Genomic DNA, 142,147 nt, shown 5'->3' with positions numbered 1-142,147 from the left:
TAAGGACAACTTGCTTTTCTAGGCTGAATTAGAGATACATACTTGGGGTGTTGCCGTCCAGCCTTCCGCCCTGTGCCTGGCAGATGACAAAAAAAACCCATGTGTTCCCAAGGCCAGACCCCTGCCGGGATGCACGATGACAATCCCAGGGTTCCCGGGGGTGTGGGCAGGGCAGGCTGGCATGCTAGGGAGCCGAGGGCCACAGGGTGAGACCCCAGTCAGAGCAGGGCTCCTTTGGGCCAAGGTCACGGTCAGGATGGATAGCGGGACTCTGAGGGGCCGCTGCAGGAGGAAGGATTTACTAAGCCACGGGACTCGGAGAGAAGGCGAGCAGGCACCCGAGGAGGCCTGGGGATGCCCCGGGCGTGTTGACTCTAATCCAGGACATAGCAGAAGTCAGGGTAGGAAGCAAAGACCTGAAACGGGCGACAGAGAAGCGTGGGAAGCGCTCTGCTGACACCTCCTGGCCAGGCCGGGAAGTGCAAGCTCCGCACCTTGCCGGCCGGGCCTGGGACAGGAGGGATTCTTTTGTTATTACTATTTTAAATTGATTTCGTTTGAAAGAGAATGAGAGGGAGAGATCTCCACCTGCTGGTTCACTCCCCCCCAAATGTCTGCAATAATTATTAGGATCTCCCCCACCCTGCGGGGTGCCTGTCCTCACCTCTCTTCTCATCTCCCTCCACCCCGCCTCGATGAAAGAAAAAGCTCTTGTTAAGATAAGATGAAGCAACTCCTGCTTCTGCCCCCCCAGGACCCCAGCGGAGACCTGCAGTTTGCTCCCCTCCTTTTGGCCCAGACCATGAAAGGACAGCTCAGGAATCCACTGGGAACATCAGCCAGCCCTCACTCACCCCTGCTCTTGGCTGTGAAAACAACCAAACCCTTTCTTTTCTTTTTTTTTTTTTTAAGATTTATTTATTTTTATTACAAAGTCAGATATACAGAGAGGAGAGACAGAGAGGAAGATCTTCCATCTGATGATTCACTCCCCAAGTGAGCCGCAACGGTTGGTGCTGCGCCAATCCGAAGCCAGGAACCAGGAACCTCCTCTGGGTCTCCCACACAGGTGCAGGGTCCCAGTGCTCTGGGCCGTCCTTGGCTGCTTTCCCAGGCCACAAGCAGAGAGCTGGATGGGAAGTGGAGCTGCTGAGATTAGAACCGGCGACCAAATGGGGTCCCGGCGCGTTCAAGGCAAGGACTTCAGCCACTAGGCCACGCCGCCGGGCCCTTATTTTTATTTTTATTGGAAGGTCAGATATACAGAGAGGAGGAGAGACAGGAAGATCTTCTGTCCAATGATTCACTCCCCAAGTGACCACAATGGCCGGACCTGCGCTGATCCAAAGCCAGGAGCCAGGAACTTCCTCCAGGTCTCCCACATGGTTGCAGGGTCATAAGACTTTGTGGACTGTCCTCAACTGCTTTCCCAGGCCACAAGCAAGAAGCTGGATGGGAAGTGGAACTGCCAGGATTAGAACTGGCGCCCATATGGGATCTTGGTGTGTTCAAGGTGAGGACTTTATGCCAGGCCTGACAAGTTTCTTTGCTAAAGTGTTGGTTTTTTTTTTTTTTTTTTTTGGTCTGAAGGATGACATATATGTAGTTTTCCTTTTAAAAAAATTTTTATTAATATTGTTTACACAGTCAAGAGGGATGAACGCTCATGCGTGGAGGGTCAAGGTATGGAGGGCGGTGGGCAGGACAAGTATTTCAGTTCCTGTTTTCTCCTGTGTCTGCAAGTGGGAAAGGGGAGGGAGTTGCTCCTTGCTGTCCAAATGCATCAGCACCTGGGGGTGGGGGATGGTCCCTTGATGACCAGGGAAGTCTTCGTAGGATGTCACTTGAGTGGCTTTGAGAGTTCTGACACATGGTCGGCTTCATTGCACCAGGGTTGAGAAAATCTTTCCAAGGCTTATTGACTAAGTTTACCCTAGTATATCCCCAAGCCTAGGAACATGTTGGAAAGCTCGGCCAGGAGAGTTGTCCAACCTGTTCTGCTTGCCATCCTTTGGTGAGGCAGTTAGTACCCCTTGATGACCTAGATGAGCTGACCGTCATGTCCCCTGTGTGCATCTGGGCTTGCTGTCCACTGCGCGTGTATCAGCAACTGAGGAGGCCCAGTCCCGACACGTGCACTCCAAGCTTTGGCTACACATCCTGTGATTTTCCCTGTGGCCGGGTGTGAGTCCAGCTATCTAGCTGGGGAGTCCCCCAGGAAACCCCACCTGGGGCAACCTCAGACTTGATTCTTGCATGCACCAACCAGTGCAGGGTCAGGTGTGATCTGTCCCCTGCGCCAGCCAACGTGCTTACCAGCGGATGCAGCTTTCTGGTCAGTTCTTCCCCATCTCTATCTCACATGAGCTGTGGGCGGTGCGGCCTCGTCCAGTCCAACCCCATACAAGCCTGGTCCTTATGCATGCCAGTGGGTGACATGAACTAATCAGGATGACCCCCAAAAGCCCTCACCAGGGTCACCCCAACCCCTGTTTGTGTGTGTACCAGTGAGTGCTGCGGCCTGGCCCAGCCAGGCATGTGCCAGAGCCCCAGCTTTCGATGAGCTGCGGGTGATGCTACTTAGCCCAGCTCAGGTCTGTCCTGTGGCCAGTGCCTTGGTCTGATCCAGACATGCCCTCTGGCTTCCCCTGCTAACCATCTCATCTCAGCTCCCTCACCTGGGGGGCCAGAGGGACATGTCCAGCCTGGAGATCCCCACCTTCCCCACATATCCTTAAGTATGTATACCTAGAATAGGCAACTATATCGGTGTATAGTATAGCGGACACAAACTGGGCATTACCCAGGCCCGGAATGCCCTGCCGGCTGCTGGCTGCTTTTCTGCCAGCAGTGTAACACTTACTAGGTACCTGGCAACCTAGGCAGTTGCCTGAAGCTGGGGAGGACGGTCCCTTTTCGTTTTAGGAGCTAACACCAGTGACCTCCCGGAAATGCTGTACCTGTAACTCTGCCATTGTTCCCAGACATTAGCAGTATTTCCAATTCTGGCCAAATTGGTGAGTTTCAATAATCTCACACGCAAGCTTTGTCCCCTCTTGTTCACGTCACTTGCTCATCCCCTTACCAACCGCTCACCAACGTGTCAGGAAGTGCGTGTGCTAGCCCCATTCTGTCACCTCTCTTAAACTTGAAATTAGTTTTTTGTCTAGAGAAAGCTTTTTTTTTTTTGCATGGTCAAAGTTATTACCTCTTGGTTTTTTTTTTTTTTTTAGATTTATTTTTATTGGAAAGGCAGATTTTACAGAGGAGAAACAGAAAGATCTTCCAGCTGCTAGTTCACTCCCCAGATGACCTCAATGGTCGGAGCTGCGCCGATCTGAAGCCAGAAGCCAGGAGCTTCTTCCGGGTCTCCCATGTGGGTGCAGGGTCTCAAGGCTTTGGGCCGTCCTTGACTGCCTTCCCAGGTCACAATCGGGGCTGGATGGAAAGTGGAGCAACCAGGACATGAACTGGTGCTCATATGGGATGCTGGCTCATGCAAGGTGAGGACTTTAGCCACTAGGCTACTGCGCTGGGCCCCAAGTCTGGCACTCCTAAAATGAAATCCATTCACAAGCATTTCATACTTTTTGGTGCTATTCTAAGTGAATTTATTATGAGTTGTGTTGCATCTCCCAAACATTCTGAGATTGGAGTCCTCACCCCCAGAACGTTACAATGGGATTTTCTTGGGAAGCAGGTACCCTGCAGATAACACCATACACTGTAGCTGGCCAAACAGATAACCGGATGGGTGCAGACAGGAGTCGTGCTGCCGGGTGCCAGGGAAGTTCTGGGACATGGCCTTCCCTACTCCTTCAGAAGGAACCTCTCTCTCCTGCCAGCACCCCCAGCTGAGCTTCAGTCCTTGCGAGGGGGGCTCTATCTAGCTAATAGACTTCTTCCTTTCATTTTCAGGTTGGTCATTGCCAGTGTTTGAAATACAACTTTGATCTTTTTTTCCCCCCAAAAGTGATTTTTGAAGACTTCTATTAATACATAAGTGCATTAATAATTGTATCAAAATGTCCAGAGTGTGATATTGCTCTGGGATCAATGCAATGCATGGGCGTCAAGATTAGTGACTGACACTTTTTTCACAGGGCGTCACTCCTGGCTCACCTGGCCACGGGGCATCACCTCTGGCTCACCTGGCCACGGGGCATCACCTCTGGCTCACCTGGCCACGGGGCATCACCTCTGGCTCACATGGCCACGGGGCATCACTCCTGGCTCACCTGGCCACGGGGCATCACCTCTGGCTCACCTGGCCACGGGGCATCACTCCTGGCTCACCTGGCCACAGGGTATCTCTCCTGGCTCACCTGGCCACGGGGCATCACTCCTGGCTCACCTGGCCACAGGGTATCTCTCCTGGCTCACCTGGCCACAGAGACCGTTGGCTCAGCCCTTACTCCAGCTCCCGGTAAGATCACTGGTACCCATTGTTAGTAAATCCGCCCAGGGCCTTCAGTCACTTTATTATGATTATCAATGGATCCTGGACATCATTTTGTGGCTGGATAAGTTCTCCTCCACCATTTTACACATTTTAGAGATAAGCTGTTCATTTTATAAAGGAAGCCTAGAAATAACCATAGATGCCTTTCAATAGCTGAGGTTCAAAAAACACATTAACTTAAAAAAATGTGATAGAAGGGCCCAGCGGCGTGGCCTAGCGGCTTAAGTCCTCGCCTTGAAAGCCCTGGGATCCCATATGAGCGCCGGTTCTAATCCCGGCAGCTCCACTTCCCATCCAGCTCCCTGCTTGTGGCCTGGGAAAGCAGTCGAGGACGGCCCAAAGCTTTGGGACCCTGCACCCGCGTGGGAGACCTGGAAGAGGTTCCTGGCTACCGGCATCGGTTTGGCGCGTACCGGCCCATTGCGGCTCACTTGGGGAGTGAAACATCGGATGGAAGATCTTCCTCTCTGTCTCTCCTCCTCTCTGTATATCTGACTTTGTAATAAATAAATAAATCTTTTAAAAAAAATCTAATAGAAAAAGGATTAGTGTTTCCTATCCAAAGAAATAGTCAAAGCATGGGCCCGGCGCACTAGCCTAGCGGCTGAAGTCCTCTCCTTGCACGCGCTGGGATCCCATATAGGCACCACTTCCCATCCAGCTTCTTGCTTGTGGCCTGGGAAAGCAGTCGAAGACAGGCCAGAGCATTGGGACCCTGCACCTGTGTGGGAGACCTGGAGGAAGTTCCTGGCTCCTGGCTTTGGATCGGCGCAGGTCCGGCCGTTGTGGTCACTTGGGGAGTGATTCATCGACGGAAGATTTTCCTCTCTGTCTTTCCTCCTTTCTGTGTATCTGACTTTGCAATAAAAATAAATAAATCTTTAAAAAAGAAATAGCCAAGGCAGACATGCTGGCATAACCTGGCTTTGGCAGTTGAGTCCCCTCTTGCAGTCACAACTATCACCTTGCACATTGTAACTTTGTTGCAATGTTTACCGGGTCAGACTGTGTGTGAGCATGTGTATCTTTATTGAGATTTGCTGGATAGAGGATCCGGTTGGGGCTGGTGTTGTGGCGTAGTGGGTTAAGCTGTCGCCCGTGGTGTCACATTCCCGTAGGGGTACTGATTTGAGTCCCAGCTGCTCCACATCCCATGCAGCTCTCAGCAAATGCTCTGGGGGAAAGCAGTAGGGAATGCCCCAGGCACTTGGACCCCAACCACCCACATGGAAGATCTGGATCAAGTTTCCAGTTCCTGACTTGGATCTAGCCCAGCCGCTGGCTGTTGTGGCCATCTGAGGATGGACCAGAAGATGGAAGGTCTCTCTCTCTCTGTAACTCTGTCATTCAAAATGAATAAATAAATATCTAAAAAAACAAAAGGTCCGATTCCAGGGGCTGGTGTTGTGGCATAGCAGGTTAAGCCACTACTTGCAGGGTCAATGTCTCCGATGGAAGCCCTGGTTGCAGATCCCACTGCTCTGCTTCTGATCTGCTCCCTGCTAACGTGCCTGGGAAGACAGTGGAAGACGGCCCAAGTATTGAAGCCCCTGCTACCCGGGATGGAGTGCCGGGTTTCTGGTTTTGGCCTGGCCCGAGCCAGGTTGGTTTAGCCGCCTGGGGGAGGGAAGTGGCAGTGGGAATGTAATTATATGTTTTTCTGTCTCTCTCCGTCACTCTGCCCCTTTCTTTAAGAAGAAAAAGAAAAGACAGGTTCTCCTGACAACACTAGTTCTGCCCGTTCCGTCGCCGTGTGAATGCGGTCAGGGTTTGTCCGTGGTGTCCCTCTGGCTTCCGATGCACTTGCATCTCTCTGGGCCCCACTTATCCGCCCTCCAAAGGCTGATTCTGTTTGCGCAGGTAATGGTGAGGCCTTGAATGTGGTCCGCAGGGGCTGTGTCGCTTCTGCTCCCCTGGGGTGGGTATGCAGTCACAGTGACTCACCAAGTAGGGTGCCCACCTGCTCTAGCTATTTCCTGCCCACCCAGCTTGAAGCGTTCCCTCATCCTTGCAGTCGACAGGGCATGGCAGGAGGGGCCAGCTTGGCAACTGCTTGGGGCTGCCCAGGGGTGTATCTGGCTTCTGAAACCCATGTGTCCTCCGCTGGCCTGGAGCAAGTGAGGGTTGAGGACTGAGAGACCAACCCCTGGACCTCAGCCCTGGGCAGCCAGGACCCTGTACTCGTGGTCCCCAAGGCCCCAGCACGGCCTGCTTTCTGTTGGAGCTTGTGAAGGTGTTTTGATCTTGCAAGACTCTGTGGCTCATAAGGGACCTGGGGACTCACCTCTCATTGATGGCATCACGTGCTCTGTGGAATGGGCAGGCTCCTCTTGGCCGTGGTCACGCGGGAGGGAGCTGGAGTTGGGCAGGGAGTCCCTGGACCCCGATGGATGGGCTCCTCTATAGGGAGCTCCTGTGCTGAGGCAGGGTCCTCCCTCTCCAGCCCTCCCGGGCAGGGATCCAGGGCACCCTCGTTGGGGCCAGCTCAGATGCCCTTCCAGGAAGGCCCTGTGCTCCATCAGGGTGCACTGGAAGCTGGGGATGGGGCGGGGCTCTGCCCAGCCCGTGGCGTAGCAGGTTAAGCCTACAGCTGCAGTGCCGGTTATTCCACGAGGGCCCTGATTCTGGCTCTGCTCCTGATTGCTCCTCTCTTGATCCAGTTCCTTGCTAATGCACCTGGGAAATCGACCGAGGATGGATCAAGGCCTTGGGCCCCTGCACCCATGTGGGAGACCTGGAGGGTGCCCAGGCTCCAGGCTTTGGACCAGCCAAGCTCCGGCTATTGTGGCCATTTACAGAATAAACCAGTGGATGGAAGATCTCTCGTGGTCTCTTCTCTCTCTGTGTATCTGCTTCTCAAATAAAAATAAATAAATCTAAAAAAAAAACAAAACCCTCTTCCCTGTTCATGTCCCCCCTCCTACTCTCCTTTCCTGTGTGCCCTTCCTCCCCCTGACCCCAGCCCCTCGCAGAGCCCTTTGCCAGCTCTAAATGAGGAATTTTTCCTAACAGGCTCTGAGCTGTCTGCACGAGAAGCAAATGCTGTTAGCAGCAGCACTCATGGAGGAAATATTCATGCTGACGGCGATGGGTCACCCGCATGGTGTTGTTGGGGCTGGGACTGAGGCTGAGGGCAGAGGGGAAGGGGTCTGTGTGGGTGAGTACCTCAGGACAGAAGGGAAGGGGCCTGTGCGGGTGGGTGGCTGAGGGCAGAGGGGAAGGGGCCTGAGTGGGTTACCGAGGGCAGAGGGGAAGGGGCCTGCGTGAGTGGCCGAGGGCAGAGGGGAAGGGGCCTTTGAGGGTGGCCGAGGGCAGGAGAAGCGGCCTGCGTGGGTTACCGAGGGCAGGAGAAGGGGCCTGAGTGGGTGGTCGAGGGCAGGAGAAGGGGTCTGCGTGGGTGGTCGAGGGCAGGAGAAGGGGTCTGCGTGGGTGGTCGAGGGCAGGAGAAGGGGTCTGCGTGAGTGGCCGAGGGCAGAGGGGAAGGGGCCTGTGTGGGTTGCCGAGGGCAGGAGAAGGGGCCTGCGTGGGTGGCCGAGGGCAGAGGGGAAGGGGCCTGTGTGGGTTGCCGAGGGCAGGAGAAGGGGCCTGCGTGGGTGACCGAGGGCAGAAGAAGGGGTCTGCGTGGGTGACCGAGGGCAGAGGGGAAGGGGCCTGCGTGAGTGGCCGAGGGCAGGAGAAGGGGCCTGCGTGGGTGGCCGAGGGCAGAAGAAGGGGCCTGCGTGGGTGGTTGAGGGCAGGAGAAGGGGTCTGCATGGGTGGCTGAGGGCAGAGGGGAAGGAGCCTGTGTGGGTGGGTGGCCGAGCGCAGGGGAAGGAGCCTGCATAGGGGGGTGCTGAGGGCAGAGGGGAAGGGGCTTGCGCAGGCAGGTGGCCAAGGACAAGGGTCTACGTGGGTGGGTGGCCATGGGTAGGGGAAGGGTCCTGCGTGGGTGGCGAAGGGGCCCTGGTCCCTCTGTTACAAGGACCTGGCCAGGGCTGCGGCGTGGCTGTGGCATGTCCCCTAAGGCTCCGCTGCTGGAACTTACTGACATGACAGCAGTGAGCAGCAGTAGCATCCACTTCCCCTCTGCTTGTAGGACGCAGCAGGAGGCCCCCAGGAAACCAAGCTAGGAGTGACAGAGCCTGAAACCCGTGCAGGAGGGCCAGCTCCCCAACATGGGGGACTAATCAGGGAAATGTCCCAAGAGACTGACCGGCTCAGGAAGAAATGCCAAGGATCAGCTGTGGGGGGCCCATGTGCTGAAAACTCTGTCCCAGGAAGTCCCTGTCCTCAGAGCCATGCAGGGCAACACACAGTGTTACAGGAGAAAGGGAGACATATTGCTCAGTTCCCAGCTGCCCCAGCCAGGACTTGGCCCCGCAGACTCTTGGTTCCTATCTGCAGAAAGGGAGCAATAGCAGTACCCACCCAATGCCAACACCCACCCAACACTAGCACCAAACCAGTAGTAATTCCTACCCAACACTAGCACCCAAACAAGAGTAGTTGCTACACAATACCAACACTCACCCAACACTAGCATTCATCCAGCAGTACCTCCCACCCAAAACTAGCTTTGCAAGCTCGGTGCCTCATGTTTGTGCTGGCAAACCAGGGAAGGAAGTGTGCTCTGAGTCAGGAGGCTGAGTCACACGGCCACTCTGTGCTGTCAGGAAGATCTTAACATTTGTGAGGCACATCACGTGTGTCTCTGGAGGCTGCGTAAGTCCCCCTGCAGCATCCAGTCACGCAACATCTCTGCCTCTGAAGCCCCTTTGATTGTACTGATCAGGGTGGCTTCACAGGGCACCTCAGTATAGCCCCAGCCTCGTGCTGAGTCATTCTGGGTTCCGCAAGAAGGTCCTTCTGTCCTGATACCCCAGGCCCAGAGATCTCAGGTGGGGCAGCCATGGGTGCTGTCCTTGGTGCTGGTGGACAGTGTGCCTCCCTGTGGTTGGCCCACAGGATTGAGCAGACTGTGGAGCTGCAACAGGTGCCTACCTGCCTACCTGGCTGTGCTCAACCTAGGGCATGCGCAGGGGTACCGCTCGGGTTGGCTCCCTGGAGGGCAGCTGCAAGGTGCCTTTCCCCCACCGCAGGCAGAAGCTCTCCAGGGCGGAGGGGCATCAATCTGGCCATCCCTAAAAGCGTACCTCTTTGGTGCCTCTTCCTGCTTCTGTGATATAAGCAGTCTCTCTTCTGAGATATAACAGGAACTGGACAATGGCAAGGAGAAAAGTCCCACTGCAGCCCTGGGTGCGGGTGTGGCTGTGCCTGGGTGCCCCAGCACTTCCTGGCCGGTGTGCTTCAACTCTTCGTGGCTCAGCATGGGAATGGGTGCTCAGAAGCCCCCACATCCCACCCACAGGGAGACCCTGTGCTCAGCCGAGCTCATTTCGTGGACGTCTGAGCACAGCGTGGGTAAATAATGAGGGTAACAGTGTCCCCTTTCATTTTCCATGCTAGTAATTTAGGTCTTATTTTTTTCCTTTTTTATGTGGCTAGAGGCTTGTTAGTTTTATCTGTCTTATCAGGGAATTAGTTTTTTTATTGGCGTCATGATTCCAATTTCATTGATATCTGTTCTGATTTTTTCTTCTTTAATCACATTTACTTTGGAATTAATTCACTCTTCTCATTCTAATTTCTTTTTTTTTTTTAAGAAGCTGGGATTACTTTTTTTTTTTTAACATTTATTTATTTATATTGCAAAGTCAGATATACAGAGGGGAGGAGAGACAGAGAAAAAGATCTTTCGTGTGATGATTCACTCCCCAAGTGACCACAATGGCTGATGCGGTGCTGATCTGAAGCCGGGAGCCAGGAGCTCCCATGCGGGTGCAGGGTCCCAATGCATTGGGCCGTCCTCAACTGCTTTCCCAGGCCACAAGCAGGGAGCTGGATGGGAAGCGGGGCTGCCGGGATTAGAACCGGTGCCCATATGGGATCCTGGTGCGTTCAAGGCGAGGACTTTAGCTGCTAGGCCCTGACAGGAGTTACTGAAATTCCGGAGGCTGCACCTGTTCCTCTGACAGAACAACCGAGGTTCCAAACGGCTAATGATAATGGGGTATTTGAGGGAGCCTGACAAGTGTGATAGACAACAACCGTCCCCTTGTGAGGAAGGCAGGGATGCTGTGTGGTGGGAAGCATGGGCTGGTGGCAACAGGGAGAACGGGTCAGATGCCAGCTTGGCAGGAGTGGGAGTGCAGGCCGGCAGCAAGGGGCAGAACCCACAACTCCTGTTCCTGGCTCTGAGTGGGGACCGAACATGGGGCCTGTTTCGAAGGGAAGCGTTGAGTGTGAAATGGAGGGTTCTCAGGAGATTGACAAGGGCAGAGTAGAGTATGGCAGGATTTGTCTTTCCAGAATATGCCTGCAGGAAACCAAAATATGCCACCCCAAAATATGCCTGGCGTGAGGGCTATTTTCAGCTGATTATTTCAAGAAACAGCACTTGCAAGAGTGACTACCCACACAAGAGGATTTTCTCGTTGTGTGTAACCAGCTGAGCTCCTGCAGGGAAAGAAAGACCACAGAGCAGGAGCAGACATTTGGTCTGGTGGGCAAGACACTGGTGAAGGCTCTGGCACCCCTACAAGCTGGGTTCAATTCCTAACTCCGGCTCCTCCTTCCAGTTCCCTGCTAGGACCAGCCCTGGGAGGCAGCAGTGATGGGACGGGGCTCCTGCGAGACACCCACATTGAGTTCTACCCTCCCAGCCTCTTGGCCTGGTCCAGCCCTGGCTGTTTGGGGAAGGCAGCCAGTGGATGGGAGATCTCTCTCTGCCTCTCAAATAAATAAAAATTTAATAATAATAATAATAAAAACCAGAGTGTGTTACCCTCTCTTTGGGGAAATTCATATCTACCAAGGAATTTTCTGCACCAGGATCGAGACAGAGCCTCTTATCCTTAGAGAAGGCATCAGCCCATTTTGTCTGCTTTTCTGGCTGCTTCCCCACAGTCATCCGCCCAGCTGCCTTCCTCCTTTGCTTTGGCTGATGTGAAACTGAAGCACTCAGCCAACTCTTACCCCTGTGTGCAGGAGACACACAGGTTCCCCAGCTTCTACTGCTTTTCTCCTGCCACACAGCAGTCACATCTGTGGCCATTTCCTGCGTCCATTGAGACATCACACCTTCCCCCAGGAAGATGTCCAGTTATCAAGTGGCCATCAAGAATTCTAAAAATGTGCAAGAAGATGGAGACAGCATGGTGTAACAGGTTTGGCTGCCGCTGCTTACGGTGTCTGCATCTGTATCAGAGCGTCTCGTTCAAGTCCTGGCTCCTCTTCTGATCCCACTCCCTGCTAATGTGCCTGAGCAGCAGCAGCAGCAGCAGCAGGTGGTGTAGCCACTGAGACTTCAGGCTGCTGGTGGGTCTCAGGCCGGGGCGTCTTCATGCTCAGATCCCTGACTCCAGCCACCACGTGCACATGGTGAGCTGTCCCTGGGCGGCCAGCATGCCATTTGGCGCCAGGCTCTGCTTGCTGGCTGCCCAGCCGCGAGCTCTGGGGTTTGGTTCTTTGAATCGCTGCTTATTTAGCTCCATGTTGAACCCACTGTGCTTCTGGGATGTGAATCAACCCTATAGATCCCCAACAACAGAGTAATCACTTGTAATCACTGAACAATGCTGACCACCGAACACCAGTCCATGCAAAACCTAAGACTTGGGGCTTGTCTAGCAGGAGTATATACTATTACCTGACATGATGGTGGGTCCGGAGATAGGTCACATTAGGCAGGGCCACGACATTAACCAGCACGCCAGAGAACCATATCTGGGGGTAGATTCTGTGGGAGACGTGTGGGCCAAACCCTGTGGAAATACTAGCCCCACTGGTTAGCTCAAGAGCTGGGGTGGTGATGGACTAAGTTAGGTGTGACCAAGGAGCTGGCTATCAATCACAGGTTAAGGAACCGACAACAGTTAAGGAACTGGTCAAGGCAGCAGCACCCGAATATGCATCCTGAATAGGGTGTAGGGTAGGCAGGGCTGCAACGTTCATATAAGGTTAAATGGAAGGCCAGACTGCACCGGGCACTGGCATAAAACCCAATGGCATGTATGAGAACTGGGTTTGGGACTGGATCAAGGGGAGGAACTTGGGAAACTCCCCTGGCGAGTCATAGCTCCCGCTGGTGAACATGTGGTCCAGACCTGGGGGTCGGACAAGCTGGACAAAGTAGCTCCAACGGCTGGCCAATGTGTGAAATGGTAATGGAACGGGGCGTACCAGGCAGGACTGAGCAAACCTTAGCCTACAAGTGAAACTAGAAACCAGGATGGAGCACAGGTCATGCCGAGCTAGGCTCTTGAACCTACTGGTCTGCATGAGCCAGGGACGCTAAGCCACAGTGTCTAAGGCAGGGGTCAGGACAGGTGAGGGGCTGTGCCAAGTTGAGTCACAGCAACCACTGTGCATGATATGCGTGATCTATGGCTGGGAACCGGCCCGTTTGGGGAACTAAGGGGACACCCTACCTGGGTTGAGGTTCCCACCGAGGAGCATGGGGGCTGGAATGGGGCTGCGTCCTGATCAGGATACAGTTGTAGTCTCCCTTGGCACAAGTGTGGACTGGGGCCAGACGCACCAAACCGGGCCAGACTCCAACACCTTCTGGTGTTCTGGAGGACCAGGGTAGATGTGGGACGGACTAGGCTAGGTCTCAACTCCTACTGAGCCATGTATAAGCTGTATGTGGGTTTGGACGAGCCATGGCTGGGCTGAAACATCAAACAGCAAGAACCAGATTGGGTTGAAGGCCAGTTAGGAAAAGCCACTGTTCCTGCTAGGACAGGAGGTGAACTGAGTAGTGCTGGCTCATGGACCCCCTGGTATGTGTGAAATCTGGCATTGGGAGAGGTTCTGATGGAGGAGCCTGGGCAACTCCTCTGACAGGACACAGACCCGGCAGTAAGCGCAAAAAGCATGATAGGAAACAGCCCAGAACAGGCCATGGAAAGTGTCCCACTGGCATACATTTGGCATGGGTCGGGGGCAGACCAGGCTGAATAAGTTCACGTCATCCACTGGCGAATATGAGCACCAGAACAGAGTGTGGGTCAAGCCAAGATTGGTTGTGACAAAAACCAGTGCACAACACGGAATGCCAAGGTGAGGTTTCCTGTACCGGATGTGACCACAGTGCCCAACAGCACACGTGAGAACCAGGAAGGGAGGCGGTGGATCCGGCCGGGGGAATATGGCGAGGGGGGTGTTTTCCCTTGCTGGAGAGCATGAGCTGGGATGGGGGCAGACCAGACTAGGCAGGGCTGCAACACCTGTGAGCCTCATGTGGACTAGATCAGGGAAAAGCCAGGCTGGGCTGATTGACCCTGCTGGTGCAAACACAATTAGAGTGGGTGAGGGTTGGTTGGGCTTAGCCACAGCATCAGCTGGCAGAAGCTGGCACTGGGGGCTAATTCTGTCAAGTTAAACCACAGAACCACCTGGAGAGTGCATAATCTGGGAGTGGGAGAGGCCTGGGAGGGAAATAGTGGGCTCCTCCCTCTTGGGTTACCACTCCCACGGGAGGACATGAAAACTAGGACAGGGGCTGGGGTGGCTAGACAGAAAGGCACTCAACATCCGTGAGGGCTGGATAGTTGAGGTGGTTATATGGAACTAGGCTTTAATACTCACTGACATGTATGAGAGCCGAATGGGATGTGGGACAGACTGGACTAGTCTGCTACACACACTGGCAAACCAAGGCGGGGGCGGGCCTGGTGGGGGTAACTGTGGGTCGCTCCGACTAGGCTGCAGCTCCCACTGGTTTATGTGAGGGTCGAGTGTGTGCTGGGCAGAGCCAGGCTGGACTACAACACTCATTGGTTCCAGTGGAAGACAGGGCTGGAGGCAGAGCCAGCCCCGCAATTGCAACCACCAGCTGATCGGGGCGATGGACTGTGCTGGGCCCTGTACTTGCTAGTACATACAAGAATCTGGTCTGGGAACACCTCAAAGTTTCTTTTGGGGATCTTCCCAATCAAAATGGCGGACTCAGAACCCTAACTAAGAAAAGACAGAGGACAGAACAACTCAATCAACCACCTCAGCTATATGTTGGCAGTGAAAAACAGGGCAAATGGAGACTCTATGATGGACTATGTCAATTAGTGGATTCTTCAGCGACCTAACCGTGCTTGGAGTGGTGAGATTGGCAGCGGTTCATAACTGTTGATCTGTCAAAACCACTTGAGCAAGAATCTCGGAGCAGTCCCACATCTGGGACTTGGGGCAGGTAGAAGACTGGGTGGGGTTTCTCCCTCAATATCCCCCTTTACCTCAGATACAAGAAGGAAACAATATGGAAGTGATAGTCTTACCCATTTTCCTGTAGCCCTTGAACCTTTTTACCCTAATTAACTATGTAAAGATTGTCAAAAATATAATTTAAAAATGGGAAAAAATGTAATCACTGATTTCAAGTAAAGAAAAAAAAAATCAGGGCCCGGGGCGGTGGCCTAGCAGCTGAAGTCCTCGCCTTGCACGCCCCGGGATCCCATATGGGCGCAGGTTTTAATTCCAGCGGCTCTACTTCCCATCCAGCTCCCTGCTTGTGGCCTGGGAAAGCAGGAGAGGACGGCCCAAAGTCTTGAGACCCTGCACCCACGTGGGAGACCTGGAGGAGATTCCTGGCTCCGGCTTCGGATCGGTGCAGCTCTGGCCATTGTGGTTACTTGGGGAGTGAATTTTTGGACGGAAGATCTTCCTCTCTGTCTCTCCTCCTTTCTGTATATCTGACTTTTTTTTTTTTTTTTTTGAGAATCAATACAAAACATTTATTTTTCCAAACCACAGAATTCTTAATCCCAGAGCCACACTATAAATTTTCCACAAGTAAGTCATTAACATTTCTCTAAACAATGCAGTCTAACCAACGGAGTTATTTCCAGCCTGCGGGAAAGGGTGTGATCTTGCCAGGTGTATATCTGACTTTGTAATAAAAATAGATAAATCTTTAAAAAAAAAAGAAAAAATCAGGCGAGTAGATTTTTTTCGCAGTTTTCATCATAGGAAAATGAAGAAGATAACGTATGTTAATTAGCTTGATTAAGTCATGTTACAATATATACATATTTCAAAATATATGCAATAGATGCATGCAATTTAAAGCTTGTTGGTTAAAAAATAAGTAAACAAATCATTATGCGACGTGATACCAAAGTATGTCATGAAATGTTGAGAATAAATGAATCTGTAATGATAGAAACTGTATTCACAGTAGCTGATTGCCGGGAACAGACAATTGCCCTTCAGGGCAATCGAATGCTCTAGAACTGGTGTGGGTGGGGCCAGAACTGTGGCACAGCGCATCAAGCCCCTGCCTGCCACACCCACTCCCATGTCACAGTGCAGGTTTGAGTCCGGGCTGCTCTGCTTCCACTCTGGCTCCCTGCTTATGCACCTGGGAATAGCAGAGGAAGTGGCCCGAGTGCCTGGGCTCTGCCACCTTCCTGGGAGACAAGGTGGAAATTCCTGGCTCCTGACTTCGGCCTGGCCTGCCCAGGCTCATATTCCAGCCATTTGGAGAGTGAAGTAGTGGTTGGAAGATTCTCTCTTTCAGGCTCTAACTGCCTTTCACATAAATAAATCTTGAAAAACCAGAATCGAGTTTGGTGATAACTACGCGACTCTGTAAATATGCAAACAACATCAAGGAAAAGAAAAACCGAGTAAGATCCTTTTGCACGGTTGCTTTAGGAACAAGTAAACCCTAGGGGCTAATAAATACCTGAAAGACACTCAACATTGGTGGTTGCCAGGAAAATAAATATCACACTGTCTCCTAAAATAAAGTGAACAAATATATTACAGTGTGTATTTTTAAAAATTAGTACTTTCGGCAACATGATATATTTATCACTTACAATGTGTTATTTTTTTTAAAATAAAAGTTTGTTTTATTTTTGATGATGTTTACTTAGTTGAGAGGTATGCATGCTCTTGTGGACCACCGATCAGGGCGTGGAGGGGTCAACGAATGAGGAAAAGTGGGTGAGTCAACTGTTTCCAATCTCCTTTTTCCTTTCTGGGCAAAGTGAGGAGAGAAATGGAGAGGGCCGCTCCCAGCAGCCCAACTGCATCAGTACCGAGGGACGGCCACCTGATGCTATCCCAGGGTACCTGATGGAGCATGTTTTGAGGGTAATGCTTAAGTGGTTTAGATAGTTCTGAGATGCTGTTGATTTTGTTGCTCAAGGTGGAGGAAATCCCTCCAAGGTCCATTTGGTAACACAGAAAATCTCGATTCTCCCAGATATTCACTGTCAAAGCTTGGCCAGGAAAGTTGTCCAATCCGTTCTGTCCTCCATGGTACTGGTCTTCCTCTGCAGGCCTCGATGAACTGATTGTCATGTCCCCCATGAACATCTGGGCATTCTGTCCACTGAACAGGCCTCAGCAACTGTGGAGACCCAGTTCTGACACATGCACTACACGGTCAGACCACAGATCATGTGATGTTCACTGTGGTTGGAGTTTTGAGTCCAGGGATCCAGCTGGAAAGTCCCCAAAGAAGCCTTGTCAGAGATGACCACAGACCTGACTCCTGTGTGTGCCAGCCAGTGTGGGGTCTGTCTCAGTCCATCACCCACATCAGCCTACACACACCTATCTCATAAGCAAACCACAGCCCTATCTCATAGACAACTAATGGACTCTGTGGCCTAGCCTAACCCTGCGCACCACACAGTTGGCCTTCACACACACCAGCAGGAAATATAGCCTAGTCAGAGTGATCCCCAATAACCACGTCTGCCCCAAGCCCCAGTTCCTGTGCATGCTGGTATGTGCAGCAGACTAATTTAATCTTGCCCTCATCCCATTCACCTCTCTTACATGTCAATGGGCGTTGGAACCTAGCTCAGCTCAACCACCCCCATTATCCAGCCCACATTCATATCAGTGGGTTCCACTGCCTGTCCAATTAGGCTTGCCTCCAGCCCTGGTTCTCATGCTTACCAGTGGGAGTTTAGCCCATCAGAAGGATGCCCACGATTTCCCTACTAGGTCAGTCCAAGTCCCAGATACTACACTTTCCAGGTGGTTCTGCAGTCTAGCTCAACAGGACTTGCCCCAGTCTCTGCACCTGCTAGCTGATGCTGCAGTAAACCCCAATCAGCCTGCACTCACTCTAGCTCATGCATGAGCTAGAGTACATGGAAATGGTTGCTTAGCCCAGCCTGACTCTCCGCCTAATCCAGCTCACGTGCAGGCTAATGTATTTTGTAGCCCTGCTTAGCCTGGTCGGTCCCCAGTTCCAGCTCTCATGCTTATCAGCAGGAGCACTAGCCCAACAGGGGAGCCTCCACAGCTTCCCTACTTGGCTCGCTCCCTGCTCTAGATTTTACATGTGCTTGTGGGAGCCTCGACTCAGACTGGCATGGCTTGCCTCAGCATGACATTCACCAGGGAGAGCAGTAGCCTGGCTTGGTGTGGCCTACCCCCAGTTCCAGCTCGTGCTGGTGGAAGCTACTGCCTAGCCAAGCCTGGACTGCCTCCAGTCCCAGCCCTAATGTGAACTGGTTGGTGTTGTAGTCTAACCTGGCTCCTCCTGCACCCCATCCTGGTTCTCGCATCTGCCACTGAGTGCTAGGAAATGGCCCAACCTGGCCCACAGCCAGACCTGAACCACAATTATGCTGGCAGGTACTGAAACCTGGCTTGGTCTGGGCTGCTCCCAGCCTTGGTTCTTGGGCTCATATGCAGGGACTACATCCTGACAGCAAAGCTCTCCAAGTTTCTCTCTCAGGTCACCTCCCAGTCATAGATTTCACACACACCAGTGTTTTTTTTTTTTTTTTTTGCCCCAGCCTGACGTGGCCCAACTCCTGTCCCAGCAGGTACAGTGACTTTGCCTGACCAGCCCACACCATTCTGGCTCTTACTGTTGGGTGCTACGGCCCAGCCCTGTCTGGCCCACTCCCAGATCCAGCTCTCTTATAGTTCAGAGGGTGCTGAGACCTAGTCTAGTCTGTTCTATACCCACCCTGGCTCTTGCAAGCACCAGTGGGTGCTGGAGCCTAGCCCAGTCTGGTACACCCCAGACCTAGTACACACTCATGCTGAGGGATACTATAGCCATGTCCATCCATTTCTGCCTCCATCCAGCTCTCATGCTCACCAGTGGGAACTGCAGCCCACCAGGGGCATCCCCTTGGTTCCCTGACCAGGCTCACTCCCAGCCACAGTGACCAGGCTCACTCTTGTGCATGTTGGTGGTTGCTCTGACCCAGCCTGGTATCTCCCAGCTTGGCCTTTGCAATCAGATGCTGCAGCATGACCTGGCCTGCTTGCCCCCCAGTCTCAGCTCTCATTGGTGTGTGCTGCAGACTAGCCTTGCAAAGCCTGTTCCCATCCCTGGCTTTCATGCAAATTGGTAGGTGTGATAGCCTAACTTAGCCTGGCATGGCCTGCACCCTGTCCTGGCTCCCACACATGCCAGTGTGGTGTGGTTTGGCCCGGCTCTGCCTGGTCTGCACCCCTCCCTGGAGCCAATGCACACATCAGGTAACATGCAGCCCTGATTCACATGCTCACCAGTGGGAGCTATAACCCACCAGGGGAGTTGCCCAAGTTTCCCTACTAGGCTCATTCCCAGACCCAGATCTTACATGTGCCACCAGATATTAGGCCCTTATCTGGTAAGGTTTACCAGCCCTCTTCCTCCTCCCCAACCCCAGTCTCAGTTTTTGTGTGCTGACCCGGCCTATCCCAGTGCGTGCCTGTGGGTGCTACAGCCTGGACCAGCCCCACCTGTTCCCGACCCCAGTACCCATGAGTGTTGGTAGATACCATGATCATGCCTAGTGCAGCCCATCACTGCCCCCAGCGCTCAAGCAAACCGGCTGGCATGATAGTTCCAGGGGTGAGCCCATAATCCCCCACAGAATCTGCTCAGACCCAGTCTTGTTGTGAGCTGGTTAGTGTCATGGCCCAGCCTAGCATGGTCCACTCCTTGCCCTGACACTAACTGGCAGGGATAATGGTTGAGCTCTGCCGGGTAATTCACCTATCCATGGCTTTTGTGTGCGCTGGTAGATGGTGGTTGATACCAACTCAGGTCTCCTACATTGGCTGGTGTATTGGTTTGCCTTCAAAGCATCTTCCGGTGTCCCTCCTCTAAACCTCCCTGGTCTCAGCCCCTTAGTTTATCTGCAATTGCAGTAGCCTGATTGGTGGAAGTCCCCCACAAGTCATTCCTAACCTGTCATTCGCAATCCACAGCCCCCCATGCCTGAATACAAAGACCCCCAATCCTGGTCCTCCAGCAGTGTTCCATGACAGCCTGGGGCCGTGCCTGCCTATCCAGGGCCCACACACACATGTGGGCCCCCTACTCTCTCTGCCGGTATACTGGTGTCTTCCAACAACAATCTTAAAACGTATGTACAGGCTACTATGCTGGCACACTGGTATAGTTAACACACACTTGCCATTAACCAGGCCCTGGATGCTGCCAGCCATTTGCTGCTTTTCTCCTGGCAGGGTAACACTTGCCTAGGTACAATTCAACTTAAGCAGTTGCCTATAACTGGGGGACATTTTGTTATTTAGAAATACATGTATATTGTGAAATTGTTAAACTGAGCCAATCAAAATAAGCATCATAAGTTTATTCCTATTATTATTATTATTTTGTGGTGAGACATTGTAGTATATTTGTATAATAAAGTATCAGGGGTCAGTGTTGTGGTGTAACAGTGTAAGCCTTTGCCAGTGACACTGGTATCCCCTATGGGCATTGGTTCGAGTCCCGGCTGCTCCACTTCCAATCCAGCTCCTTGGTAATGCGCTTGGGAAAGCAGCAAGGATGGCCCAAGTGCTTTGGCCCCTGCATCCACAAGGCAGACCCAGAAGACGCTCCTGGCTTCTGGCTTTGGATCAGTTCAGCTCTGGCCATTGTGACCATTTGGAGATTGAGCCAGCAGATGGAAGATCTCTTTCTGTGTGTAGATCTGCCTTACAAATAAACATAGTGTTTACTTTGGCAGCACACATACTCAAATTGGGACGACAAAAAAAAAATCTTGCAGAAAAGGATTCCACTCACTAAAGCCCAACAGCCCACACATGTCTGGGAGTGGGAGTCCGAGGGCAGCAAGTGAGTCGGGGCCAGGAGCACCTTGCGGAAGGGTTCTGGGGGAGGCAGGACTTCCTGGGAGGCTGTGTCTGTCACCCCAGACAGCAGGCCAGTGTGGCTGCTCCTGCGGCACTCAAATGCCTACAGAGACGTGGGCAGGAGGCAGAGTGGGCTCCTCCATCACTGACGTTCTGCCAGGCGGGGGACACGGGGTGAGGGGATTGAAGGGATGATAGGGGTCTGCTGGGGGGCGGTCCCAGAGAAACCATGCTCTGCAGATGGAGCTGAACTGGGCAGCCCATATGGGAGCTGGGAAGGAGTCGCGGTGGCTCTGGAGGGTCTGGGCTGCAGAGCCTTGTTGACCGTGGGATGCTGGCAGGTAGAAGTGAGGCATCCTGAACAGTCTCCCTGAGGTCTTGTTGTGGGGCCATGGGCAGGGGGCTGAGCTGGCTCTAGGAACGCCTGCGTCTCGGGGAGTGAGCCAGTCCAGGTAAGGGCTCTCTGTCCCTCTTCCTCGCTCTCATCTACTTTTTTCTTTTGCTGCCTTTATTCATTTATTTGAAAGGCTGAGTGACAGAGAGAGAGACAGAGAGAGGAGGAGGAGCAGAGACATCTTCCAGCAGCTGGTTCACTCCCCACATGACTGCAGTGGTCAGAGTTGGATTGATCTGAAGCCAGGAGCTAGAAGCTTGTTATTCCAGGTCTCCCACGTGGGTGCAGGGTCCCAAGGTCTTGGGCCAACCTCAATCGCTTTCCCAGGCCACAAGCAGAGTGCTGGATTGGAGGTACAGCTGCTGGCACTAGCATTGGCATCCATATAGGATGCTGGCACTGTGCCTGACAGCTTTTCCCATTGCACCACACCACAAGCCCCCTAACTAAAACCTTAATTAAATGTCTTGAAGGGATAGACCTTGTGAGGCGAGACAGCATCCAGGTACTCCAGCAATGGTGGACATGGAGGTTTTTATGCCCTGGCCTACAGAAGCCCCTCTACTCTAAAACCGGCCCCAGCAAAGCAGCACTCATGCCGTCCTATGTGCTGCCCCCCAGCCCCCTCACACTGGATCCCAGCCATGACCAGCAGTCTTCAGCACCTGTGTCCACATCAGAGGAGACCCAGGGAGAGCGTCCAGCCTCAGCCATCACTGGAAGAGCTTCACTGTGGAACCACGTACGGAGCAAGGGGTGCAGCCTTTGGATTCTGGACAGGTGTTTGCTTGCCTCCAAGTCAGTGTGGGCTCCACTTTGCTGTGAACCAAGTAGTCCTGGTTCTCAGTGAGGCACCTGCTGAGCTGCCACCCTGTGTACTATGGACAGCAGGACTCTCCTGGCCTGAGCCACCCCCTCTGATCTCTGCAGCAGCCTGTGTACTGTCACCTTTACATTCTGGGTATGGCCAGCCTCCTCTTCATGGCACAGGGTGCATGGGTCCGTGGTCTCCTGCTCTAACACAACCCTGCACGCTGGGGGCTTCAGCAAGAGACACAGCTTCTGCTGTGTTAGCACTGGAGGTTGCACTCAAAGCCCAGGGAGAGCGGCTGGAGTCATCCTTATGTCTCCTTCCTCACATGCTGAAACTGAAGTACCAAAACACTCATAAACAGAAACAAATTGCAAGGCATTCACAAGAGCCCCTAGTGTACTGGAGATTAAGAATGAGTTCTGGGGTCATCACTATGGAGTATTAGGGTATACCTCCATGTGCCATGACAGCAGCCCATATGGGTACTGACTTATGTCCTGGCTGCTTTACTTCTAATCCAGTTCCCTGCTAATGACCTGGGAAAGCAGTCAAAGACAGCTCAAAGCCTTGGGCCCCTGCACCCACGTGGGAGACCTGGAAGAAGCTCCTGGTTCCTGGCTTCAGACTGGCCTAGCTCCAGCCATTGCAGTCATATGGGGAGTGAACCAGCAGATGGAAGGTCTTTCTTTGTAACTCTGCCTTTCAACAAAAACAAATACATCTTAAACCAAAAGAGTGGGTGTTGAAAGCACACACAGTCACATCCACTCTCTTTGGCATATAGCTGCCACGGGGAGCTGGGGACAGAGAGCCAGCTGGGGCTCTGCCAGGCCCACCTTGGGACTCTGTCCCCTCACCTGTCTTCCTATGTTGCACCTGGACCTCACCCAGAACCAGGAAGGAAGAGAGGCCTTGCTGGTCCTGCAGAAGTTAAACTGCCCATGGAGATGCTGTGAACATCCCTCACTCATGTTAAATCCTTCTCATAGCAGAGCAGGCCCTTCCTCTGCTCTGGATTGGACACAGGGGTCCCTCTCATGGCACCTCCCTCTGTCTCCCCTCACAGGATGCTGCCCCATCTGTACGTTGTGTGGTGTCTGCTTTTGTTTCTTATCAAGCACCTGGAATAAGTTGTTCCTAAAAGACATATAGGCTCTTAACACAGCTACCTTGAACTGTGGCAAAGGCATGGAGAAACACGACCCCCCCCCCCCCACAAGTCCAGGCAAACCTACCTTTACATTACCTCAAAAATCTTCTCTATGCTGTGCTCAGCTGTTCACCCACTGCCAACTTTTGATGTGTGGTTCAACTCTACAGAGTTGCCTCTTCCAGACTGTTCTTTGTGTCGTACAGTGAAGGTAATCCCTATGGGTCCTTCTAGAATGTCCTACATGTCACACAAGTAGAAGCATGGCTTGTGAGTCCTTCTAGAATGTTCAATCCCTATGAGTCCTTCTAGAATGTTCTATATGTCGTAAAAGTGGAAGCACAGGGCCCATCACAGTAGCCTATCGGCTAAGGTCCTCGCCTTGCACGTGCTGGGATCCCATATGGGCATCAGTTTGTATCTCGGTTGCTCCACTTCCCACCCAGCTCCCTGCTTGTGGCATGGGAAAGCAGCAGAGAACGGCCCAAAGCCTTGGGACCCTGCACCCATGTGGGAGACCCAGAAGAAGCTCCTGGTCCAGGCTTTGGATTGGCTCAGCTCTGGCCAAGCCAGCAGATGGAAGAAAATCTTTTCTTCCTTTCTTTCCTTCTCTCTGCAAATCTGCTTTCCCAACGAAAATAAATAAATCTTTAAAAAAAAAAATGGAAAGCACAGTTTATGAGTCCTTCTAGAATGTTCTATAAATCATGCATGTGGAAGTGTGGCCTGTGGGCCCTTCTAGAATATTCTACATGTTATACAAGTGGGAGCATGATGTGTGAGTTCCTCCTGAATGTTCTACATGTCACGCAAGTGGAAGCATGGTCTGTGAGTCCTTCTGAGTCTGGCTTGTTTCATTTAGCATAATTACCTGAGACTCACTCCCACCGTTTAGTAATAACTCATTCTTTTTTGGCTGAATAGTATTCCACCATACAGATATACTGAAATTTGTATATCCATTTTTTCATTGAATGCTTTGGGTTTTTTTTTTCAAGTTTGGGACATGGGAGAGATTTTAAGGCATCTCTCTCAGGACAAAAGCAGTATGAGATCCAGTTCAGTAAGAATACAGAAGATTTAGACTTGATCCACGAAGCTGACCTAATTGATATATACAGAACATTCCTCCTTTTTAAGGGCACATGGGCATTACCAAAATAGGACACATTCTGGGACATTAAAATATATGATGAGTTTTCAGAAAACTGAAATCACAACAGAGTGCATTCGAACTACAAACTCCCCGCAGCTGCAGCGTGGCTATCCTTGCAGCCCAAGAAATGCATACTACGCTAAATGTCCTGTCACCTAAGTCCACCCTCTTGTGGGGCCTGAGCCTACCCTATCTCGAACCCTAACCCTAAACTCTAAACCTAACCCTAAACCTGAACCACAAACCTAAACCTACACCCAAGCCCTAAACCCTAACCCTAACCCTAAACCCTAACATTAACCCTAACCTTAAACTCTAAACCCTAACCCTGAACCTAAAACAAACCATAAACCCTAAACCTAACCGTAAAACCTAACCCTAAACCTAACCCTAACCATAAATCTAACCCTAACCCTAAACCTAACCCTAAAACCTAACCCTAAAACCTAACCCTAACCCTAAGCCCTAAGCCATAAACCCTAACCCTAAGCCTAACCCTAAACCTGAACCCACCAGGCATTTCTGGAGCCACCACTCCCATTTCCACAGCATCCATGCAGTGGGCAAACCTCCAATGCTGTGGGCACTGCACCTGCCTCAGCATCCTCCACATGGCTCCTGGAGTCGGCTGACCTCTCTGACCACACCATTGCAGACACCACGCCCAAGTCATTAATCAAAGCTGAGGAAATGGGCCCGGCAGCATGGCCTAGTGGCTAAAGTCCTCACCTTGAACACACCAGGATCCCATATGGGCGCCGATTCTAATCCCGGCAGCTCCACTTCCCATCCAGCTCCCTGTTTGTGGCCTGGGAAAGCAGTCAAGAGTGGCCCAATGCTTTGGGACCCTGCACCCATGTGGGAGAGCTAGCTAGAAGAGGTTCCTGGCTCCCGCCTTTGGATTGGCGCAGCACCGGCCGTTGCCATCACTTGGGGAGTGAATCATCGGACGGAAGATCTTCTCTCTGTCTCTCCTCCTCTCTGTATATCTGACTTTGTAATAAAAAAAAAGTTGAGGAAGCCCCTAAGAGACTGCAGGAAGGCCCCCCCGACTGTAAGCCAAGGAGGCTACTAAACTGAAACTTTGAGACACATCTTTAGGAACAACAACAGCAACAACAACAACAACAAATGTTTGTTGTGAAAGCCACAGCTGATTCCCCAGACGCACAAATCTTAATGTGAGTATACAACAAGTACCAAAAAGAGGCCATGTGGTGTTTCTTTTTTTTCTTCCATGTGGTGTTTCTAAAGGAACTTGGTCACCCTCAAGCACCAGATTTCAGGGGCACAGAAACGGACACAATGCCTGCTAAAGAGCTCAAAAGAGCCGTCAGAAGAGGCTCAGTAAGACATGAGAGGGCAGAGAGCTTAACAAAGTTAGGGAAAACAACTCCAAGGTGTGACTGAGAAGACACAGCCAAGACACAGAGGTCTTGAAAGGGAACCGAAACAAATCTCAGAAATGAAAAACTGGATAACCCAAATAAGAACAGACCACTGAAAGTCTCAACGGCGGATGACGTGAAGTAGAAAAAAAGAATACTTGAGCTTGAAGTCCGGTCTTGGAAAATATCCCAGACAACTGAATGAGAGTAATGAAATCAATAATAATAATGATAACACATGAAGAACGCCTCTGAGAGCGCTGAGACATCATCAAACAGACACACACTTACATTTTGGGGTTCCTGGAAGTCAAGAGAAGCGGGAAAGCATAGAGAGGCCTGACCACAGACAGACAACTCCCCGACATCACAGCTAAAGGAAGCTCCAATAGGCCAACAGCAGGTGCCTCAGCAGAAACCTGCAGCCACGGGTGAATGGGGTCACACAGCCTGCTAGCCACATCCAGTAAAGCTACGATGACTTTTTAAGGTAAGCTGGACCTGCAGGATCCCAACACTAACCCGGCTGACCTTAGCCAAAATGCTGAAGGATGTCCTGCAGATGTAAGCAAAGGGAAGACAACCAATACCATGGAAACACAGCAACAGATAGGTGTACATTGAGCAGACGTGCCAAGCAGAATCAGGCCTCCTCAATGCTCCAAGCAAGCAAGGAGAAAAACGGGGTATGAAAAACTGAACAGGAAAAAAGAAGAAGACAAAATCAGAGAGTAAGACTTTATCAACAGCCCCCGGAATGTCAATGGGTTAAATTCTCTAACTAAAAGCTACAGACTGGCTCATGGCTCAAAACACAAGATCCAGTGACATGCTGCCCACACGCACTTCACTTTATCAGTATAGACACCCATAGACTGAGACAGAAGCGTGGAAGAAGGTATTCCACACAAACGGAAACCAAAAGCCAGCAGCAGTGGCTGTATGAAGATCCTTATATCTGTCATAAAAGAGTTTTGAGAACAAACACATCCCTCAATAAATGAAAGCTGCGTATTCACTCATGGATTAAGACCTGGTGATGGTCTCTTACCCGGGACAGGACCTGAAAGTACAAAGGCACCAGGAGGAACCTTGGATATATGAAATTTGTTTACATAAATTTCAAAAATTTTAAAAGATTTACTTATTTTTATTTGAAAGGCAAATTTTTATAACGAGAGAAGGTGCGACAGAGAGAGAGAGAGAGAGAGAGAGAGAAAGAGAGAGAATCTTCTATCTCCCAAAACGCACTTGCTAACACATCCAAGAAACCAGGGCTGGGAGTGGGCCTGGTAGGGGAACTTTGGGTACTTCCTTGCTGGGCCAGTGCTACCACTGGTGAGTGTGAGAGGTGGGCCTGGGATGGGCTGGTTTAGGACCAGACCAGGCTGGGCTAAGCTGCTGCACTGTTGGCATGTACAAGAGCCAGAGTGAGTGCAGGCTACCTGGGCTAGGCCACAGCACCAGCTGACATGTGCCAGGATTGGCTGCAAGTCCTGTCAGACTTGACCATAGTATCCCCTGGTAAGTGCAAGATCTGGGATTGGGAGCCTGGGGAAACTGTGGGCACTCCCCTCACTGCGTTGAGGTGTTGGCATGCACATGGGCTGGGAAAGGATGCACGTGGGTTGGGGTGGGTGGGCTGAGCCAACCCACAGCTGCCATGAGTGTGCACAAGAGCCAGATAGCATGCAGGACAGACCAGGCTAAGCTGCAGCACATGCTCATTCAAGTAAAAACTGGGGCTGAGGGCAGGCCTAGTGTGGGTTGTGGGGGTCACCCCGACTAGGCAGCAATACCCACTAGTGTGTGTGAAGACTGAGCCTGTGGTGAGCTGGGCTGGGCTGGGCTGGGTGGCAGTACCCATTGGCTTGTGTGAGACAGAGCTGGGGAAGACCTGATCAAGCTGCATCAATTGGTATGTATGTTGGCTGGTGCAGGTAGCACACTGAACCTAACTTTACACTGGCTGGTACACATGAGTCAAGTCTGAGGTCGCCCCAGGTGGGGTTTCCTGGGGGACTCCCCAGCTAGATAGCTGGACTCACACCCGGCCACAGGGAAAATCACAGGATGTGTAGCCAAAGCTTGGAGTGCACGTGTCGGGACTGGGCCTCCTCAGTTGCTGATACACGCGCAGTGGACAGCAAGCCCAGATGCACACAGGGGACATGACGGTCAGCTCATCTAGGTCATCAAGGGGTACTAACTGCCTCACCAAAGGATGGCAAGCAGAACAGGTTGGACAACTCTCCTGGCCGAGCTTTCCAACATGTTCCTAGGCTTGGGGATATACTAGGGTAGACTTAGTCAATAAGCCTTGGAAAGATTTTCTCAACCCTGTGCAACGAAGCCGACCACGTGTCAGAACTCTCAAAGCCACTCAAGTGACATCCTACGAAGACTTCCCTGGTCATCAAGGGACCATCCCCCACCCCCAGGTGCTGATGCATTTGGACAGCAAGGAGCAACTCCCTCCCCTTTCCCACCTGCAGACACAGGAGAAAAAAGGAACTGAAATACTTGTCCTGCCCACCGCCCTCCATACCTTGACCCTCTTCCCCTTAACTGGAAGCCCACATGGGGGTGTATCCCTCTCAAGTATGCAAACAAAAATTAAAAATAGATTCAATCAATTTCACTGATGGATGAAGTTGTTTAACCAGCGGTGTATCTACACGTAGACTATTACACAGCTACAAAGAGCAAAAGCAATGGAAGCAGAGGTTGTTACGGTGACATCAGCCAGACACACACACACAAATCAGTGTTGCATGCTCCCTGCAAGCAAAGCTGATCTGACTGCAGACTAGTGATTTCTGGAAGAAGGGTAGGTGGGGGAGAGGGAGTGAGGTGGATAGCAGGTAGGAGTGAGTCCCAGGACTCCTTGGCGCGTCAACCCACTGCAGTTCATAAGCACCTGTTATGGTATTTCAGGAAGAACTAGACAAGGGATGCTTAAAGACTGCAAACATCAAGACGAGTTAAGGAGGGCCCGGCGGCGTGGCCTAGCGGCTAAAGTCCTCGCCTTGAACGCACCGGGATCCCATATGGGCGCCAGTTCTAATCCTGGCAGCTCCACTTCCCATCCAGCTCCCTGCTTGTGGCCTGGGAAAGCAGCGGAGGACGGCCCAATGCTTTGGGACACTGCACCCGCGTGGGAGACCCGGAAGAGGTTCTTGGTTCCCGGCTTCGGATCGGCGCGCACCGGCCCGTTGCGGCTCACTTGGGGAGTGAAACATCGGACGGAAGATCTTCCTCTCTGTCTCTCCTCCTCTGTGTAGATCTGACTGTAATAAAAAAAATGAATAAATCTTTAAAAAAAAAAAGGACGAGTTAAGGGGATGGGAATGCAGAACCCTGTACTTGGCCTTATGTGCTGTGTGAATATCTTAAAATATCACACTGAGCTCCATGAAAGACATATGCGTATAATAACATGGAATCAAATAGAGAGCCCTAAAAAACAGAAGTAATTGCATATATTTGGGGAATCAAATCCAAACCAGCCAACCAACCAACCGAACAACCTACCCAAACGATTCTAAATATCAGAACGAAATAGGGGATATCACTACAGAGTCTACAAACCACCCAGACACCCCATGACCGGGTCCTGAGCCCCCACTCTCAGTAAGTTGGAACACTGAGACAAAATGAACAAAACCACAGAAAGATATTCTTCAAAGAGCGATTCCCGTGCTGAGGAATGCCAGGGCGTGGCCAAGGACTCCAAGGACAAGGGGAGGTGTCTGAAGACTTTCCGTCTGGGTCCGAGAAGAGCGCTTTCATCTCGCCTTCACCAAGCGGATAATCTTTACAGCCTTGTTACCATGGAAGAAAATGAATCTGTCCTCAAAAACCTCCCCACAGTGAAAAAAAAATCCAGGTTCAGGCAGCTGTTCATGTTCTTCCCAAATGTGTTTTTTTTTTTTTTTAACTGAAAATCCATCAAGCACAAATCGATGATGTTTGCCTATGCATGTTATATTTAGGAAAGAATCTTACAGTTCGCTTAAAACGAACTCACAACAAAGTGTGAATGGAACTGGCGCTGTATTGCTAATTGCTGAAGCTGGGTCACCGGGCGTATCACACACCAGACTCGTGGAAGCATTTGAAATTTAGCACGGTAAGACGAATTTTCACGAGCAGAGAAGGGAGTTTGGGTGTTTGGGGCGGTGGTGAAGAAGCTGTGTGGGGTGGCCACGCTTTTTTGATTGCTTGCTGATCATACCCTGGGAGCGGCAGGTCGGGACGGCTCGCTCCCCATGCTGGAGCCTCGGATTTGGTTCTTGGCTCCAGGCTTTGGCCTGGCCCAGCCCCAGCTGTGTGGGCTTTCCGAGAGTGAGCGAGCAGATGGCAGACCTGTGTCACTCGCTCTCTGCTTTTATAAACAAACACACAATTTCGAAAAAGGCTAGAATGTAGCATTCATGATCCTGCATGTGCCACAGCTTGGCACCTGGGCTTCCTGGCTGCGGCTCCTCCAGCTAGCTTCCTGCAAAGGCACACCCCGGGAAAGGAGCAGGGAAGGTTCAGGTCACTGGGTTCCTGCCCACCTCACATGGCATTCTGGCTCAGCGTCAGGGCTGGCTGTTGCGAGCGCCAGGGGAGTTCCTTGACTTTCTAGCAAAGTCGGGCCGACGGCTGTGGCTGTCTCGGGGCTGGCTGACCACTGACCCGGCACCTCCTGACCTCACCACTCACCCCGGCACTGCCTAGACTTTCCTGTACCACACACTGACCTCTACCTTGGCCACCCAGAATGCCTCCTTCAGACTCAGCACGGCTGCGATCTGTCAGGTCTCAGATGGCACCCTTCCAGGCAAGACTTTCCTGAACCCCCCCACTGCACGGGGTTCCCCCTTCGCTGCTGCAGGGTCTTGGCCAGTGCCTTGCGACTTTCTGCCTCCCCTGCACCGAGCTGGCCCGCAGCCACCCAGAATGCTGCTAGCTGTGCGGGATCCAGGCATCATGCACAGGGGGAGGCTGGAGGCAGGAGTCCCCAGCCACCCACAGCCCTGCCAGGGACTGCCTGCTGGCCGTCCCCTCTCTAATTGCTTTGGACCTGGCCTTAAGATGGTACAGCACCCTTGGGTGTCACTTTACTCATCCACTCAGTGGGAACAAAACAAAGACTAAACTGCAGGTGGAGATGGCTGTGACATGCAGTGCGGTGGCTTGGGGCCCAGTGCCTCTAAGGCCTTCTTCCCCTGTCACATGATGCTAACAGTCACTCCCCCAGTCCTGCAGGGGCTGGGGTGGGAACGGAGCACTCTGTCTGCTTCTTGTTGCTAGTCCTGTCCACCTTGAAGCAAAGTGCGACCGACCTCCTCCGGCACCCTTCCTCGCCTCCGCCCCCTCTTTTCTCTGTCCTGCGCCTTCCACTGCTTGCACCCTCGCCCCGCACCCTCCTCGCCCACGCACCCTCTTCGCTCCGACTCCACACGACCGCCCCGCACGCATCCTCCTTGCCCAGCACACCCCGTCCTCCCACTCCTGGCCCCCTTACCGGCACCCCCCTCGCTCCAGCCCCGCACTCTCATCATCCACGACCTCCCACTCTTTGCACCCTGCTCCCCACCCACGCAACCTCTTCGCCCCGGCCCCGCAGCCTCCTCACCCGCGTCCTCCCACTCCTTGCACCCTCTCCCCGCACCCTCCTAGCTCCTAGCCCCGCGCTCGCCCGCTCCCCGCGCTCTCGCGCCCGCCCGCTCGCTCCGTGCCCGCTCCGTGCCCGCTCGGTGCTCGCTCCGCGCTCGCTCGCTCGCGCTGCCCGGCGCCGGCTGCGGAGGGAGCCCGCTCTGCCCGCAGCTGGCGCAGCGCGGAGGCGGCGGCGGGTGGGCGGGTGCCGCGGCCCGGGCGCCGAGCATGAGCCGCCGCCGACACCGGCCGCGCGCTGCTCTGGGCCCGACTGCGGCGCGAGGGCGGCGCGGGAGCGACGCGGGCCCGGACCGAGGTAGGCAGCGGCCGCGACCCTCTGTCCCCTGGGCCTTGCCCTCCGGCCGCCGGCGCGGGCAGCACGAGGCGTGAGCGGCCCCCGGGGGTCGCGGCCGTCGCGGCTCCAGGGTGCGGGGCTGCGGGACTGCGGGCGCGGGGCGGAGGGCGCGCGCGGGGGTGGCGGCCAGGAGCCGGCGCGCGGAGTTACGGACAACTCCGCCCCGGGCCGGGTGGCGCGGAGACCCCCCTCGCGCCCCAGCGCCCGCCCTTGCGGTGGGGGGTCCCGGGCGTGGCGGGTGCCCCCCGGCGGGTCCACTGCCCCGGTCCTGACGTGGGGGAGGGGGCGGAGGATCCAAGGAGGTTGGGGCTGCGCAGTTGGAAGTTTCCATTTGCTCTCGTGGGTTCTGGACTCGGCCAGAGCATCGCGCGCTCCGGCTGTTTGGGAAGGGACTGTGGGGAGCGAGCGAGGTCTGCCCCGGAGGGGTCGAGGTTGGGGCAGAGCGATGAGCCCCCCCTGTTGTCCCCTGACAAGGCTTAGCGAAAGGAGCGAGCCGTGTTTGCCCCAGGCCTTGCCGAGGGCACAGTCGGGGCAGGTGGAGCTGGCTTGGTCTCAGCGCTCCGTGTTCGAATCCCGTGCGACCCTCGTGCGAGTTCCTTCCCTCTGCGTCTCCAGCCTGGGAGCGCTGGAGCTGGTGGATGTTTACGGCGAGGCTGCCCCTGCCTGTCGGGAGCCGCTGAGGGGAAGGGGAGGGTACTGAGAGTGGTTAGTGGCCCTGGCTGCGCAGGACAGCGGGCCGCTGGGGTTCACCCTTCCCGCCTTTAGTCCGGGGCCGGGGAGGACCGGGCCCAGGAACCAGGAGGCGCACGGGAGGAGGCACCTCAGGCTCAGCTACCCGCCCCACCCGGGACCCCCAGAGAGCAGGACAGGAGTCCCTCTGCCACACACTGGGAGGTTGGGGCACCCCGAGCCTCAGTTTCCCAACCAGTGGAGTCAGGGTTTCAAGGACTTGGAAGGCATTTCCGCCTTGATGTGCAGTGCCACTTTGCTTCTTCTGTGCCTCAGGACCCCATCTGGGGGAGGCTGGCTTCCCTGTGCATGGGGAGCCTTTGTGTGTTCTCTGGGAGTGGGCCCGCTAACCCCAAAGGCGAGGCTGTGTCCGGGGAGGGAGTGAGCAGCAGCGTGGGGCCCCCTCTTACCCCACCCCTCTTGCTCCACGGCGCCCCGCCCGTGTGTGTTCTTACACTCCAGGTTTGGAGGTGCGGGAAGGGGTCACTAGGTGTGCCCCTTCAGCAAAAGCTGCCCAATGAGTTGATTTTTCTCCAGGAGGCATCTCGAAGCAACCATTCTGATGGCTGCCTTCCACCTGGCAAACCATGGACGTGGAACCGTTCACACAGAGGAGAGGGGTTTTTTGGTGTAACTTAGCAACTGCAGAAGAAGGAGGAGGAGGAGGAGGAGGAGAAATGCGGGGTGTTGCTGCATCTGGCCTGGGCAGTGGCCTGGGGATGTGGGTTACAGCAGCAAAGCAGAAGGGGTCCCCAGGGGTGGGAGAGGCCCTGGCCCGCCCGCACCTGGCCAGGTAAGGAGTGGACCCAGCAGCCCCTCCCCTGGTCATGCAGCTTGGGCAGTGTTCCCACCTGTAGGACTACCTGTAAGAGCAGTGTTGGCCTTGAGTTTGGGGCCACAGCATCGGGCTTTCTCAGGACCGTGTTTGTCTGTCGAGCACAGGGGCTTTGTCAGGCAGGGCTGGGGGCAGGGGCTGCAGTGAGGAAAGCGTATGTCCCTTGGCTCCCGCCTCGGGCCCCGCTGGCTGCTCTTCTGTCCTGGAGCTCTCCCCTGTCCACTGGGGGAGGTGAGGACTGACTGTGCCGGGTGTGAGGGAGGAGGCTGGCTAGGGAAGGGGAAGGCGATCCTGGAGTGGTGGCTAGGGAGACTTAGGGGGTGTGTGTGTGTGTGTGTGTACTCACAGAAGGGGGACAAGAGACACCCTGACCCAGGCCAAAACTCATTCGGAATATCCCTGCTGGGGAGTGGGACACACAAGCGTCAGGATTAGGGTTGGGAAAGTCAGCAGGTGCAGGCTGGCCCTGGGGAGGCTGGGAGGAAAGGTGGAGGTTGAGACTGAGCAGCAAGACACCCCGGGACCGAGGGCTTCCAGGCTGGGCTGTCGCTTGTGAGCCCGCTGCGAGTGCAGGGACCCCAGGCCTGAAGCTGGGCCCCCCAAGGGAGCGTGGGTGCTCCTGGTGAGCCCCTCAGGGCATGGCCTCTGCACCTGTCCCTTGCCCAGGAACCCAGTGCAGACACTGAGCCTGGGATGTGAAGTGAAGAGGAGGCTGCAGCCGCCCCCTCACCCTCTCCATGCCCCCAGCCCTGGCTTCCCAAGCGCCCTGCCCATGCCCCCAGTCCATGCCCGTCTTCAGACATTGGGACCTTGTCTCCCAGACTCTGGCCATCTGTAGCTCCACTTGCTGCTCTTGGGGACCCTTTCGCCAGCCACAGCTCGCATCTCCTTGGCACTCACCTGGCTCACTGTCCCCCGCCCCAGCCTGTCCTGGGGTTCCTGGTGCTTGCCTGTGCCAGCAGGAAGCTTCCCTGGCTGTCACAGGTGGCCTGGCCCCGTCCATGGCCCTTGATAGCCTCTGCCCAGGCTACTGTCACAGGCAGCTGCCCGTGTGAGTGGGGGGGTGTCCCTCTCACCCCCAGATGTTCAGTCATCAGCTGGTCTTACCCACCCCTTCCTGTCTCCTGCTGCATTGTCCTTGGGCCTGGGCAGTTGCCCTCCCCCTCCCCTAGTAGGACTAAGCCTCCGTGACTGCCCCCTTTGGCTCCAGCTCCCTGTGGGGTGGGATGCAGGATCCCAGGCTCCGAGGGGTTCAGTGGGGGCACAGGGTGGGGCAGTCCCAAGGAGAGAGCTCAGAGGTGGTGTAGTGTGTGAGAGTGGAGCTGGGAGGCCAGCGCCCTGCCTGTTGTCACCACCACTTCCGTTTTTCCAAGTGTCACCCTCAGACGCTACCTCTCAGGGAGAGTTCTCCCTGGATGCGGTTGCCGTGACAACACTGCTAACAAAAGACGAGCTTCCTGGAGGAGGCTGGAAGCCCAGAAGCTGGGCTGGGAGAGAGGGTGCCTTCTGATGGCTGTCACGGAGCCTCCCGTGGCAACCGTGGCCCCAGACCCTGCAGGACTCTGGTACTCAGGCCCACCCGGTGAGACGTCTCGGAGCCTGGAGTCCATTGCACATGGGGTTTGGATAGCTGCCTGCCCCAGCTCCAGGTGCTTTGCATGTACCCCAGCCCCTTCTGTTGTAAGCGTGGAGCAGGCGCTGCTGGGCAGGGGTCTGGAAATGTGCAGCCAAGTGTGGGCTATGTCCCAGAGAGCTGGGCCTGGCTGCTGGGACCGGGCACCGAGGCTGGAGGCTGGACAGGCGAACCTGCTGGGCGGATTAGGGTCAGGTGAGGTTAGAGACTTGTTAGGAAGGGTCTTGGGGGTTCTTCAGTGCTCATGAGCGAGTAACTCAAAACGGTAAGAGGCTGTGTCAGCTAACCACTGACCATGCTTTGCAGTGGTGGCCGCCTTGGGACTCGGGGGTGGGGGTGGGGATTGTCTGCAGTGCCCTGAAGAGCAGGGGAGCACCCTAAGAGAGTCCAGGCCCTGCCCACGCTACCCACCTCAAACCAGGACCCAAAGTGGCCAGAGGTTCTCCATGCCCTGCCCCCCTGCTTCTTCCTGGAAGCCAGGCTCACCTTGGCCAAGGTGAGTGTGCTGTACCTGCTGGGACGTGATCCACAAGCCCTTGGACCAGTTCACCCACCGGCTGCAGGAGGAAGGGCGAGAGCTGTGCTGACAGTGATCGGAATAGGCAGGGCCCAATGGGAAGTTCGTGGCAGCATGCACGCCTTCGGGAACACAGCCCACACACCGGCCATGTTCATGTTCATCTCACCAACCCTCAGACCACACGTTCCGGCTTTAGTGCGGTTATGAGATTAAATCAGAAACCAGACCACTCCCCCAATGCCTTGCATTTGGAGCATTTAGAAGGCGTGTATCCATAATGGATCAAAGAGGCGGTGCTGATGAAGAGAGCTAGTGCATACGGATGCTTGGGGACAATGTGTGGGCTTCATCCTGGGCCCCTGGGATTGCAAGAGACCCGGAGTGGGGGATGGCTTTGGGAAAAAGGCAGAGGCTGCAGCGCTGACACCAGCCAGGACCCCGGGGCACCTGCCAGGGTCGTGGGAGCCTCTGCTCCTCTCTGAGGTCAGGCCAGGTCTAGAAGCTTGGGAGCTGCCTGACCTGCGACTTCATGGATGCCTTTAAGCCACATGCTGTGGGCAAGGTGTGGGGTACCAGGCAGGTCGCAAGGGTGTGTTGAAATGCAGAATGGTCGTGTCTGGGGGCTCTGTGCAGGAGAAAAGGAACAGCGTCTTCTGGGTGGGGTAGGGGGCCAGGAAGCAGACCATGGGGTCCAGTGGGAGTCCTGGGCCCACGCTCTGCGTGGTCACGCTGGATGTGTGTGGGGAATCCCTATGAGTGCACGCTCATTCAGGCCGGGGGTCCGGTTCCTGCTGTCCCTGGTTTCTGCTGTCTTCACTGACACGTGGCCACAATTCAACACTTCTTGTACACCTGCTGTTTTAAAATGATTTATTTGAATGGTGGTGTTGTGGCTCAGCAGGTGAAGTCGCTTGCTGCCTACGATGCTGGTGTCCCATAAAGGAGCCCCAGGTTGAGACCTGCCAGCTGCTCTGCTTCTAACCCAGCTCCCTGCTAACGAGCCTGAGAAAGCAGCAGAGACGCTCCAAGCATTCTCAGGAGGCCACGAGGAAAGTTCCTGGCTTCCGGTTTCTGGCCCGTACCAGCTGTTGCAGGCATTTGGGGAGTAAGCCAGCAGAGGGAGGAACATACCTCTGTGTTAGAAAAGTGGGGGAGCTGGGAGCCAGGAACTCACTCTAGGTCTCCTATATAGGGACAGAGACCCAAGTACTTGGGCTATTAGAATCAGGAGCCCCGGTAGGGCTTGAACTTGGACACTCTGATACAGGACACAGGTGTCGTGGCTGGTATCTTAACTGCTAGGCTACGTGGTGGCTGTGTGTGTGTGTGTGTGTGTGTGTGTGTGTGTGTGTGTGTGTAATGTCAGTGTGATTATGTGAGTTGGCTAATAAGCCTGGGTTTGGGGAGGGAGGCAGAGAACAGAACCGAAGTCCAAGCCCACCCTTCCCCACTCTGGGGATCAGCTGTGGGGCGCTGCAGATATGGGTGGCCACAGCAGCCCCGGAGAGAAGAGGGGGGCCCCTCAGAGCTGTCCTAGGGCACCCTTTGCCGCCTGCCTGGTTGCAGCCGCTCAGAAGGTCTGTTGGAGGCTCAGGTGCAAGCTCAGGCTTGGCAGGCCCCTGCGGAGGTCTGGTCAGCTGCAGGCTGCAACCTGCAGCAGGAGGCCACAGCTAGGGCACCGGCCAGCTCAGGGATGGCGGAGGCTGAGCTGAGAGCTGGACAGCAAGGGTCAGCATGGCTGTGCTTGTGCACACAGCAGCCATGGGTGGGCCTGGCTGGGACCATGTGTGGACTGGCCAGATCCCTGCTAGGCTCCCTGTGGCCCACAGTGTGTGGCCCCAAATCTTTCTGCCTGCTCCTCCGTACCCCAGAAATACCCTGTGCCTCTCGGGTGTCAGACACAATGGGGCAGGTGTCCCTACAGGGCCGTGGAAGCTGAGAGCATGGCAGGGTGCTGTTTGCATTTCCTTCTGCCTTCCTCAAGACCTGCTGCAGGATGGACACTCGCCTGTCAGGGTTGCCAGTGGGTGACCCCACCCACCCACCTAGCTGACTTGGGGTGCTCCTTGACTGAATTTCTTTTCCTTCTTTCTTTCTTCCCTCCCTCCTTCCTTCTCCCTCTCTTCCTCCCTCTCTCCTCCTCTCTTTCTTTTTTATTTGACCTAGTTAAGGGTAAAGACTGAGAGCTCGTCCATCTATTCATTCACTCCCCAGATGGCTGCCACAGCTGGGGTTGGCCCAGTCTGGAGTCGGGAGTTTCATCTGGGCCTCCCACACAGGTGCAGGTTCCCAAGTATATTAGCGGGAAGCTGGGTTAGAAGCAGAGCAGCTGGGATTTGAACCTTTGCCCAGATGGGATGCCAGCACTGTTAATGGTGGCGATACCTTCTGTGCCACGCCTTCGCCATCCCGTCCTCCCCTTGTCGTGGTTGCACCTTTCAGTGAACGGTGGAGCTCAAGGGTTTCCTGGAGAACTCAGGTCAGGCACTCCCACCCCCACCTCAGTACTAGAGCTCTCTCACCCCCGGACGGGAAGGGCAGCTCTGAACTCCTCTAGGTTGGACACTAGAGTCCCCTGCCCTGACCCCACCTCTGTGTTTGGCCAGAAGTGCCGACTGCCCGGTCTACGAGGCCCACTGCTCTCCTGAGGGAGCTGGGGTGTGGGAGGAAGGATGGGGCAGGTGCCGGGGCCACACTGAGACGGTGCTGCAGGTGCGGCAGTGGTGAGCGTAGCGTGCAGCTCTCTGGGCTGAGTGGGGAGTCCGGGTCGCCATTCACTCCAGGAGGGCGCTGGACCTGCGGGACCCTGTCATGGCACAGTCACTGCCCAGGGTGCTGGGAACTGTACGCAGGGCTGGAGAGAGCCACCTCCGTTCCAGGAAGGAGCCTGTGGCCTTGTCACTCCTGGGGACTCTGGGAGGATAGTGTTGCTGGTTTAATGGAACTGGGGGTGGGGGTGGGGAGCAGGGGTGCCCTGCAAGAAATCCCCTCCCCCAGTGACAGATTCTGTGCTCCATCCCTGGGTGAGCTGTCCTCCTGCCCCTCCGCGGCAGGGCTGTGGCTCAAGGCCAGTTGTCAGTCTCCCGGCAGGCGCGCGGCTTGGGATGTGTCTGGGAGCCCCAGCCCTCCCATTTGTGAGGGAGAGCTGGGAGTGATAGCACGGCCCAATTTGCTGGAATGGTGACGATTTATGTAGAGCATTCTGCACGGGCATGTGGGGTGAGTGAGCTCGGCAAACAGGAGTGGGCGGTAGGGGTGGTGCAGGTGGCGCAGTGTGGAGGTGGGTGTTGGCGGCGGCGATGATGGTGGGGATGGTGCCGAGGGTAGCCGTGATGTTAGGGAAGCACTTTCTTTGGCTTTCTCAACGATTCCAGGTTGTTCTGCAGAGCCTGTCTCAGTCTGCTAAGGGAAAGGTCAGGCGGCCCAACCTGCACATGTCTGCATCCGAGTCCCTCGGGGACTCTAATCCTCTCTCTGCCCCACTGGTCTGCATGCACCCCCCCAACAGCTACCTCTCTGTGGGGGCCAGATGGTGCCCACTGCCATCCCCAGGGAGCAAAGCAAGGAGCCTGGCTGTCTGGAACTTAGGACCCACGGTGGGAGGCTGCATGCTGGGAGGACTGGGAGGCCTTGGTGGCTGACATTGAACTTCAGCTTCTTGGGCTGCGGTGTCCTGCTCCGCCATTGTGTGCTGTAAAGCCGCAAAGCAGTCACTTCATGCCTCTCACTCCCAGTTCTATTATCTACGAAATGGGCTCTGTTGTGACTTAAACATTTTTTAAGTTTTTTTTAATTGGAAAGTCAGATTTGCACAAGAGAAGGAGAGACAAAGATCCTCCCTCTGCTGGTTCACTCCCCAAGCAGCCGCAAGCAGTGTTGCAAGTGATGGCTTTAAAAGCCAGAGAGAGAAAGGGTCCATTTTGGTACAAAATCGTATTGGAAACAGCCCGGTGGCTAAGACACTCATGATCCTACTTTGCAGGGCCTGGGTTCGATTTCCAGCTCTGGCTCCTGACTCCAGCTTTCTGCCTGTGCAGACCCTGGGAGGCAGTGGTGACGGCTGCAGCTGTGGGGCTCCTGCCACCCACGTGGGATGCCCGGGTGGAGTCATCGCCTGGCTGCAGCCAGGCCCTGACTGTAACAGGCATTTCTGGGAGCAAAGTAGAGACTAGGAATTTGTTCTCTCCTCCTTTCTCAAAAACAAACAAACAGGGCTCAGCAGCGTGGCCTAGTGGCTAAGGTCCTCGCCTTGATCCCATATGGCCGCTGGTTCTGATCCCGGCAGCTCCACTTCCTCTCTATCTCTCCTCCTCTCAGTATATCTGACTTTGTAATAAAAATAAAATAAATCTTTAAAAACAAACAAACAAACAAAAATCTGAAACTCATGCATGACTTTGTTTCTTTTTTAAGATTTATTGTATTGGAAAGACAAATTTACAGAGAGAAGCAGGGACAAAGATCTTCTATCTGCTGATTCACTCCCCAAACAACCTCCCAAGAACATCCTTGCCTGTAGCCCAGGCTCCTGTTCTGAGTCTTCCCTGTCCCTACTTCCCCAGACTCTGGTCCCCCAGCATGGCACATGCCCAGGTCCCCTCTGGGAACTGTGGTGATTCCTCACCCTGCTTCATGTGCAGAGTCATGGCTCGTGTGCCCTCTGGCAGGGGCAGCCGGTGAAGCAGGAACATGTGTTGGTGGTGCTGGAGCCTGGCCAAGCTGCCACCTGTCCCGGGGTTGCTGTCTCCAGAGTCCTGCCACCTCTGTGGGCCTGAGCGCTAGTCCCGGATTGAGGCCAAGATGATTAGCCGGGTGGTTCCCTTGGTATTCAGGAGGGCACCTCGTCTCTTGCATCCATCGTGCCCTCCACCCCATGCCGGGCAGGGAACAGAGTGATAGAGATGCCTGGGAGTGGAGGAAGAAGGAAGGGACTCCCTGATTTGCATGCGGAAGGCAGCTTTTGGCGTTGCCTAGCAACTGCAGGAGGAAGGAAAACTATGGACCACACTGCCACTCGGCGCTTAAGGACAGCGCAGCCCCTGACTCTCCACCCTGAGTGTGTCCCAGGGCAGCTTGCCTCTGGTGGTCCTCAGGCCAAGGGGCCTGTCCTGTGTGGGCATGGGGGATTCAGGAAGGAGTACGGCTGATGGGGCGGTGGGTGGTGGGACCGGAAGGCTGGGCAGGGTGATGATTTTTGGCCAGCTTCTTGCGTCCCTTCCTGGTGCTTGCATTTGAGTGGAGTCAAGCAGGGGCTTGGGGACTGGGGGCTACTGGACTGGGTGAGTACAGTGACCAGGGAGTGGCCTAGGGGCTTCCCAGGAGGGCCTGAGAAGCCCGCTGCTTCCTGGTTTCCTCTCAGGATGCTCGGGAATAGGATGGCTATTGCCCAAGAGGAAAGTCCCCAAGATTCCTGCCCTGCTGGGACAGGTGGGGGTGTGGGTGCAGGGCCCACGGCTCAGAGCTTATTCCACTCCCCATCTCTGCATGGGAGGGTTCATGTGGCCACGCTTGCCCAGGGATATGGCCCAGTGTCACTTGTGCCCCTTTACCTGCAGATTTCAGGACCCCTAGGGGGGTCACCCCAGGGTGGCCCACCCCACCCCGAGGTGTGCTGTAATGATATCACAGGGACAGTGGGCATCCGGGGTGCAGGGGTCACCATGGGAGGATCTGGGTGTGTGTGTGTTGGGATGGGGAGGAACAGAGCCAGGAGCTCTGTGAAAAGGCAGGCAGGAGAGCTGGTGGCATAGGGTGTCCTGACTCTGCCTGTCCCTGGCTGGGGCAGCCCAGGGAGTTGTCTCGCGGGCACTGCACAGAGCTTAGGGGCAGCAGGGTCTGGAGCCGGCCCCAGGGTGGTGGCGGGGCTGGAGGGCCTGTGGCCTCCTGCTGCTCCTTCTCTCTGTTGTCCATCATCACAATCACCCCACTCCTGGACTTCCTGTCCTGGCTGGTCCCGTCTAGCTCACTTCTTGCAGGGAATCCCAGGCAGCTTGACCAGTGTGGCTTGGGGCCCTGGCTCTGTCTCCAGCGAGGCCGACCTGGCCCAGGCACAGCTCCTGGGTGTGGGGGCTGGCAAGGGGTGCTTGCTTCTGGGTGCAGAACCCCCTGAGTGTCTCAGCCCCTGTCCTCAGTGCCCCGAGGTAAGGGTGGCTGCTGGCCGAGGTCCCCCGCTGCTACCCCTGTGTGCTGCTGCTGCCTAATCACAAAGCATTTCTTGTTTTTCAGTTCTGCAAGGAGGCTGTGGGACAGAGTTGTGGTCACTTGGGAGTGCCCCGAGGGACCCTTTGCTGCTAGAATCTGTCCCTTCATCTTGGAGCTGGCAGTGGGACTGTTCCATGCTGCCACTCTATGAGCCTACCCCGGGCAGCACCACATCAGAAGAGCTCTCTCCTGGAGGTGCTGGATGGTCACAGCCCAGGCTGGAGCTGGTATGGTCCCGCTGTGGCCCGGGCCGGAGCTGGTGTGGCCCCTCTGTGGCCCAGACAGGGCATGCACAGACCCTCCTGTCTGGGGCAGGGACCCAGTAACCACCTGCAGGTGGTACCTGGGAAGGGCACACACATACTCTGGAGTCAGGGTGTGAGTTGGGGAGGGGTGGGCGTGTGAGCCCTTGGCTCGGAAGGTAAGCAGGTGCTCAGGGTGCAGAGGGAGCCGTTCTGTATGGATGCAGTAGGGCCCAGGAGCTGCTTCTGGGGTTCTGGCGGGGCGGGTGGGCAGTGTTTCCTGAGGGTGACTACTTGGCAGGTATCCCCCTTCCCTATTTCTGGGAAGACCCCCTCCCTGAGGGACACAGACTGAATGCAAAGTTCCAGGACCCTCCCCAGTGAGGTGCTGGGTAGCAAACTTGGGCTCTGAAGCCCGCCTGGCCTCCCTGCCTCCACCATGTGCTGGCTGCCCACACCTGCCCCAAGCCTGTGCCCCTTACCTCCCTCTCTAGGCAGCCTTGTCTGCTAGGGGCTGTGGGCTGTTGAACCCCATCTGTCTTGCAACTCCAGCTGCTCCCTTTCCCGCACCCTGTGCTGAGGTCAAGGCCTTCAGCTCACTCTGGTCTGATTTATCCTGGCCCTGGCTGGAAGAGAATGGGGTTTCGGGTGCCCTGCCCTGTGCTGCACCTGCATTGGGACTGGAAGTGCATCCCCTGACACAGTATACTCATGCATGCACTTACATCTTTGCCCACATGTGAGCATATGTACACATGCATATAGGAACACATGTTCACAATATGCACAGCTATATGCACACATGCACACACAAACAACACGCATGTATGCCACACGCAAACATGTGAACACACATGTGTTTCACATGTGTATGTATATACCTGTGGGGTGTGTGTGTGTGCACACAGGTATACGGGACCATGTGCATCCGGGGGAGGGGAACCTGGCTCAACCGGCTGGGGTTCCAAGCCCCTGGGATCCTGGGGTGTGATGGGCTGAAGACTGGGAGTGCTGAGTCAGGTTTGCAGGGCTGTCCTGTCCCCTGAGCACGCGTGCGGTGAGGCAGCCCGGCTGCCGGCTCCCTGACGTCTGCCCACCTCCCTCGCACACACCGACGCTCAGCGCTCAGCTGCTGGGCAAAGCAGCTGAGTGGCTTTTCCGCCTCCTTCTCTTTCATGCGTGTGTGGGCGTGTGCTGGAGAACACACGGTCCCCGCTGCAGTGGCGTTTGTGCCTCCCCCAGAGCGGCTGGGGTGTTCCTTCACCCCCAGAGACACTGTCAGGTGCCTCCTTCATCTCTGCCAGTGCTGTCGGGTACCCTGAACCCCTCTCTCATATGCACCCGGATGACTGCTGCTGTGTCCGGAATGAGGTGGGAGGGGACACCGAGCTGCAGAAATGGGGTCACAGGTGGACGCCTTGCCACGCCTGCGTTTCACTGCCCTTTCCTCTTGGTCTGTTGCCCATCAGAGGTGTGACCATTGCCTGCTGAGCCCGGGGCGTGCACCTGGGGACACACTGTCATTAGGCTCAGGCTCCTCTTCCCCGTCCCTGTGCCAAGTGACTTGGGCCAGGTGGCAGAAGGGAAGCTCCCAGGTGCAGGGATGTTGCTGGGCAGGTTGCCCCTCCGCCCTTGGCTGCCCAACCCCCGCAGAGGGCTGGCGGGAAGTGGCAGTTCTGAAGCTGCCTCCCCAACCTCTGGCCTTGTCTTTCTGGAGGAAGCCAGTTTGTACAGGCCTTGTGGGAGGGCACGTGCTCAGACCGAGTCCCATGCCAGGCAGCAGGTGGACATGGTCTGTCCTTGGTCATCTTGGACCACGGGCTCCCTGTGGCTGGTGATGACAGCAGGTGGAGCTGGGAGGTGGGGGCCTGGGTCTTGGGCACCACCATATGGAGCATCTTGTGGAAGAGGAAGCTGAGGCAGACGCGGGGCTTGTTGTCGCCCTTGCAGAGAGGCCAGAGGGGCGAGGGCCTTGCACTGCCAGGGTTGTAGTGTCTCTCTCAGGTTCTCTACCTGAGGGGGCTCTGGGACAGAGCTCAGCTCCATAGAGTCAGGGCAGGGGCTGGACCCTCTTGCCCCTGAGTTCTCTGTGAGGGGCCCGGAGCTGACCCCAGCTAGCAGCAAGGGGACAGGTTCAGGGAACCTTCTTGCCCCCATGCACAGACATACTGGGAATCCTAGGCAGGGCCCTAGGTCTCTCACCGCCTGCCCTCCAGGATGTACACCCGCAGGAGTGGAGCCGGAACGTGAACTGTTGACATGGGACATGGGTGTCTTCATTCTTTTTCCTGGTAGGAATGGGGTGACAATTCTCACTGGAGCCAGATGCAGGGAGCCTCAGCCGTGCGGAGTGGAGCAGGGCTCTGCCCCAGGGATCCCCAGCTGCCCCAGTCTCCTGCTATAGCGCCTAGCTGCACAGGTGCCTTCCACGCCTGGATGTACTCCTGGGACTTACCAAGAGGGTGCATCCCTTTGCTACACCTGGGCAGCTGGCCACCACTCCCTCTCGCCAGTCTGTGGCAGGTCCCCTGCATCCAGGGCTCCTGTGCCAGAGGTGGGACTGCAGTAGGAGTCTATAGCTGTCTGGGAACCCCCTGACCCTCAGTGCTATCTGTCTCTTGGGTCTGGGTTGCTGTGGAGGTGCTGGGTTGACTTGAGGCCAACTAGACAGCAGGAAGGGGTGTGGGTGACTCCCATGGGTGGGGTCCCTTGCTCTGAGTACAGCTCAGAGCTCCCAGAATGTGGTTCTCTGTGCCCCACGACTGCCTTCCCTTGCGTGGGACTCTGGTGAGGAAACACATGAGCTGGGACTGTGGGTAAATGTTGTAGGGTTTTTGAACCCCGAATACTGCAGCAACCTCAAATTCTTGTCTCGCAGGAAAGAAGAGTTTTCATGCGGACACAGTTCAGTTTTTTTTTTTTTTTTTAAAGATTTATTAATTTTATTACAGACAGATATACACAGAGGAGGAGAGACAGAGAGGAAGATCTTCCGTCCGATGATTCACTCCCCAAGTGAGCCGCAACGGGCCGATGCGCGCCGATCCGATGCCAGGAACCTGGAACCTCTTCCGGGTCTCCCACGCGGGTGCAGGGTCCCAAAGCATTGGGCCGTCCTCAACTGCTTTCCCAGGCCACAAGCAGGGAGCTGGATGGGAAGTGGAGCTGCCGGGATTAGAACCGGCGCCCATATGGGATCCCGGGGCTTTCAAGGCGAGGACTTTAGCCGTTAGACCACGCCGCCGGGCCCCACAGTTCAGTTTTAAAGTAAGATTTATTAGAAAAGCTAAGAAAGGAGACTCCTGCCCTAGTGACGGGAGGGAGTTCTGAGATAGAAAAGACCCTTATCCCCTGCCATAGTGGCAGGAGGAAAAGCTAAAAGACCCTAGTCCCCTGCCGTAGTGGCAGGAGAAAAAGCTAAGAGAGAACCCCGTATCAATGGTGGGGAAAGCATCTTTTAAAGGTTCCGCTCAAAGATGTTTCTCCATAAAGAAAGAAAACTCCTGGTTTCCATGGTACCTGGCCTTGGGACAAAAGGCCGGAAAGGTGTCACTGGCCAACTTCCTTGGTCCCTTTCTAATGATAAAGAGGCCAGTCTGAAGCCCTCCCCCTTGGCAATGGCTGGAGACAGAATTGGGCGGAGGCTTCAGGTGGGGAATAGATATGTTAATGTCACCCTTGTCTCCTGGGAAGCATTCCTGATAAGATATGCATTTGTCTTGGGAGAGAAGTGTTCTGGTGAATCCAAGACATGGTGGGGAAAATACCCCTTTATATTTGAGAGAAAAATGACTTGGGGACCCAGAAAACCCTAACTGCCTACTACCCAGTCTAACTCCTCTCACATAAAGAGGCAGCACCCTACCCTGGGCCACCCAAGGGTGCTTGCCTCCAGGCTGTAAGGTCCACCATGGATGGCTGTTTACTCTTTATTTTTTTAAGATTTATTTTATTTTTATCACAAAGTCAGATATACAGAGAGGAGGGGAGACAGAGAGGAAGATCTTTTGTCCAGTGATTCACTCCCCAAGTGACCACGACGGTCGGTGCTGCACCGATCCAAAGCCAGGAGCCAGGAACTTCCTCCAGGTCTCCCACGCAGGTGCAGGGTCCCAAGGCTTTGGGCCGTCCTCAACTGCTTTCCCAGGCCACAAGAAGGGAGCTGGATGGGAAGTGGAACTGCCGGGATTAGAACTGGCGCCCATATGGGATCCTGGTGCATTCAAGGTGAGGACTTTAGTCACTAGGCCATAGCGCCAGGCCCTGCTCTTTTTTTTTTTTTTTTTTTTTTTTTTTTTTTAAGATTTAATTTTATTTTTATTGCAAAGTCAGATATACAGAGAGGGGGAGAGACAGAGAGGAAGATCTTCTATGCATCCAAAGATTCACTTCCCAAGGAACCACAACGGCCAGAACTGAGTCGATCTCAAGCCAGGAGCTTCTTCCGGGTCTCCCATGTGGGTGCAGGGTCCCAAGGCTTTGGGCTGTTCTCGACTGCTTTTACAGGCCATAAGCAGGGAGCTAGATGGGAAGCTGCCAGGATTAGAACCAACGCCCATACGGCGTTTAAGGCAAGGACTTTAGCCGCTAGATTACCGTGCTGGGTCATACTCATTATTTTTATTATTTTTGTTGAATTTTAAAGATTTATTTATTTTTATTGGAAAATCAGTTATACAGAGGAGAGAAGCAGAGAGGAAGATCCGCTGATTGACTTCCCAAGTGGACGCAATGGCCAGAGCTGGGTCAATCTGAAGCCAGGTACCCAGAGCTTCTTCTGGGTCTCCCACATGGGTTCAGGATCCCAAGGCTATGGACTGTCCTTGACTGTTTTCCCAGGCCACAAGCAGGGAGCTGGACGGGAAGCGAGGCTGCCAGAATACAAACCGGTACCCACATGGGATCCAGGTATTCTCAAGGCCAGGATTTTAGCTGCTAGGCTAGTGTGCTAGGCCATTTAAATTTTATTTTTAATATTATTTACAAAATTGAGAGTTTACAAAGTTGACATGTGGTTCTCTGATTAGGGTGGGTTGGGTCAGGTATGGAGGAAGTTTCAATCTTTGTTTTTCTACTGTATCTGCAGGGGAGAATGGGCAGAGAAGGGCCTCTGCTTACTGTCAAACTATGTCAGCAACTGGGGACAGGGGACGGTCCTTTGATGATACCCTGGAGACCCCAGTATGGGGAAGAGTGTTCTAAGGGTGTTATTGTTGTAGGGTTTTTGAACCCCGATTACTGCAGCAACTTCAAATTCTTGTCTCGCAGGAAAGAAGAATTTTCATGCGGACACAGTTTACTTTTAAAGTAAGATTTATTAGAAAGCTAAGAAAGGAGACTCCCCTAGTGACGGTAGGGGGTTCTGAGATAGAAAAGACCCGTGGATTGGGGGCGTTGGGACCCTTTTAAGCTTTAGTTCAAAGAGGGGGTTTTCCAAGGGCAAAGGAATTTCCTGGTCTCCAGGTATCTGCCTTTGGGACAAAAAGACCAGAGAGGTGCTAGACAGGACATTCCAGACCTTAGGCATCTGTATATTACTTCCTCCTGTCCTCCTTTCAATGATAATGAGATAGGCCTGGGACCCTCCTACACAATGGCTGGAGGTAATGGCTGGTGCTTCAGGTGGGGAATTGATATGCTAATACTGGTTCATAGCACCTTTGTCCCTTGGAAGAGACTGCTCTGGTGAATTTCATATTTGGGAAGAAAAATGACTTGGGGACCCAGAATACCCTAACTGCCTACCACCCAGTCTAACTCCTCACACATTATTTAAGTGATTTTGATAGTTCTGAGGTGTTGTTGGTCTTGGTGCTCCAGGGTTGAGTAAATCTTTTCAAGGTCTAGTGGTTGACAAAGTCCACCTCAGTGCATCCACCGACCCAGCAACATGCTGCAAAGCTTGGCCAGGAGAGTGGTCCAACCTGTTCTATTTTCCATCCTCTGATGAGGCACTTGATGTCCCCTGCTGGCCTAGATTAATGGCCTAGATGTTGTGTGCATCTGGGCCTGCTGTCCACTGCACAGGCATCAGCAACTGAGAAGTCCCAGTTCCAATACATGTACTTCAAAGTCAGGCCACACATTCTGTGATTTTCCCTGTGGCCAGGGTCTGAGTCCAGTAGTCTAGTTGGGGAGTCCCGCAAGAAACCTTACCTGAGGCAACTTGACTTGACACTGTTTGCCAGCCAGTGCAGGGTCAGGTGTGATCTGTTACCTTCACCAGCCAACACACATACTGATGGCTGCAGCCTGGTCAGTTCCGTCTTTGCCCCATATCTTACGTGAACCAACGGGTGGTGCAACCCAGCCCGGTCAACCCACCACAGACCCAGTTCTTATGCAAACCTGCGGGTGCCACTGTCTACTTGGGGTAACCCCCAATAACCTTCACTGAGACCACCTCCAACCCAACCTCTGCTGTGGCCTAGATTGGACCAGCCCAGATCCCATTATGTTCTTGTGCATACCCATGGGTGCTACAGGTTAGTTCAACCCAACATGCCCCCAGACCCGGCCCTCACATGCGCCTACTGGTACACCTGCCTTGTTCAGCCTGACCCACCCCCATCCTTGGTTCTTGTGCTCACCAGGGATATAGCCTAGAAGAACAGTGCCCACAGTGTCCCTTCCAGGCATGTTCCCAGCCCCAGATCTTGCTCCTGCCAGGGGGTACTAAGGTCCAGCTTGACATGACTCACATCCAGTTCTGGCAGTTGCCAGCTGATGCTGTGGCCTAGCTCGGCTGGCTTGAACCCATTCTGGTTTTTGTGCACATCAGCAGTGCAGCAGCCTAGCCGAGCTTGGCCTGCCCCCAGACCAACCCACCCCAGACTAAGCTCTCACAGTCATCAGTGGAAGCAGCAGCCCAGCAAGGTTCCCCTATCAGACCTGCTTTCAGCCCTGGGTCTTGTGTGGGACAGCAGGTACTGTGGCCCAGTCTGAGATGGGCCACCTCAAGCTTGGCATTTGCCAGCAGGTGCTATAGCCTGATTCAGTTGGGCTTGCCTTAGTCCCTGTGGTTGCCTGCAAGTGCAGCAACCTAGTCCAGCTGGTAGGTGTTGCATTCCAACCAGGCCTGGCCTGAACCCTGTCCTAACCCTCACTCATACCAGTGTGTGCTGTGGACTGACCCTGCCCAGCTTGCCCTCAGACCCAGTTCACACCTGTGCCAATGGGTGTGCAGCCGAGCCTGGTTGAGCCTGCTCCCTAGCCCTGGCCCTTATACTCATCAGTGGGAGCTGTGCCTAGCAGAGGAGTTCCCCAAGTTTTCCTAGCAGACTCTCCCAGGAATGGATATTGTGTGTGCTGGTAGGTACTGATGCTAAGACAGCCGTGGCACTCACCTGTGTGTACTGTGGCCTAGTCCAACTAGCCCGCACCCATTCAGGCCTAGCCCAGCCTGGTCCACTCCCAGACCCAGCTCTCGTGTGACCTGGTTGGTGCCATGGTCTAGTTTGGTCTGTCCCACACCCATTCTGACTCTAAAGAGCTTCAGCGGGTGCTGGAACCCAACCCATCTCCAGACTCCAGTTTGGCCCATCTCCAGACCCAGCCCAGATATGTCCATGGGTGCTGCGGCCTTCCCAGCCTGGTCTGCTCACAGTCCTTGCATTCACCAGTGGGGGTGAAGAAGTCCCCAGGGATCCCCTTGACAGCCCTGTTCCCAGCTCTGGATCTTGTGTTTGCTGGTGGATGCTTCAACCCAGCCTGGCATGGCCTACCCATGGTCTCAGCTCTGGCTGGAAAGTATTGCAGCCCAGCCCAGCTGTGCACAGCCCACACCCTGTCCTGGCTCTCGTGCATATCAGTGGGTATTAAGACCTGGCCCAATCCACACTGTCTCCAGATCCAGCCCACAAATGTTGGTGAGTGCTACAGCTTTGTCTTTCCTTGCTCACCTCCAGCACCGGCTCCTGTGCTCCCCAGAGGGAGCTGTGGACTAATAGGGGAGTTCCCCATGTTCCCCTACCAGGCCTGTTCCCAGCCTCAGATCTTAAGTATGTCAGTGGAGGACAGTAGCTTTGCTTGGCATGGCTTGCCCTCAGTCCCAGACCTTGCATATGCCGGTGGGTACTAGAGCCTGGCCCCACCTAGCCTTCTCCAAGCCCCCAATAGCATCTGTTGAGTTCCTCCTGTCCGATGAGGTCTGGGGTCCAGCCTAGCTCTGTCCATCATCGCCCTCAGCTCTCCATGGAAACCAGTGGGTACTGCAGTCCTACGGAGGCAAGCCCACAGTTCCCCTACAGAATCTGCCCCCCCAGATCTGGTTTTTGCATGTTCTGGTGAGTACTGCAGGCCAGCGTGACATGGCCCATCCCATGCTCTGACATTTGTGGGTGGGTGCTGTGGCCTAGCTCAGCCAAGCATGGTCCCTAGCCCCAGCTTTTGTGAGCCTTAATGGGTGGCAGGTGATGCTATTTGGCCCAGTCCAGATCTCCCAAGCGTGGGTGCCTTTGCCTAACCCAGACATGGCCTCTGGTTTCCCCGCTCTAAATCACTCCATCCCAGTTCCCTTGCCTATTTGTGAGTGCAGTGGACTGTCCTGTGGAAAACCCCAGAAATCACTTCCTCGCTGTTGAACAGCTGCTCCCACTCCAATACATCCTTAGACCACTTTCTGGGCAATTTGCAGCACCCCAACCTGGGGATTGAGGTGGTGTGTTCTGGTCTCCTCCTCTCCTCTCCTCCCCTCCCCTCCCCTCCCCTCCTCTCCCCTCCTCTCCTCTCCTCTCCTCTCCTCCCCTCCCCTCCCCTCCCCTCCCCTCCCCTCCCCTCCCCTCCTCCCCTCTCCTCTTCATAAGATATACAGAGAGGAGGAAAGACAGAGAGAACAATCTTCCATCCATCCGATGATTCACTCCCCAAGCGGCTGCAACGGCAGGGGCTGAGCTGATCTGAAGCCAGGAGCCTCTGCTAGCTCTCCCACGTGGGTGCAGGGTCCCAAGGCTTCGGGCCATACTCGACTGCCTTCCCAGGCCACAAGCAGGGAGCTGGATGGGAAGCAGGGCTGCCGGGATTAGAACCGGCGCCCATATGGGATCCTGGTATGTGCAAGGTGAGGACTTTAGCTGCTAGGCTACTGCGCCAGGCTCAAGGCTGATGTTTAAAGGAGCAAACAGACTGGGACGAGTAAGCCGTGGGGTGGGGGCAGCATCCTGGTTATTGTTATAAGGATGGAACCCCCAGTTTTTGCTCATCTGAGATCTGTTCCTTTACTGTAGACCATCACAGGTGGTGCATGGAGAATTTCTGGCTGGGGTGGACATTTTCTGAGAAGACACTGATGGGATGGCCACAGTGCAGGTCCCAGTGCTTGACATCCTGACTGTGTTTCCAGCTGCAGCCTCTTGCTGACGGTCACTCGGAGGGAGCAGGTGATGGCTCAAGGACCTGGCTCCCTGCCGCTCACAGGGGCGCCTCGGGTTGAGTGCTGGGATCCTGGCTTTAGTCTGGCCTAGCTGCAGTTGTTGAGGGCATCTGGGCCACGAACAAAAGCCCAGGTCAAGATGGAGGAGACCCGTCTGTGTCTCCAGCATGGTCATCAGGGACGCAGGTACCGGAGCGGTCATCTGCCGCTGGACAGGACATTGGAGCAGTTGGGAGCTGACCTGGCTTTCTGATATGAGGGGCAGGTGGCCAAGCGGTGGCGCAGCCAGCTACAGCACAATGCAGACCCAGATAAATTTATTTAAAAACATAGTTCTTGGCTCTCAACTCTCTCTTTGAATATATCAGCCCACTGCTCTCTAGGGTTTCCACTAGAAATCTATTTGGAATTCACTGAGATTTTTCTGGATGTGGAAGTCAATATTTTCTTTTTTATCAAGTGTAGTAAGATCAGCCACTATCACTTCAAATATTCCTGCGACTTCATTCCCTCTTTTCCTGAGACCCTTATTGTACACGTGCTAGGTCTGCTGTGGTGTTCCAGGAGCTGCTTCTTTTTTCTTTGTAAAGATTTTTTTTTTTGGACCCAACACGGTAACCTAGTGGCTAAAGTCCTCACCACGCACGCGCCGGGATCCCATATGGGCGCCAGTTCATATCCCATTAGACTTGCTTCTCATCCATCTCTCTGATTGTAACCTGGGAAAGCAGTCGAGGACGGCCCAAAGCCTTGGGATCCTGCACTTGCATGGGAGACCCAGAAGAAGCTCCTGGCTCCTGGCTTCGGATTGGCACAGCTCCAGCCGTTGTGACCACTTGGGGAGTGAATCAGCAAATATCTTCCTCTCTGCCTCTGTTCCTCTCTGTATATATTTGCCTTTCCAATCAAAATAAATAAATCTCTCTTTTTTTTTGAAGATTTATTTATTTGTTATTGGGAACATTTACAGAGAAAGGAGAGGCAGAGAGCTCTCCCATCCTCTGGTTCATTCCCCAGATGGCTGCAGTGGCCAAAGCTGAGCCTGTCTGGAGCCAGGAGCCTCTCCTGGATCTCCCATGTCAGTGCAGGGCCCAAGGACTTGAGCCATCCTGCGCTGCTTTCCCAGGCCAGCAGCAGGGAGCTGGATGGGAAGTGGAGCAATTGGGATGTGAACTGGCACCTCTATGGGATGCCAGCATTGCAGGTGGAGGATTAGGCTGTTATACCGCCACACTGGCCCTCAGTGTATTTTTTTTTTTTTTTTCAGTCCTTTTTCTGTGCCTCAAACTGGATAAAGTCAGTTGATCTCTTTTAACCTCCACTGATTCTTCTGTGGAGCTTGCTGATGAAGCCCTCTGGTTAATGTTGTATTTCAGTTACTTGGCTTTCAACACCCAAATTTCGGCATGCTACCTTTGCACTGTTCACATTCCTCTCTTGTGCTCCTCTGACGAGTCACGGCTCCCATAATTTCCTCTAGTTCTTTACACATGATTTCTTTCAGTTCTTTGAACAGAATGAAGACAGCTGGCTAGAGGTGTTTGTTCTAAAGCTATTGACTTAAGAGGCAGAGAGAGAGAGAGAGAGACAGAGCTTTCGTCTGTTCGTTCACCCTCCAGGTTGCTGCAGGACTGGACCAGAGCAAAGCCAGGCGCTCAGAACTCCGTCTGAGTCTCCCCTGTGGGTGGCAGGGTCCAGGTGTGTGGACTGCTTTCCCAGGTGTGTTAGCAGAGAGCTGGCTTGCAAGTTGAGGAGCCGGGACTAGAACTGGTGCTCCAACGGGACGTTGGCCTTGTAGGTGGCGGCACTCTGCCTCGCTTCACTCTCTCTCTCTCTCTGTGTGTGACTTTTTTTAAGATTTATTTATTTTTATTACAAAGTCAGATATACAGAGAGGAGGAGAGACAGAGAGGAAGATCTTCCGTCCGATGATTCACTCCCCAAGTGAGCGCAACGGCCGGTGCTGTGCCGATCAGGAGCCAGGAGCCAGGAACCTCTTCTGGGTCTCCCACGCGGGTGCAGGGTCCCAATGCATTGGGCCGTCCTCGACTGCTTTCCCAGGCTACAAGCAGGGAGCTGGATGGGAAGTGGAGCTGCTGGGATTAGAACCGACGCCCATATGGGATCCCGGGGCTTTCAAGGCGAGGACTTTAGCCGCTAGGCCACACCGCCGGGCCCTCATTTGCTTTTATATCTCCCTCCAGTGATAACTAAATAGTTTCCCTGGTGAATTTCGCTCAGCAATTAAAGAGAAATGACAGGTTGCTTCAAAATATATGTGAGAATCAGCCCTTCCCAGCTCATTCAGAGACCAGTATATAAGGCCAGCGCTGTGGCGTAGTGTATAAAGCCACCGCTTGTGGCACAACATCCTGTATGGGCACCAGTTTGAGTCCTGAATGCTCCACTTTGGACCCAGCTCTGTGCTAATGGCCTGGGAAGACAGTGGAGGATGACCCAAGGCCTTGGGCCCCTGTATCCACATGGGAGACCCGGAAGAAACTCCCAGCTTCAAACTGATCCGGCTCTGGAGTGAACCAGCAGATGGAAGCAGTCTCTCTCTCTCTGTAATTCTGCCGTTCACGTAAATAAATGAATAGCAGTGTTTAAAAGGAGGTCAACATAATTCTGACACCGGCATCTAATGAGTTATGACACGTGGTCCTAAGATGAAGGAAACACTTCACTCCGTATGGCACTGCTCTGATCCAGGAACTGGGAGAGCGTTCAGCGTGGGTCGCTCGCCTTCTCTCCTGTGGCTGCTCAGAGTGTGTCCGTTCTGCGGCCGAGGCGCAACCATCTTGTGTTTTCCTGGAGGAGGTCATGGGCCACCCTGCTCCCGTGGGGCCCCAAGACCACTCTGCTGGTGGTGACCTGCCTTGGTGCTTGCCGGTCAGGGAGTCTGTCTGTCTTCCAGTCTAAAGAGTAACTTCACTGGTGGCTATCACGGTTGGCATTTTTTTTTTTAATCTTGTTGCTTTGGATCACATTGTCTTACATCCTGTTGGATTTTAGTTGGGTCATCTGCTCTTAATCTTATGAGGATTCACTTCTAAGTGACATAACATTTTTCTTTCGCCGATTTAGAAAAATACTCGATTATCTAAGAGAGAGAGAAAATAGAGTGAATAAATCCCACCCACTGGCTCACCTCCAGTGCCTACAATGGTCGGTGCTGGCTGGGGCAGAAACTGTGGGGTTGAAAACTCCATCGGGGTCTCCCACATGGGTGCTAGAGACCCAGTTACATGATCTATAACCTGCTGCCTTGGGGCAAACATCAGGGCTTAGCAGGCTAACTTGCTGCATGCTGTGCCAGCATCCCATTCAGGCACAGGTTCACATCTCAGCTGCACCACTTCTGACCCAGCACCCTGCTAATGCCCTTGGGAAAGCAGCAGGAGATGGCCATGTGGGAGACCCGATGAAGCTCCTGGCTTCAGTCTGCTGCAGCCTTCTAGGGAATAAAGCACTGGATGGAAAATCTCTCTCTCTTTGTCTCTTACTTTCTCGAATAAATAAATAGATTTATTTTTTATAACCCCTGCCCCGCTGCCTCGCAGGGTCTGCATTGAGGGTAGCTGAGGTCAGGAGCCAGGATTGGGAATGGACAGTGTGGGATGAGTGTCTTAACCTCTGGCCTGAATGCCTCTCCTAGTCTTGCTGCTTCTAAAACACTTTGTGTCTCGGAGTGTTAAGGTTTAATAAGAATATGCTTTGGCGAGGGTCTTGGCTGGTTGAATCTTGCTGGGGATCCTTTGAGCATCCTGCGCCTAGTGTCCAATAGTTTTCCCAAGACCAGGAACGCTATGTAGCAGTTACTTTATTGAAGAGGTTTTCCATGCCCGCTCCTGCCTCTTTCCTTCCAGAACACTTGTAACATGAATGCTTGCACATTTAATGGTGTCCAGTAGTTTTCAAGACTTTATGTATTTTTTAAAAAGTATGTTTGATATTTATTATTCATTTTTTTAAAGATTTATTTTTATTTTTATTACAAAGTCAGATATACAGAGAGGAGGAGAGACAGAGAGGAAGATCTTCCGTCCAATGATTCATTCCCCAAGTGACCGCAATGGCCGGTGTGCGCCGATCTGAAACCAGGAGCCAGGAACCTCTTCCAGGTCTCCCACGGGTGCAGGGTCCCAAAGCTTTGGGCCGTCCTTGACTGCTTTCCCAGGCCACAGGCAAGGAGCTGGATGAGAAGTGGAGCTGCCGGGATTAGAACCGACGGCCATATGGGATCCCGGGGCGTTCAAGGCAAGGACTTTAGCCGCTAGGGCACTGTGCTGGGCCCTATTATTTATTTTTATTTGAAAGGCTAATTTACAGAGAGGAGAGACAGAGAAATATCTTCCCTTCACTGGTTCACTCCCCAAGTGGCCACAATGGCCGGAGCGGAGCCAATCTGAAGCCAGGAGCTTCTTCAGTGTCTCCCACGCAGGTGCAGGGTCCCAAGGCTTTGGGTTGTCCTCGACTGCTTTCCCAGGCCACAAGCAGGGAGCTGGATGGGAAGCCGGAATTAGAACCAGCATCCATATGGGATGCTGGCACCACAGAGTGGAGTTTTAGTTCTCTGTGCCACCACACTGGCCCCTCTTGGACATGTATTTGTTGTTTCGTTTTTATCTGACCTGCCTTCAAGCTCAGAAGTTCTTCCTTCCTCCTGCCCCGCTCTCCTGTCGAGGCACTCACTGTGTTCTTCCGCACTGATTGGTGGTTGGTTTTTTTGGATGACCTCTGTCCATCTGCTGACTTTCTTACCCCTGTGTGGAGTGGTCTCTCTAGTGCTGCAGGATCTGTATTTGCTTGCATCTCCCCGGGTTGCGTTAACATTACGATTTTTGGTTCGGCAGATGAGCTTTGTGGTCTGTCGCTGGGGAGTTACTACCTTGATTTGGGGCTTTTTCATGCTCCTTGGACCCCTGTGCTGGCTTTTGAGTTCCACCTTTGTAGCAAAGGTGTGCTCCTAGGGCACAGGTTGGCTGTGCCACGTTGCACTGCATCGCAGCATTCAGTTAGCTTCAGGGATAAGCAAGGTGAGTGGTTTCTGCAGGTTGCCCGGGTGGCCTAGGAGCAGTGCTGTAGGATTGTAACTGTTCCTCAAGCAGGACAGACTTCCTGGCTACCCAGCTGCAGGGGTGGGGCTTCTGTGTGTTGCCTAAAGCTCTCAAGAGTGCTGGGCCACTCAGGTGGGTTCCGTGCAGCATGCCAAGGAGTGGTGAGTACCTTTCGGTGTCTGGGGTCTGCACAGGGAGCTTTGTGGGCCTGCTAGGACCAGCCTGCTCTGGGAGGTCTGCCCAGCTGCATCCTGGGCAGAGGTGAGATTCTGCCTCTCAGGGCCTCTGTGGGCAGCTAAGCAGTGGGCCCCAAAGCTGTGTGTGGGTCCAACCTGTGTTCAGGGATGGCTGCTGCTTGTTTCCTAGGGTGGATGTGACTCTCAGGTCAAGCCACCTGGGTGATGGAGACAGCAGCAGGGGTGGTGTGCAGAGGTCAAGACACCACACATGCACACTCATGCATATACACACACACTCACGTACACATGCTCATTCATGTACATTCACGCACACACCCACACATGCACACACTCATACCCATCCACACATGCACACTCTTGCATACACACATGCTAATGTACATTCCCGCACACACGCACACTCATTCACACACACACTTGTGCATGCACACTCACCCACACGTCTACACATACACACATGCACACACTCGTGTTCACACCCACAAGCACACTTATGCACACACTCATATACACACCCACACCTGCACTCAGTACACACCCACACGTGCTGACTCACGCACCTACACGTGCTGACTCATGTACACACCCACACGTGCTGACTCATGTACACACCCACACACACACTCACTACACACCCACACGTGCTGACTCATGTACACACCCACACGTGCTGACTCATGTACACACCCACACACGCACACTCAAGCACTCATGCACACGACTGGCCTGTGAGTCCACATAGCTGAGCCTGTGTCTGCCTCCACCAGCAACCACTGCCGCTGGGAGTTTGGGCTGTGGCCCTTCCTCAGTGGCACATGGCAGGTGGGTGTGCTGCGAGCTGAGAGCCATTCCAGCCACAACTGAGAGCCATATGCAGGAATGAAACCTAACTGCTCAACATAGGATGTGGGCATTCTGACAGCTGTATGAATTGCTAGGCCAAACGTCTGCCACCCTTCCTCCGATCATTAAAATAAATGGATCTTTTGTTGAACCATAGGAGAGAGATCTTTCATAGCTGTGTCACTCCCTGAATGGATCAGGGCTGGGCCAGAGCCAGGAGCTTCTTCCAGGTCTCTCACATGGGGCCGGGTCACAGGACTCCGGGCCGTCCTCTACTGCTTTGCCAGGAGCATTAGCAGGGAGCTGAATGGGAAGTGGAGCAGCTGGGACTTCAACTGGCACCCATCTGGGGTGCTGGGGCACAGGCAGCGGCTTCATCTGCTACTCCACAGTGCCAGCCCCTTGCACGACTTCTTCCTGTCTCTTTGGGATGTGAGCACCATGCCGATTATGTTGCTGTATTTCTGCACACACACAGACCTGCCTACGCATCCAGAAGGATCCCCCCCCCACCCCAGCAGCTATGTGGGGAGCAGACTGTGATCCTGCAGGCCCAAGAGCTGGCACCCTCCTTAGAGATGACTCACAAGAAAGCGGGATGGTGGCTTGGACAGGATTCCCCAGGGGGCGTTCATAGGAGAGGAAGACTGTGTGGTAGGGGAAGGTGACCGGGTAGTTTGCCAGCAGTGGGGAGGGCTGTCAGACCCTGGGACACTGACTGCTCCAGGGTGAAGTCTGGGAGTTGGGGAGCTGAGGTCTCCGGTGGCCGCGGGGCACAGGGTGGCTGCAGGGGCAAGGAGCACCAGAAGCCTCTGGGACTCTATCTTTTGCTGTGGCTGGGCTGGGAGTGCTTGCTGGTGGAAGTGTGGTGCTGATTCAGGCTGCCTCCAGGGCTGGTTACATGGTCCAGCCTCCTGAACGTCTTAGGGTCGCTGCCACCCCCAGGCCAGGCCTGTCTACCTTTCCCTCTGCCATCCTCAGGGTCGCCAGCTTTGGTCAGGGTAGAGGGTCCACAGCTCCAGGCCTCATGCCTCAGGCCCTCCTGGGGCATGCCTAAAGTTCCAGTAGGTGCCACTGGCCACGCCACACCTGGCTCATTCAGCTTCACCCACAGCTGGTATCAGGACACACATAACCCTGACCACCTTAGGACTCAGATGTCCTAGGACAGGGCTGAGGGGACAGGTGCCTGGCATAGGGAGGACCCCAGAGGTCACCTCTCCGCGTGTTTGGACTACCCTGTCACCCATAGGCCACCATGAGCCCAGCCTGCTGGACACTGCCCTGCACCAGGGACAGCAGGGGGTACGGGCCCGCGGGAAAGCTGCGGTGGGGGCGGGGCTGCTTCCTTGTTTCTGCCCGGCGCCCCCTGATGGACGAGGCGGGCAGTGCCCCGAGAGCGGGTCCGGGTTCCCGGAGTCAGCCGGGTCTGTGATCAGCTGGGTGTGGGCCGCGAGCCTAAGGGGCCTAGTGGGACTAAGGGGCCGCTGGACGGTCCACCCAGGCTCTCCCCGGGGCGGTGGCCGCCTCGCTCTGGGCATCACTTGCCGACAAGCTCCGCCCGCTGCGTCCCCCAAGACCACACCTCTAGGCGCTCCAGGTTTCCACTCCCGCCCCCTACTTCCTCCCGAGGTGTGCTGGAGTGCATTTGAGGGGGCGCCGGCACACCCGTGTGGGTTCAAGGAAGGGAGGGTCGGGGAGTCGGGCAGGACGCTCGAGGTCGGAGCTGCGTGCGGAGCGGGCGGCCCGTCGGGGGAGGCGAGCGAGCTGCGCGCACCTGCAAGGGCTCCGCAGATGGCGTGGGGCGAGACCCTTGGCGACCCCGTCCGCTTACCCGCCGGGCACCCCGAGACTTAGCTCCGCCTGCCGCGCAGGCTCCGCCCCGGGTGCGCCCGCCCCGCCTCCGTGGCCGGGAAGTGGGCAGCGCGGGCCAGTGCGGGACCAGACCCCGCGCGCGAGTCGTGGCCGCGATGTTCCTGGAGCCCCAGGTAGGGTCGCGCGGCGAGGGAGGGAGGGCAGCGCTGGGACTGGAGTGGGGCCGGGTATGGGGTCCGGGCGCCGCCAGGCTTGGCACGAGGGCCGCGGCCACTCTGGACATCTTGGCAGCCGCTCTGCCACCTGCCGCCAGGTGGGGCCGCGCCAGGGCTGCCGCTGCCCCTCCCACCCGGGCAGGACGTGGACCCGTCACCCGGGCAACAGGACCCCTGCGTCAGGCTGCTGCTCCAGGCTCGAGGGGCGCGGAACCACCTGTTTGCACCCCGGAGGAGGCGCGGCAGAGAGGCGCTGGTGACGATTTCTCGCGCGCGTGGTTGATGCGTGGGCTGGAGTGGGGGCATGTGTGTGCGTGAGTGAGGGGCAGCTGTAGGCAGGAGCCGCCTGCGGCGCCCACATGCCTATGTGTTTAAGGAGACAGCGGTGCAGCGGGGCCCCAGGGCAGGGGAGCTGCAGGGACTGGGCAGGGAACAGGTCTGAAGTGAACTGGGCCCTGCCGCTGACCAAAGCCTTAGTCTGCACCGTGCGTGACTGTGGGGTGCAGAGCAGGTGCATGGCCGTGTGCTCTGAGGTTCTGAGCCCTCCGGGTGTCAGCTAGGAGGTCCCAAACCCAGAGAAGGGGCTGGGCCCAGGTGGGGTGCCCATGGGGGCTTCGAGGCGGGGCCCGGCTGGTCAGCAGGTGTAGGGTGGCTTCTCTCTTCCTTCACTGGGCCAGTTGTAGGGAAGTAGCCCCCACCCCCGGCCCTCCCAGGCCTGGCGCTCACAGGGCACAGTTCATGGAATGTGACATGGTGATGATGGGAAGCGAATCCAGTGGCTGACAGCAGTACGGTGTGCAGCACAAGTGTGCTGTCTGGGGTGGCCGGGTGCTGTTCCATGTCCACCTGGCTCAGTGTCCCAGCCCAGTGACACATTATTACTCCATTTGCGTATGGGCCACAAGGCTCAAACAGCCCCATCGGGCCACCCTGGGACCACTTATGCCCTGCTCAGCTGGCAAGCAGGGGTCAGCTACGGAGGTGCCAGGTGTGCTGCGTGCTGGTGTGTGTGTGTGTGGAGTAGGGGTGGTGTTCAGTTGTGGGACCTTTACGTAAGGACGTGATGTAGGGGGAGGGAGGCTAAATGGCGGGGTGCTCTGGGGTCAGGGCTCCCCGTCATCCCTCCTTTCCTGCCTGCGTGTAGCGCCAGGCCCTGGCTGTGTGGCCTGGCAGGTCCTGTGGGCTAGCTGGCTTTTGCCGATAAACCTAGCGCCTCTGCTGTTCTACCTACACAGGCTTTCCAGCAGGGCTGGCATTTCCCAAATGTCAGCGTGGCCTCCACACCAGCCGCCCCCTGGCTGCCTGTTGTGGGGGCTGCAGTGTGAGTCATCCCAGACTGGTGGAGCTGCAGCCCCTGGGGTAACCGTTAGGGGCAGCAGCAGGAGTGGCGCTGGGAGCGGGAGGGACTGACGGCCAACCTGGGGCTCCCGGGCCACTCACGCACGCACACACGGTTCCTGGGTCACTCTCTCTCACACATACACACTCATCCTCTTGGCTCCTGGGTCACTCACACACACACACACAGACACTCACTCACGGCTCCCAGCTCCTAAGTCACTCACACACACAGATACACACACACAGCTCCTGGCTCACAGGTCTCTCTCTCTCTCACACACACACACACACGCACACACACGCACACTCATACATGACCCCAGTCACACACACACACACACTTACACACACACACACACAGGGCTCCCAGCTCCCAGGTAGCTAACACACACACACACACATAGCTCCTGGGTCACTCATACACACACACTCACACTTACACACGTCTCCTGGCTTCTGGCTTCTACGTCACACACATACACACACACACACACACACACACACGGCTCCCAGCTCCCAGGTCACTCACACACACACACACACACACACACACACGGCTCCCGGGTCACTCACACACACGGCTCCCGGGTCACTCACACACAAACACTCCCACACTCACACTTGGCCTGCCTGCGGAGAGTTGAGGAGAGGTGGATGGGCCTACTGTGAGACTTCCCGATGTCCCTTGAGGTCACTGTAAGCAGATGTTTCATCCTCCATGTGTTTTCCAACCGTGGGTCCTTAAAGGGGCAAGGCAGCTGTGCTGGGCTTGACTTCCGTAGTCGGGGGTGGCCCCTCAGGACTCCCCAGGCTGGCAATGGGGTGCCTTGTTTCAGATGGGCGCTCCTGGTTATGAGCAGGGTGCCTGCCCCCACGCTGATGGCCCAGCACCAGTACTGAGTGGGTATTCCAGTTCATCCAGGGTGTCCCTGGGTGTCGCCCAGTTGTTACCTGTCTGTCTGTCTTTTCTCAGCTAAACCAGGCCTGCGTTCCTGGAATAAGTCTCACTGGGTCAGGCTCGGGTGTGCTTGGAATGCAGCCAAGTTAATTCTGCCGATAACTTGCCGTGTTACCTGGAATTGTATTTTTCTATCTGTATTCATCATCGAGGATTTGTGTATACTTTTAAAAAACATGTGTTTAGTTGCAAGGCAGAATTACACAGAGAGGAGATGTTGGTGCCACAAGCGCAGGCTTAGCGTGCTATGCCACCACACCGGTCCTTGTACTTCCTAATAGAATGACGCATCTGTCACATTTATAAGTCAAGTTAGTTTCCTTCAAGGAACGGGAACACTTTTCCATATGAACATGTGCCGTTGAAACTGCTTACGTAGTTCCTAGGCTGATGTTACTTTCCAGGCCTTGAACAGATACATGTAGCAGCTGTGTTAGCCAGCACTGGCTTTTGCTTCTTCTGGAAGTTCAAGTGGTTTCCAACTTCGTTTGTGCTGCAGTTATTGGTCCTTTGGGGGTTCTAAATGTTAGTTATTTTGGCAATTTCTGTTTCCCCAATGACATTCTGGCTCAGAGAGCCTGTGGGTCACAGGAACTCACTGAGATGATGCTTTACAAGGTCTCTCTGTCTCGTCTCTGCAGTTGGATTCCCTGTTTCATACTCATGCGTTTCGCTCTTCCTCTCTGCTTCTCCCTCCCCCTTTTCCTTCTGCCCTGCCCACCATTTTTTTTTTTTCCTTCTGCTGACTGGAGTTGCTGGTTTATCTTTCTTGTAGTTTCAGAGAAGCAACCTTCAAGTGTAACAAGCAGTTCTACCTGTTCTCATTGGTTAAATCCAACAGCAGCCTTCTTACCGCATCGCCTCCGTCCTGCATGTCTCTTTTTGTCCGTGTGCTTTTTGTTTTGTGAGTTCAGCGATTAGCGTTGCTTATGTAACAGCAAATCGAACTCTATGAATTGTCCTCCAGATACGGCTTTGGCCGTGTCATAGTCGACATGGGGTTGCTTAAAGGGTCATCTTTCTGGCTGGCCTGTCATTGGGGTTTGGGTTACTTTTCTAATGTGAACACAATTTAGAGAAGTTTATTAGGCACATGATTTCTATTTGGTCGCCACCTGAGACATTGTTTTGTCACCTGGGTGTTTCTGTGTGGAGACTTTGTCAGGTCTCACGGGTGGGGTGGTGGCATGGATGGGACCGAAGGAACTGGCACCAACTGTTTGTGGGGCCGCGCACTTCATATCTCCTCCCAAGAGCATTGCTGTGTTTTTGTCCTTGGGGGTGTCGCCACGAGGTGGGAATTGGAGTAAGCCCTGGTTGTCCTCTCACCTGTTGTACGTGAACAGTGCTCCCTGTGCCTTCTTTCTGCTTCTGAGAAACTTGAAATAAATTCATAAGTAAATAGTCAGGGCCAGTGTGACGGCTCAGCAAACTAATCCTCCACCTGTAGTGCCAACATTCCATTCGGGCACAGGTTCTAATCCCAGCTGCTCCACTTCCCATCCAGCTCTCTGCTTGTGGCCTAGGAAGGCAGTAGAGGATGGCCCAGAGCATTGGGACCCGGCACCCATGTGGGCTACCCAGAAGAGGCTCCTGGCTCTACATTTGCTCAGCTCCTGGCTGTGTTGGCCATCTGGGAAGTGAACCAGCAGATGGAAGATCTTTGCCTCTCCTGTCTCTAAATCTGCCTTTCAAATAAAAACAAATCCATATTTTAAAAGATGAACTAGATTGTGAGGAAGAAATTTAGATTCAGTGAAACAAATGGAGAGAGAGAGAACAAGCTGTCCTCTGCTGGCTCACTCCCCCAGAGGCCTGGCCAAGGGTGGACCAAAGCCAAAGCTGGGAACTCAGTCCAGGTCTCCCATGTGGGGGCAGGAGTCCACGTGTTTGACATCTCCTGCTCCCTCTGAGGGTCTGAATTAGCAAGAAGGTGGAGTCGGAAGCTGGTCCTGCAGTGTGGGCTGAGAGTGTCCTACCTCGGGAGCTGGCCTCTGATGGCGTTAGGGCTTGAATAATGGGAGTGTTCTCCCAGGGTCACCTGCTGAGAGTTTGGTCTCCAGAGTTTGATATTAGGGACTAAGGGATGGAGATGAATCAAACTTGGAGCCTTGGAAAGGGATGGGTTGCCGGAGTGTGTGTGTGTGCACGCGCGCGTGCGACAATCCTGGGGATAGGTGGTGGCAGCTGTGTGTGAGGAAGTAGGGTGAGATGGAACGCCGGTGCTTTTTCTGTCTCTCCTTGCTGGTCCCCAGCAGACACCAGAGCCAGAGGGGTGCGCGGTCTTGGACTGACCACCTTCTTGCTAACTTCTCTCGGTATTCAGGTATTTGAACTAAAGTCACAGGAAGTACGTAATACAGATCAGAATGGGGACTGGAACCCCCAGTGCTTCCCGTACTGTGTCCCCAGTTGTCCATACACTAGTGACATCAGCGTCCCCAGGGCACACGGCTGGACCTCGGTTCTGACTCTCCCTCCCCGGGACTAGGGTCAGAGCCCACAGCCAGGACCTCCACACCTGCTAGCTGTACTCCCACTTAGTCAGTCGGGGCTCCCCAGGCCTTCTGCTGTGGGTCTGCTCTTTGAACTCGGGTAGTCACACTGCACAGGCAATACGTGACCGGCCAGATACAAAGGGAGGGGCAGCCCCCGATCCTGGACCCTCCACGGGGGTCCGACTGGAGACTCTGCAAACCCGGTCCTTTTAGTACACAGGTGTGACTGAGTCCCTGTGTGGCTCCTAGTGATGACCTTGATTTTCAGCCTCTCTGCCTTGACTCGCGGGCAACCAGCTCTTGAGGCTTTTGGGAGTCCCCAGCCTCAGCCGAGTCAGCCGTGTACAGGAAGACACCACCTTGGGAGATGCCAGGGGTTTGAGCTGAGAGAGCAGGAGCCGACCAAATAAAAGAGGGCTCCAAAAGCTCATTGTGCTGTGAGCCCATTGCTTGGGGTGCCACATTCTGTGACAGAGTGTGTGCCTCCAGCCCTCCTGGGAGGCCACGGTGACACCTCGGGTCCTTGGGTCTCTGCTGTGCACATAGGGGGACTGCAGCGGTGTGCCTGGCTCCCTGGTTGCATCTTGGCCTAGCCCTCAGCTGGTTGTGGGCATTTGGGAATAATGAGCCAGTGGATGCAAGATCTTTCTCTCTGCCTCTCAAATTAAAGTGCTGCATAAAATAAAAGAAGCTGTCATTGGTGGGGGGTGGGGAGAAAGATCATGAAAAAAAAAAATGAAGTTTGTTTTGGTGAGAGATAAAAATTGAAATCCATGCAGGTTTTTTATGGTACACTTGTTTTTTAAAGATGTATTTATTTTTATTGGAACGGCAGAGTCATACAGAGAGAAGGAGAGACAGAGTGAGATCGTCCATGTGCTGGGCCAGTTTGTAGCCAGGAGCCAGGAGCATCTTCTGGGTTTCCTAGGGGGCAGGCCATCCCCTGCTGTTTTCCCAGGTCATTAGCAGAGAGCTGGATGGGAAATAGAGCAGCTGGAGCTCAAATGATGCCCATGTAGGATTCTGCGCTACAGGCAGAGGTTTAGCCTTCTGTGCCATGGCACTGGCCCCCTATAATACACATTTATCATGAGTGCTTAGAAGACCCTTGCATTTAGCTGATTACAGATCGCAGTGTCCTGGCCTGTCACTGCACCTGCTCAGCTTGGCGGGAATACCCAGCCTACAAGCTGGAGACCTGGGTAGGCTACCTGGCTGTCACTTCCTTGTCTGGGAAGTGGACTGCCGTGTCCTCAGGGTACTGGGGAGAGAGCTGGGAGGGTTTCCTGGGTAGAGAGGCCCTCTCCTGGGTAGTCCTGGAGAGGGCAGAGCCCTGGCTGCCCAACGCAGAGCCCCTCAGGCCTGCCATAAGGCCTGCCTCGCCCAGCCTGCCCCACACCCTGATCCAGGGCGGCTGCTGCTTTTGCACTTGGCCTTGTGTCTCTCACATGATGCCCCCGACTGCTCCCCTTCACGGTCCTTCCTTCTGGACCGCTTGTGCTGGCCCTGGGCATTGGTAAAAGTGGTCACTGTGGCCTGATCTTGTTCCCAATGCTCCTTCTGCCGATTTGGAGCCATGGGACGTGGGGCACAGGACTTTGTATCTGGAGGAAGGCATGGGGGGAGGTGACGCAGGTGGCCAGGGTCATCCCCTTCTTCCCCCGCACCTGACCTCCCCACATCCTGCTGTCTCCAGCAACAAGGGCCAAGGAACACAGGGGTGGGGTCAGGGGCTGCATCCTCTGCAGGGACCATGGCATTCCAGGCTGCGCTGGAAGCCCAGTGGCCTCTCACCGACCCACGCTCAGCTACCCCCACCATCTTGGGATGCTTGCTCTGGGCGTTAACCAGCTGGATGGCAGTTCCAGTAAGCAAAATCGACTTTTGCTTGTTTCTAAACACAAAAGGAAAAAAAAAAAATCATTGCTCAGCCTCATTGGGTGCCATTTAAAAACAAAAGACCGCTGTGTTCTGCTTTCTAACCAGCAGGGCTGGGGGCCGCTGCCCACTCCCGCAAAAGCTTGCCGAGCCCAGCAGCCGCCCCTTGGGCCCCCCTCAGCGTCCACCCAGCTGGTACTATTCCTGCCCAAGGCCACTGGATGCTCTCTCAGGGCTCGTGCTGGCTGGCTGTGTCTAGTAGTCTTCAGTGGACCCTCTACCTCAGAGGTGGATCCCAGAGGGTCAGCTTCAGTTGGGTGGGGGGTTCTGCAGTCTGAGGGGACCCCCTGAAACCAAGCTGTTCGTGGCATGCATGCACTCTCTCTTTTTTTTTTTTTGGAAGATTTATTTATTTTTATTAGAAAGTCAGATATACAGAGAGGAGGAGAGACAGAGAGGAAGATCTTCCGTCCGATGATTCACTCCACAAATGACTGCGATGGCCAGTGCTGCGCTGATCTGAAGCCAGGAGCCAGGAACTTCCTCCAGGTCTCCCATGCGGGTGCAGGGTCCCAAGGCTTTGGGCCGTCCTTGACTGCTTTCCCAGGCCACAGGCAGGGAGCTGGATGGAAAGTGAGCTGCTGGGACTAGAACCGGTGCCCATATGGGATGAGGACTTTAGCTGCTAGACCACGCTGCCGGGCCCCATACATGCACTCTTGTGCAAGCTCTTACAGCCCCAGAGCCGCCCACCCATATGGAGTCCAGAGGAGTCAGGATGGAAGCCAGAGCCAAGGTGGGCAGTGCGTGTGTTGCCACCTGCCAGGAAGGCAAAAGGCCGGGCATTCTCAGCAGCCCCCGCCTTGCTTCAAGTACAGGCAGTGGCGCCACCACGAGGGCGTCGTTAGTGGTACACAGGCGTGTTCCGTGTGCAGAAGCTGAGTGCGCAGAAGGGAGAAAGGGGATTGGTGGAGGCGAGAGGAGGTTCTGCTTGGGTCAGCCCCAACAGCATTGGAAGGAATTTGGGATGCGGGGGGAATCCACAAAGCGTTCTGCTCAGCACCACGCCAAGGCCAGCCTGTGTGCCAGGGCAGCTCCAGTTCCCGTGGCAGCCGCCTCCCCTCTGGAGCTGAGCCCTTGACCCACCCACCTCTGGCTGCTCCCAGGTCAGCCTGGCCCTGATGTCCTACAACTTGCGTTTATGCAAGAGTGATGGCCCGTCCCCTGCCCTCTGGCCAGCCTGACGCCTGCCAGGCCAGCAGGGCGGGGATGGGGAGGAATTGAGCCGGCACCTCGGAGCCTGCATCAGTAGCCCGATGTCTTGTGTCTAGGAAAGTCACGTCACCAGCAGGAGAGCCACCCACCAGGTGCTGACCACATCCTCAACTCTGAGACTTCACTTCCTGCTCACTGCCACCAGAGGTGACAGGTGGTGTCTTAGCTTGTTGCAGGGTGCGAGCGAGATCACACCAGACATGTCTAAGGTTTATTAAGGAGTCTTTATTAATCAAGCTTGAAGTCAACAGAGCACAGTAGCAACTTACAAGTCCATACAGCAATCCAGCCAATTATAACCCAATCAATCATAATCCTAAAAGGAACAAATGGTCATTATCCTTAAGTCCATCCATTAAGCTGAAAACCTATGTCCCAGCTTCCCCAACAATGTAAGTTATCTTAAGAGACATGCAACAAAGAACCTGGACACACTTACAAAGCTGCACACATTCACCTTTCCCTGGCTTCCCTGCCCACATTCTACTACTGCTTGGCTTCACCCCTCCTGGAACTCCAGATAATACACAAACCAGAAACGGCATCACTATAACCATTGCCTCTTCTAAGCAGCACACAGGGCCCATGCTCAGGGGATTACCTGTCCTGGGTCAGCCAAGAGTGGAGGTGCTAGCGTAATGGAAGCACCTGGCCAGAAAGAAAAGAGCCCCTGCTTCATGGGCCTTTTAAAGGGGCTTGCGAGGGGAGTGGTTACAGGACAATGCAATACCATCCCCTCTCAGTTGATAGGTGAGTCACAGGTGGGCAGGAGCGAATACCTAAGTGTTGTGGGCTAAGGAGTTGATTAGTGCTCGTTAGGATGGACAGGAACAGGAACAGGGCTGGTAGCTAAAAACACCTGGACTAATTGCACTTCCAGTATCCTGGCTCATTTAGGATGTGGGGGAAGTGGTTGAGGATGGACTTAACATTCCATTGCTGTTAGGATCCACCTTTAGGACAGAGGTTGGGGGACCCAGCCAAATTTCATTTGTCCACTTGTCAATGGGTGCTGGCTATCACAGGCTGCACCCCATAACAAGCTTACAGCAGCTGCTGGCTTCCTGGGCGGGCAGGTGACCTGGGCCTGTCTCTAGCGCAGGATCTGGGCTCTTAGGAGCCTCAGGGAGACGGAGACTTGGGACCCGAACTTAGAAGAGGTGTATGTAGTGGTGGTGGTGGTGGTGAGGTCAGCCCCCAGGGTAAGTTGCCTGTGGAGAGAGAGAGAGTGAGTGAGTGAATGAGGGGTGGGAGTGGGCAGTAGCAAGGCAAGGTCCAGGGTATGCCTGGGGCCAGGCAGAGGCTGGCTTCCTGGCTTCAAGCCCTGACACACTGAGATCTCTAGAAATGACCATGAGATGAACTAAACCCTGGCCCCGGGCGTGTCACCACCCAGCTTGGTACATGTGATGCCCAGAGGGGCTGGACTGCTCCGACCAGCAGAGCCAGTAACGTGGACAGGGAGAGGGTCTGGGGATGAAGCACCGACAGGAGACCAGTGATGGTGGAAGTCTCCGTGAAGTCTCGCTTTATTGCTCCTTCACCTCTCCTTATATACTCTCCCCCCTACCATATCCTCATTTTAGCAGCATATTGGACACAGATGAGTCCAATTAGTCTAGGTGTTTTTAGCCACAAGCCCAGTTCCTGTTCCTGCCTAGGTCAATGAGTGCTAATCAACTCCTTAGCCCACAACACTGAACCACTGGCAGGCTACCCCCTCTACGCTGCCCCCTGGATGCCCTGGTGCTCCTGGAAGGATGATGGGGGATGGAGGCTGCTCATGGCTCAGGCTGTGGGTAGAAGGCTAAAAGGGTTGTAGCGAATGCCTCTCTTTTTGCCCAGCGGACTGTCCCACCCACCACACCTGTTTTGCTGTCCCCTCTGTCCTGTGTCAGCTGCTGTTTGTGGCCGCCAAAAGTCCCTGCATGCCCCCTGCCTATGCAGGAAGCGCAGGTGCAGGGGCACTGGCCATCCCTGGAGCTGCTCTCCAAGCAGGAGGCCCAGAAGCCCCACCCCTCACTTCTGCTACCCTCAGCAGGCCTGTGGCTTCACCCCGAGGTGAGGGGAGCCCCTCAGGCTCACCTGCCCTGCCGGCCCCAGCATACAGGTTCCAGAGGGCTGGGCTACTGACAGCTGCCTGAGGTCAGGGATTGGGGTTTGAGAGGGTCTTCTCTGAGCCAGCCAGGGTTTATCAAGAGCCATGGGAAAGTGAGGCCCCCAGCCCAGGGCAGCTTCCTGCTGTGCCCCCTTCTGCCCTGCTCTGGGAGCCTGAAGAGGGTGGGACTCGGCAGAGGTGACTTCCTGTGACCTGGGCTGGCATTCGGTTGGGTTCTGGGCACTTCTACGGCTCTGTCCTGGCCACAGCTTCTCCAAGGGCCCTCTGGATTTTGTGGCCCAGGAGGGTGGGAGCTCGGGGCTGTCACCATCTCTTCCCCCATCCACCACCCCCACAGCCCGCCCACACGGGACCACTTTCTCCGCAACCCTTCCGCAGCCTGCAGAGGGAGACTGGCGGGATGTGTAATTTTCAGTGGCTAATTGTGATGCCCAGCAGCTTGCTAGGCTAAAAATAGTCTCGTTTTTTTGTTGAGTAGGTTAAAAAATAGAATCCCATGCGGGCATGCTGCCTGGCAAAGAACCCCTGTTGCCAAGCCTGGCAGGGGTGGGGTGGCATGGGGGAGGGGCTGTTGCATCCTCTCTTCCACCTCCCGGAGGTTCCCTGGGATCTTAGGCAGTCTGCAGCGTCTCCTGTGCCTGGGGGTGGGGGTGGGTCCTGCCCCCTTCCTCCTGCCCTAGGAGCACTCGGTGGGGTGGGTCGCCCAGCCTGAACAAGAGTGAGCCTCAGTGGGAAGTGGCTGTTTCCAGCATCTGTGTGCCCAACTCATGGCTCAGCCATGGATGCCTGTGATGGCTGTTTGAAATACTATGAGTTAGAGAAAGCTTGTCCACGTGGCTGCCTGTCTCAGAAACTTCCAGAAGGACAGACTGTAGGTGCCGAGGCAGGGAGGGGGTCCCGCGATCTTGACTGTGCACTGGGGGTGCTCCCTGGCTTCCCCTTCCCCAGGGTGGGCCTCAACATGGTGTTGGGAGCAGGACCCGCACAGCTCACAGCCCTTTCTTGTCTGGAGTCCCCAAGCTGGGGTACAGGGGCAAGTGAGAGAGCGGGCAGGGTTGTGGGTGGGTGTGAACACGGGGTCAGCATCAGCTTATTCCTCCCCCAGCAGCACCCCAGCTGTGCCAGCCTTGTGAGGCTTCCCTCACCCTTGGCCTTGGGGACCCTGGTTGCTACAGGAGGCAGGCGGGACCCACAGGATGGAGGGAGAGGACATAGGGGCGCATGCACCTGTGTGTGCGTGTGTGTGTGTGTGTGTGTGTGTATGTGACCTACTTGGGTCCAAGCAGAGGGTGGCAGGTGGGAATGCCCTCTGGCAGATGACAGCACAGATTCCAGATTGGGGCACCTCGGGCAGAGAGGTGGGTGGGGGCACTGCGGGCAGGGCCGCAGGGATAAGAAGTCCTCACACCTCCTTGCTCTGGCCATCTCACTTCTGGCCAGCCGGGGCTGTGCAGGGCAGGGGATGTGGTGGGCTCGGTATCCTCTGAGGTCCCACCTGCAAGGTGCAGCCGAGACGTGAGGACCTGCTTTCAGGGTCTCAGGTATGGTGCCAGGTTGTCTCACAAGCAGGTCAGGAGGGCTCCCTCTCAGCCTGCAGCCTGGGTTCCTGGACTGCCCTCACCCTTCCCCCTGCCCCGCCCCGCAACACCATCCCCCAGCTCCTCGCAGGTGTGGGGAGCTAGCTATGGGGGCTTCGTCTTGAAGGAGGCAGTGAGTCACTCACAGCCGCCTCTTGGTCGGTGAGCACATTTCTTCTGAGCCGATTAGGTCTATAATTAGAAGGTGTTTGCCTTCCTGTCTGAACTGGGCAGGAGCTGCAAAGGAGCTGACTTGACAGGAGGCTGCCCGCCTGCAAGGCTGTGCTCCCCTCCCCCAGGCAGATTTGGGGCCCAGCGAGGGTCCCTTCAGGTTTCCTGCTCTGGCCCTACAGTGGCTGGCCCTACCACACACCTTCCTAGCCTAGAGCAGCCCGGGGATGGGGTCTGTGTGCAGCTGAGGCAGGACGGACTCCCTGCACCTCCTGCTACCCATTTGCACTTGGACCACTGGAAAAATGCCGGTGCTGGGGCTGCGCCACACCTCTGCACCCCACCGCGACCAGTTCACCTGGATTCGTGGGGGCGGGAGCTAAAAAATCTGTGGGTGACTGGTGTGTGCAGCCACGCATGGGCAGGTGTAGCGGGCGCAGTGCACTTGAAAGGGGTGAGCGCCTGGAGCCTCTTGCACCTGCGGTCTTATCCGCGGGCGACCTGACCTGGTCCTGGGTTTCAATGGCCAGGACTGGGTTGAGATCCTGCAGGGGCAGTAGCACTGGGGTGCCTGGGCCCCTGGCCAGTTCAGCTGCTCAGTCGTGGCTTTGGAGCATTCATGCGGGCTCGGACTCACAGGCGCCTCTGTGTCCTGGGCATCCCTGTGGCTTGTGGGGGGTGGGGTGGATTGAGATGCTCAGGCGACCTTGCTGGCAGGCATTGATCTAGCACCTTCTTCTTCTTCTTTTTTTTTTTTAAGATTTATTTTATTTTTATTACAAAGTCAGATATACAGAGAGGAGGAGAGACAGAGAGGAAGTGGAGCTGCCGGGATTAGAACCAGCGACCATATGGGATCCCAGCACATTCAAGGCGAGGACCTTAGCCACTAGGCCACGCCACTGGGCCCGATCTAGCACCTTCTGCCAGGGGTTCATTGGCTCCCCCCAGCTAAGCCTCCCTGAATCCATTGGGGGTATGAAGGCTCTGGAGTTGTTGGCAAGCCGCAGGTGGCTTCATCCTGGCGCCCCCCGCCACCTCGCTGTGGGACCTGGGGCAGCAGCTTGCCCTGCTGGGCCTTGTCCATACCTGCAGTGTGGGAGAGTGACTGGGTGTCTGGGAGAGGGATACTGGCATGGTACTCAGCACCAGCACCCAGCATCAGCTCTAGTACAGTACTGAGTGTCATCCAGGGTGCTGTTGCATCGGGTGGTGGTGTTGCCAGGTGCTGGGGGCACATGGTTTGAGGGCAGGGGTTCGAGAGCACCAGTGCTCAACCCTGATGTGGGGGCATGGGCACGCAGCTGTGGGGTCATGCCTCCATGTTTTTACTGTTGGTGGCCTGCAGGGGCTTGGTTCATGTGAGAGAGAGAAAGAAAGAAGAGAGAGAGAGGAGAGAAAAAGGCGGGGGGAGAGAAAGAGGCATCTTTCATCCATTGGTTCACTCTCCAAATGGCCACAATGGTCAGAGCTGGGCTGGTTTGAAGCCAGGAGCTGGGAGCGTTCTCCGTGTGGGTCTCCCAGCTTGGGCCATCTCCTGCTGCTTTCCCAGGAGTAGCTGGGACTAGAACCACCACCTGTAAGGGATGATGGCACTTGAGGAGGTGATTAAACTGGCTGAGTCACACCACTGGTCCCCACCTCTGCCTCTTAAGTCAGGCCTCTGTGGGCTCTGCTGATCCCCCCATGAAGGCCTGTCTGCCTTGGGCAGCCCTACTGTTCCACCCTAGCCCCTACCCTCAAAGGTGGCCAGGCTCAGCCCCTCCCGTGTCTGCAGCAGGGCAGTGGGCTAGGGTTCAGGGCTTGCCCCTGGTCTCCCTGCAGGCTGGACTGAAGGTGGCCTTGTCCTGGGCAGAGGACACTGTGTGTGTGTTAGAGGGGTGTTGAAATGTGACCGGAGCAGTGGTAGGAGAGGCCAGTGGCCTGGAAATGTCATCTTGGCCTGTGTGGCTATGGGTGGTGACAGGCCCAGGAGCCCACCCAACTTGGCTATTTTGCCATCCTATTCTGGGCTGGCAGGTAGACCCAAAGGCACATGGTACAGCTCCTCCCAGCTGTGTGGGCCAGTAGTCTGGGATCAACCCAGAGAGGCTTCCTGGAGGCAGACACCTGGGCTGGACTTGACATCCCAGGGTCTGCTAGGTTGAGTTCTTTGCCTCTGGAACAACAAAGGGTTCAGCTGTTGGCAGACCGCTGAGTTTCTCAGGTGTCCGGCCGAGGGTGGGCCTGAGAATGTGCATTGTAGCCCACACAAGGGGCTATGGAGGGAGAGATGACAGCGCCAAGCCAGGGGCCGGGCTGACCTCCCAATCTTGTCCTGGTCCCTGTCCTGCAGTTTCCAAGCTGTCCACAGAAGCCTTGCAGGAGTGGGGTTGAAGTTGAAGGCCAAGGTGGTGGCACTCAGTGGCTGGCGGGTGGCCCTCTCATGGCTGCTTGTTTGCAGGGTGCAAGGAACAGAGGCCAGAGTGGGCTGTCTGAATGGCCAGGGCTGTGTTTGCCAACCTCCCCACTTTCCTTTTCCCCGTGGGAAATACATGGGGGTCCTGTCCACTGCTCTCTGAATAAAGGCTCTCTTGGCATGAGAAGGCAGCCCCCCACCCCATGGCCCCTCAGGCCACCGGGTGTATACCCAGGAAGATGGGCACAGCGCTGGTACACTCAGTCCTGCCTTGGGCATGGGTGCCCCCCACGGGGCCTGCACCCTGCACCCCTCTGCGAGCCTCTGGGGATTCATGGCCTCTTCCTCCTGTTTCTCCCCCAGGAAGCTATGCCCCAGACGGCCGTGGTCTTCTCCAGCATCCTCGGGCCCAGCTGTAGTGGACAGGTGCAGCCCAGCATGGGAGAGCGGGGAGGTGGGGCAGGCAGTGGCTCCGGGGAGCTCATCTTCCAAGACGGACGCCTCATCTCTGGGTCTCTGGAGGCCCTAATGGAACATCTAGTGCCCACAGTGGACTACTATCCTGATGTGAGTGCGGGGTTTGGGTGTGGGCGGGGGGCAGGGCCGGGCACACACACATCTTGTGTGATTGCTCATCCACACCTGCACAGGAGGCTGTGTGGGGGACAGGGGTGTCAGCAGGACCTCTGCCAGGCAGGTGGAGGTGGGAAGCAGAGACACACGGGGGCCTGGGACAGGGCTGGCACTCAGGGTCCTGGAGCCCACTGCCCCCTCTTCACCTGCAACCTCCTCCATCTGCAGAGTAGGCGTCCCCTGGTCACTGTGGCTGCCGTCTCCTAGCAACAGTGTGCTGCAGGCTCCCAGCCAGTCAGGTCTCCCTGCACCACTCTCCCAAGGCTCCAGGAAGGAGAGACTGGCTATGGCACTGTCCACTCCTCCCTGCCCTGCGCCTGCCAGGGCCTGGCTAGGGCTGGTGCTGGGAGTGCAGAGGGGGACAGAGCCAGGAGCAGGGACCAGGAGGCCCCGAGGAAGCCCAGGCAGGGTGGTGGTGTCTCACCCCAGACCCTGCCTTGTGGGGCACGGGAGGAGCACCTGCCCCTGCCTGCTCCCCAGTGTCAGCCCAAGAAGGGCCACTTGCTTCCTAGGAGGTGATGGGGACAGAGAAAGCTACTGTCTCCCCTCCCCCGGGCCTTTCTTCACCACCACTCCCCCATCCTCCTTGGGAGTGCACAGGCTTTCCCACCACTTTCCCAGGAAGCCTTATCCTGCAGGCCTGTCACTGCAGACCACCGGGGAGAGTGGGTCCCAGTAATGATGGTGTGAGGACGTGTGATGGGCTGGCAGCCGGGCTCCAGGCCCACTGCTGGTCGGAGATCATGCAGGGTCTGCACCAGCCTCTGTCGCTGGGTCCGGAGCTTCTGACCCCACCAGGCTGCATCCCACCAACCACACGCACCTCACCGACCTGCTCTGCCCCCACAGGCCACACCCCACCACGCCTTGCTGGCCAGACCCTCAGTCCTTAGGCAAGCCCACGCCAGGGTCTGAAGCAAGGTTGGCTCTGGGTCCTGGCACATGGACTGGGCAAGGAGGACTATGCAGGCCTGGTGGGGGGAGGCCCGCAGCACCCGGGTTGGGTTTAGCTGGGTCTTGGTGGAGCAGAGGGAGGGGGAGCGATCCCGACCAGGCGTGGAGGGTGGGGCTGAAGGGGAGGTGGGAGGGAGGGGCGTGGCAGAGAGGAGAGGGGCGTGGCTCGATGGGCGTGTTACCCGAGGGGCGGGGCGTGGCCAGGCTGGGGGAGTGGCTGGAGGGGGCGTGACATCCAAGGGGCGTGGCTGCAGAGGGGCGTGACGGGGAGGGCGTGGCCTGACCGTCCCTGGGCCCGCCTCCTCCTGCAGAGGACCTACATCTTCACGTTCCTGCTGAGCTCCCGGGTCTTCATGCCACCTCACGACCTGCTGGCCCGCGTCGGGCAAATCTGCCTGGAGCAGAGGCAGAGGCTGGAGGCCGGGCCGGAGAAGGTAAGCCCAGCCTCAGGCTCCCTCCCCAGCGCTTGCTGACCTCAGCAGGAGGGGGCGGAGGAGAGTCCTGGACTTGGTTTTCTTTAGGCAGGCGCTTTTGGGTTAGGAAACACAACTCCCCAAGGTGGCTCAGGGTGAGGGTTGGGGAGCCTCACTGTGTCCCCCGCTGCCTGCCCCAGGCCAAGCTCAAGTCCTTCTCGGCCAAGGTGGTGCAGCTCCTGAAGGAGTGGACGGAGGCCTTCCCCTACGACTTCCAGGATGAGAAGGCCATGGCCGAGTTGAAGGCCATCACACACCGTGTCACCCAGTGTGACGAGGTGAGGCTGCCCGGGCTCCCTGTGGGTGGGGGTGGGGCCTGCCTTCAGGGGCACTTCCCCTCCTTGACCCCTCCCAGCATGGCCATGCCCCTCCCCCAGCCCCTGCCACCCCCTGGAATGGGGACCAGTAGAGAGGTTGGGAGAGCTGCATCCAGTGTGTTGGCTCCCATTTGCTTTGTGCTTGGGTGGCGACATGAAGCCCAAGGACCAGGGTGTCCCCCCGCCGACTGTGGGCACAGCAGCGAGAGGCCAGGGAGCCCAGGCTGGCCCTGTCCAGGGAGTCTGAAGCGGCCGTTTCCAGGGGGGCCTTGATCTGCTGTGGGCCTGCCTTTGGGAGCGCCCCCGGCAGCCTGCCTGTGGTGAGGGGCCAGGGCTCTCAGCTGTATCCCCCAACCCCCTCTGGCCTCCCCTCTGTAGGAGAATGGCACCGTAAAGAAGGCCATTGCACAAATGACACAGAGCCTGCTGCTATCCCTGGCCGCCCGGAGCCAACTCCAGGAGCTGCGGGAGAAGCTCCGGCCGCCAGCCACCGACAAAGCGCCCGTTCTCAAGGCCAAGCCACCGGCTGCCCAGAAGGACATTCTGGGCGTGTGCTGTGACCCCCTGGTGCTGGCCCAGCAGCTGACCCACATTGAGCTGGTCAGTGCTGCCGTGCGCAGGCGGTGTGTGTGGGGGTGCATAGTCAGGGTCCCTCTCGGCAGTGTTGCATGGCCCCAACCAGTCAAGCTGCATGTGACCACCTGGGCGTCAGGTGCCTGTGCCCCATGCTGGGTCTGCAGGAGCCTGGCGGCCCTGTGTGCCTGAGAGGGGCTGCGGCAGCATCATTTCTGGGGCGGGGACTGCCGTGGCCAGTGAGGAAGCCTGTGGCCCAGGGTCCCCTGCGTCACCACCCTTTGCGGTCCCTCCCGGCGCCCCCAGGAGCGGGTCAGTAGCATCCACCCTGAGGACCTGATTCAGATCATCAGCCACATGGACTCCCGGGACAACCATCGGGTGAGTGACCACAGGTGCCACCTGACTGAGCCTGCTGGGTGTTGGCCCGGGTGGGGTGGGGGACAGTGGATGACCATGCCCGCAGAGCGATGCATGCTGGGAGGGCCCTTCTGACCTGCTGTGTACCTGCCAGTGCCGAGGGGACCTGACCAAGACCTACAGCCTGGAGGCCTATGACAACTGGTTCAACTGCCTGAGCATGCTGGTTGCCACCGAGGTGTGCCGGGTAAGAGGCCCCTCCGCACCCCTGTCTAGGCTCCTGCCCCAGCCCCTAGGTAGACATCAGGCAGGACCTGCAACTTCTGTGGTCCCCGTTGTTGTCAGGGCCGTAGTTGTTCCTCACATGACAACTGAAGCCCCTCCTGGCCAGTCACACTTCTGCCAGTGCACACAGGCCCGGGGGCAAGGAGATGGCCAAGCTCCGGGCTCAGTCCTGACTCTCGGACCTGCTGGGCCCGCCGCAGCTCAGAAGCCAGCTTCCAGGTCCCTGTTGCCTCTGTGCCCAGTGGCTGCTGGCTGGCTCTGTACTGAGGTGGTCTACCTGGCTGGCTCTGCACTGAGGCCCCCCTCCCCTACTTCCTCTCCCTCCCCTGCCCTCCTCCCTGCAGGTGGTAAAGAAGAAACACCGTACCCGCATGTTGGAGTTCTTTATCGACGTGGCCCGTGAGTGCTTCAACATCGGCAACTTCAACTCCATGATGGCCATCATCTGTGAGTGTGTGGGCACTCAGGGGGGACATGGGTGCTGGCCACCACCCAGCCCTGACCCCAGCCCCTCCCCACTGTTGCCTGCAGCTGGCATGAACCTCAGTCCAGTGGCACGGCTGAAGAAGACATGGTCCAAAGTCAAGACGGCCAAGTTTGACGTCTTGGAGGTAGGGACCTGCTGCTGCCCAGGGCTGAAGCTGTGTGCACTCACTCCTGCCGCCCAGGTGCTGAGCCCTCACGCTCCAATGTCTGATTCTCCATGGCCCCCTACTACTGCCAACCGAGCTGGCATTGCCCCTGCAGAACAGTGAATTGACAGTGTGACCCAGGCCTGACCTGCCTTGCTCTTAGCCCAGGGTCACGTGATCACTCGGAGGCTGGCTGTTCTCCCTGGGCTGCCTCAGTTGTAAGCTTATTTTGAGACACAAATACACACACACACAGCTCCTACCCACTGGTTCAGTCCGCAAATGCCCACTGCCCACAGACTGGGTGGGCTGAAACTGGGCTTCCCACCTGCTGGCCAGGACCTGATGCCTGGAGCCTATGTCACTGCCTCCCGCAGTTCAGAGACCACCCGGAGGCCCGGTGCTGGAGCCAGGTGCTCTCAGCAGGTACAGACGCTGGCATCCCAGCTGCTGTGCTAAACCCTGCTCTTATGGAATCCTTTTCTGTTTTGCAAAATATTACTCCAGGGTTCACCTGCTCTGTGCTCATGGCATAGGTGCTGCCTGAGCAGGTGTGAGGGGTGTAGGGTTTGAACACTAACCAGGGCCGGCCTGTGCTCACCTTCCCCGGCAGCACCACATGGACCCATCCAGCAACTTCTGCAATTACCGCACTGCCCTGCAGGGGGCCACGCAGAGGTCCCAGACGGCCAACAGCAGCAGGGAGAAGATCGTCATCCCCGTGTTCAATCTCTTCGTCAAGGACATCTACTTCCTGCACAAGATCCACACCAACCACCTGCCCAACGGCCACATCAACTTCAAGGTGGGGTCCCTGGGGCGTGGGCTGCAGGTGGGGAGGGAGCTTCAGGACTGACAGTGAGAGCAACGGGGAGCCTGTGTGTGTGTGGTGGGAGGGTGGTCCACCTGGTGTTTACCCACGTCTTGGAGCTACAGCCTGCATAGCCATGGAGGAAGGGAAAGGGCCATTGCAGACAGACCAGGGCTGGGAACAGTTGGACATATAGGGGTGGGCCACTTGGTCAGCCATGCAGCCCCAACATCCCCGGCCCCTGAGGGAGGCCAAGAAGTCTCCTGTGACTCTGTGACTCTGTACCTCCAGAAGTTCTGGGAGATCTCCAGACAGATCCACGAGTTCATGACATGGACACAGGTAGAGTGCCCCTTCGAGAAGGACAAGAAGATTCAGAGTTACCTGCTCACGGCACCTGTCTACAGTGAGGAAGGTGAGGCTCACTATGCCCACTCCCTGTGCCGCCCCAGCACCTGCTCACGGTGGTCCCAGCACCTGCTCACGGTGGTCCCAGCACCTGCGCACAGTGGTCCCAGCACCTGCTCATGGCAGCCCCAGCACCTGCTCATGGTGGCCCCAGCACCTGCTCATGGCAGCCCCAGCACCTGCTCACAGTGGTCCCAGCACCTGCTCATGGCGGCCCCAACACCTGCTCACGGTGGTCCTAGCACCTGCTCACGGTGGTCCCAAGTGCTGACTCAGCCTGTGGATACTAGGGCCTAACCCAAGGAGGATCGGCTGGACTCTAGGGACCACTCAGGAGCTGGGCACAGGAAAGCCCTGGGGCTCCGGGAAAAGCAGCTGGGAGCCCCATGCAGACACGCGTCCCTTGTCCTAGGCACAGTGGGGTGTGAGAGATGATGGGCTTTCCCGTCTCCCAGGTCTCTTCATTGCCTCGTTTGAGAGTGAAGGCCCTGAGAACCACATGGAAAAGGACAGCTGGAAGACCCTCAGGTTAGCGAACGCCAGGGACCCTGAGCTTACCAGGTGGGGAGAGGGCTGGGGGATGAGGACCCTGGACCTGCTGGGAACCCTCAGATTAGTAGATGGCAGAGACCCTAAGCCTGCTGGACATGGAGAAGGCTGGGAGGCGGGGGTGGTTGGAGCAAAGACCTGGCATTTTTTTTTTTTTTTTTTAATTATTGGAAAGCCGGATATACAGAGAGAAGGAGAGACAGAGAGGAAGATCTTCTGTCCGATGATTCACTCCCCAAGTGAGCCGCAATGGGCCGGTGCTGCGCCGATCCGATGCTGGGAACCAAGAACCTCTTCCGGGTCTCCCACGCGGGTGCAGGGTCCCAAAGCTTTGGGACGTCCTCGACTGCTTTCCCAGGCCACAAGCAGGGAGCTGGATGGGAAGTGGAGCTGCCGGGATTAGAACCGGCGCCCTATGGGATCCCGGGGCTTTCAAGGCGAGGACTTTAGCCTCTAGGCCACGCCGCCGGGCCTGACCTGGCATTTATTTTTAAAATCTACTTATTTGAAAGGCACATTTGCATAATTAGAGAATCTTCCATGCTGTGGCTTGTTCCCCAGATATCCCCAGTGGCTAGCCAAGACCAAAGCCAGGAGGAGCCCAGAGCTTCCTTCAGGGCCTCTTTGTGGGGTGATAGGGCCTTTAGCATTTGGGCCAGCCTCTGCTGCTTTCCCAGGCCATTAGCAGGGAGCTGGATGGGAAGCGGAGCAGCCAGGACTCAAGCCTGCACTCATGTAGAATATGACCACTTAGCCCGCTGCAACACGGCACCGGCCCCCGAGCCTGTTCTTCCACAAGAGAGAGTGGGTTGTGGGTTGGGTATGTCCTCTGCACTCGTGGGGGCCCTGACTGCTTCTGCCTTGTTTCCCATGCACCTGTAGGACGACTCTGCTCAACCGGGCCTGAGGACACCTGCGGCTGCAGATGGGGCATGACAGATCCGTGTACTGAGATCTCCTCTGGGTTGCTGGGGGTTGAGAGGAGTGGCCTCACTGGTTGGGGTCCATTTTGTACATAACTTTTATGGAAAAACAAATGGTAATTATTTCACGCATCAGCCTTTGGCGCTTAAACATTTTTTTTTTTCCTTTTTGTTTGTTTTCTTTAAACAACAGGGCAGGGCCCTGCTTTGGGGAAGGGCGGGGAAAGAATATCATGGGAGATGGTGTCCATGATAACCTCTTATTCTAATGAGATGTAGATTTTTATTTTCTACTTTTGATGATTCACATCTTATGAAGAAAAAGAAAAAAAAAATATTTTCCGAAAACCCAACCAAAACCAACGTGAGCCCGGCCTGCTCGGACGAAGTGTGCGGTCATTGTCTGTGATGTCGGGTTAGTGCCTTAGAGGGCGCTGGGGTCGGGGGGTGCTCTGCGAGAGGGGCCGGCGGGACTCACGTGCTGCCCTCTGGAGTGCGGGCTTTCCAAAGTTTACATGTTCGTGTTCTTTGATCAGGGATTTCTGGGGTCGGGGAGGGCCTGGTGTGGTGGAGGTGGTGGCGGTGGTGGCGGTGGGGGGGCCCTCTGGCAGGGTATTTTCTGCACGTTTTGTGTTTGGCGGAGGGATTGCTCGGCCGGATTCCGAGAGGAGAGACCCATCTAAGGCCGTGTGTAAGCGTGGGAGCCGTGCAGTTGTCCGTGTTCCGGCTTGTATCGGCAACAGCCTCAAGCAAGGGGAGCTGCAGGGACGGTGGCGTGAGAGGCCGGAGCTCACGTGTCCTCCTCCCTGCAGCAGGCACACCTTCCCAGCCCGCTGGGAATCTGGCGCTGAACCCTGGGGCTTTGCGGATGACAGCTCCTCACCCTGGGCTGACTTCCAACAGGGCAAAGCAGTCTTGAGGTGGGATAAGGGGGCCAGGCCCAGGGTGGGGTTCCAGCTGCCAAGGGTCACTTTTGAGGAGAGGCTGGCCTGGTACCCGCCCACCCGGAGCCCATCCTTGTACCAGCGCTTGCACATTTGAGCTGTACAGTTGTGTAATGGCAGCACAGGTTGCGTGAACCTCGGGAGTCTGCCTTTGGGATCCTGTGTTAGGACCTGTTCCTTGGTACCTGCGTGTCCTGGAGCCTTCCCCGTCAGCGTGCCCTCCAGGGGTCACCAGTTCTAGTCTGTACTTGAAACAGTGTCTGCGTTTGCTGCTTTCTTTGCCCCATTTGATACCTACCCCCAGTCTGTCGATGTTTTGGTATTTTGAGATGAAGTCTTGGAGTCTAACGCTGTACTATACAATGCGGGATGTCAGCTGTTGGTGGACGTACTTGCATCAATAAAGAACATGTCGCTCCCCCCTGGGGCCTGTGTGTATCTGTGTTGGGCTCTGGGGCCAGGTACTGCTGCCCATGATGATACGGGGGCTTTTCACATTGGCAGCACGAGCCACAGTCTAAAACATGAGCTCCCCGCAAGACCCTGCTCTGGGGCTGAGAATCAGGATTCAGCTGGTTGCTGTCCCTGTCGCCAAGCAGGAGGTGGGCTGTGGGTCCAGTCACCTGCTGTCTACTCCAGTGCCTTGTGGGGTTTGGCTATTCGTGAGGCAAACACGGACACCCGTTTGCTGGGACGGAGACACCGCTGTTGAGGTCTGAATTCAGGTCATCTTTATTTTCCTGTATTAGACCTATATTATTATATCCTGTATATCCTATATTATTAGGATAATATATCCTATATTGTATATTATGTCCTGTAATATATCCTATATTCTTACCTCTGCAAGTGGCACCTGCCATGGCCAAGGCAGGAGCAGCACATCACTTGGTGTGCGCCGTGGCTGTGGGCTCATGTGGCCAAGCCACAGGGTGGGTCATCTGTAGCCCAAGCGTGGGGCAGCCCTGCAGGTGGCAGGATCAGATCAGCAGTGTTCCCGTCATGATCTCCACTCTCAGGGAGCCCTGAGTTGCCTGCAGGTGTTAGGCAACTCCCCGTGCTGAGGAGTAGGGTCCCTCCTGTGTGCCCCAGGCCCACGACTCCCAGCACGGAGCTGCCCCAGGACTCTGGTAGGGTGTGGGCCCAGGATTGCCGTGCGGCACCCTGTCAACTGCAGACACACCATTGTCTCCAGAACATCTCAACTAGTATACCAGCACACAGCAGATGAGGGAAGGCCCCACAACCAGGGGGGGTTCAAAGCCCATCAGTTTTTTTTTCAAGTTCATTTTTTTTATTGATTACATTGCATTATGTGACACAGTTTTATAGGTACTGGGATCCCCCCCCCCCAATGGTGGATTCCTCCACCTTGTTGCATTACCACAGTTCAAATTCAGTTGAGATTCTTTCATTGCAAGCATCTACCAGGCGTAAAGTCCAGCATCTTATTGTCCAGATAAGTTCATCAGTTTCTTGGGGAGACATCAGTTTCTCTCTGGTCTGAAGGTAGAGCCGGCAGAGTGGTTTTGATAGTTCAACAGTTCTGAATTGCTGCCACTCTCACCACTCCAAGCATGACATAGTCCATTATATAGTCTCCGTTTGCCCAGTATTTTCATTGCCAACATATAGCTGAGGTGGTTGATTGACTTGTTCTGTCCTCTGTCATTTGATGGTTAGTGTTCTGAGTCCGAAAGCTCGATTGGGGGATCCCCAAAGAAACTTTGTCTGAGGTGTTTCCAGACCAGATTCTTGTATGTACTAGTAAGAACCGGGCCCGGCACAGTCCATCGCCCCAATCAGCTGGTGGTTGCAGTTGCTGAGTTGGTTCTGTTTCCATCCCTGTCTTCCACTGGAACCAATGGGTGTTTGCAGTCCAGCCTGGTTCTGCCCAGCATATACTAAACCAGTGGGAGCTGCAGCCCAGCCAGAGAGACCCACAATAACCCCCACCAGGCCCGCTCCCTACCCTGGTTTGCCAGTATGTGCGGCAGACTAGTCCAGTCCGTCCACATCCCATTTTAAAGCCCATCAGTTTTTACAGATTTATTTATTTTTAATGGAAAGACAGATTTACACAGAGAGAAAGATAGAGAAGTTTCTTCGATCTCCTGGTTCACTCCCCAAATGGCTGCAATGGCCAGAGCTGGGCCAGTCTGAAACCAGGATCCTGAAGGTTCTTTCAGGTCTTGCCCATGGGTGCCGGGGACAAGCATTTGGCCCATCCTCTGTTGCTTTCCCAGGTACATTAGCAGGGAGATGGATTGGAGGTGGAGCAACTGGGACTCAAACTGGCCATGGGCCCGGACAAGCCATGGAGGTGCTGTAAGGGCCACGGGCCCACACAAGCCAGGGAGGTGCTGTAAGGGCCACGGGCCCACACAAGCCAGGGAGGCGCTGTGCAGACCTCTGCTTCTGCATGGAACAGGACATCTTTGCGGGTATAGCTGGCATCCAGTGGCCTGCCCCCAGCATACCACCCCCTGGACGTGGATGAAAAGCTCCACTTCAACCTCACCAAGGCAGGGGGGCAGGGGACTAGGGAGAAATGTGCCAGTGGAGGTAGGGAGAATTGACCCATGGTAATTAAGAAGCACAACGAGCATCTGTCACAAAGCTTGGCAGTGTTAATCACCCTGGCCCAGCTTTACTCTGAGCATGTGAGTTATCGTACATGAACCTGAGCCGGTACTGCCCGGAAATACCCAACAGAAGCAAACAGGCTGGTCCGTATTTTAGTTCTAAAACTCCCCTTCAAAAGGTCAGATCTTTACCGGGGCCTGGATTGGAAATGGATTATCTGGGACTTGAACCAGTGTCCATATGGTATGCCAGTGCTTGAAGATGGAAGATTAGGCTGTTAAGCCATGGTGCTCACCCCAAGTCTTCTAGTTTTGGCCTGGCTCAGTTCTGCCCGTTGAGACCACTTAGAGAAGAAATCAGCCAATGTATCTCTGTCTTTCTCTGTGACTCTCTCAAAGAATAAATAAATAATATATTTATTTTTTTAAAAAATAAAAGGTCAGATCTTCTGTTAAGCCACATCCATCGTTGGGCTTATAAAACCCGATCACCGGGGTAGGTCTTGTGGTGCAGTGGTTAAGCCACCCTCGAGATACTGGCATTCCAGCTTCCTGCTAATGCACGCTGGGAGGCAGCAAATGAAGGCACTTGGGTCCCCTTCCACCCCCTGCCAGGCCTGGGTAGAGTATATGTTTCTGGGTGTTCAGCCTGGTTCATCTCTAGCTGTTGTGGGCATTTGAGAAAGAAGTAGAAAATGGTTCTTTGTCTCTCACATCTTCTGATTTCTTTTTTAGAAGATTTATTTTTATTTGAAAGGTAGATTTTACAGAGAGAAGAAGAGACAGAGAGAAGGTTTTCCATCTGTTGGATCACTCCCCAAATGACCACAACAGCCAGAGGCTGGGCTGTTCCAAAACTGGAAACCAGGAGATTCCTCTTGGTCTCCCACATGGGTGTAGGTTTCCAAGCACTTGGGCCATCCTCTGCTGCTTTCCCAGGCCCTAAGCAGTGAGTTGGAGTGGAAGTGGAACAGCCAGGACTTGAACTGGCACCCGTAATGTGGGACGCCAGCACCAGAGGGTGGGGAAACAACCCGTTATGGCACAACTACAGCCACACGCTCACATTTTTCATGTCTAGTTGCTGTATTTTGTTCTTTCTAAATCTGTTTCTAATTCTGAAGAAATGACCAGACAAACCCAGAATAAATAGTTGGAAAATAAGAAACAGGTTAAGAGACTGAAGGGTACAATAATGGTTTTAAGATGTTATCAGAATTATGCAAGGAAAGAGAATGAGTCATGGAAAGTTCCTGAAAATGTTACAGCTGGGAAACTTTCAGCACTGACAAAAGACAACACAAGTGTCATCAGGGAAAAAAAAAATCAACCAACAGAGAGTCGTATTCTAGTGATACACAAAAGGGTGACAAGCTCTTAAAAACAGCTGGAGACCAAAAATCCTGGCCCTCAAGTCCTGCTACTGGTCAGCTGAGTGTCCTCAGTGGAAGTGACTGAGGCAGGGACATGGCGAACATCCCGTCAGTGTGCCAGACAGAAAGTAACTGCCAATCTGGAATCTTGTTTGCTTAAAAATGGACTTTTCTTTTTTAAAGATTTGTCTATTTTTATTTAAAAGGCAGATGTTACAGAGAAAGAGAGTCAAAGAGGGAAATAACTAATATCCACTTATTCACTCCCCAAATGGCCACAATGGCCGGAGCTGAGCCTATCCAGGGCCAGGAGCCAGGAGCTTCTTCCAGGTTTCCTATGCAGATACAGGGTTCCAAGGCTTTGGGCCGTCCTTGACTGCTTTCCCAAGCCACAAGCAGGGAGCTGGATGAGAAGTGGGGCTGCCAGGACACAAACTGGTGCCCAAATGGGATCCCGGCACATGCAAGGCAAGGACTTTAGCCACTAGGTTACTGCACTGGACCCCCAAAATCTATCTTTCAAGTGAGAGAAAATAAAAATATTTACAGATAAACCCTAATGAACAAATTTTCTCTCAGCTGACCTACAAGCCAAGAAGTGCTAAAGGATGACTCTTGGCTCCTCCTGTGGCAGGTATACATTTCCAAAGGGATCTTGGATCATACTCTGAAAGGCAACCCCAGAAATGTTCAAAAGAAAACACGAAGATTCCCTAAGTTAATAAGCAAGGGATTCTTAAAGTAGACACCCAAATTGTTAGCCACAGAAAAAGGACACCCAAATTGTTAGCCACCAAGAGGTCAGGAGAAGACATTTGCAATGTAATTGGTCTTGGGTCCCACTTTCATGGATCTAACCAACTGTGGGGAAAAAAATACAGGGTTTTTTTCCCTTGTCATTATTCCCTAAACAATGCAATACTTAATTACAAAGCACTTACACCATATTAGGTATCAGAAGTAACCTATGGGTGATTTAAGTGTCTGGCAGGTCAATATGCAAAGACAGGTCATTGCACATAAGGGCAGTGACTAGCCATCCACTCTGGTATCCAGGGGGCTCCTAGACCCAGATTCCTAGGATACAGAGGCACAACCTTCTCTGAACCTGACAAAGAGGGACCAGGGTGATGGCTCAGTTGGCTAATCCTCCCCTCGCAAGTGCCAGCATCCCATATAGGCAGAGTTCCTATTCCAGCTGCTCCACTTCCCATCCAGCTCCCTGCTTATGACCTAGGAAATCAATGGAGGATGGCCCAAAGCCTTGGGCCCCTGTACCTGCTTGGGAGACCCAGAAGAGCTTCCTGGCTTCGGATTAGCTCAGCTGTGGCTGTTAGCACATGTTTGGGGAGTGAATTGGCAGACAGAAGATCTTCCCCTCTGTCTCTCCTCTCCATAAATCTGCATTTCCAATAAAAAGAAATAAAATGTTAAACAAAAGGCAACTGACAAAGTGCTCAAGTTCAGGATATGGAAGAGCTTACACAGACTCATTTAAATCTATACATACACACAGAGCCTTATAACAGACATTTCACAAAGAACATAACCAAATGGCCAACAAGGACTTCAAGTCATCTCCCTGATGATGATTAAATTGAAAGTAGAATTACGTAAGCACACGCCCCCACCAGGAGTTATAACACTGGAAGCTGGGGAGGGTATGAAGGACCTGCATCTCTCAGACATGGCTGAAGGTCTAATATTTAAAAGGTTTTTTTTAAAAAAGAAAAGATCTCCCAACCTCTGGCGAGGCTGATCAAGAAAGAAACAGAAGACAACAAATACCAACACATATCAAGAATGAACAAGAGATTTATCACTGTAAATGGCAAAATACGTCATATATTTCATCTCCATTTTCTGCTGGCTCACTTCCAAAATGGCTACAACAGTCAGAGCTGAGGCAATCCGAAGCCAGGAGCCGGGAGCTTCTTCCAGGTCTCTCCCATGGGTACAGGGTCCTAAGGCTTTGTACCATCCTCTACTGCTTTCCCAGGTCACAGGCAGGGAGCTGGATGGGAAGTGAAGTAGCTGGGACACAAACAAGTGCCTGTTTGAGATTCTGGTGCAAGCAAGGCAAGGATTTAGCCACTAGGCTATTGCACTGGGCTCTTCTCTGTAACTCTAAATCAGTAAATCTTCAGCAAGGATGAGAAAGGACAGTTATAGGCAGTGTAGCTCACAAATACAAATGAAAACATTTAACACACATGCGCACACACGAGCAATACACAGATTTTTGTATGCATACAAACCCGAGCCAGCAATGTAAAGTAAGAATGATAATACATCATCATGATTCACTTGGATTTTCCCAGGAATACAAAATACTTTGTGTAATTAATTTGTCAATTTGACATCTATGACAGGAAGAGAAAAATCATATGGGCATCTGAACACATATAGCAGCTCTGGTAACTGCTCCTGAGCAGGATAAAGACTACGTCGTTCTGGAAGGGAACTTTCTTTACTTGGTCACACATCCCCAGCAAATACCCTGCTTACCGACGAGACGTGGGTGTTGCCCTTACGCTGCGGAACCTGGACAGGAAGCCTACCTCCACCCATTCTGCCACCTCCATCGGGCAAATCCCAGCCTGCACTGGGAAGCAAGGAACAGGAGTCAAAGACCAAAAAACTCACATGAGATTTCCCAGCACTTAGAAGGTATGAGTAAATGGCACACCTCAAAAACAAAGAAAACGTAGAAGGAGCTAGAATGCATTACCAGAATTAAGAGAATCTGAAGACAAAACAATATGCAACACTAAACGATTTTCAAATATTAAATGCTTCCATTGCAACAAGCAATGGAAAGAAATAAAGGCAGGTATGGCATAAAACACAGAAAGTACCTAGGAAACAATCCAAAGGCAATACACGTAAATTCACTGTGAAAAATTATACAAGAGACATAAATAGGTATGTCATGTCCAAATAATGAATGATTCCTCATCATAAGGACATGTTTCCCAAAGAGACCTGGCAGATTTTAATACAAGAGTCATGCAAGATTTTGGAAAATCAAGATGGTGGAATAGGGTAAGGATGATGTGTTTAAACAGACAGAGAAAGATTAGCCAGTGTGAAGCAGAGAGGGCACATTCCAGGAAACAGGAGAGGACAGACCAACAGCAGAGGGCTACCTGGAGACTGACAAACACAGGAAAGCAGCAGACACAATGGTGTGGTGTTGCAGTGACTGATACGCCAGCGGCATTCAGCCAGTGGAGACCTGACCTGCTCTGGCAGCAGAACTCCACCAGCAACAAGTTGGTAAGGGACGTTCACTGGGAGTTCAGGAAATGAACCCAGACAAAGACTTGCCTGTCCTGTTGGTCTGTTTGATTTGACCAAGAGCAGAGACAGAGTGGCAGGTCCCAGACAGGTGATGTGCAAATATGGTGGTTTTCACAGCCCAGTCTGCCCCCTAGAACCGAATCAGGTGCCATTTTGTGTAGGAAGGCAAAGGCTATGGGATAGGACTGTGCATGCACTGAGCTGGGAGCAAACTCACTGAGCTCAGTGCATTGTGCTGGTCCTACACAGAAAGTAATTTTGACTTTGACATCGTATGGGTCCATGTGGTCATCATACCTAATGGCCAACAGGTTCCAGCAAGATCAGCACTACCAAAAACCTAGCTATATTGGACACCTGGTGTCTCCCTAATCCTGGGAACTGCTCCAACCAGAAGTGGGAGAAAGGTTATACAGATAGCAGTACAGCCTCAGCACGGTATCACAGGAGGTGGAGACTGGTGAGCCAGGAGCTGGGGCTACGGAGGCCATGGTGGAAATCTGACATAAGAACCCAGACCTGGAACTTGCTGGAGAGAGAGGCACAAGTGACTGCCAACCAAGAGCCATGTACCAACTGCAATAAGTAAAATCGAACTGTAGACCTGTAGGTAACACAGCCTAGAAACCTGTCCTAAGGAGAAAAATCTGATAACCAGAAGTACAATGACCAAGAGCAAAAGAAAAGACAAAGGCACAATGAAGATTACTGAAGACTCCCCTGCAAAAGAGCAAAAGCCTTTGCCAACCTCAGAGTTAACTGAGGAAGACACTGAGAAAATGGGCGATACAGAATTCAAAACACTTGTGATAAAGCTTCTTAACAATGAGAAGCACGTAAAGCAGGTGTTTAAGGAATTTAAGGAATATGTTACACTGGAAATGGACCAAATGAAAGCTGATATATCAGAAATGAAGACTACAGTGAAGCAAATTAAAAGTACAGTGGAGAGTCTCCAAAATAGAATAGAAGGAAACAGAAGAAAGAATCTCAAAATTAGACACCGGGGGAAACAAACAAAAAGCTGGAAGCAGAGCTGTGTCAAACTAAAAAAAAGTATTCAAGAATTAAGAGACACTATTAAAAGGCCAAATGTAAGAGTTATGGGAGTCACAGAAGGTACAGAAAGAATCTAGGTTTAAAAATGTATTTTAATACATTTAATGAAATCATAAGGCAAAATTTCCCTAATCTAGAGAAAGAATTGGAAACAATATCCAGGAAGGGCACAGAACTCCCAACAGGCTTGACCAAAAGCGATTTTCACCACGACACATGATCATCAAGCTCTCTTCAATCGAACATAAGGAAAAGATCCTTAAATGTACACGTGAAAAAAATCAACTGGCATATAGAGGAATGCCAATTAAATTCACAGGAGATCTCTCACAGGAAACTCTACAGGCAAGAAGAGAATGGAGTGACATATTCCAGATTCTAAAAGGAAAAAATTGTTGGCCTAGGATAACACATCCAGCAAAACTATCCTTTGTCTTTGAAAATGAAATAAAATTCTTCCACAGTAAAGAAAAGTTAAAAGAATAGGCCTCTTCCAAACCTGCCCTCCAAATGATGCTTAAAGATGTTCTCTTGACAGAGCAAAGGATTAGCATCCACCAAAACCAAAGGCAAATGTGAAGAACATCCCAGTAAAATAACAACAGAAGACTAAATTAATGAACAACCCATTGCTAAAATGATAGGACCAAATTACCACCTATTTATATTAGTTTTGAATGTAAATGGCTTAAATTAATCAAACAGAATCAATTTGTAGACTGGATTATAACAACAAAACCCATCTATCTCTTGCCTACAGGAGACATATCTCACCAACAAAGATCAGCGGAAACTATATTTCACGAATTTTTTTTTTTTTAGTTTCATCTCTTCAAAACTTTCTCATTAAGTTTTTCAGTGACTCATGGATCATACAGTAGTACCACTTTCTTCAAGAAGGTTCTTGATTTTCATTTCTTCAGCGACACATTAGTCACTCAGTAGCATGTTATTTAGCCTCACGGTGTTGCTAATTTCTTTTTTTCTTCCTGTTGTTGATTTTGTTTTGTGACTTTTCATTTAAGGGGATGTACAGTAACTGTGTGATGGAGACGATCATATCCAGATGTGAGGATGCAATGCAGTATGCATCTCTACTTCCAGACCAAAGATAGGCTCCCAATGAAAGTGCTAACTATATCTTGACAATAGGATGCTGGACTCTCTGCCATTGTCCACACCCTCAACGGTCAGGATACATTTACACAGCAGAATGATGGACTTATGACTGCTTATGAAGAACTATACCATAGTAATAATATAGGGGAATTCAGTGGGAGGGTGGGACTTGGGGAGGGGAGTAAAGGAAACCCCAGGGCCTATGGAACTGTATCATAAAATGGTAATAATAAAAAAAAAAGAAGCTAAAAAAAAAGAAAAAAATCATACAAGATCTTATGAAACATAATCAACTTATTAGCTATTTATAGACAAGTTCAGAGGCTGTGACCAGGATGACCTTTCAGAACAAAGTGACACATTTTTTAGCAGCAACAACCTAGATCAAAGAGTCAATGGTACAACGACAGGAAATCGGAGCTCAAGAGCCCCGGGTTGCAGGCCAGGGGATGAAGTTGTTACTTGATAGTGAGGCAGTGCTAGAAAAAAGCTGAATATGATCCTTACCTCACACCACACACAAAATCAGAGACCCAAGATAAGCCAAGCTGTTTATGAGGTTTTTAGAAAATACGACAGCACCTTGAGAGATCGCTCCCTGGGCCAGCTGTGTAATGGGTTAGGCTGCAGCCTACCACAGCATCCAATACGGACACTTGTTTGAGTCTTGGCTGCTTCCCTGCTAATGCATCTGGCAAAGCAGTAGATAACCGACGTCCTTGGCCCTTTATAGTAAAAAATAAAGAATATAGTAATCCTTCCTTATTATGAAATCATAAGTCAATAAAAAGCAAAAACCAACCCTTCACCAAAGGAGAAATACTGACAAAGGACAAATAAACATGTGAAGCGATTTTCCGCAGCTTATGTCGTCAAAGAAATGCGTGTCAAAATCATTAAGCTTTCCGAACACTGACACCGCCAAATCCTGGGCAGGATGCAGGACCACAGGAATTCTGACGCATCGCCAGAGAGAGCACAAAATGACGCAGCCATTTTGGCAGAGTGACATGGTTTCTTAGAAAACCGAACAATACCCTCACCATACAGTCTGGTAAATGTGCTCTTTGGTGTTTGACCAAAACAGCTGAAAACTTGTCCACACAAAATCCTGTGCCTGGGTGATCACAGCAGCTCTGTTTATAAATTCCAACACTTGGGAGACAGCTACGATGTCCTCTAACGGGTGAATGGCTGCACAGTGGGACATTCAGACAGAATTACTTTCCAGGACTACAAATGAGCTATGAAGACATGACAAAAACCCAGGGCAAATTTGTTTGGATATTGCCAAGGGAGGGATGCCAGTCTGGAGAGGCTGCCCTCCCATGACTCCGATGCAGTATGTTGCTCAAAGGCAGGACCGTGGAGGCTGGGAACCCCTCAGTGACCACCAGGAGTGAGTGAGGAGGCGGGGACGAATAGGCTGGGCACAGAGGGGCTTAGAGGGCAGTGGAACAGATGACGCTGTATGATACGCGCACAGTAAATGCATGTCATTATACACTTACCCAAGTGCAGAGGTTCCACAACACCAACAGTGAACCCGAATGTTAACTGTGGACGTGGGGTGATAATGTTGTTAGCGCGGGCTCATCAACCGCCATACCTACACCACTTTGGTAGGGCACGACAGTGTGTGTATGTCTGGTCAGGAGCTACCAAAACTTCCCTCTATCTGGTGCAGGGGATATGTTCCAAGACCCCCAGGGGACGTCTTTCCTACCTATTCTGCTATCTATCTATCTCTCTCTCTATCTATCTAACCTAATCATGTATCTATTTTTGTAATATACCCATTCATACAGTTGCGCATGTTCTGTGTAAGGGATTCAAATCCCATTGGGATGGAAACAGACTCCATCACACCTCTCAGAATGGCACACAATTTTTTTTAAAGATTTATTTATTTTTATTACAAAGTCAGATATACAGATAGGAGGAGAGACAGAGAGGAAGATCTTCTGTCTGTTGGCTCACTCTTCAACTGGTGGCAATGGTCAGTGCTGAGCCGATCTGAAGCCAGGAGCCTGGAGTTTCTTCAAGGTCTCCCATGCAGGTGCAGGGTCCCAAGGCTTTGGGCCGTCCTCAGCTGCTTTCCCAGGCCACAAGCAGGGAGCTGGATGGGAAGTGGGGCTGCCGGGATTAGAACCGGCGTCCATATGGGATCCTGGTGCATTCAAGGCAAGGACTTTAGCCGTTAGGCCACTGCGCCGGGCCCAGAATGGCACACAATTTAAAACTTAAGAATGAGTTACTTCTAGAATTGTCCACTTGGTATTTTTGGTCCATGGTTGATCAAGGGCAACTGAAACTGGGGAATGTTTCAGAAGGGAGGACTAGTGAATGTGGAAACTCTATCTTCTGCTCAAATTCCATTATGAATTTAGAACTGGTCTAAACAACAAAGCTCAAAGCTTGTTATTTTTTTTTAAATTTTTTTTAATTTTTATTGCCAAGTCAGATATACAGAGAGGAAGATCTTCTGTCTGTTGATTCACTCCCCAAGCGGCCACAACACCTTGAGCTGAGCCAATCCGAAGCCAGGAGCCCAGAGCCTCTTTCAGGTTTCCCACATGGGTGCAGGGTCCCAAGGCCTGGGGCTGTACTCGACTGCTTTCTCAGGCCACAAGCAGGGAGCTGGATGGGAAGCGAGGACACCGGGATTAGAACCTGTGTGCATATGGGATCCTGGTGCATTCAAGACGAGGACTTTAGCTGCTAGGCTACCGCTCAGGGCCAAAGCTTGTTATTTTTTTTAAAAAGGAAGAATCATAAAGGAAAAATATTAGCCATCTTAAAAGTTGATTCTTATTTATGAAAAAAATTATAAAGGCTGGAAAAATATAAACTACACTCTGTGAGAAGATATCTACAGATATTTTAACCAAAAATAAATGGTTTTCAGAATATGTGAAGAATTCCTATGAGCAGGTAAAAATGGGTTACAGCTTTGGAATGCAAGGTGTTTGCCCACCAGAATGGCAGGAACTGACAGGCTTATGAAACTGAACATTACCACGAACATGGACCTGACTTTCGCCCGGTGCTGGAAGGTGGCTCACTCAGAAAGCAAGCACTATGCGCTCAGCCAATGACTCAGCAGACTTCCTTCCAGAGAGATCCCGTATCCTTGTAGGAGACAGGGATGGGGTAGTCATGGCAACACAGCTTGCAACAGCAGAAAATGCCGGCAGCCCACAAACCTACCAACAGAAGGATTTGGCAATATCGTAGTAGAGTCAAAGAATGGAATACCGTTCAATGGTATTTAACAAACAAATTTTGAGATTACCACAGGTGAATTTCAATATAATATGAAAGAAAGGGTCCAGCGGCTAAAGTCCTTGCCTTGAACGCGCCGGGATCCCTTATGGGTGCCGGTTCTAATCCCGGCAGCTCCACTTCCCATCCAGCTCCCTGCTTGTGGCCTGGGAAAGCAGTAGAGGACGGCCCAAAGCCTTGGGACCCTGCACCCGTGTGGGAGACCTGGAGGAAGTTTCTGGCTCCTGGCTTCGGGTTGATGCAGCACTGGCCATTGTGCTCACTTGGGGCGTGAATCATCGGATGGAAAATCTTCCTTTCTGTCTCTCCCTCTCTTGGTATATCTGACTTTGCAATAAAAAAAAATCTTTCTTTTTAAAGAAATAAAGTCAGAGAGTATATAATGAAATAATGTTCTCAGCTGTAGGCATCTGCCTAGGTTGCATTGTATCTAGGTAAGTGTTGCATTGCTGGGAGAAAAGCAGTTAACAGCTGGTGGGCAGTCTGGGCCTGGTTAATGCCAAATTTGTGTTAACTACCAGTGTGCCAGCACAGTTGCATATTCTATTTTTTTTAAAGACATGTTCGAGGCAGACACTGGTATGCCAGCAGACAGGGTCTGGGGACCCGCGTGCAAGTGTGTATGGGCCCTGGGTAGGCAAGCAGGGCCCCAGGCTGGCACGGCACACCACTGGAGTACTGGACTTGGGGATTTGTGTGCTTTTGGGCAGGGGGCTGCTGTGGATTGCTCAGGGAAGGTGGTCTGGGGATGTGAGGGAGGGAGGACTGCTGAGAGAGAATGAGACAGGTGAGTAGTAACTTTAGAGGTACTGCCACCAACCAGATTACTTCACTTGCAAGTAAATAAGGGGACCAAGACTGGGTCACTTGGAGGAGGGAAACAGGAGGAACTTTTGGAACCAAATCAATATACTCACTGATGTGGCAGACCTGAGCTGGGCTAGTTAGCACCCACCACCATCTACAAGTGCACAGGAAAACCATGGCTGGGGGGCCTGCCTGGTAGGGCTCGACTACAGTACCTGCCAATGAGTGTCAGGGCTGGGGGTGGATCACGTCAGGTTGGGCCATGATACTAGCCAGCATGAGAGCCAGGTCTGGGAGGAGATTCTGTAGGGAATTTGTGGGCTCACTCCTCCAGCTAATTTGCTTGAGGGCTGGGAGTGGAGACAGGCCAAACTAGGCATGACCATGAAACTCACCAACATTCATGGGTACTGGGGTTGGGAACAGGTGGGGTTGGCCCAGGCTGCAGCAACCAGCAGGCACACCCAAGAATTGGGTGTGGGGTTGGCCAGGCCACGACATCCACCAGCACACACAAAGGCTGAGACTAGGAAACTGCCTATGCCTGGTAAGGGCCTCAAAACCACTGGCATGTGTGGGATCTGGGTCTAGGAGTGAACCTGGTGGGAGAACTTGGGGAACTCCCCTAGTGAGCCATAGCTTCCACTGGTGAGCACAAGTTGGCTGGGTGTTGGTCAGGCTGTTCAGGGCTGCTTCACGTTTTGGTGGGTATGTGGGTTGGTTCTGGAGGTGCAAACCATGCAGGGCCCGGCCAAACTGTAGCACGATGGCATGTACAGAGGTCAGGATGGGGTGTAGGCCATGCTGAGCTGGGACAGACTATCGCGCCTCCTGGTTTGAATGAGAGCCAAGGATGGGGGCAGGGCTAGGCTGCAGTGCCCACCAGCCAGAGTTGGGAATTGGGGCGGGCCAAGTCAGGCTGCTGCACTGACAGCAAAGGCCAAGCCAAAATAGGTTATGACAGGTTGGATCAGAGCAACCATTGGCACACACAAGATCTTTGGTTTGAGCAGGCCTGATTGGGGAGCTAAGGGGATGCCCTGGCGAGGCCGTGGGTCCCATTAGGAGTACAGAGCTGGAATGAGGGCAGACAACTGGGCTGCACATGACTTCAGAATCTCTTGGCATGGATGTGGACTGAGTCTGGGGTGTCCCAGAATATACGAGACTCTAGCACCCAATAGTGCTCGCAAGAGCCATAGTATGTGTGGAATAGCCTGGGCTAGGTCTCAGCACCTACTGAACCAAGCAAGAAATGGGCCTGGGGGTGGACCAGGCAGGGCTGGGCTGCAGCATCCAACAGTAAGAGCCAGAATGGGTGTGGGTTTGTGCGGTAAGGCTGCTGTACCTGCCAGGACAGGAGGTAGACCAAGAGGAGCTTGGGGAGTTCCTCCATCAGGATGCAGTCCCTGCAGGTGAGTGCAAGATCCAAGGTTGGGAGCAGGACAGACCAGGCCAGGTTACATTACCTGCCAACATACATTTGGCACAGGTTTGGGGGCAGGCCAGGCTATAGAACCTAGCGGTGACTGCCAAAGTCGGGCAAGACATGCCAGGTTATGCTGCAGCGTCCACCAGCACACATAAGATCCCAGTGGGTGGGGTGTGGTGAGCCAGGCAGAGGCTGCAGGGACTTTCCTGCTGGGCCACTGCTCCCACTGGTGAGTGTGAGAGCTGGGACTTGGGGAAGATCAGGCCAGGCTGGGCTAAAAAACCTCATTGGCCAGCATGTAGGTTAGGTTAGGGGAACGGACAGTTTGGGCTAAGCAACCATATCCACTGGTACATGCATGAACTAGAATAAGTGTAGGCCTAGTCGGGCTTTGCTGCAACACTGGCTAGTGCTAGGAAGGGGGCAAATCCTGTCAAGCTGGAACACAGAACCACCTGGAAGGTACAAGATCTAGGGCTGAGAGTGGACCTAGTAGGGAAATTGTAGGCATCTCTCTAATGGGCTGCAGCTCCCGCCAGTGAGCATGAGAATCATGGCTGGGGATAGACGTGCAGGAAAGGTGGTGGCACCCGCTGGCATGAATGTTGGCTGGATAGTGGGATTGATCAGGCTGAGCTAGGCTCAGAAACCCAATGGAAGCAGGATGAACTGGACCAGTCTGTTGCACATACTGGCATGCACAGGAACAGGGGCTGGGGGTAGGTCTTGTGGGAGGACATGTTACAGAGCATCTCTCTGACTGGGCTATGGTTCCTGCTGCTGTGCATGAGGGCTACGTGTGTGGTGGGCAGGGATGGGCTGAATCTCAACATCCATTAGTTTGTGTTTGAGATGGGGCTGGGGACAGAATTGACTGGGTGACTGCAAACACCAATGTGTGTAGTGTGGGTGATGGACAGAGCTGGCCTTGACACTGGCTGGCACACACAGGAGTCAGGTGTGGGGTCACCTCAGATGAGGTTTCTTTGGGGAACCCCCAACTGGATCACTGGACTCAGAACTCCAATCGCAGGGAAAATCACAGGACCTGGGGTCTGACTGTGGAGAGTACATGTGTCGGAACCGGGTCTTCCCAGCTGCTAAGGCCTGTGCAGCGAATAACATGCCCAGATGCTCATGTAGGACATGACATTGTACACTGAGGCCTGCAGAGGACATCTAGTACCATGGAGGGCAGAACCAATTGGACAGCTCTCCCGGTCAAGCTCTGACAGCAAGTATCTGGGCAAGTGGAGACTCTAAGGGTGGACTGTTCAGCCAGTAGACCTTGGAAGTTTCCTCAACTTTGGAGCAATGAAATCAACAGCATCTCAGAACTACTGAAACCACTTAAGCAGTACCTTTGGAACATGCTCCACACCAGGGACCCTGGGATGACATTGGTGGCCATCCCCCATTCCTGGGTACTGTTGCATTTGGGCTGCTGGGAGCGGCCTTCTCCCCATTTTCCCCGGAAGCAGGAAGAAAAAAGGAGATTGGAAGCAGTTGTCTTATCCACTTTCTCCATTCCTCAACCCTCCTCAACCGAATCGGCGGTTCGCATGCGCATGCGTCCTTCTTAACTATGTAAACATCATCAAAAATAAATTTATGATTACAAAAAAAATAACGTGTGTAAATTCAAAATCAGGCAAAACAAAAGCAGTATATTGGGCAGATACACAGTTGGGAAAACTATGGAATAAAGGAAGTAAACAAATCCCAAACCAGATGAGTGCTTCAGAGGGCGATACAGAGGGGCATGTCGGGGCCGCTGGCAACTCCCAGCCTCAACTGGGTGAGCGGGGCACTGGTCTGCTGTGTTGTAACTCAGACAACTGTGTATTACACACTTTTCTGTATTTGACACTTCTTTTACTTCTCCAAAAATTCTTTTCATTTTTTTTGTTTATAATGTTACATAGTTGATTAGGGTACAAACGGTCAAGGGCACAGGAAATTGGGTAAGACCATTGTTTCCATACTAATATCATTTCCCCCCGTATCCGGGGTCAGGGGAGAAACAAAGCGAGAAGTCCCATCCAGCCTCCCAACTATCCCAGGTCCCCGATGTGGGCCATGCTCCGAGGGTCCTGCTCAAGCAGTTTTGACAGTTCATGAGTTCTAAATTGCTGCCAATCTCACCACTCCAATCATGATGAAATTCATTCAGAATTCACTGGCTGACACAGTCTATTCATGGTTGGAGTTCTGAGATCAGCAGTTCAGTTGGAGGGATCAGTTGGAGGGATCCCAGAGGAAACTTCGTCTGAGGTGATCCCAGATCTGATTCTTGTCGTGTGCTTGCCAGTACAGGGTCCAGCACCGTGCGTCGCCCCAATCAGTTTATGCACATGCTGGTCGTTGCAATTGCTGGATCAGTTCTGTTTCCAGCCCTGACTTTCACGTGAACTGATGGGTGTTGCAGTGCAGCCTGATCTTGCCCACTTTATACTCAGTCATCTCACAAAAAAGTGGGAGCCGCAGCCTAGTTGGGGCAACTCCCCATAACCCCCACTAGGCCTGCCCTCTACCCTGGTTCCTATGCTTGCCAGTATGCACTGCAGACTTGTTCAGTCTGTCCCACATCCCATTTAGCTCTTGTACATGTCAATGGACATTGAAGCCTAGTTCAATCCAACCAACCCTACTATCCAGCGCACACACTTACTGGCAGGTGCCTTTCTGTCTAGCCACCCCTGCCCGTCCTGGTTTTCATGCTCTCCAGTGGGAATGGTAACACAAGAGGGAAGTGCCCACTATTTCCCTATTAGGCCACTCCCACTCCTGGATTATGCACTCTCCAGGTGGTTCTGAGGTTTAACTTGACAGATTTAGCTTCCAGTGCCAGCCTCTGCCAGCTGATGCTGCGACTAAGCCCAACCAACCCTCACCCACTGCTTGCACCAGTCAGAACAGTCAGCCCAACCTGACTTTCCCCTGATCTAGCTCACATGAGGCCCACAGGTGTTGTAGTCCTGCCTGGTCTGGTCTGTCCCCATCCCAACTCACGCTCTCCAGTGGGAGTGGTTGTCCAGCAGGGGAGCCCATTCTCCCTGCCGGCTTTGCCCCCCTCGCTCCCTGGTTCTCACATGTGCTGTTTGGGTGCTGTGGCCACATCTGGTACGGCTCACCTCAGCTTGGCATTTCTGTAATGTGCACTGGTTTGTGTCGCAACCAAACCTGGCCCGACCCATACTCTATTCTGGTGCTCGGATTCACCAGTGGGTGATGTGAACTGGTTGAGCCTAGTCTGTGCCCCACCTATGCCAAATGCATGCCAGTGGATATCTTCCTCTGGCCTGGTCTGGGTTGCTCCCTATCATGGTTCTTCCGCTCACCTGCAGGGACTATGTCCCGACAGAGGAGTTTCCCAAGCTCCTCCATCAGAACCTTTCCCTATGCCAGATCTTGCGCATACTGGTGGGTCCAAGGGTCAGCCCTCCTTGCTGGCCTTCAATCCGTTCTGGTTCTTACTGTTGGATGTTTCAGCCCAGCCAAGGCTTGTCCATACCCAGACACTGCTCACACATGGGTCAGCAGGGGCAGAGACCTAGCCTAGTCCGTCCTACATCTACCCAGGTTCTCCAGAGCACCAGATGGTGCTGGTGTCTAGCCCGGTTAGGTGCGCCCTTGTGACAGGGGAGATTGCAGCCATATCCAGACCAGAATGCAGCCCCCACTATGGCCCCCACACTCAGTGGTGGGAACCCCAACCCAGCTAGGGTATACTCACAATTCCCCAACTGAGCCTACTCCCAGCCCTAGATTATGCGTGTGCCAGTGGTTGCTCTGACCCAGTTGACCTAGCCCCTCACCCGTCTCAGCCTTTGCCTTTGACACTGTGGTCTAGTATCCCTGGCTCATGCAGACCAGTCGGTGTACGAGCCTAGTTCGGCATGATCTGTGCTCCATCCTGAATTCTGTTCTTCCTTGTGAGTTGAGGTTTGCTTGGCCCTGCCCGTTCTGCCCCCTTTCAGTTGCAGCTCGACCCACCCATATCCTATTTTAGGATGCACTTCCGGGTGCTGCTGCCTTGACCTGCCCATACTGTTGTCGGTTCCTTTACCCGTAATGATGGCAGGTTCCATGGTCACACCTAGCTCAGCCCATCACCAGCCCAGCTCGCGAGCTAACCAGCGGGACTTGTATTTCCACAGGATTAGGGACACTTTTCAATAGAAACAAAGTGATGCCTTTAACTTCTGATAATAAAATACTTTATTGGTACCATTTCATGTCAAAAACAGCATATTTCCACTGCTTAGCTTCTATTTTTAAATTAAAAGCTAGTTTAAAAAAAACCAGCAATAAAGGTAAAATCATGATTGTCTTAAAAAACAATCTGCAACTTACCTTTGCAAATAGTTATGTTCTCTCACTTGAAACACCATATTTTACCAGTCTTCGTGATAAATAATTGTGTATAAAAGAAGACAACAGTCTGAATTGTTTGCAGACAATATTTTACATATCTTTCAAAAAATACCTAAATGCTAATCCAACTGAAACTTTGAAAGAGTAATTAGTTACGAGTTGTTGTGAGACTGAATTCATGTAGCACCTGGGAATTTAGAATTTTTAACGTTTCAGATATGACTGAATCAAAAGGAGTGATGATTTTTTTGTGTGCGAATTTCTCAGGGGTTTATATACAGACAATTGGTCCTTTTTAAAAGGCAAAGGTTAAAAAGTTCATGCACGCTTCCCACCTTAGGTCTATTTCTGGATCAAGCGACTGACCCAACAGCAAAAGACCCATGAGTGACAAATGCCATTGTAGAGTCCTGTGTGAATCTATGTTTATTCACTTTGTCTCAGTACATTTTACACCCTGGCTAAAACAATATCCTATTTGCAAGTTATGTATATATTGCTCTAAAACAGTCTGTAATTCAGACTTCTCTACAGCCTGCATTCTCCTTTTTCTGAAATCAGACTTATTCATGGAATCTCACCGAACTGTTTTCCTCTTCTTGGTGAAATTCTTCCAACTCTATAGTCAAAATAAAGGATAATAAATATATGTGGATCCATGTTAAATGAGACACAAAAGAGCAAGAAGAGAAAACCGCACTATGATGTTTAGTCCAAGCCCTGGGACAGTCCTGGTGCAGCCCGCTCATATAACCTAATGCTCAGAGACACAGCTAACATCCTGTACTCCAACAGAATTAAATGCTGTTAGAATGGTTTCGTGCCTATTTGTTTGTTCAAAAGCAGTTATTACAACTATGACATTAACCTTAAACATGACATAGTTGTATATCTAATTAAGTCACAGTGTATAACCTATTTTCTATCACTATCCATTTGCTTAAAAAGACATACTGAGGGGTTTTGATTTCTGCTTTCCCTTGATTGGTTGGGGATGTACTTGTGTCATTGAATTACCCTCCCATTTTGGGGCTGAAGCATTCTTCAAGCGGTCAAGCCGATGAGCTTAGAGGCTGTCGGGAAAATACTCATTCATGCACTCCTCCTGCAGGATGCCTCCCCGGGGAGGTGTGGCGCCTGACCTGCCAGCAGCCCCACACATTTCACCCCGCCATCCATGGGCAACCAGGCCGACACAAAGTCCCACAGGCACTCAGCACTGACTCACAGCTACTTCAGGGGCGAACGCAGGGTCTCACTGATCGGGGATCCCACAGTGCAGTTTCCTCAGAGAAGAGCGGCTTTGTGATCAAACATCTCTTCTCACACCAAGCTGAAATGCTAAAGTAATGTCAGAAAGAATATGGAAAATAAACGTGTCTTCTCTGAAAGAGGCACTGCATCTGAGTTGGCATTAAGGCTACATCAACGGCGCTGGCTTGTGGTGCGGACCACGTGCGCTAACCGGCGGCCTCACTGTTTGTCCTGTACGCCTGCTTGTGGAGGTGCGTCTCTATCTCCTCCCTGAAGACCAGCATCCCCAGGTGGGAGTGCGAGGCCTCGTTCATGGCCTTGGACTGGATGCACATGCGGTACTGCTCCGGGGTCAGCTCGTCGGCACAGCGTTTCTCATGCCAGAGGTGGAAAAGACCAGGCACTGGAGTCCGAATAACCATCAGGTCGCTGTGTAAGTACTTCCGGTAAAGATGAACGTCTTCTCCACCCCAACCTTTTACTTCCATGTCAAATTCACCTGCAGGGACAAAAGAAGTACGCTAAGCAACTGCCAGACGCCCGCAGCACCTGCAAGCATCGTAGACACAGATGCTGGGCTTCAGATGAGATGGCCTGGTGCAGCCTTAAGCCACCAATGTCCTGCTTCCTGTCTGCCAGTCCAGTCACCCACTGACATGAGGGCCCAGGAGTGCAAGGCCAGTTGTGCGGAGTGTCAAAATGAGGTCAAATAGGGTCCGGCGGCGTGGCCTAGTGGCTAAAGTCCTCGCCTTGAACGCACCAGGATCCCATATGGGGGCCGGTTCTAATCCCGGCAGCTCCACTTCCCATCCAGCTCCCTGCTTGTGGCCTGGGAAAGCAGCTGAGGACGCTGCAGTGGCTATCTGGTTAGTCCACTAGCTGAAGCAAGATTTCTCTGTGTCAAATACATATTATACATATATGTGGAAAATAAGGCCTGGATCTAAACAATAAGAAATGACAATTTCCAGAAGTTAAATAGACACAGAGAAAGGAAGTTAGTAAACAGAATGATGACCCCAGACAAGGGAGAAAATTCTGGAGAACGCACCATCACCAAGTGAAGACAGTGTCTTGCAGGAGTTGGCATGCATGTGCCGCTAAGAAGCTAAAAACAAGAAAACAAACAAACAAAAACCAATGGAACTGACAGAAAAAATGTTATTTATAACCTTACCTAGAACAGCTCTGAGTGAGTGATGAGGCAGAAAGCTAACCAGAGTGGAATGACACAAGAAACGGAGATGAACAGGTGAACAACTACACAGAGCAGCATGGAGGGGCTGGTGCTGTGCCACAAAGCTGCCACCTGTGAGCCTGGCATCCCCCACAGGTGCAACTGCAAGTCTCAATGCTCTGCCTCCCTGCTAAAGTACCAGGGAACATTGGTAGGAAGTGAGAAATTAGTCTCTTGGTGTGTGTGTGTGTGTGTGTGTGTGTTGAGAAAGAGAGAGGGAGAAGGAGTCGGGGGGGGAGAGAGAGAGACAGAGAGAGAGAGAGACAGAGATGGAGGAAAATCAAGGCTCGGCGGAAAGGAATGAGGCAGCCCAGAGCAGCCGGCAGAACACCTTGGAAGCAGCCCAGGAGTTTACACACACAGTCCTCTCCAGTCCTTGATAACTTTATAGGTCATCCCAGCCTTTTCCCAAAGGTGGCACCCTCTCTGTCCAGTGCCAGGTGCGCTACCCAGTCTGAGAAGATCAGACAATAAAACCTGGGGAGGAATTTCAACTCTCTCCTACCCAGAAGAGGGTGGGTGGAAGGAATATGGTGGGAAGAACTGGGCCTCATTCCCTTACGGGAATGGGTCTCTCCAGAGATGCCCACCTGGCTCAGCTCCCTATCCTGTCAGGTGTATCCTCTCCAGGAAACTCTGGGACCCAGTCTGACTCGTTGGGCCCTGAGTCCATCTGGAGAGGTGCCCATCCAATCTGACGGGTGCCCTACTCCAAGAGCCTGGCAATCCTGCTTACCACTACTCTCATCTCGTGTCAGAATTCTTTCTTGACGTCTTGAAGACAGCAACCTCTTTTCCAGCCATCTCCGTGAAGAACACGCAGCAGAGGAGGTCCCAAACGCTGGGGTCCCTGCCACTCCATGGGAGACCCAGATGGAGTTCCAGGTTTCCTGCTTCAACCTGGCCCAGCTCTGGCTATTGTGGCCATGCGAGGAGTGAACCAGCCTTCTCTAATACTGCCTTCATATAACTTAACAAATTATTATTATTATTATTATTTAGAGATTTATTTATTTTTATTGCAAAGTCAGATATACAGAGAGGAGGAGAGACAGAGAAAAAGATCTTCTGTGTGTTGATTCCCTCCCCAAGTGGCTGCAACAGCTGAAGCTGCGCTGATCTGAAGCCAGGAGCCCAGAGCCTCTTCTGGGTCTCCCATGTGGGTGCAGGGTCCCAAGGCTTGGGGCCCATCTTCGATTGTATTCCAGGCCACAAGCAGGGAGCTGGAAGGGAAGCGGGGCTGCCAGGATTAGAATTGGTGACTATATGGTATCCTAGTGTGTACAAGGCGAGGACCTTAGCCACTAGGCTACCATGCCAGGCCCTGAACCAATTATTTTATAAAAGAAGCATGGGAGAACACAAGGCATTTGTTGTGTTTCTGCTAAGCTTCCAAACTGTATCTCTTATTAAATAATTCTATCCTGTTTAATTTCACATTCACGATGTCCTGAGAGCCTATAAGCACTACTTTGAACAGCACAGCTTTGTTAAATTCCCTGCTACATCTCAATTTTCCTTCCTTGGAGACACAAGTAAGCTCTTTAAACATGCCGTGTACATACTTCAGAGCAGCGAAGGACTCGGGGTTTGTCACTCCAGCATCTAACACTGGAAAGTGATCACCTCATTCCAACAAGATAAAGACCTGAAGCAACTGAAAAAAATCAACAAATCTCACTCAGGGAAGTGAGACTACAGGGCCGAGCACTGCCCCCTGACCTGGAGAGACAGGCGGATACCACCGCCAGCTGGCCTGCGACCTGGAGAGACAGGCGGATACCACCGCCAGCTGCCCCCGACCTGGAGAGACAGGCGGATACCACCGCCAGCTGCCCCCGACCTGGAGAGACAGGCGGATACCACCGCCAGCTGCCCCCGACCTGGAGAGACAGGCGGATACCACCGCCAGCTGCCCCCGACCTGGAGAGACAGGCGGATACCACCGCCAGCTGCCCCCGACCTGGAGAGACAGGCGGATACTATGGCCTGCCACAGGAGCATGCACTGGGGGAGCGTGAGTTTCAGCTGGCCACTGGTCGGGACTCAGGCGGGGGTGATGTCGGGGAAATGGGGGAGCCCCATCTCCGGGAGCTCTGTGGGTTCTGGTGCCGAGTATCAGAGACGGACCCCAAATGCTTCTAGCAGGAGGAGATGGGAGAGAAGACCATTCTGAAGTACACCAGTGAACTCTGCCCAAGGTCTGCCCTCAGAGAAGCCATGGAGCTAGAGCCTTGCCCGTGTGAGTTGTACCAAAGCCTCAATGACCAGAGGAAAGGAAAAGAACCCACCCCAAGCCCCTCTAGCCATCGTGCTTGGAGCAGAGCGGAGGACAGAAGCACGTGTGAGGTGCGGAGGCCTAACCACAGGGAGAGAGCTTTCTGCCCTCACCTCATCACAGCAGGTGTATGACTCTAGTCATAAGGCATAGTAAAATGTTTAAAAAAAAAAAAGGGTGTCTTAGGGCACAGAACACACACTTGACCCAGACTCAGGTGTGGCAAGCATGCTGCAAGTACCAGGCTAGGAATTTAAGACAACTATGACTGCCATGCTAAGAATTCTAATGTTGGGCCCGGCGGTGTGGCCTAGTGGCTAAAGTCCTCACCTTGAACGCCCCGGGATCCCATATGGGGGCCGGTTCTAATCCCGGCAGCTCCACTTCCCATCCAGCTCCCTGCTTGTGGCCTGGGAAAGCAGTCGAGGACGGCCCAATGCTTTGGGACCCTGTACCCGCGTGGGAGACCTGGAAGAGGAAGAGGTTCCAGGTTCCTGGCTCCCGGCTTCAGATAGGCGCAGCACTGGCCGTTGCTCTCACTTGGGGGGTGAATCATCGGATGGAAGATCTTCCTCTGTCTCTCCTCTTCTCTGTATATCTGACTTTGTAATAAAAATAAATAATTCTTTAAAAAAAAAGAATTCTAATGTTATAAAGTAGACAGTGGGCAAGCTAGGTGATAAAAGTAGAGAAATGGGGTATTGTAAGCAATAAAAAAAAGGAATGCTAGAGTTTAAAAAAAATCACTGAAATAAAAATGCATCATTGTTTTTTTCATGGACTCATGAGTGGAGTGGACTTGACTGAAGAAATAATCTCTGACATGACAACCTTGGGCATATGGCAATAGACACGTCCAAAACTGGAAAGCAAACAGAAGCGAGACGGAAACAAAGGAACAGATGATGCGAGGGCTGTGGAGTGAAAGCTGTGATGTCCTGAGTGTGCAGAGCAGAGAAGCAGCGGTGCCTCAATCAGTCATCAGCTCCTGTTCCACAGCAGCCCGCACTCAGGCGGAGGCTTTCCTCCAAGCGTGGCGGCTGAGAAGCCCTGGGCCCGCACCCTTCTCTCCGGCTCCCTGTTACTCTGAGTCACACTGAGAGTGTTGCAGGGAAAGAGGAAGTCCCCTAGGGCAAACAGCGCCAGAGCCCCACTCACAGGGCCTGACACCATCGGAAACAGAGGGCGGCGGAACCGAGCGCAGACAGCTCTACACTAGGAGGGCCCGTGTTCTCGTCACTGTGACAGATGCCCTGGCCCGGCTGCCTGTGAGCGGTTTACTACAACCCAGGACTCCAGGGCTGTCGGCACCTGGTGAGGCCAGAGGATGGCAGGGTGGGCTGTGTGCAGAGGAGCAAGGATATGGCAAGCCAGGAGCAGAGAGAATGCCCAGGTCCTACGCAGCCTGCACAGGGATATGCAGGCTTCCCAGGGTATGACCTATCGACCTAGGTCCACCTCCTAAGTAGTGGACGAGTGGATTAAGTTCACATAATCTCAGTATCGTTAGCATCTTCTGATTTGAGAGGCAGAGAGACAGCCACAGAATTCACATTTACCCACCTGCGGAGTGAGAACTTTCCAACCTGCTGGTCCACTTCTCAAGTGCTTCAAAAGGCTGGGGGTCAGGGGGCCGACAGGAAGCTGCAGTGAGGAAGCGAATCCAGGTCTCCCGCGTGGGTGGCAGGGATTCAACTACTTGAGCCATCAGCACTGCCTATTAGCAGGAAGCTGGGGGTCCAGCCTCGACCCTCAGCAGTGGGACATGAGGACCGTAACTGGGGTCTTTAAATATCAGGCTCCATGCCCAGTCTTAGTACCATTAACTTACGACTTTGGGGTGTTACGCGTTAGAGGGGCCGCATTTTACTTAAACCACGGCAGCACCTTTGAAAACGGTGCAGACTGTTAGTGGGAAGTTACAGCACTTAGCACAAGAGGAAGTGAGGCAATCTTCTGTCAAAGGCAGCAAGCTAAACTGCAGGCCAGCCAGCTGGTTTACCAGAGAGAGACAAAGGTAAGGGTCACCTAAAAATCCTTCCTGGGGTCTGAACGAAACTCAAAAATTGTTGTAAAAGGGTCTGACTTAATTGGGTCCGACTGTGGGACCATTTGTGCCTTACAGCGTTATCAAAAATGAGACAGTAGTTAGCGTGCAGCCAGTGGAGCTTGACTGCTGGGAGCGGCAGCCCTGTCACATCCAGCACCGACCCAGGCCCTGGGCAGCCACATCACAAGGTCCCTGCTGCCGGAGGAGCCACAGGGCCGGCACTGGGGCACAGCACGCTAACTCTCTACCTGCAATGCTGGCATCCGAAGTGCTTCGGCCTCTGCACCCATGTGGGAGACCTGGAAGAAGCACCTGGTTCCTGGCTTTGGACCAGCCCAGCCTCTGCTCGTTATTGCCGTTTGTGGAGTTAACCAGCAGCTGGAAGATCTCGCCAACTCTTTTAAGTAAAAATATTTTTTCCCCTTAAAGAAATGATGATACATGCAAAGAAACAGGAAGATGTAAAATAAAAAGAGGAGGCAACAAAGGCCTGTGATGGGGCTTGGGGGTTGGCCTTAACCATTACACAGCAGTCGTTATGAACGTTCAAAGAAGTAGTGGGAACTGTTATTGTACCTATCCATCAATGTAATATGAGCATCGGAAGAAGAAAAGGAAAGAGACGAGAAAAAGTATTCAAAAAAAACATCACCGAGGCGTCCCAAGTGTGAGGAAAACATTAATGTGTAAATTCCAAGAAACTCAACAAATCCAGTCATGCACACGGGCAAAGGATCTGAACAGACAGCTAAGCAAAGAAGATATGTACACGGTCAATCATCACATGAAAAGTATTAGTTGTCAGACAGTGTCATGAGATTCCACGGCGTGTCCGCTGTAACGGCTGGCCGCCACGGTGTGCAGGAATTATGCCTCCCCCACGCTGCCAGCGGGAGCACAGGCTGACGCGGGCACCTGGGAGAGCACAGTGGTGGCGATGCCCGGTCAGGTTAAAGTGAGGGTTAACATATGATCCCGCAATTCCACTCCTACATCCACAAAGGTACACGCGAATGTTCTAGCAGAAGTATTTATAACAGCCAAAAAGCAGAACAAACCGAAATGTGTTATCAACTGGCAGATAAACAAAATACGGTATAGGCATACCATGAGACATTGTTCAGATATCAAAAGGAATGAATTGCCTCATATAATATGATGAGCCTTGAAAACATTACGCCAAGTGAAAGAAGCCAGCTATAAGGGATCACAGATTGTATAATCCCGTGTATACTGAATGCCCGCAACAGGCAGGCAGTAGGTTAGAGAAGAGGAGGAGGGGACTGGTGTGACATGGCGAGTGACTGCTAATGGATATGTCTGTCGTTGATGGCTGGAAAACTCAGTGTTTAAACCAGTAACTTTAATATATGAGTTATAACTTAATAAAGCTGATTTATAAAAAGGCAAAGGGGGCCCTACGCGATAGCCTAGTGGTTAAGATCCTTGCCTAGCATGTGCCGGGATCCCATATGGGTGCCAGCTCTAATCCTGGAGGCCCCACTTCCCATCCAGCTCCCTGCTTGTGGCCTGGGAAAGCAGTCAAGGACGGCCCAAAGACTTGGGACCCTGCACCCGCGTGGGAAGTTCCTGGCTCCTCGCTTCGGATTGGTTCAGCACTGGCCTGTTGTGGTCACTTGAGGAGTGAATCATCGGACAGAAGATCTTCCTCCCTCTCTTCCTCCCTGTCTCCTCTTTTCTGTGTATCTGATTTTCCAATAAAAATAAATAAATCTTAAACAGAAAAAAAAAAAAAAAAGGAAAGGGGTTGTTGTACTGAAAAAATACATAAAAATGTGCTTTTCAGGAATAATGAACGCTTACTATTTTATTAAGCAAGTTGTCAGGAAAAAGGGCATTCATTTCATTTAATAGCTTTTTATTGTTATTTAATTTCCATTATTTATGTGTTAACAGCTGCAAAGAGGCTGAGTCGAGAGACTCTCAGAACAAATGGCTGATTATCCAACCGCATGTGCTATGGACCTTGGATGTACAGGAACTACATTCTACGACTTCCATGCTGTGGACAGGAGACACAGAACTCGGTTTCAGCTGCTGAATTAAACTGCTCTCTGACCCTGCTTTTTCCCCGGGGAGGACTGAAGCTGGGTGGGCAACAGAACTGGACTGGAGGGTAAGCCAATAGATCCAAGTCTCCAACTCTAACACTTCAACTGGAGCTAGAAAGGGCAGCCTTTTTTTTTCTCTGTCTTAAATACTGTGATTCAGCATAACAATGCAGTGACAATGAAGGGTGCGCCATCATCTCAAAAGAGAAAAGGAAAGATAATGCCCCTTAGACAGTCTGAATCAACCGCAAAAATAGGGAAAGCAGCTACAGAACCAGTCAAGACTGCACTTTGACCTTTATGCCTTCATTTTTTGCTAATAATACACATTTTTACTCATTACATCTCTAGATTCATACGCTCAAAATCTAAAAACAAAATACTGAAATCTGAGACCTTGTAGAAAATATAATAAGGTCTATATAATATTATATATACATAGGTAGAGCCCTATCAAATGTAAGATCCACTTACCAATGCTCAGGAAATCTGATCGATATTGACAAGTCATTCCAAAGCCAAAATCTCGCCAAAAGCCAGAATCCTTTTTATGTACCTTAAATTAAAAAAAAAAAACAAAAGCAAAAAAAACCAATTTATTTCCTTAGGAATCAGAAGTTTAATCAAAAACCAAAAGATCTTTTTCTTGTTATTTGTAAGAAAAATATTGTTATTTATAACATAAATGTGCATTTATGCTATTAAAATCCCTAAGAGCAGGATTACAGGGAGTTGTTGCCAGTTTGAATACAATTGAATGCAAGTCCTGTCTGAGGTGCAAGCTGGGGTCCCTGATGCTCAGGGTGGTGCTTTCCTGCAAGGAGCCCACTCTCCAGAAGTCGCCAGCTCGGACCTCCGCATTCTCCGCCCTATCCCTCCTGACTGTGGTTCTGCTCTGGTCATCACCTGGCCCCACACGGCCCATGAACCACAGGAAGCACCTGTCATCTGCAGCTTCAGAGTGGACCACGGATACTCCACCAGGGCCTGTCCCACCCCAGCTGCCCTCACATACAACTCAGGCCGACAAGTACACAGGGAGGCTTGCTGGAAATGGGAACACAAAGTCAGCTGGTTTTTCTGGGAGCTACTAGAAGAAACACTGGCTCTTGTGGAAGGTCGGGGGGGGGGGGCAGGGCTCAGTAAAACCACAGCCCAGGACTAAATGTGCTTTTCTAAGTAATTTTATCGGAACATAGCACGCTCATTTGTTTAGAGAAAACAATATAGCAAAAGGTCAGTATGGCTTCCAAAGCCTGAAACACTTCTTAACTGGTTCTGCACAGAAAAGCTGGCTGGTCCCTGGTATAGGAATCAGACCTGAAGCACGCAGTTCCTCAAGTCAGCCTGAAGATGAAGCTGTCGGGCAGGTGTTGAGGCATGCTGGGTTAAGCCACTGCTTGGGATATTCACATCCTAGACCGGAGAGCCAGTCTGATCCCAGCCACTCTGCTTCTAACCCAGCTTCCTGCTAACGCATCCTGGGAAGCAGCGTGACAATGGCTCAAGTGCTGGGGCTGCACATCCCCACACGAGACCCCTGGATGGACTTTCAAGCTCCTGGTTTTGGTCTCACTGCCCAGCCCAGGTAGGGTGGGAGAGTGAAATCAATGGATAAGACACTTCTCTTTCCCTCTGCCTTTCAAAGGAGATGAAAACACACCAAGAGACATCTTTAAAGAATAAACCTGTCACTACTCTGTCCAAGCAGAGTGTGAAATACAAAATCGGAGTGCTGACCGCACTGAACTCCCCCCCAATCACTTCTACTTAGAAGCTGAAGTCTGGCACATCCTTCTTTTATTCATACTTGGAACAAATGTTTAACCTCGTGGATGTGGCCCGTGTAACTGGGACCCAGCAGCAAACACAGGTGACAAAGGCCATGCCTCACAGAGCCTCCACTGTGGTGACAAAGTGGCAAGTAAGTGCACACACTTGTTAGGCGGTGATAGAGTGGGAAGAAAGTCACAGCAGGGCCGAGGGACAGCGTGAGGCAGGAAGGGTCGGAGGAAGGGTCGCTCTGGCTGTCGTAGCCACAAGAGCTGCTGTGGCATAGGACCAGGGACCTGAAAGACATGCGGGAGGGAGGGAAGGAGGCGGGGAGGTATCTACCGAGGCCATCACTCCAGGTCACAGGGCAGCACGTGCCACGTGAGGCAGGCATGTGCTTGGTGTGTTGGACAAACACCAACAGCCTAAGGCAAGAACAGAACAAATGAGGCCTGGGCTTAGCTGAGAAAGGTGCACTTCCTAAACGTAAGTGGCCTTACAGTATATTTGTATGCTCATGTGAATGACTTACACAAGAGGCAAAAACAAGACAGGTGGAAGGCAGAATGACTCAAGGGATCCTGGTGAAGTCGTGAGGGATGAGTCCCAGGCCAGCAAACAGCACGGGCAGTCCTTGTCCAGGGAACAGAAGAGGCTGAGGCAGCACGGCAGACAGACTGGCCCAGGAGGGCAGAACCTGCACCTTGACAGGTGGGGAGAGGGTGGAGAGCCGAGTGGCTGGGAGGTGCAGGAGAGGCTCGGCTCTGGGCCCTGAGCCAAGCGAGAACACAGGAAGGGGCAGAGAACAAAGCAGGGGAACGCAGTGCCAAGGGGGTGTGGGAGAGAAGCGAGGGTATGGCTAGCAGGAGGCTGAGGAGAATCAGAGACGCCTTGCCCAGCCTGCTGTTCTGAGGGAGTGCTCTTGAGGAAATAAGAGTTGGAATCTTCGATGAGGGATGAGCCAGGTGAAAGATGTGCTGGGATGCAGTGCAGACAAAATGGAAGTCTGGGCAAAGGCCTCCTGCTGTGAGAGTACTCTGGGTGAAGGATGGTGAGACTGAGGACCTGGCGTCCACAGTGCAGGCCAAGGCTTGGCAAACCTGTCAAGAGGCCACGTAAAACATGGCTACTGTCACATTGATCCAACTCTGCCACTAGAGTGTACAAGCAACTTGCTAATGAAAATAATCACAGGAACACTGAAATTTGAACTTCTATGGGCCATGATATTATTCTTTAACAATACATATATTTTCTAAAGATTTATTTTACTTGGAAAAGGTTACAGAGAGAAAGAGAGGTACCTTCTATCTGCTGATTCACTCCCCAAATGGCCAAACTGGCCAGAGTTGAGCTAGTCCAAAGCTGGGAGTCAGGAGCTTCTTCCAGGTCTCCCATGTTGGGAGCAGGGTCCCAAGGCTTTGGGACATCCTCCACTGCTTTCCCAGACCATAAGCAGAAAGCTGGATTGGGAAGTAGTTGGGACATGAGCCAGTGCCCATACGGTATGCCAGCAGGCTGAGGATTAGCCTGCCACTGTCATCATGTTGCCCCCGCCCCCTCATATATATATTTTTCTAACATTAACACTGCAATTCATGGGCCACAGGATGTAGAAAAGCAGCCTTGAAGGTGCCACATGGCCACATGGCAGACAACACTGGATCATGCAATGTCACTTTGTCCTCATGACAATGAGAAGGAGTACTGTGATGTTTCTAGGAGGTCACTCTGGTTGGAGTCTAAAAACAGATTAGAAGAGGCAGGGAGGGATGTGGGGAGTTCAAGTAAGAGTCAACAAGGGATGGGAAGCTGGTGGTGTAGGCTGCTGCAGTATATAGAGAAAAGTGGATGGATGCGAGGAAGACAGAAACGGCACCAGGCAGTGAGTGGCGGACACAGGTCAGGTGAGACTGGCTCAAGCCAGCGAGTGACTGACACAAGCCAGCGAGTGACTGACGCAGGGCAGCCAGGGGCCAACTGGGGCCTGGGAAGGGTGGCAGCAACCACCATGCTGGACCCACAGGTCTGTGGTGCTGCCTGCTCTTGAGACACAGCCAGGAGAAGGCGAGCCCAGAGAGGAACTCCCAGAGTGGAGTTTAGGCAGAGCTGTGATGAAACTGAGCAATCTATAGGGAATATGAACTGTGAGAAGAGGCAGTGGGACAGTACTGCTGTAAAGAATGGGAGAATTGACTGGGAAATACAGAAGAACCGGGTGGCTGAGGGCTGGGCTCAGGCTGGAGATGACAGACCAAGCATGCATTTTCTGTTTGTTTGTTCTCCCCTCCCCTCTGGCGGCACGTCTTTCCTTTTAGGATGCAACACTCCCAGGACTTTTCTGGATTCTGATTACTGCTACAGTCCAGCACTTCAGACAACGCTAGGCACGCAGCAGGCCGTCAGTAAATATTTGCCTGAGTGGGCATGTCGCAGCAGTTAAGACGCCACTGGAGGTGCTCGAATCCCACATCAGAGTGCCTGGATCTAAGCCCCAATTCTGCTTCTGAGTTCAGCTTCTTACTAAGGTTTACCTCGGGCACCAGCTGATGGCTGCTGGCTCTCTCTGCCACCCGTGTGGGAGAGCCGGTCGAGTTCTGGGCTCCAGGTTCTAACCTGGCCCAGCCTTAGCTGTTGTAGGAATTTAGGGAGTGACTGCAGATGGAAGATTGATCTCTATTTGTCTGCCCATTTCTATTTCTCTGCTCTTCAAATACAAAACACTTAGAAGTAAACATTTCTGGAATGAGTAAATAAATTTATGGGGCATAACTCTAGTGGCAGACCCATGTCTAGGCACTAATATCCTTCTTAGAATTTTCTTTTTTCTTTTCTTTTCTTTCTTTTTTTTTTTTTTTTTGAGAGGCATAGAGAGTGCAAAAAAGAACAGCAAGAGACACAGACAAGAGAAGACATCTCCTATTTGTTGCTCAACTCTCCAAATGGCCAGGGGTGCCAAAACTGGGAGCTCACCTGTGTGGCAGGCACCAACTGCTTGAGCCTATCAGCTGCTTGCCAGGGTCGGCACGAGGGGGGTGGCGTCAGGACGTGAGCCTAAGTATCGTGTAGTAGGGTACAGGCATCCCAAATGGTATATTAAGCACCAGGCCTGACAAACACCCACAAACTTGGATATCCTTATCTTCTTCTTCCAAATATAACGATGGTACAAAGCACTAAAGCAAAATACTCCTTTTGACATTCCTATCTCATGCCAACGCTGGCTGCAGTCTCCTTGCTTTTCCTAGGGCCCTGTGCTCCACTCGACAGCAACCTCTGTGACCTCCATCTCCAACCTTCCTCACAATGACCATCCAGCCAGTCCATCCTCTGCACACCGAGCCTGGCACTCAACCCCCAGACAAAGTTCATGGCCTGCTTTGTGCCCTGCGTGTAGTCATTGAGCGCTGGCTCCTTACAAGCCATGGAGCTGCCCTCCCTGGCCCCTGCCAGCTGGTTCCTTCCTGGCACGTGAATGGCTCCTCTGACAGCTCCATCCCAGGATGACCTCTCTGGCCAGACACGACATGGAAACCTCCTACTTACTCTTCCTAAGTCAGTCAGTTTTAATGACCCACATGGCATTGATTGGATGACTGTATTTTGTCTCTTCCTACCAGAATAAAGATCTTTGTGGCCCTCACTACGTCGGTAGGGCTCTAGGTTCTAGGGCTGCAGCTGTGAATGGTGCTTGGCACAGAACCGACTCTCGATGGGCCATGAGAGTCTATTGGACGGGGTGGCCGGGGCAGCAGACTGGGAGCCCATGCTGCTCAGGTCCTGAGTCCCACAGGGGCAGCACCCAATGGCAGCACAGTGGTGTCCTTGTCTGTCACAGGGGAACAATATCACCTCCATCAAAGGCTGTCACGAAAAGGATCTTGTACGCAGGAGGCAAACAATATTATTACTCACTACTGTTTTTTGAAATGTCATCTGAACTAGATCTATATGTGACACTTCCTATTTTACACTTTCACATTTCCCTCTGTGTTTGCACTATGTAGTTATTTGCCTTCACATTCTCTTCTTGATACATAATATTCACCTAGGCAACCTGGACATGATTTTGGTTTACATGAGGATATGTGTAGACTGTATGTAAAGACTCCATTTTATTCAGATAAAACTTGAGCAGCTGAGCAATCTCAGAGTCAGTCCCCGGAGGATGAGCACGGACGTCTGCTCCAGAACCCAAGCGGGGCGAGCTGCGTGTGCTCAGAGCTCAGTGCTGCTGGGGTCTGCTTCCAGGCCCTCAGCTGACAGTGCAGGGCAAAACGCTAGGCACAGCAGGTACAGGCCTTTGATGTCTAAATCCCAAATTGCTACTCAGTTTTTTATTATGTATTTCAACAACTTCTTACACAACAGGGTTTTTTTTTTTTTTTTTTTTTTTTTTTTGGTTCACCACCATTTTATTACAGGTCTTCCTCTATCTCAGTGTGTTTTCATGCCTCATTATGCTAGGCAGAACTCTGTGAGAGAAGCATACTTTGAGTTCCTGACTGCTTAAAAACATCTCTCATGTCTTCAAATAGGAGGTCAAATTAGTTGGATTCTAGAATTTTTCAGCCCCCTTATAACCTCTTGGGGCCACTGTGATATACATGGTCCATCGCTGACCTAAACATCATTAATTAGCACATAACTCTAATTCCCTTGGACAAAGGATTTGGGAGTGTTGGATATGGCAGGTGTGGATACCTGAAATGCCATTAAAAAAATGCTTCTTGAAAGGCAGAGTGACAGAGAGGAAGACACAAGTATACTCTATCTTCCCCAAACACCAGAAACTTGCAGGGCTGAGCCAGGTCATGGTCAGGAGGCCAAACCCCATGGCTCTACCCCATGGGTGGCAGGCATCACCTTTCCAGGGTGCACCAGCAGAAAGCTACACTGCAAGGGGAGCAGCCAGAACAGAATGCCACTGTCCCAAGCAGTGGCTTAACCACAACACCCACCCCCCAGTTTGACATTTTGACTGTATCTTATCCACACCATACCATACATAAATAATACTAGCTTATGGCTAAGACGGAAGGGAATGTGTGTGCTGTGCCAGATGCTGGTATTGAGGTAACGGCCTTTGGCAGTATATTAAGTAGATCACACAAGGAGCATGATTCTTTGAAAATTCAGAAATGTTTGTCAATTAAATATACTTAGGTATTTAACGGGTAATTTTTTATAACCTTTCTAATGTTTTCTTTTTTGATATTTATTTATTTCAAAGGCAGTGAAAGAGAGAAGCAGAAACAGAGTTAAGAGAGAGATTTTCTATCTGCTGGTCCATTACCACATGACCAGAACAGCTGGGATCGGTGCAGACCAAAGCCAGGAGCCTGAAGTGCCACGTCTCCAATTTGATGTCAAGGACCCAAGTACTTGGGCGCGTCTCTGCTTTTCCAGGTACATTAGCAGGCAGCTGGACAAGAAGCAGAGAAGCTGGGACCCCAACCTGTGCTTGGATAAAGTACAGTGGCTTTATCTTCTGTGCCAGAACGCCAGTCCCTCTAACTTCTTAAATAGCTCTTAGTTTCCTTAGAACCCCCTTTAATTTATGAAGCACTATAAATTCTCAAGTCTTTTATTTGAATTTTAAAAACATAACTATGCAATACTGTTTTCTTTCAATGCTTTCATATTCTAACTTCCAATGTTAGATTTTTCCTCTCACTTTGAATCTACCGCTTCATGATAATTTTTTTTTTGCACATAAATAATAAGGCCCTGTATTTGTCAACCTAGTTTTCATTCACAAACTTCTGCCTTTATTTTATTACTTTCCTCCTGCCTTCCTTGGAGCTGTTTTGCTTTTTTTTTTTTTTTTTAACATTAATTTCTTAGTTCATTTGGCTTCACTTTCCATTTACATTTTTAAAAATTTATTTAACAGGCAGAGAGCTCATCTGTGTGCAGGTTCCCTCCTCAACTGCCCATACCGGCTAGGGCTGGGCCAGGCTGAAGCCAGATGCCAACCCGGGTCTCTCACTTGAGCCGTCACTGCTGTTTCCAGAAGGTGCCGGAACCTGGACTGGAGGCAGAGCTGAGACATCAGCTCAGATGGCCCAAGAAATGCAGCCCAAGGGGCACGTAACTACCAGGACAACACCCACCCAGGTTTCCATCTTCTGCTACTACCAACAACAAAAGATTATGTAAATGTAAGCTTGCTATCACAGTTTGCAACCTGGAATAAAATTATCTACATATTTGTAGGAAAACTGGTGAAATTCTAACAAAAGCCCGTGGCATAGCTGTCTCATGATGTTTATGTCTTTTTTTTAAATAAAGATTTATTTATTTTATTACAAAGTCAGATATACGGAGAGGAGGAGAGACAGACAGAAAGATCTTCTGTCCGATGATTCATTCCCCAAGTGAGCCGCAACGGCTGGTGCGCGCCGATCCGAAGCCGGGAACCAGGACCCTCTTCCAGGTCTCCCATGTGGGTACAGGGTCCAAATGCATTGGGCCGCCCTCGACTGCTTTCCCAGGCCACAAGCAGGGAACTGGATGGGAAGTGGAGCTGCCGGGATTAGAACCGGTGCCCATATGGGATCCCGGTGTGTTCAAGGCGAGGACTTTAGCTGCTAGGCCACGCCGTCGGGCCCATGTTTATGTCTTAATTAACACAGCCATCCACGTGGTTAGCAGCAGGGGAAACTAGCGATTCCCTGGACGATCTCTGTAACTTTCCCTCGAACCTAAATTATTCCCAAAGAGTCAGTAAGGATCTTCCCAAGATTACATAACATCAGCTCTGGCAACAACTCTAGGTGTTGAAACATGTCATTCCCGTTCCTGGACATTCAAGTAATTTTCCAGACTCTTTATCACTCATTCTGAGTTATCCAGCAGAGCGCTTTCAACTTCCCCGTACCACTAAGAACGCACCGGCAGGAGTGACTGCACAAAGCCCACATGGCCTAGGTTTTTTTTCCCCCACTGACAATGAATTCTGAAGTATTAAGTGTGAAAGCACTTTAGTAGAGATGTGGGTATGGCAAGAGGATGTGGTAACGTGTTGATGATAGTTAGCTTTCTCCTTGTACCACACAGCAGTCTGGGAGAACTCTGCAGTCTCCCAGCAGGACCTCACCAGCTGCTGCTCCACGGGCGGCGGCACATCTTGGTTGGCATAGACGATGGCAGGGTTGTACAGACTGAACACCACAGGGTAAAACACCTTCTTCCCTACAAACCAAAGAGATGTGCTTACGTCACGCAGCTTAGTTCCAAATGAGGGGCTGATTTTCCTACACTATCTACAAGGGCCTGACTGAGCCTTTTTTTATGACATATCCTGATGTTTAGCAATATTGCATTTTATTGATATTCAGGCTATGGGGTGTCTTATCAATGTCATGAACCTGACAATGACTTCAGAAACATACCAGGTCAGACTACGAAACTACAGCTTGGCAAGAGAAGAGAGAAAAAGACTCCAGGACAATTCACCCGTGTATTGCCCTTGACTTTGGAGAGGCAGGGGAAGACATTCCCTCAGCTGCTCAGCAGATGAGCCACTTTTTACTTATTATTCCAGCTAATCAGTGGTAACAGATGTAGATTAATTTCTGGCAATCACCAAGAAACTTCAATTTGTGTTAAATTCATCCTTCAAAATCAATCATCAGAAAGGAAATCCAAGGAATGTCGCACAACTTGTAGATACGCAGAGAACTGTACTGATTACAAAAGCTTGGGCAGATGGGTTAGAAACCTCTAAGGCGACAGACCCTGCAGATGACCCTGCTGTTGGCACTGAGGGGCCTGGCAGGCCACAGGCCACCCCCTTCCACGGGGAAGCCCTTGCTAGGACTGGCCCCCGTTAGGCTCCTGAGCCACGCGGGGGAGCGGGAGCCACAGGGCCGTCTGCACTGCAGGTCCAGGCAGACGCTCGGTCCGCCCTCACCAAACCCGCTCAGGAACGCAGAGTTCAGTCTCCCCAGGTCAGAGTGTTTGCAAGATATGAATAGTTCTGTATAAAAAATACTATGAAATTCTTTAAAAAAAAAAAAAAAACCTGATTGTAGACAAAAATTGTATGTATTTAAAGCATACAACATGCTTTGGTAACATGTATATAATATGACATCAACCAAGTGAATTAGCATAGTCACGCTTTCTCATACTTATCACCTTCTTGACACATTTAACATCTACTCCTTAGCAATTTTCAAGCGACCAACACAAAATCACTAACTACAGTCACTACACTGCACAACAGGTCTCCTGAAATGATTTTTCCTGTTGAGATGCCTTCACATAGAAAACTTTTCTCTATTCAAAATATAACTTGATTTTTCAGATTGTCATTTTTTATTAAACATATAATCCGTAACATGAGGTGAAACGGCAAAGCACCGCAAAATGCAGAATTTGCATTTTGATGAAAAGTTGCACTGAGACACCCGTGTGTGTGTGCCCACGCGTGCACCCACTGGAGCGCCAGCTGTTCCGGCCACACACTCTCACGGCTCCACAGGGTCACACGGCTCTCTCTCTCACCTCCGCTGCTTCCTCCTCACCGACTCCCAGACTGCCTTATCTCCTACATGTTTTCATCTGGCTTCCAATGTAATCATTGCAAATTTGGGCCCAACAGGACAAAGGATGCAAATCTCAGAAGGTCAAATCTTCAGTTTCCTATTTGGTAGTCTAGTGAGGTTATGCGTAATACAACTAATACCTCAGGGTTTAACTGACACCTGTTGTTCCTGAAAATTCGCGACATGCCAACAGTATAGAATCGCAATTCTCTGCGCGGCTCATCCACCCAAGTTTTACGCACCTGGCTCAGCATTTAACCGGCAGCTGTTAAGGAATTCGGCTGAGAAATAGATATCAACGTCACAGAAAAACATCAAGACCTCGCCCTTGTCCCACGCTCTGGCACCCACATTGAGTCCTCGTCCACGATTAAATTCTTCGTTCAGTGGGATCAAGGTGTAATTGTGAAAATTAGACTCACTAAGAGGAAAACACACACAACAAATGGTAAGTCGCACTTGAAGTTAGTAATGCTTCCTTCAACACGATTTGCAAAAGGCTTTACGCTTGATATCTTGTATTCTGATCCGCCATTCACACGAGAGCAAGCATGTCGCCAGCTTCACCGAGGCGCACAGTCATTACGGGGACAGGCATTGGCTAAAGGCTCGCAACTGAACAAGCATGTCGGGGGGCGAAGTGTGGCGAATGCCGCGGGGCCATGGCCCTCTGGCTGTGACACTGAGAAAGTGAGACAAACACACAGCGCGCTGGTGAAGCACCTCCCCCACTCCAGAGAGCAAGCGTTTCGTTGCGTTCCCTTCTTTGGACACGGAGCCCCTCACAGAACAGGAGCACAACAAATGTTTGCTTCATGAATGAACGAGCAGTAGTTCTGAGACACGAGGCTGCGCATGTGTGGAGTCGCTGGAGAAGACGGCACACGTGGACGTGGGTACGGTGTCTTAGTTCACACCCTGGACTCCGTGCTGAGAGCAAGGCTCACGCTGAAGAGTGACTCTCTGAGGCCAAGAGGTAAGAAAGCAGAAAGCGATTTCGGAGGCAGAGCAGCAGAAAGGCGACAAGGGGGAGAAGCCCTTCCCCGCAAGGACAGCGACAGGGAGCAGTCCCATCAGGCTCCCCGCTGGCCCCTCCATCTGAAGAGAGGAGTGGCGCCACATCCCTGCATTCTAATACGCAGGTGACTGTGACAGGAAAATCGGAAAAGCACTGAGTTGGGAGGCAGATCCAAAGGGACACTCCAGGAATGTCCCTCTGACAGCAGTACAGGATGGGTCAGACAGATGGGAGCAAAGGGTCCAGTGGCTCATGGACTCCAGGTGCTCTGTTGCCTGGGCCTCTCCAACTTACAGAATAACAAGCTCTTCCTGCCCGAGAGAAACTGCTCATCGCCACCCCGCACACCCAGGACACGCACCTGCATTCTACCCACCCCCCACCACGCTCATTTTCTAGAGGTGGGGGACCGGGCTCAAGTGGGGCCAAGCACAATTACCCCCACCCCACCTGGCCATAGTGACTGGCTCAAGAGTGGGCAGAATGTCCTTCCCTGGAGCGGGGAGAAAGCTCTTTCCTCTCTGATGGCAAAGCTGAGAAGATGTGAGCCCAAAGCCGCCAACAGCCACATCCCTCACCATGTAGAAGAAGCCAATCTGCAACAGGAGAATGCAGTCAACATGCAGAGAAAACAGACAAGAGAATCCTGATGGGCATCAAGTCCCTGCCTGGATTTTCAGCCCCAGGTTTCGTTGTAATGATCGTCCTATTTTTGGAAGGCATCCAAGGTTCTGTAAAAGTGTTCCCAAATCCCTCAATCAAACCTGAGGTAGGTTCCCACCATCTGCTACGGAGGGATCTCAACAGTGCAGCGGTGACTTTAGGAACACCGCTGTGTGCAGAGCACAGTGAGGCCAGGGCAGCTTGGGGTGGGGAGATGAGAGGAGCCAGAGGTAGGGCGGTAGCAGTGTGAGGAACGGACAGAGAGAATGGACTGTGGACTGAGTGGGGACTGACTCCTCAGAGGCCATTAGAGGAAAAGATGAGGGAAAAGCACAGGGGCTCATGACACGCGAGGGGCCGTGTGGAGCAGGAGCTGGCACAGGGAGGGAAGACAGCGAGTGCGTCAATGTGCCTCACCAGGGACTCGGATCACTCAGCTGCTCAGCAGACGCCCAGGCAGTGCGCCTGCTGTGCTGCAGGCAGGACTCTAGGACTGCCCGGCCAAGTCTGTTAGTGAGAGGCCACACCAGCAGAGAGGCAGAGAAGCTGGTAGAGGCTGCAGAGTTGGTGTGGTTACACTGTCACATGATCACATGGTTAGAATGTTCTAGGTTACAAACGCAACACGAAAGAAGCAATCAAAGAGGACAAAGAAGAGAAGGCTCAATCTGGCAGTTAGGTTATATTACTGGGCCCATGATTTAGGGATTAAAAAGTCTGAGTAGCTGAAGAATTAGTAATTAAGGAATTACTAATTCATTCATTCAAACCTCTGAGCATGGAGCATGTGCCAGAAACTACAGGGGTTCCTTAGTCACAGCTCGGGGGGGGGGGGCTGGTGAAGCGTGGCCACGGAACCAAAGACACACAACAGCAGGTCCGGGGTCCTTCAGTCAGCTGGGGGCTTCTTAAGCATAAGGGAGATGGGGAGGAGAAAGGAGATCGAGGAGGCAGAAGGAGAAAGAGGGGGCAAGGCAGAGACGCTCTGGAGACGGCATTAGAGTGCCAGAGTGAAGGCAGCAGCTAGCCGGCAAGCGAGCGAGCCACAGAGGAGGCATCCTGGCCATGCCACGCCACGCTGCACCGCACGCAGAGCAGGGGCAGATGAGTCAGGGAGGGCTGCATGGGAAATGGGGAACTTGTATCACCACCGCCCACAAATTCAGCCAGCTCTTACACAACTCGTTCAATATCTGAAAATCTCACTCCAGCAACGTTACACATCAAGGACTTCACTGGGGACCCAGCTCACCAACCTTGTAACAGATTCTAGGATGGACTTGACTTCAGATAGCCCTTCTTTACCAAAATACACTACTGTGAGATGAATCCTCTTGTCCTGATGAATGCAAACGTCCCTAACAGAATTAAAACAAAACAAAACAAAACACAATTGGTTTCAGGAAACTGATGAATTAGAGCAATCCCATGAAGCTTTATCAAGACAATGAATGCTGCATCACCGGTACTGAGAATGAAATCACAAGAGGCGTCATGTCCATGTACGGGTAGCGAAGGCTCCCGCAGCAGCCCGTGGGGGCCCACGGGGCAGACCCACTTGAACAAGCTCGGCGCTGCTGCCTTGGGACTGCCTGCAGAAGCAACTTACGGACCATTCCAGGAAAAGCATTGTGTTAGTTCAGGACCAGTTTCTGGATCAATAGTTGTCTTAAGACTCACTAGCCCCTCTCTCACCCAATTATACCAATGATCAGGGAATAAATATTCCATCGCTAGAGTTATTTTTTATAAATAATGCAGTCTCTGAAAGCAATTGGAACAAAAAAACCGCTTTACAAGATTAGGTCTCAAACAAGTAAAACTCATGACTTCTACACAGTTTGCTGCACAACAGCGTTAACTTTTTAAATTCAATAACTTTAATATCAGAATAGGATTAGCAAAACACTAGTTTTAATAACATTACAATACCTAAAACATTAAAGATAATTAAGGTGTTTAAAACATGAAATTTTTAAATAAGTACTACTGTCTCCAGTTATTCCAATGCATAGTTGCCGACTCTTTAACACTTAAAAAATAATACATTTTAAAAACAATGTGTATTTATTTGTTTCATTTGTTTGAATGTAAAGCAAGAGAGACTCTCTTCCACCTGCTGGTTAGCCATATAAATGCAGGCAGCAGCCAGGAGCTTGCTCTCCAGTGAGGCCATCAAGTCATCATCTTCGTCTTCCGCAGGGAGCAACCCAAAGTGCAGGTAGGACTTGACACAGGATGTGGGTGAAGCACAGCTGAACCCATTGGGTCACAGTGCCCGTCTCCAAATACCCAAATCCAATACAAAAAAATAAATAAATAAAAACCAAAAAACCTGTATAAAATCTGTTTCCCAAGATGGAATAATATCCTCTTATTTTAAATCTGGGTTTGTATTTCTAAATTTAATTGTTTTAAGAAGATGTGTTTATTTCATTTATTTGAAATGCAGAATAATGGGAACGGAGAGGGAGAGGAGGAGATGGGGAGAGAGAGAGAGATCTCATTCATCTACTGGTACACTCCCCAAATGCCCACGACACCCAAATGTTTGCAACAGCCAGGGCTGAGGGTGACAGCAGGAAGCAAGGACTCTGTCTTGGCCTCCCCTGTGGGTAGCAAGAGGCCAGACACTTGGGCCATCACCTACTGCCTTCCCAAGGTGTCAGCAGAAAGCCAGATCCAGCTCTCAAACCAGCACTGTGACGTGGATGCTGGCTTTACAGTGATGATCTAACCGACTACACCACAACACTGCCTCCTTCGTTTAATTTTAAAACTCAGGCTGTCCTCAAGGAGAGCTTCCCGGGAGAGAGTCATGTTCAAAATCTAACCCAGTCAGGTTAGTGGGTTGTGGGTTCATATCTGTCAACAGCCATGAAAACTATCCTTAAAAATATGTAGATTCTGTTGCATGCAAATTATGCTTCAATAAAGCTTTTAAAAATTCGACTTGTCCTAAAACTCATTCACACACAATTATATTCTAGCAGTTGTCCCCCTCAATTCATTGCATAGTTGAAACTGTTGATAACAAAATATACATGTTTTAAGGGGAAAAAAAAAGTAAGAACTTCAAAATACAAAGTTCTTTTAAAGCCTATGCAATTATTGTGTAATTCTATGGAATCATACTCAAGGAAGACATATTAAGCAGATGTGCAATGTGATTTTTAGCCAAGTCACCACGTGCTGACATTTACCTGAAGTTCTGCATGAACTGTGTGAATGCTTCCGTCCTCCCAGCAAGCGGCACGATGATATTGATAACGGATCTGGCAATGTCAACCATCTCGCTCTTGACTTTCATGAGGGGTCCAAAAGGGCGGAAGAGGGTCACGTGCCTGTATTCCAGGAGGTCGGCTTTCTTAAAAAAAAGCTCGTACTGTGTGCCCTTGTCTCTCTCGGTGCGGTAATAGCCTACAGGGAACAGTCGGGAACCAAGACGTCTCCATGTCAAAATTGATACAGCCAACAGAAATACGGCTTCCCTTTCGCTACACAACAAAATGGCTATGTCAGACTTGTAGAGTTTTGACTTACTTGTGAAATATTTACTGCCACTGTACAGTTACAAGCAACCATTCCTGAGCAGGAATGAATGCCCACTGCCCTGTTACTTTACTCAGATAACTACTACTTTCATAATTGTATTTTTTTTTTTAAGATTTACTTATTTTTATTACAAAGTCAGATATACACACAGGAGGAGAGACAGAGACGAAGATCTTCCGTCTGATGATTCACTCCCCAAGTAAGCCGCAACGGCTGCAGCTGAGCCAATCCGAAGCCAGGAGCCAGGAACCTCGTCCAGGTCTCCCACGCGGGTGCAGGGTCCCAAAGCATTGGGCCGTCCTCAACTGCTTTCCCAGGCCACAAGCAGGGAGCTGGATGGGAAGTGGAGCTGCTGGGATTAGAACTGGCGCCTATATGGGATCTCGGCGTGTTCAAGGCGAGGACTTTAGCCACTAGGCCACGCCACCGGGCCCTCATAACTGTTTTAACCATTACTACTTTTAATTACCTTTTAAGGTCAAAGGATAATTACTGCTTTTTGCCTGACTGAAAACAACAGTGGAGCCCATCAGCCCTGTAGTCACATGACACATTGCTGGCAGCAAAATTCAGTTTTTAACACAAGAGCCCGAATGAACTTCTACTGCTTGGTGTCACCAACTTTCCAAAGTTTCTGAGAAAGGGACAGTCTAGGGAGGGAGACTGACAAATAGTAACAATTTGGTAATTATACACACATACACCCAGAATGGAATGAAGGCTAACGAAAAAATATCAGTACAGTGATCAGAGATGCCGTTGGGAGAAAAGGACAGACGGCTGCTGGTCGTTCTGATTTCTTTTTTTAATGTTTATTTTGAAGCTTTATTTTATTTTGGAATCTTACGGTACAAGGGTGTTCTGATTTCTAAGTGTGACCCTCAGGAAACACGCCTGAACCCAGAGATATGCAAGCCACTAAATCAGCATGTGGAACTCAAACGGCAAACCCAGAAAGTCTTGGTCCCAACACCCTCCCCAACCCCCCCCCCCCCCCCCCCCCGGAGCTTTCAGTCTAGCAGGAACTGGAAACCAAGCAGCCAGCAATGCCAGATACTGAAGCTCGTGCTAAGAGACAGGATGCTGTGTGGAGGTGACAAGAGCACACAGGAAACACTGCTATCTTAAGACTTGAGGGTGGAGATGAATTCCGGGAGCAAAGGCATCCGAACTGAGGACTGGAAGACAAATGGGAGTCGCTCGGCTGCTGCCAGTGACCATGCTGGGGAACGGGGAGGAGGCGTGGTAGGGGAGGTGTTCCATGCAGGGGGGAAAACCTCCAAAGTGAGAGTTCAAGGTGAGGTAGAAGATAAGCAGAAGCTGCACAAGATGAACCTGGCACAGCTTCCTTTTCGCGCAGGGCTGACGTGGGGGCATTTTCCACAGGCCAGTTATCTGATTTCCTCTCAAGTTTTCAGTTCCGCCATAAAGCTACAAACACACACAGGCAAAAGCTGATCTTGCAGAAAAATGAGAGGAGTTTGGAGAGAAACAATCCATCAAAGTGAGAGTACAGATAAAGAAGGGACCACAGGGAGAAATCAGCTGACACGCCAAGGCCAAGCACAATGTTCCCCCTGGGGGCCTCCAAAGACGGCTGTGTGTCACACCCCGAAAGGCTCAGCCAACGGCAGCCTGGCTAAAACCAAAAACACACAGCTTGTGGTGCGCTACCGATGCAATCAAGCAAAGGGGACTTTGAAGGCTGCAATTACCCATCTACTAGGGCTTAGTGAGAGGAAGATGAGTATCTATACTTATTTTTGGTTACGTCAATCAACAAATATATAATTCACAGCAGTGTTCTTTGATCTCTGAGTCACGCTCCAGCCTGATATATAAAAACACCCTATACCATTTCCACAGAATATATCAGGAAAAATATATTATTTCCTTGCTTTATCCAAAATGCCAAATATGCAAAAGTGTGCGTGCAACCTGATGTTGGGCTGTGTGCTTCTCCTTCCGAAATGAAAGCAAGCACCAGGCTGCTCACTTCTTCAGCACAGGTTTCTCACATTTGCAGCCTTACTGCATACATGTTTTTACAACCATAACAAAGGGCTACTGAGACCACTTAGGAGAGGAATGCAAATGAGACACACGCGAATCAGCACACAGCCCGCCAGAGCCCTTCCCTTCGGCCCCAGTGGTCAGTACTCCACTCGCTCAGCTTTCATTTATTCTGCTTCCCTGGTCCTTACTGTCTATTTTCGCTACGATCTCATCACAACCCCCCCACTTCCCGCCAAAGAGCCAGTGCAAACTCTTGCTGGATTGCAGTGGGTGAAAGCCTTAATGCTTTCGTGGTGTGGCTAATGAGGGGCTGGTGCGAGCAGCGTGCAGTCCGTACTGTTGAACACGTTTCACGTTACCTTCTACGAAGTCATTCTCACTAAACGACAGCTTCTCCCCGGCGGGACCCTCCTCCTCCTCCTCCTGCTCATCTTCATCAGGACTGTTAATGACCTCCACGCCAGCTTCAATCACTTCAACCAGTTCATCCCGTTTGTCTTTTCTCACTGGCTTCTCTTCAGGATGTCGAGTGAGACCCATTTCCAACTGAAACACCTTCATTAAAGTAAAGCTTTCAAAGGGAACGACCCCGTACTCACTGGGCAGCTTGGCGCCTACGCTAACTTCTGCTTTGTCAATTTGGGAATGAAGAAACTCCAGCAGGTCACCAGGGGCTTGCTCTTTGTTGCCTTGGTAGCCTATGCCGTTGGCCCCTCCGCTCCTCTTCTCTTGCAGGGACCTCATTTTCTCGCTCATCTCCTGCAATTCCTGCTTCAGTTGGGCGATCTGGCGCTTCAGGCTGGTTGCTCTGGTTTGATAATGTTCTTCTTGCTCTTGCAGGAGGGCTTGATAGTATTCCTTACCGTAAGTTTCTCCAACCGCGCCAGGAAGAGACGCGTTGCCATCCGTCTGGGGGGCACATTCCAGAAGGTACATGAATAACACCAAACTGCAGAGCAAAGCGAGGCCCAACAGCAGCCAGTGGGTCCGCGTGTGAAGCAGCAACGCTCTTCTAGGCATTCTTAGGAATGTGTGCTTGCCTAGCAGGATCAACTCGTTGCTTGTTCATACCTTCAGCAAGAAGTTGTTGAAAATAAAGGAAAATTGGGATTTCCATAAAAGCTACTAAAATGAATTCTGTTGGAATAAGAAGCGTGTCTGTCTTCAGCGGTCATGACTTTTTGCAGAAATGAGAAATTCTGTATACTTCCTGTGTTGTTTCCATGACATCCAGAACCAAGCAATCTCCTGGACAAAATCCATTATGTGGTGACTTTTCTGAAAGACATAGACCAATAGCAGTCAGAATTTTGTGTCCTTGATTTTAAGTACGTGAAGTTTTTGGCAGCTATGAAAGTAGACATACAAAATATTATGAAAAGTAATAATATCATTCAGGTGTTGCGAGAAATCCTTAAGAGAAATGTCTTATGAAACACTGAAGTAATATATGCAATACTTTTTAAACAGCATATCTACACAAGCAAAACCTTCTGAAGGAAAAAACATTAAAATTACGTTCAGTATGGCTTGTGTTACATATTCTTCTGTTTGCTAATGATTGAAAATGATATTGCTTATGACTCTTTATCAACATAGTATTTCCAGTAATGCACCATTTGCCAACTAAAGCATATGACCATTTAGAAACTGAATCTCTAAAAATGTTTCTGTTATAGTAATAAGTCAGTGAATTATTTTCTTTCCATTTCTTCAAATCAAACATGCTACCTCATTAATTTCTATTGCCCAACTCAGCCAATATAGCAGCCTTAAAATTAAGTAGGAGCAGAAACGATTTCATAAGGTCGCAGACATCTGGAAAACACACTGAGAAAACATTTTTATATCCAAAGTCCTCCAGTAGATTATTTGAGCATGAGATCACATAGTTCTTTCCATTGTACTACACAGCAGCAGATTTTCTACAAGCCTGGAAAGGTTGTAGTCTTTATAAAGAAAAATGAACATTTGAATCGTATTTACCTGCAGCAAAATATATCAAAGCCTTTAATAAAGTCACAAGATTACATGCTACCTTTCATCCTGCAACCAATTGTGCGACTCTTCTATGGCTTTTTTATTGATACTCTTTTTTTTTTTTTTTTTAAGATTTATTTTTATTACAAAGTCAGATATACAGAGGAGGAGAGACAGAGAGGAAGATCTTCAGTCCGATGATTCACTCCCCAAGTGAGCCACAACGGGCCGGTGCGCGCCAATCCGATGCCGGGAACCAGGAAGCTCTTCCGGGTCTCCCACGCGGGTGCAGGATTCCAATGCATTGGGCCGTCCTCGACTGCTTTCCCAGGCCACAAGCAGGGAGCTGGATGGGAAGTGGAGCTGCTGGGATTAGAACCGGTGCCCATATGGGATCCCAGGGCTTTTAAGGTGAGGACTTTAGCCGCTAGGCCACGGCGCGGCCCGGCCCTTATTGATACTCTTGTATCGATCTTACTTAGAGACATGATTTTGTATGAATAAAGGTATACATGTTTAATCATACTCAACTCAAACTCTTTCGGAGTGCAATTCGGTAAGAGAACTCCCAGTATATAAGTAGCACTATCTTACATTAATGGAGAACTTGGTATCTCATGTATTTTAAACTCATAAATGAGTGGCTACTGAAAGTTTATTTTCAATAAAATGTAATAGGAAATACCAGCATGAATCGCATCCAGTAGTTTTGTGATTATATAAAGATACTTCAAAAAGTTTGTGGGGAAATAAAAGATTTTTATTTTGCAAAAACTTCAAAATCTGTGCGTTGTTTTTTCACGAGCATCTTGAATGAACTTTTTGATCATCCTTTATTCAAGAACTGCAAAAATTTTTGCACCAAAATAAACTTCTTTCAATTCCATCCGCCCAGAAGCTGTAAGCTCTCCTATGTATATTAACGAGATCTTTGTGTAAAATGCATTTAACTCGTTTTTACTACACACACACACACAAAAAAAATCCTGGAAAAACACTAGTGTCAAAAATTATTTTCGAACATGTTTTAAGCAAGCCTTCAGGGACTGCAGGGTCTCTCAATCATTGCCTCAGCCACTGGGACAAATGCCTCCACGTTGGTTTGAACAGAAAAAGACAACTTGGAGAAGGAAAAGAACTGTTAAAAGTACGTTAATACTTTGGACGAACATGATAGCTAAATCCTTGCCTTCCATGTGCCAGGATCACTTATGGGTGCTAGATTGTGTCCCAGCTGCTTCACTTCCCATCCAGCTCCCTGCTTGTGGCCTGGGAAAGCAGTGGAGGACGGCTCAAAGCCTTGGGACCCTATGCTTGTGTGAGAAACCTAGAGGAAGCTCCTGGCTCCTGGCTTGGCTCCAGCTGATGCGGCCACTTGGGGACACAGAATCTTTTTCTCTGTATCTCCTTCTCTGTGTATGTTCGTCTCTCTGTACATCTGCCTTTCCTATAAAAACAAATAAATCTTTTTTTAAAAGTGTGTAACACAAAATCAAAGATCACATAACTGGAGGAAACTTTAGAAGCCATTAATTCTAACTTTCTAAAACAGGTTATTACAGCTAATATAAAATAAATGAATCAGACTTAATCATGCTTGAAACAACAAAAAAACTCATTGCCAAAAATTCATTGCCAAAATTCCCAAAACAACAGTTTTCAAAACACAGAACATGGGGTAACAAAGGGCTATGACCTCCAGTGACGGTCTGGCAGATCTGGAGTGGACAGGAAGGAGACAGGGCAGCTAAGGGGACTGTACCAGAGAGGTACCAACCACACAGAAAGCCTACGCGAGAACTCTGCGGTAGTTAGGGTGGACTGACTCGTGTCAGCTTTGGAGGAAGTGAATAGCTGACGAAAGAACCTTCCAGAAACTGGAGGACTCGGAGCCCATCCAGGGCCTGGAACAGGGCCTGTTCCCTCCAGACTGGAAAACCTCACTCTTCATAAAGCATTGGGGAGAATGTTCAAAAAGTCAAACCTCCGTAATGGGAAATAATTAGCTCCAGACTAAAGATTTGTTTTTATTGGAAAGGCAGATTTATAGAGAGAAGGATGGACAGAAAGATCGTCCATCTGCTGGTTCCCTCCCCAAATGGACACAATGGTCGGAGCTGAGGCAATCTGAAGGCAGGAGCCAGGAGTCTCCTCCAGGTCTCCCACATAGATGCAGGGGCCCAAGGACTTGAACCATCCCCTGCTGCTTTCCCAAGCTGTAAGCAAAGAGTTGGATTGGAAATGGAACAGCCGGGACACAAACCGGTGCCCGTATGGGATCCCTGCGCTTGCAAAGGGAGGGTTAGCCACCTGAGCCACCATGCTGGGCCTGACAACAAATCTTAACAGCAAAAGCTGAAAGGATCAACTGTCACCAAGTAACAGCACAATAAGCCTCAAGAATGTTTACAGGAATGCAGAAAAGTCCAGCACTCAACCAAGTGCAATTCACACTCTCTGACGTCTTAACAGAAGCCACTAGGCAGAAACAATCTGGCTCATTAATGGGGGGAAATCAATGACTAAAACAAACCTGGAACTGAAGGAGGTGTTGGAATGCTCGCGTTCAAAACATGACAGTAACACAGATAACATAAAAAAGACCAAATTAAACTTCAACACATGAAAAGTTTGATGCACTGGATAAAGGTAATAACAGCTTATATATTTCAAAAGACAATATTAGGGAACCAAGATTTAGCAGAAGGAAACAAGAAGGAAAAATGTGAAAAGAGCATCAGTAAACAATTTGACAACTTCAGAGCAGCTAACAGATCACCCACAGGAATCCACAAAGAGGGGGAGTCAGGAGAAATCTGTAAACGAATAAGGCTGAAGATTTCCCAAATGTGATGAAAGCTATTGACACCCAGATCCTAGGTGGGGAACCTCTTTCGTGCCAAAGGCGACCTGAATAGTTACAAAATCATTCCTATAACATTAAAAACGACCCACCTAAAAACTAGCCTGCAATGTACATACACTGAATTTTGAGACCCACCTGCAGTAGCTAGCCTTGCCAAGGCCAGATCCAACAACATTACAGGCCTTACAGAGCCAGGGGGCCAGAAGTTTCTCACCCAGCCCTAATACAGACTTAAGAAACTCAATGAGACCCAAATCTAACAGTCTTGAAACAAGGTGCAGGAAATTTAAACTGCTTGAGCTAAATCCTCACCTCAAAAGCACCAAGATCCCATATGGGTGCCAGCTGGTATCCCAGCTGCTCCACTTCCCAAAGCCTTGGCACCCTGCACTTGCATGGGAGACCCAGAGGAAGTTTCTGGCTCCTGGCCTCAGCTTGGCATGGCTTTGGCATTATGGCCATTTGCGGAGTGAACCAACAGACAGAAAATCATTCTCTCTGTAAATTTGCTTTTCCAAAATTAAAATAAATCTCTAAAAAAAAAGAACTTAAGGGAAAATATACCAACCTAGACTTATACAATCAGAAAAAGAAAACATCTCTGAAAACACTTCTTCAGACATAAGAAGCTACAGAGGTAAGTGCCATCAACAGGTCATGCAGGCAGAAGGAAACGACCCCAGACAGAACAGAGGTCCACACCAAACAACGAAGACATCAGAAATGGTCACTGCACCCATTACTCAATGAATCTTGCTATTGCCTAAATTTCTTTAAAAGGTAACTGAGCAGAATGGACTGATTTCCCAGAAAGATACACTAAGGAAACAGACTTCAAATAAACACTGAATTTGAATAGATCTCAATGAGAGATTGAATTAGTAATAAAAAAAAGCTAGCAACAAACAAGCAAACAGAGATGGCTTCCCTGGGCCATAACAAAACAATAAATAATAAATAAAACAATAAATCAATTCTTCACCAACTCTTCCAAGGAACAGAAGGGAAGGGAGTAACTCCCAGGTCATTCTGTCCGGCTAGTGTCATTCTGACATCCCAAAACAACAAAGACATTACAGGAAAACTACAGACCAGCATTCCACGTAGACAAGGACGCAAAACCCCTTAAAAACCACTAGCTTAGCAATCCCAGTAACAGAGGGGGGCCATCCACTATATGCAAGCTGTTCCAGGAACAGTTTAACAACTGAATATTAACTAATGCAATACACACACAGTAACAACAGAAAAAAAGGGCACGGGGCACACGCTTCTCTCGACAGACAGAAAAAAAAAAGCATTTGACAAAAACCTTACATATTTTTCTGATACAAGAACTCAACGAACTAGGGACAGAAAAGAACTTCTATAACCCGATAAAGAGGATGTACTTAAAAAAACAAAACTAAAAAAACAGAGCTAACTTCATATTTAAACGGCCATACACAGCATGCCTTCCCCTTAAGACAAGCACGGTGGCTCCTGGCACGTCAATTTCACACAGTACCAGGGAAGGTTCTATCGAGGGTCATTAGGCTAAGAAAATGACAGGAAAGGCCTTTGTACTAGAAAGGAGGCAGAACTATATTGGTCTGCACAGGATACAGTCTTGTACCTAGACAATATATCTAATAAATTGATCTTACATCTGGAAAATCCTAGGGAACTAGCACTCTATTGTAAAACTAGTAAATGAATTTGGCAAGGTTGTAGATACAATACCAATAGTTAAAAATCACAGCTGTACTTCCTTATATCAGTAATGAACAATCTGAAAAACATTTTTTTTTTAAGATTTATTTAATTTTATTGGAAAGTCAGATATACAGGGAGGTGGAGAGATAGAGAGGAAGGTCTTCCGTCTGTTGATTCACTTCTTAAGTGGCCACGACGGCCAGAGCTATGCTGATCTGAAGCCAGGAGTCAGAAGCCTCTTCTGGGTCTTCCATGTGGGTGCAGGGTCCCAAGGCTTTGGGCCGTCCTCAACTGTTTTTCCAGACCACAAGCAGGGAGCTGGATGGGAAGTGGGGCCACCAGGATTAGAACTGGCACCCATACGGGATCCCAGTGTGTGCGAAGCAGGATGTTAGCTGCTAGGCTACCATATCAGGCACTGAAAAACATGTCTAAGAAACAATTGTTTTTATTTGTCCCAAACTATAGAAATGATCCCTGAAAGTATAGTCTTAATTGCTTTTATTTGTAACAAATAAAAGTACCAAAAAGAATACTGAGAAATCAAATTTTATACATATGTGTGTGTGGCCAGAAATAAAAATACAAAACTGTTACAACAGAATGTAAATTTTAAAAAAAACCCTATGATTTGGGATTATAAAATGTTTTCTTAGATATGAGACCTATGGCAAATTATGTAAAACTGCACTTCAAAAATTTAAGACTTTTGTGCAGCCAAGGAACATCATCACGAGTGAAAAAGCAATGCACAGAACGGGAGAAAGTAGGTATGGATCGTGACTCTACGTCTTAGGCTCAGTACATAAAAATAACTCCACAGGCAAGCTACACAAGAAAGTAAATGAAGATGCTTAACACCATTGGAGTAGGACACGCAAACCATAGTCACAAGGAGACAGCACCTCACAGTCACCAGGAGAGACTTCAACACAAATCCCAGGGCAAATGGAAAAGCTAAAACCAGAGCACTCGACGAGAGTACAGATCAATTTTTGTGACCTTCAGTCGGGGAAAGAATTTTCAGCCCAACTTACAAACTGGATTTTCACTTGTGCTTTGTGAAAGACTGAGAAGTTAGGGTGGGCATCACAGCAGGAGTTAATACTGCCATCCAGAACACTGGTGTTCCCTCTGGGTCGTGGTTCAAGCCCTGGGTACTCCACTTAAGAGTTCAGCTCCTTGGTTTGGCCTGGGAAAAGGAGGCCAGAGGAAGTCTTGGCTCCAGGCTTTGGCCCAGCCCAGTCCTGGCTACTGTGGCCATTTGGGGAATGAAGCAAAGGATACAAGATCCCTCTCTCTGTGTCTCTTCCTCGAATTCTGATTTTCAAATAAATAACTCAAAAAAATGCAAAGTAATGGACCTGGAGAAAACATGTGCAAAGCATATGACTGATAAAAAGATTTATAAACTATCAAAATGAAATAGCAACAGAAACACAAATACGTGGCAAAAGGTTCAAATAAACACCTGAAAGAGATGCTCAATATTGCTGGTCACTAAGGGAAATAAAAATTTAAACTACTGTGAAAAACCAGAAAGCAGAAAATTAAACACTACTATGCTACATTTAAAAAGACCACAGCATGTCTTAGAGCTTTCATATGCTGCTGAAGAAAATGTAGATTTTAAGTTCCTGAACAAGTTTAACATGACCTATCACACGATTCAGCCACAGCATTCTGTGACACTTACCCAACAAGAAGGGAAGGATTGGCTATACCATTAACATAAAATAAAATAAAATGGAGACTAGGGCTGTAAACTCCCCAAACAGACAGTCTATGAGCCATCCTTGACTTGGCTTAACTTGTAAACATTAGCAACATTTAACTTGAGCTCCTTGCAGATACGTGTGGAACTTAACCTGGGCTGTTTCTTGTGAATGCCAAAGAAAAAAGAAATTCAAGGTCAACTAGAAGCTGCCAGCTAATTACGGCAATAAGTCATACTATTATCCCTGGGTAACTAGTAACTTTCTCCCGGGATCTGTTCTCTTGGTTTTGTTTTCTTGTTTATCCTTAGCTCCCTGCTGGAGTCACAGTCACTTGCAGTGTGGTGCTGCCTGATTCACGAACTGCTCAAATCTTTCTCCTTAAATTTTATTGAACCTCAGCTTAGCTCTGGTGGCACAGCGCGTTAAGCTGCCAACCCACACAAGCAGTGGTTCAGGGCTGCTCTATATGCAGCCCAGCTCCCCTGCTGACACACAAGGAAAAGCAGTGGAAGATGGCCCAAGTACTCGTGTCCCTGCCACCGAAACAAGAGACGCAGATGGAGTTCCAGACTCCTGTGTCTGCCCCAGGGCCAAGTGCTGTGGCCATTTGGGGAATGAACCAGCAGATGGAAGACTGAGTGATCAATGGCTCTCTCTCTTTCTGCCTCTCCCTAACTCCACATTTCAAGTAAGATAAATCTTGTAAAACCACATTAAAAAAAAATAATAAAGACTATACATACACGTTTACAACAGCTTTATGTGTAACAGTAAAAAAACAGAACTAGCCTAATTTCCACCACAAGCGAAACAATAAACTGATATTAACATAGAGAGGAACACTGCTCAGCCATCAATAGGGATGAACCACTGACACACGCTTCAACATGGATGACATCTGAGTGGCAGAGGCCACACACAAAGCATATGTATTCTATGATTCTACTTAATATACAATGCTATAAATGCAATGACAGGAGACCATTCAGTCAGTAGCTGTCTGCCGGAGTGACCCCCCTCAGTCCTGGCTATTCCTAACTTCTAATCCAAGTTCCTACCATCGAGCTGAGGAGGGCAGCAGACAAATGCTTAAGAACTTGGGTTCCTGCCTCCCTTGTGGATTCTTGGCTATGCTGGACCAATCCTGGCCATTGTGGTCATTTGGGGCAGAAAACTAACAGACAGAAGCTCTCTCTCTCTCTCTCTGAAATAAACTGATTTTTTAAAAAGTACTGATGACTAGAAGGCAGTGCTTATTTACCAAATGCTTAATTAAGTACCTGTCGTGTTTCAGGCGCCATGGTGGGCATGGGGATTAACAGCAGATCAATCTTTTTGATAAGATGTTTCAGGGGAAAACTATACTCATGGTACCTGGATTTCAGCAAAAGAAATGGCAGTAGCAGTCATGATGCCATTATACACAAAGCAGGAAAATGTTACATTGTCATAAAACAAAAACAATTTAGATTGGGCCTGTGCAATAGCCTAGTGGTTAAAGTCCTTGCTTTGCATGCATCAGGGATCCCATATGGGTGCTGGTGCATGTCCGGGCTGCTCCACTTCCCATCCAGTTCCCTGCTTGTGACCTGGGAAAACAGTCGAGCATGGGTGGGAGACCTGGAGAAACCTCCTGGCTCCTGGCTTTGGATCGGCTCAGCTCCAGCCATTGTAGTCACTTGGGCAATGAACCAGCAGATCAAGAGCCTTCTGTCTCTCCTTCTCTCTGTAAATATGACTTTCAAAAAAAAATATAAATAAATCTTCAAAAAAAATTTTTTTAGATGGTCACTTACTTAACAGCTACATAAACTAGACACAATACTAAACTCTGTGAGACAAGGGTTTACCAGGATAGCAAATGTTCCTTATAATATATGTTTGACTCTGTGGGTTAAAGTAAATTAAATGTGAGTACATCTACATAAACCTTAAAAGGACAAAGTTTATTTAAATGCACATGCCCTTTAATTCAGCAATTTCTGGTCTGACTCTTAAGACTTTATACCACAGAAATATCCATACCAGTACATTAAGTCACAAGCACAAGGCATTTACTCGTATGATATACAACATCACAATAAAAACAAAAACTACTTATTGTCTATCTATAGGAGAGGCAAACTATAGATATGACACGGCCTGGAGGTTAAGACAGATCACACCTGTGAGATGAGGTAATAGGCTGTAACGTTCTGCTCCCTCTGTCTTGGGAGTTAGATGGCCTACATTCAACTGTCCACTGTAACATTTCCTAATTCTTCCTAACAGACAAGTTCCCTAATTCCCTAAGCTTCTGTTTCCTCATGTTAAGGGCAGGTCATTACAGAGCCTACCTCGGAGTATTACTCTAACAAGATCTGACAAGCATTAAGTGCTCTCAAAGTCAGTATTACTTTGTATTCCATAAAGAATGCCAGCTAGGGCCAGGCCAGCTGAAGTCAGGAGCCAGGAGGTCTGGGTCTTCTACACGGGTTGGAAGTACAGCAGCCAGGACTTCAACAGGCACTCAGATAGGGATGTCAGCCCAGTGTACCACACCACAACATCCACTGCCACTTTCTACGCTGGAGCAGTCAGGAACTGGCCGCTGGCTGGTTTTCCACGGCAGCCTATCTGTGTTAAACAGGCATTGATTCTCTACCAATCCTGACAATACAAGTATTTAAAGTTTTCATAGTTTCTTACATTTGGACTTCTATTACATACTGTTTTCCTGCAAACATGGAATGGTTTTGCCTGTTCAGTAAATGTGGACCCCTCTGTTCTGCAGTAGACTCGCGCTTGTAACTGTTCCGGCTTGCACAGGACTTGTCTCCAGAAGCACACAGTCATCTGACCCTAGTGTTATGAAGACAGTGAAAGGGTTAGGGTGGACAGCTGATCTAATTATGGTGTGGGAGAAGTAGGCCTGCTCAGAAGTCTTCAGTTCACTGAAGGTTCAGAAGACCTCAGTTGGAAAGAAGTCAAGTTAACCATTTGCACATGACATGATCCTTTACATGAGGGAATCAGGTTTCCACTAACGGACTAAAAGGAACTCAGTTAAAAAATGGGAAAGGGAGTGAGGGAGGGAGGGAGGCAGAGGAAGAAGGAGATTATCATTATGTTCTCAGAGTTGTATTATAAAACATACAAAACCTATATTCAATAAAAGCATAGAAGAAATAGGCAGAGAACACGAACAGGCATTTTTCAAATGATGAAATACAAATGGCCAACAGACACATAAGAAAAGGCTCAGAGTCACCAGCCATCAGGGAAATGCAAATAAAAACCCACAAAGAGGTTTCGTATCACCCATGTTAGAATGGGCTGTCATCCACAAAATAACAAATAATCAAAAAATAACAGATGCTGGCAAGGATGTGGAGAAAAGTGGTGGAAATGCAAACTGGTACAACCATTATGAAAGATAGTACGGAGATGCCTCAGAAAAGTAAAACTAGATCTACTGGATGACCCAGCTATCCTGATCCTGGGAAGACATGGAATGCACCCAAAAGTAATGAAATCAGCATATGAGAGAGTGGTCTGTACCCCCACATTTAGAGCAGCACAATTAACAATAGTTAGAACATGAATCAACCAAGATGCTCATCAACTCATGACTATACATACATGATGGAATAATACTCAGTTGTAAAAAAATGACTTTTGGAACAAAATGGATGCAACTGGAGATTATGTCTAATCAAATTAGCCAGACTCGAAAAGACAAATATCACATATTTTCTTTAATGTGGGGTAGCTAATATATAGAGTATGAAAAAGTAATGTATAAGGGAAACTGGCATCTTGGGATTTGATTGTAATCTATAACCCTTGTCTATATTCCTATTGAACAATGGTCTTTATATCCATATCTTCACTAAATGGTGGAGCATTAAATCTCTGACTATAAAGTCAATTAAAAATATTATTGTGGGGGGGTTAGCATTGTGATGAAGTAGGAAGCCCTCTACCTTTGACCCTGGCATCCCACAGGCTTGTGTGAGTTCAAGTCCTGGCTGCTCCACTTCGGATCCTGCTAAGTACCCTGATAAGGTACTTGGGAAAGCAGTAGTAGATGATACAAATGTTTGAGGCCCTGCATTCATGTGAGAGACCCAGCAGAGGCTTGTGGCTTCTGGCTTCAGGCTGCCCTGGCCATTGCAGCCATTTAGGGAACAAACCTGTAAATAGAAGGTCTAGTCTCTCCCTCCCACTTTCTGCAGCCTTTAAATCTTTTAAAAGTGTTATCACAAAAAATTAAAAAAAAAGGAAGGTGGAAAGAGGGAGGTAAATATCATTATATTCTCATAATTATGTCTATGAAATACGTTCTCTTTATAGTAATAAAAATGTAAATTTAAAAAAAAACTAAACTAAATTGGGTCCTAAAAATAAAGATAATTCTCACCAGAGGGTTGGTTTTCCTGGTCTTTTTCTTTACTTCTGAATCACTGTGTGATTGTGTCTCTGCACAGGTTCAGCACTCCCAACTTCGGCCAGGCTAGTGGGTCCATCCCATCCTCAACAGTGACCCTCCAACAAAGTGTATGCCCAAAGAAACCCTCCTCCCTGACTCAGGGACTTCTGAAAGGAGTCTAGACTTACCTAATACAGCAACCACCCCCATCACTCAATTTTACACATACACCCAGTCCTGTGCAGCACAGTAGGACAGCATGTTCTTGGTATTGCATCCCATGTTTCCCATGTTCCTCTACTCATTTTTAGTCAATTTCCTGTTTCGTTTCCCCTACCACCAACTTGAGCAGCACAGTTCCTCCCAGTTACACCCAACGGCACAGCCAGCTTGGCACCCGTCCTAACAGACTTGGTAGCAGTGAAGCACTCTGCTAGGAGACTGGCACAGATGTGGGATCCAAGGAGTAGACAGGGGAATGAATCACTCAACCCTTCAACTCCTAACAACTTTGCTTCTGACCATCCTTTAATCTTGTATTAGTTAAAATGAAAACCCTATTACTTTTTTTTTTTTTCAGAAAGGAAGACTGTTGGTCAAAATGTAATTTTCCACTGACTTTATGACTCATCCTACAGTTGAGAGAAACGCATACAGATGTGCACCAAAATGTTAATCTCCAAAACCCATATTTTAAAAAAAAATTATTGGAGAGAGGTTGGGGCTGGCGGGATGGGAAGAGAGAACCTTCCCATTAGCCAGTTCTCTCCCCAGATGTCCCGACAGAGCCAAAGCTGGAAGCTGGGAACTTAATTCTGGCCTGCCCTGTGTGTGTCAGGGACCCATAGAAACGAACATCTTCATCATCATCAACAACAAAAGTCACATATCAAACAGCAGAATGTTACACATAAGTAAAAAAATACAGTCCTCCAATGGCCTCCCATGACACGCAGTATTGATAGCACATCATGAAATACCACGGCTGGCTTCCACAAGCAACACACTGACTACGATTCTATTAACAAGAAAGCTCAAATTGACAAAGCTAACAACTGACGGGAGACTAGGGCGCAGTGGCATAGCTGAGCTGGAAGCACAGAGCAACTGGGTGGAGGTAACAAGTAAAAATCCCTTGCACTGCATAATGTGCACTTGTTATCATTACATGCAGTTTATATCTCAACAACAACAACAAAAAGAAAATATGTAGTTTCCAAACTGCCTGGTAGTAGAACTGCTGATTTAGGCCAACGTTCATGTTAGACAGGAATTCTGAGGCAAACATGTTGGATACCCAACAACCTTTTCGGCTTTTTTTTTTTTTTAAGTCAAATGACAACTCTGTCATCCCTGAAGTATCCCCACCCCCCAAAACGCAGGTTCTCAGTCACCATGCACTTGCCTTCTCACTTCCAAGGGCGACTGCACGATTTTCATGCAGTGGAAGCAACGCTCCTTCTACCACTGCAACCATTCAATGTCACGACACCGTCACGACAGTGAACCGTCACGACACGGCAGGCACCGATCTCAACATTTATATATGCATACATAGATATATATGTGCCCCCAAATCAACTTTCCGCTAATGCCACGTTTCCAAGAGCATTTTTGGAAGCAGCCTAGTCTACCGCAAGGGCAGACTAGGAAAACACTCCCACATCGCAACAGCCAAGGGCTTCCAAAGAAAAGCTTCGGATCGCGCAACCGCCGGGGCTCGGCAACACCCCGATCTTCAAGGTGAGGCCCCCATGCCGACTCCCGACACACCCACACCCCACCGAACACCTTCCGGGCGGCCCCTCCGGGGGCTGTCGGTTGTCAGAGTAACGCAGTGAAAAGCTAACAGCCTCAAAAAGTTTATCCACTGAGAGGCGCAGTTGATAGGTACCTTTTTTGGAAAGATGATTTAGAAAACAGCGACACGCCACTCCACGCCACGCAGCGGCCTCGGGCAGCCAGCAAGGGCCGCGCCCTCGGGAGGACTCTCCGCTCCAGGTCCCCGCGGGGCTCGTCCGAGGTGACCCCGCCAGCGGCTGCCCCGCGCCCGCGTACCCCCAGCTCGGCGCGTACTCACCGCGCTCGCCGGCTCCGCGCACGCCCCGGGGCTGTCCAGCCGCGGGCACCCGCGGGCAGCGCCCGCCGCCTCGGGGCCGCCCCGGCCACCCCGGCCACCCCGGCCGCTTCAGCCACCCCAGCCACCCCAGCCGCCCGGGTCGCCTCAGCCGCCTCCGCGCCCCCGGGCGCGCCGCGGCGAGAGAACGGCCACTTCCGGCGCGCGCGAGGAAATGAGGCGGACCGCCGCCCGGCTCCGGCCCCGCCCACGTCGCTCGCGCGGCCGGGACAGCACCGGCCGCGGCTTCTTAGTATTGATTAATATCAGAAATATGTGAGTGCTCCTCCCCAAATCCACAGGAGGCGGCTTCGGCCTGAACCGGCGCCCGG

At 51.8% G+C, this 142,147-nt stretch overlaps 2 protein-coding genes across 5 annotated transcripts; one reads left to right on the top strand and one right to left on the bottom strand.

The window, feature by feature from the left end:
• The first annotated feature begins 31,335 nt into the window (after positions 1 to 31,335).
• RASGEF1A (RasGEF domain family member 1A) lies at positions 31,336 to 80,302 on the top strand. Of its 3 annotated transcripts, none has more exons than XM_058672084.1 (13): positions 31,336 to 31,439; positions 73,720 to 73,923; positions 75,255 to 75,377; positions 75,557 to 75,694; positions 76,112 to 76,333; positions 76,613 to 76,687; positions 76,821 to 76,913; positions 77,296 to 77,398; positions 77,483 to 77,562; positions 78,197 to 78,388; positions 78,686 to 78,809; positions 79,258 to 79,330; positions 80,234 to 80,302. In XM_058672084.1, exons 2-13 carry the CDS (start codon positions 73,726 to 73,728, stop codon positions 80,256 to 80,258), a joined length of 1,446 nt encoding a protein of 481 aa, XP_058528067.1. In that variant the 5' UTR covers positions 31,336 to 31,439; positions 73,720 to 73,725; the 3' UTR covers positions 80,259 to 80,302. The 3 variants fall into 3 exon arrangements, with proteins under 3 accessions (XP_058528067.1, XP_058528068.1, XP_058528066.1); XM_058672085.1 differs by lacking the exon at positions 31,336 to 31,439 and adding an exon at positions 58,752 to 59,099 and having other exon boundaries at positions 75,584 to 75,694; XM_058672083.1 differs by lacking the exon at positions 31,336 to 31,439 and adding an exon at positions 58,752 to 59,099.
• A 21,354-nt stretch (positions 80,303 to 101,656) lies between these two features.
• CSGALNACT2 (chondroitin sulfate N-acetylgalactosaminyltransferase 2) lies at positions 101,657 to 141,945 on the bottom strand. 2 transcript variants are annotated; one of them, XM_058672081.1, is made up of 8 exons: positions 141,780 to 141,945; positions 127,389 to 128,307; positions 124,662 to 124,878; positions 122,715 to 122,816; positions 120,020 to 120,198; positions 118,325 to 118,419; positions 109,924 to 110,005; positions 101,657 to 102,311 (listed from the first exon to the last, which is right to left on the bottom strand). In XM_058672081.1, the coding sequence occupies exons 2-8, from the start codon at positions 128,047 to 128,049 to the stop codon at positions 102,019 to 102,021; spliced, it is 1,629 nt and encodes a 542-aa protein (XP_058528064.1). In that variant the 5' UTR covers positions 128,050 to 128,307; positions 141,780 to 141,945; the 3' UTR covers positions 101,657 to 102,018. The 2 variants fall into 2 exon arrangements, with proteins under 2 accessions (XP_058528064.1, XP_058528065.1); XM_058672082.1 differs by lacking the exons at positions 118,325 to 118,419; positions 120,020 to 120,198 and having other exon boundaries at positions 102,173 to 102,311.
• Between the last annotated feature and the right edge of the window lie 202 nt (positions 141,946 to 142,147).

Source organism: Ochotona princeps, chromosome 13, assembly GCF_030435755.1.
Source record: "Ochotona princeps isolate mOchPri1 chromosome 13, mOchPri1.hap1, whole genome shotgun sequence".
Taxonomy (NCBI): domain Eukaryota; kingdom Metazoa; phylum Chordata; class Mammalia; order Lagomorpha; family Ochotonidae; genus Ochotona; species Ochotona princeps.
Note: the sequence above shows the minus strand (reverse complement) of the source record. Positions and strands in the feature narration are given on the sequence as shown.

Coding starts and splice junctions, on each gene's coding strand:
- RASGEF1A (XM_058672083.1), top strand. Junction 75,378..75,556: donor TGGAGGCCGGGCCGGAGAAG/GTAAGCCCAGCC, acceptor TGCCTGCCCCAG/GCCAAGCTCAAGTCCTTCTC. Junction 76,334..76,612: donor AGCTGACCCACATTGAGCTG/GTCAGTGCTGCC, acceptor CGGCGCCCCCAG/GAGCGGGTCAGTAGCATCCA.
- CSGALNACT2 (XM_058672081.1), bottom strand. CDS start 128,049: ATGCCTAGAAGAGCGTTGCTGCTTCACACGCGGACCCACTGGCTGCTG. Junction 120,199..122,714: donor ATCCTAGAATCTGTTACAAG/GTTGGTGAGCTG, acceptor TTTTCCTCTTAG/TGAGTCTAATTTTCACAATT. Junction 110,006..118,324: donor CGCCCGTGGAGCAGCAGCTG/GTGAGGTCCTGC, acceptor TTTTAATTTAAG/GTACATAAAAAGGATTCTGG.